The sequence below is a fragment of the Salvelinus fontinalis genome, chromosome 9, assembly GCF_029448725.1.
Source record: "Salvelinus fontinalis isolate EN_2023a chromosome 9, ASM2944872v1, whole genome shotgun sequence".
Lineage (NCBI taxonomy): Eukaryota > Metazoa > Chordata > Actinopteri > Salmoniformes > Salmonidae > Salvelinus > Salvelinus fontinalis.
Genome location: NC_074673.1, coordinates 53,624,138 through 53,767,514, shown reverse-complemented (window position 1 = coordinate 53,767,514; position 143,377 = coordinate 53,624,138). Strand labels below are relative to the sequence as shown.

The 143,377-nt window shown below is 42.4% G+C and overlaps 3 protein-coding genes across 7 annotated transcripts; all 3 read left to right on the top strand.

The window, feature by feature from the left end:
* Positions 1–12,396: 12,396 nt before the first annotated feature.
* snupn (snurportin 1) lies at positions 12,397–37,868 on the top strand. Its single transcript, XM_055934908.1, has 9 exons — positions 12,397–12,502; positions 23,393–23,563; positions 28,465–28,648; positions 28,945–29,049; positions 34,753–34,849; positions 35,248–35,345; positions 35,521–35,598; positions 35,913–35,993; positions 36,371–37,868. Exons 2-9 carry the CDS (start codon positions 23,406–23,408, stop codon positions 36,722–36,724), a joined length of 1,155 nt encoding a protein of 384 aa, XP_055790883.1. The 5' UTR covers positions 12,397–12,502; positions 23,393–23,405; the 3' UTR covers positions 36,725–37,868.
* Positions 37,869–70,182: 32,314 nt separating this feature from the next.
* On the top strand, positions 70,183–117,061 carry ptpn9a (protein tyrosine phosphatase non-receptor type 9a). Its single transcript, XM_055934907.1, has 13 exons — positions 70,183–70,706; positions 83,882–84,025; positions 91,758–91,847; positions 102,879–103,003; positions 103,621–103,726; positions 103,870–103,980; positions 105,504–105,820; positions 106,242–106,329; positions 109,113–109,182; positions 110,989–111,067; positions 111,262–111,412; positions 111,673–111,880; positions 112,260–117,061. The coding sequence occupies exons 1-13, from the start codon at positions 70,674–70,676 to the stop codon at positions 112,448–112,450; spliced, it is 1,713 nt and encodes a 570-aa protein (XP_055790882.1). The 5' UTR covers positions 70,183–70,673; the 3' UTR covers positions 112,451–117,061.
* A 1,139-nt stretch (positions 117,062–118,200) lies between these two features.
* Positions 118,201–142,321, top strand: sin3aa (SIN3 transcription regulator family member Aa). 5 transcript variants are annotated; one of them, XM_055934906.1, is made up of 21 exons: positions 118,201–118,261; positions 127,247–127,460; positions 129,083–129,244; positions 129,377–129,483; positions 129,589–129,883; positions 130,033–130,284; positions 130,382–130,534; positions 131,279–131,434; positions 131,620–131,709; positions 132,198–132,316; positions 132,521–132,731; positions 132,917–133,033; positions 133,540–133,778; positions 134,045–134,228; positions 134,350–134,926; positions 138,060–138,229; positions 138,438–138,611; positions 138,751–138,843; positions 139,103–139,197; positions 139,313–139,514; positions 140,480–142,321. In XM_055934906.1, the coding sequence occupies exons 2-21, from the start codon at positions 127,278–127,280 to the stop codon at positions 140,708–140,710; spliced, it is 3,810 nt and encodes a 1,269-aa protein (XP_055790881.1). In that variant the 5' UTR covers positions 118,201–118,261; positions 127,247–127,277; the 3' UTR covers positions 140,711–142,321. The 5 variants fall into 5 exon arrangements, with proteins under 5 accessions (XP_055790881.1, XP_055790879.1, XP_055790878.1 ...); XM_055934904.1 differs by lacking the exon at positions 118,201–118,261 and adding an exon at positions 124,204–124,266 and having other exon boundaries at positions 131,623–131,709; XM_055934903.1 differs by lacking the exon at positions 118,201–118,261 and adding an exon at positions 124,205–124,266 and having other exon boundaries at positions 130,036–130,284.
* Positions 142,322–143,377: the final 1,056 nt, after the last annotated feature.

Below are 143,377 nucleotides of genomic sequence, written 5' to 3'. Positions count from 1 at the left end.
GAGGCGTCTAGAGAAACGACGGCTGAAAAGCTGTTTGCGTTTGGTGAATTAGGATAGATAAACGACGATTATTCAATATAGCTAAGTAAATACATTTGAACAAAGATAAACGAAACTGAGAGGAAATCCGGTAGAGGTGGTTGAGCAACACTGGGCGGGGACTGGAGCAGAGATGGATGGAAAGGAAGGGGGGTTAGGAGTTGAGCAGGACGGTATGGAATGTTGTGGTGGAGTGGGAAAAGGTGGAGGTATAGTAAGAGTAAAGTTTAAGGAGAAGAGGACGCCTGAGGATCCTTTGCATGTGTCTTGTCAGAGGAGAGTAGTGAAAGGGGAGGTTCGGGTCGCAGTGTTGTACTGAGAGAAGTAGAGTTCAAGGTGTTGGTGAAATTTAAGGATCAAGGTGGAGTCACGCCGTTGAGTCTAGGACCAAAAGGCTTCTCAACAGCTTCTACCTCCAAGCCATAAGTCTCCTGAACATCTAATCAAATGACGACCCAGACTATTTGCATTAATAGTCCCCTCCCCTTTTACGCTGCTGCTATTCTCTGTTTATTATCTATGTATCGTCACTTTTACCTACACGTACATATTACCTCAATTACCTCAACTAACCGGTGCCCCCGCACATTGACTCTGTACCGGTACCCCCTGTATATATAATTTTTTACTTATCTATTTTTCTTAACTGCATTGTTGGTTAATTAAGGGCTTGTAAGTAAGTATTTCATTGTAAGGTCTACACCTGTTATATTCGGCGCATGTGACAAATAACATTTGATTTGATTTCGATTATTTATTTTTTATTTGAATGTAAATGTGTGGTTGACAGTAGCATGCCGGATCCAACAAGACGGAAGTGGGTGAAGGGAATTATTACAGGAGTTCCAGAAATTGTTAACATGCAAGAAATAAAGGACCACTTGATGAGAGGCTCTCTTATCGAGGTAAAGCGCCTCCAGATGACACGAGATGGGAAGAAGGTGGATAGTTTGTCAGTGCTACTAAACTTTGAATATCTGGTACTGCCAGAAAAAGTTATGATTGGGTATATGAGTTATTACTATGTGCAAGCATATGTTCCGAAACCATTGTGTTGCTATAAATGTCAAAGGCTTGGGCATGTGGTGACGGTGTGTAAAGGCAAAAGTAGATGTGCAAAGTGTGGGGGAGAACATGCATATGGGGAATGTGGAGATGGGGTCCAGTTCAAGTGCTGTAACTGTGGGGGATGCCCATAGTCTAGTGTATGGGGGCTGTTCAGTGATGAAAAGACAGATGGAAGTGCAGCAGGTGAAGAGTGAGCGTAACATCTCGTATGCAGAAGCAGTGAAGGTAGTTCACGCAGAGACAAGCGGGGCACCTAGAAGAGCTGGTACGCCAGGGCAGATTGAGATGCAGGCTGGGCATGGTGGTATCGGTAAGGTACCATCAGGCAGTAAGGTATCTTGGGATCACAGGACTGACATAGGAAAATGTCAGACTTCGGGCAACACTCGAAGTCCCCACCCCACCCACGGAGCAAGACACGGTAATAAACAGGTCTATATCTGATACATGTTCATCTGCCCTAGCTAAGGGACTATCATTTGTCCCAACATCACAGGCCAAGGACATTGATACAGTTATAGGCTCTCAAAATTGTTTTTTGGTAATGGGGTTGCTCCCTATGCACCTGCCAATGTTAACCTATTGAATGAACTTAGTAACCAGACAGGAAACAGTGCTAATGTTTTTCCCCATTGATAACCTGAATGACAATGAACCTGATTCTCACCCTGAGGACATGACAAGGGAAAATACATATTTTAAGAGGAAAAGCACATTTTTACCACTCAAAAGAAGTCCCTCTCTTGAAACATATTGTCGCCTAGTTGAGAAAGATGTACATAATCTCCTGGCTAAGAAAAAAATTATACAAGGTATTCCACAATATGTCCAAAGCAGAGAAAGAATCTCTTATGGAACTGAAAAAAAACCTGCCGACAAAGGAGGTGCAATAGTGATACTAAATGCAGCAGACTATGAAAAGGGAATTCTGAGACAACTTTGTGATGATGAATTTTACAAAAGACTCCCAAAGAACTCTACTAATCAATTCAAGTCTCTGATCCATGATGAATTGTAAAAATGTTTGAATGAAGGGGAACTTACAAAGACAGAATATGAGTTTATAAAAGTTGATTGCCCAACCACATCTGTCATATACGCTCTACCCAAAATTCACAAGAGCATGACACCACCTATACCAGGCAGGCCCATTGTGAGTAGTAATCTCTGACAGAGAATATCTCTACCTTTGTACACCATTTTGTGAAACCCTGTGCGATCTCCCTCCCCACGTATACTAGAGATGCTATTGATTTTGAAATCTGTGGACCTGATCGGGGATGTTAGTACATAGACTGGTAACATCAAAAGTACACAGAATAGAATTTTGATGTTACCAGTCTATATACTAACATCCCCCATCTAGGCGGCCTAGAGGCCCTCAAGTTCTACCTCAATGAACATCCCCCTAATGCTCTTCCCAGCACCAATTGTATTGTGGACTTGGCTGAACTGGTACTAACCTCCAACTATTTTCTCTTCAGAGGAAATAGGATACTTCAAATAGGATACTTGTTATTTGGCATTGGCCCAGTTGCACTGCAAGGACTTCTAATTGGTCAACCACAAGCTAGGGCTGGGTTATAAAACTAGATCCTGTCCCTTTGTTCTGTGGAGATAATCACAGGAGAGACATTGGCAGGAGAGACAATACATTGTATTGTGGACTTGGCTGAACTGGTACTAACCTCCAACTATTTTCTCTTCAGAAGAAACTTTTTCCTCCAGACCAAAGGGACAGCGATGGGGAGCATTATGGATCCTAATTATGCTAACCTATATCTAGGAATGTTTCAAAATCAGGTGGAGCTGAATCCAGACCTTTACCCTTTTCTCTCCAATATTCTCCTTTCAGAGATATTTGGATGACATTTTCGTGATCTATAAAGGCACCCAGGAAGAAGTTTTGGAATTCCATGCTTACCACTAGGCTACATGGGGCGGCAGGTAGCCTAGTGGTTAGAGCGGTGGGCCTGTAACTGGAAAGGTTGCTGGATTGAATCCCTGAGCTGACAAGGTCAAAATCTGTTGTTCTGCCCCTGAACAAGGCAGTTAACTGACTGTTCCCTGGTAGGCTGTTATTGTAAATAAGAATTTGTTCTTAACTGACTTGCCTAGTTAAATAAAGGTTAAATAAAATGAACACCTTCACTATGACCTATGACAAATCAGTTTTCTTGATGTGATGGTTATTAAGGACATAACCTCCCTCTCTACAGATATCTATAGGAAACCTACGGACAGGAATACCCTCCATAGAAGTGACACCTTTCATCCACATCCACTTATTAAAAGTCTTCCTGTAAGTCAATTCAGTCATATCAGAAAAATATGCAGAGCCGATGCTTATCAGAAACAGACCACGGACCTCACACAAAGATTTAAGGAAAGGGGGTACACAGACAAATTTGGTAAAACATGCCAATGATCGTTTTGAAGGACTAACACAGTTGGAAAGCCTTCAACCAAAAGTCCAAGAAAAAGCAGAACATATCCCATTATGCTTTACCCACTACTCACCATTGAGGAAGGCATTTAAGGACGTTATTAGGAAGCACTGGCACATTATTGATACTGACCCACAATTGAAACCCATTTTTAAATATCCCCCGCATATGATTTTTAAAAGACCCCCAAACGTGTGTGATATTGTGGTTAAATATGATTACCCACCAGAGAAAAGGGAAACTTTTTTGGGGACAAGGCTCCTGAGGGTAATTACAAATGTGGCCAATGTGCTCAATGCAGCTTTACGTACATATGCAACTAATTTACCCATCCCCGCACATGACAAAGTTTTAAGATCAAGGGCCTGATTACCTGCATGTCCACCAATGTTATTTACATGTTGAAATGGCCTTGTGGTCTGTCTTACATAGGGAAAACCCGTAGAAGCCTTATGACATGGATCAGTGAGCACCGCAGCAATATACGGACAGGTGAGGCAAAAAATCCAGTTGCTGCTCATTTTGTACAAGCTGGACATCCTATTAGTTCTCAGAGATACATTGGAATAGAAATGGTCAAGAGGTCATGCAGGGGAGGGAACATTGAGATGAAACTTCAAAGGGAATCTTTCTAGATCCACAGTGTAACGTCTGCTTCCAGCTCACACTCTCAAACACATAGATCCCCTGAATACAGCTCACTCTCCAGATCCCAATCACCTGAATTTTGATCACCTGCTCACACACCTGTATGTCATTATCACACACTATTTAGTTCAGTTCTTTGCACCCATCATTGTGAGGTATTGTTTGTTTTGTGATATACTTCTATTTAGTGTGCTGGGTTTCCCTGTAATTTACACCTCCTGTGTATGAATGTATTTTTCTGCCTCATTAATGACGCCGTTTGCCTATTCCTTGACTGTACTTTAGCCTATCGGATTTCCTGTTGTCAACCTATTGCCTGATCTCCCGGACAATGTTTCTAGCCTTTTCCCTGCCTGTATTGTTGCCTTTTTGGACCCCCTGTGTATGACCTTCTGCCTGCCCCTGGACCCAGATACCTGCCTCCTCCTGTTGTCCTTTACAATAAACACCTGCTGCTCCCTGAGCTTGAAACCAGCTCTCTGTCTCCCATTGTGTTGATTACACACAGGCTCAACACACTGTCTCCTCTTGGCCTTAATGAGGAGTTTGACTTAACTGTTTTTATAGTCTAAATGTCTAAATGTCTAAATTGTGTTTTTTTTTTTTTATCCTAATTGAATATTGTATGTGTATGTATATTATTGTAAATATTGATCACATTCCCTCTGTATAATCATGTAGTTTGATACACTGAATGTTAGTATTGGGAAACAATGTTATACATTTTTTACCTCCTGTTTCCGGAAATGTCACTGAGTACTGCCCCTATATATAGGACCTTCCACCCCCACCTTGGATATGGATGCCTGATGAAGACCTAAGGGTTGAAACGTTGTTGTAAATAAATATCACCTGGGAGCATGAGCAGCAGTGTGCAGCGGTTTCCTTTCTGTTTTCCATGAGTTTGCCTACAACTCCAGCACCTGCGGAAAGTACCTGAATGTGCGTACGTTCTTCAGCTTTTGAAAATGTACAGGATTCCATTCAGGAATCATGTACTGGTTCATTTTGATTATGGCTTTAATCCTACACTGGAATGCCAGAAGTTTGATGGCTAATGGGCAAGAGCTCAAACAGTTTATTGAGGAGGTACTAGCCAAACCTGATGTTTTATGTCTCCAAGACACATGGCTCAAACCTAATCTAGATTTTGTATTACAAGGTTATGTTGCAGTCCATAGAGATAGGATGGCAGGGGGAGGAGGAGGGCGTGCTACCTTTATAAAGTGGGGGATCTCATACAGATGTGTGGAACAGGAGTATGTAGAGGTGTGGTTGGGAGGGAGGGGATTATGGTATTAGTGAACTTTTACAACCTGTGTAAAAGACTGGAGTTGCTGACCCTTGGGAATGTAGAAGATCAAGATAGGAAACGGGTAATGTGGTTGCAAGGACTGCAAGGCAGATGATTCCCATGGATACAGGGGGGAGAAAGTGTAACGCAGTCCCTTGTTGAGTGAAGAGTGTAGAGAAGCAGTGAAGAGTAGGAAAAATGCTTTCAAAATGTTGAAAAAGTCCCATAATTACCAGCACCTGATTCAGTATAAACAAGCACAAGCAGTAGGTAAGGAGGATCATTAGGATAGCGAAGAGGGAGTATTGGCGCCAGTTTTGTGAAAACATCGGCAGGACCACTCCTGTGGGAGAGTTATGGGGGATGATTAAGAGGATGAGTGGGATCAGAAGAGATTGCGATCTCCCTGTGCTGATAAGTGGGGAGATATGGAGAAGGCAGAGATGTTAGCCCAGGCATTTGTGAAGGTGCATAGCTCCAATAATCTGACAGAGAGGGGCAGCGTGGGAGAGTGAGGGTCAGAGGAGAACATCCGGGGGTCCTGGATCAGAGAGAGATGGTGGGGGATACATTGAATGGCCCTTTTACTTTGGCTGAGATAGAGAGCATTAGCTAAAGCTGGGGTAACATCTCCTGGGAAGGTATTTGGCTTTTACACAGATCTCAGTGACACTGCAATGGGGAAAGTATTGGGCTTTTACAATAAGGTGTGGTCGGAAGGGAAACTGCCTGGAACTTGGAAGCAGGTGGTAGTGGTGCCAATAAGGACATCTAGGAAAGACCCAACAAGTCCTTCAAGCTATAGGCCAATAGCGTCGACATCTCATGTACCTAAACTTATGGAAAGGATGATAACGGAAAGGCTGACTTACTTTCTGGAGATTAAGGACTAATGTAACCAGATCAAAGTGGGTTCAGGAAAGGCAGGGGAACGATGGATCCTGTACTGTGCCTTGAGTCGTTCATACGGAAGGGACATGCAAATAAGGAGGTGGTGGTAGCCGTTTTCTTTGATGTAGAGAAGGCTTATGATATGATGGGGAAGGAAGGAAGGCTACTTATCAAGCTGGATAACATGGAGGTTGGATTAAGGGTTTTTAACTGGATAAAGGATTTTCTTTTTGGGCAATCAATACAAGTGAGGGTGGGGAGCTCTATGTCAGAAAACTATGAGGTGGATAACGGTACCCCCCAGGGAAGTGTCATTAGTCCTTTGTTGTTCTCCATTATGATTGATGGTGTATTCTCTAAGGTAAGACCTGATATCTGTTTGCGGATGATGGAGCGCTGTGGAAGAGAGGGAGAAATACTACCATACAGCCAGAAGAGTTCAAAAAGAGATTAGTGAAGTAGAGCAGTGGTCCCTGAGGTGGGGCTTCAAGTTTTCAGTTGAGAAAACACAGACTGTGTTTTTATGTAGAAGGAAGGATAGGGAGGAAATATACTTGAAGTTGGATGGAAGGAATCTGGAGAGGGTGGAAAGGTTTAGGTTCCTGGGGGTCTGGTTTGACACTCAAATGAAATGGGTGGAGCATATTAACAGAGTAGTTGTCAAAGGAAAGAAAATTTTGAACGTGATGCGTTGCTTTTCAGGCATGGAGTAGGGGGCAGATAGAATGATGTTGAAAATGATATAGATACAGTTGAAGTGTCACGCCCTGACCATAGTTTGCTTTGTATGTTTGTATGTTTTGTTTGGTCTAGGGTGTGATCTGAGTGGGCATTCTATGTTGTATGTCTAGTTTGTCTATTTCTATGTGTTTGGCCTGATATGGTTCTCAATCAGAGGCAGGTGTTAGTCATTGTCTCTGATTGGGAAACATATTTAGGTAGCCTGTTTTGTATTGTTGGTTGTGGGTGATTGTTCCTGTTACTGTGTTCACTTTACGGGACTGTTTCGTCTTCGTTCGTTTATTCGTTATTTTGTTTGTTTCAAGTATTCCTATTAAAATGGATACTCACCACGCTGCATCTCGGTCCGACATTTCTTACTCCTCGTCAGAGGAGGACGAAGAATTCCGTTACATGAAGACAGAAGTTTACATACACTTAGGTTGGAGTCATTAAAACTCATTTTTCAACAACTCCACAAATTTCTTGTTAAGAAACTATATTTTTGCCAAGTTGGGTAGGACATCAAAAGTCATTTTTCAAACAATTGTTTACAGATAGATTATTTTACTTATAATTCACTGTATCACAATTCCAGTGGGTCAGAAGTTTACATACACTAAGTCGACTGTGCCTTTAAACAGCTTGGAAAATTCCAGAAAATTATCTCATGGCTTTAGAAGCTTCTGATAGGCTAATTGACATAATTTGAGTGAATTGGAGGTGTACTTGTGGATGTGTTGCAAGGCCTACCTTCAAACTCAGTGACTCTTTGCTTGACATCATGGGAAAATCTAAAGAAATCAGCCAAGAAAAAATTGTAGACCTCCACAAATCTCCACAAATCTGGTTCATCCTTGGGAGCAATTTACAAACAATTTACAAACGTTCATCTGTACAAACAATAGTATGCAAGTATAAACACCATGGGACCACGCAGTCGTCATACCTCTCAGGAAGGAGAAGCGTTCTGTCTCCTACTGATGAACGTACTTTGATGTGAAAAGTGCAAATCAATCCCAGAACAACAGCAAAGGACCTTGTGAAGATGCTGGAGGAAACAGGCACAAAAGTATCTATATCCACAGTAAAACGAGTCCTATATCGACATAACCTGAAAGGTCGCTTAGCAAGGAAGAAGCCACTGCTTCAAAACCGCCATAGAAAAGCCAGACTACGTGTAACGCTCGTCGTAATCCTCCTCGTCTGAGGAGGAGCAAGGATCGGACCAAAGCGCAGCGTGGTTTGAATACATACTTTAATTATTTAATCTAAGACGAAAAACACTTGACAAAATACAAAACAATAAACGACGTGAACAAACGAACGAAAACAGTACCGTGTGGCGAACAAACACAGACACGGCAACAATCACCCACAAACAAACAGTGAGAACAGCCTACCTTAATATGGTTCCCAATCAGAGACAATGACAAACACCTGCCTCTGATTGAGAACTATATTAGGCCAAACAATAAACCCAACATAGAAACACATAACATAGAATGCCCACCCAGCTCACGTCCTGACCAACTAAACAAGACTGAACAAAGGAAATAAGGTCAGGAACGTGACAGTACCCCCCCCCCCCAAGTTGCGGACTCCGGCCGCAAAACCTGAACCTATAGGGGAGGGTCTGGGTGGGCATCTGTCCTCTGGCTCTGGACGTGGCCCCCACCCCACCATAGTTAATCCCCGCTTCCGTGGCCTCCTCTTAATGGCGACCCTCCATTTTAACCCCACTGGACTAAGGGGCAGCACCGGACTGAGGGGCAGTGCAGGCGGCGCTGGGCAGACGGGCAGTGCAGGCGGCGCTGGGCAGACGGGTACACCTGTAGGGAGGAGACGGAGAGACAGCCTGGTGCGTGGGGCTGCCACAGGACCCACCAGGCTGGGGAGACCTAGAGGAGGCTTGGTGTTAGGAGGAGGCACCTGAAGGACCGGGCTGTGGGGGAGCACTGGAGCTCTGGTGCGCAGCCTTGGCACCACTCCCCCAGGCTGGACTACTACCCTAGCCCGGACCCTCCAGAGTGCAGGCACAGGTTTAACCGGGCTGTGGGTGAGCACTGGAGATCTAGTGCCTACTACGCGCACCTCTCCATTAGGTTCCACTCCCACATTTGCCCGGTACGAGCAGAGCGCAGGCATAGGACGCACTGCACCCTCCCAGCGCCCCGGAGACCCAGCACGCAGAGCCGGCGCAGGATACCCTGGACCGAAACGGCGTACTGGAGACCAGACACGCTGAGCAGGCACACTACGCCCTGGCTGGATGCCCACACTCACATGACACATTCGGGGGGCTGCCCTATAGCGCACCGGGCTATGGGCACGCACTGGTGACACCGTGCGCTTAACCGCTTAACACGGTGCCTGACCAGTAACGCGCTGCTTATAATAAGCACGAGGAGTGAGCTCAGGTCTACTACCTGGCTTAGCCACACTCCTCTTTAGCCCTCCCCCCCAAAAAATCTGGGGCTGCCTCTCGTACCTGTCACGCTGCCGTGCTGCCTCCTCATATCGCCGCCGCTCAGCTTTCGCTCCCTCCAGCTCAGCTTTGGGGCGACGATATTCCCCAGCCTGTGCCCAGGGTCCTTCTCTGTTTAAAATCTCCTCCCATGTCCAGGAGTCCTGAGATTTTGGCCGCTGCTGCTGCTGCTGTTGCTGCCCTTTACACCGCTGCTTGGTCCTTTTGTGGTGGGTGATTCTGTAACGCTCGTCGTTAGGTGGAAGAGAGGAGGACCAAATTGCAACGTGGTACGTTTCCATATTTATTGGAATACTTAACAACACGAACATAAACAATAAACAGAAAATGAAACTAACGACGCTACAGACCTGAACATGTGAACATAGAGACAACGAACGCAACGAACAGGAACAATCACCCACAAACAAACAGTGAGAACAGCCTACCTAAATATGGTTCCCAATCAGAGGAAACGTAAAACACCTGCCCCTGATTGAGAACCATATCAGGCTAGTTGACAACCCTAAACCAAACATAGAAACACATAACACAGAATGCCCACCCAGCTCACGTCCTGACCAACTAAACAAGACGAAACAAAGGAAATAAGGTCAGGAACGTGACACTACGGTTTGCAACTGCACATGGGGACAAAGATCGTACTTTTTGGAGAAATATCCTCTGGTCTGATTAAACAAAAATATAACTGTTTGGCCATAATGACCATCGTTATGTTTGGAGGAAAAGGGGGAGGCTTGCAAGTCGAAGAACACCATCCCAACCGTGAAGTACGGGTGGCAGCATCATGCTGTGGGGGTGCTTTGCTGCAGGAGGGACTGGTGCACTTCACAAAATAGATGGCATCATGAGGCAGGTAAATTAGGTGGATATATTGAAGCAACATCTCAAGACATCCGTCAGGAAGTTAAAGCTTGGTCGCAAATGGGTCTTCCAAATGGACAATGACCCCAAGCATACTTCCAAAGTTGTGGCAAAATGGCTTAAGGACAACAAAGTCAAGCTATTGGAGTGACCATCACAAAGCCCTGACCTCAATCCCATAGAAAACTTGTGGGAAGAACTGAAAAAGCGTGTGCGAGAAAGGAGGCCTAGAAACCTGACTCAGTTACACCAGCTCTGTCAGGAGGAATGGGCCAAAATTCACCCAACTTATTGTGGGAAGCTTGTGGAAGACTACCTGAAACATTTGACCCAAGTTAAACAATTTAAAAACAATGCTACCAAATACTAATTGAGTATGTGTAAACTTCTGACCCACTGGGAATGTGATGAAAGAAATAAATGCTGAAATAAATCATTCTCTCTACTATTATTCTGACATTTCACATTCTTAAAATAATGTGGTGATCCTAATTAACTTAAGACAGGGGATGTTTACTAGGATTAAATGTCAGGAATTGTGAAAAACTGAGTTGAAATGTATATGGGTAACGTGTTTGTAAACTTCCGACTTCAACTGTACATTTATAGAGCTGTTAAGGTCATCAATGGATTATGGAAGTATAGCATATGGATCAGCAGCTCAGACATCTTTTAAAAAGCTAGATGTAATCCAGGCCCAAGTCCTATGAATATGTCGTGGAGCACTCAGGACCTCCCTGGTGGCAGCGATGCAGGTAGAGTTGGGAGAGATGCCGCTAAATTTAAGAAGACAACAGCTAGCCATGACATATTGGGTAAATCTACAAGGACATAAGTTTACACATCCTACAAAAATGGTGCTCCTAGAGTGCTGGGAGCATGAACAAAATCTGAATACATGCTTTGGGTGGATAGACAATTGCACGGTGAGAGAGATGTTTTTTGGGGGGAGGGAGTTTATTCCCTCTGTGGTTCTTCCTGATATCCCACCTTGGTGTCTTCCTCAACTAGTGTTAGATCTAGGGTTGCTTGAGAGGTTAAGAGATGTTGGGGAAGTAGTAGATTCAGTTGTAAGTTAACATTTAAGGACACAATACTATGCTTTCTTGAATATATTCACAGATGGAGCTAAGGACCCTATAACAGGGAGGACAGAAGCAGCTTTTAGTGTTCCTGAGTTTAAGGTGGCAGTGATGAAAAGAGCAACGGATCATTTATCTGTTCACACAATGGTGTTGTTGGTCATACTATTGGCTGCAGAGTGGGTGGAGGAGGTTGAGGCCAGACAGGGTAGTCATCTGCTCTGACTCCTGTGCAGCACTGATGAGCTTAAATTCATGTGTGTCTCAGAGCAGACAGGATGTATTGTACAAGGTTTTGCAGTGTTTGTATATGGCGAAACAGCTGGAGAATTTGTGATGTTCCCTCTGGATACCAGCTCATGTGGGAGTAGAGGGGAATGAGGAAATGGATATTATTGCCAAGCAGGCTCTTAAACATCATGATGTTGAGACGGAATTGTCGATCAGTAAAGCAAAAACCAAGGGATTAATAAGAACAGTGGTTAAAAATAAGTGGCAAGAGTTGTGGAACAGGGAGAGTAAGGGAAGACATCTGTATAACATCCAAGAAAAGGTGGTGGCAGGGAGGTCCTCAGGCCGAGAGGGAAGGGAGGAAAGTGTAGACACACAAGGCTGAGACTGGGACACACAAGGCTAAATAGTACATTGAAAGTGGTGGGCAAACATCTGACTGGGTGTTGTGATCATTGTCAGGAGGCAGTGGAACATGTTCTATTTCAGTGCCAGAAATATGTGAGAGAAGGGGATCGATTGTTATTAGACTGTCACTGGTCTACACTCCAGTCCAGTTGGTGGCGGTAATGCACCTTAAAGTTGGTTGCCAACCGCCATATAAAACTCACAGAAGAAGAAAGGCCCTGAAACAACACACGACTCCGGGAGGTATTTTGCTTGGCCAACAAAAAATCTGCTGGTAGGAGAAACGTGACATCTCAGCCCGCCTGCCTCGTTCTTCGTCAAGGTAGTTTAAAATCTGGCTAGCTAGCTAACCACTTAGCTAGTCTGTTTATTTATTTTAACAACAGATCGCACAAATGTGAAGAGTTTAAATGCAGGGCAACCAGCCAGCTAAAAGTATTTGAATGAATGCTGCGGTGGATGTAGCTAGCTACAACAGGTAGTTAGCTGCTAATGCGTATCCATTTGGTCCAACTTGCTGTTTCTTGTCAAGTTGATACAATGTGACACAGACTGACACCCTCCCAGTTGTTACATTTTACATCACCCAGTCGTCGCGCAATAAATTGTGACATGCAGTGAGCAACGTTACAGAACATAGAAGTAACGTTGTTAACAAACTTATCCAGGACATAAATAATTCCTATGGCATCCCGGTTCCTACGTCTAACGCTAGCTAGCTCAGCCACAAAGTCAACATTGGCTATATCGTAATGGAAAAAAAATACTTTTGGGCCTTTAATAAAATTTTAGGGTTAGTCATAAAGTTAACATTGTGGTTAAAGTTTGTTTTAACATTTTAAGAAGATAAATTGTAGAAATAGGCAGGGTTTATTAATGGTTGAGCGCAGTGGCGCAGTTAGGCTAAACCAAGAGAGCTAAGGCACCTTTACATGTCGCCGTGTCAAACTTGTTTTTCGGGTAGTCAAATTCTCAATGAAAAATCTCTGCATGCAGAGCAATGTGTGTTCTTAGCTTATTTTTGCATTTGCTTGTCTACATTATTCTCCGGGGAAGCAACAGTGGTTAAAAATAAGTGGCAAGAGTTGTGGAACAGGGGAGAGTAAGGGAAGACATCTGTATAACATCCAGCAAAAGGTGGGGGCAGGAAGGTCCTCAGGCCGAGAGAGACGGGAGGACAGTGTAGTCACACAAGGCTAAATAGTACATTGAAAGTGGTGGGGAAACGTCCGATTGGGCTCCAGAGTTGCACAGCGGTCTAAGGCACTGCATCTCAGTGCACTCAGCAGGCAATATTAACCAGGTGAAATTGTCACTTTTCTTGCGTTCATTGCACGCTGAGTCAATGTATATGCAACAGTTTGGGCTGCCTAATTTGCCAGAATTTTACGTAATTATGACATAACATTGAAGGTTGTGCAATGTAACAGCAATATTTAGATTTATGGATGCCACCCGTTAGATAAAATAGGGACGTTCCTTATTTCACTGAAAGAATACAGGTCTTGTTTTCGAGATGATAGTTTCCAGATTCTACCATATTAATGACCTAAGGCTCGTATTTCTGTGTGTTATGTTATAACTAAGTCTATAATTTGATAGAGCAGTCTGAATGAGCGGTGGTAGGCAGCAGCAGGCTCATAAGCATTCATTCAAACAGCACTTTCGTGCGTTTTTCCAGCAGCTCTTCGTTGTGCTTCAAGCATTGCACTGTTTATGACTTCAAGCCTATCAACTCCCGAGATTAGGCTGGTGTAACTGATGTGCGTGCTAATAGTGTTTTAAACGTCACTCGCTCTGAGACTTGGAGTAGTTGTTCCCCTTGCTTTGCATGGGTAACGCTGCTTCGAGGGTGGCTGTTGTTGATGTGTTCCTGGTTCGAGCCCAGGTAGGAGCGAGGAGAGGGACGGAATCTATACTGTTACACTGGCAATACTAAAGTGCCTATAAGAACATCCAATAGTCAAAGGTTAATGAAATACAAATGGTATAGAGAGAAATAGTCCTATAATTCCTATAATAACTACAACCTAAAACTTCCTACCTGGGAATATTGAAGACTCATGTCAAAAGGAACCACCAGCTTTCATATGTTCTGAGCAAGGAACTTAAAAGTTAGCTTTCTTACATGGCACATTTTACTTTCTTCTCCGACTTTGTTTTTGCATTATTTAAACCAAATTGAACATTTCATTATTTATTTGAGGCTAAATTGATTTTATTGATCTATTATATTAAAATAAGTGTTCATTCACTATTGTTGTGATAGGCATTATTACAAATAAATGTTAAAAAATCGTCCGATTAATTGTTATCGGCTTTTTTTGGTCCTCCAATAATCGGTATTGGCGTTGAAAAATCATAATCGGTCGACCTCTATAATCAACCTATTTCTTTCACTTACTTTCACTTAGCTAGCTAACTATATATCTAGGTGTCATCTAAAATAACCCTAATTTATATGATAGTTCTTATTTGATTAATGGTGGTCGGACACATATATGTGAAGCTAGCCACAATAAGGACTAGCCACATTAGTGGACTTTGAGGCTAGCCTTCAAAATAAGTGTGGCCTAATTCTACTATTTGTATTCATTTGCATCACTGTCAATGACATACTTTTATTTTGAAGGCAAACCGCAAATTCCACTATTGTGCCCAATCCTTATTGTGGCAAGCTTCACAACCCGGTCCTGTCGAGGCTCACTAGCCAGATTAAGCTAGCTGGCTGCTTATAACGTTAGCTTTGGGCAACAGGGTTAAGTAGCTGGTTAGCTATTTATTTTCATGAACTGAAGTTCAATTTCAATAGGCGAACAACAAGTGGCAATCTAGCTAATACTTAGAAGTATTCCTAAATCATTGCTAAGAGTAATGAAAATGACTACAGTTTTTATCGGTCATTGTTTTCAGGCTGGTTGTATTGGTGCTAGCTAGGTAGCAAGCTAATGCTAGCTACCCCAGAAGTTGTGGTCAAACAAATTATGCTTTATTAGCAATTATGTATTGTAAACACATCGTTCGTGGCCGGTGTTTGCTTGTTTACTGACTTTTTTGTACAGCTTTGACAGTGCTACTGTATCGTTTTGGACACGCAAAGACCCAAACGGCGTTCCATATTATGTATGTTGTGAAGCTCATAGCAGTGACGCTAATACTGTGTAACTCCGGTAGGGTAACTTTGGAAAAATAGTGCACTTGGTAGTGTTAACCGGTGTTCGACCAGTCGGCGGAAGCCAACATCACCCACGACAGAACGGTTGATTGTCTTGGCTTTAAAGGATTTCGCCTTTGAGTTGTCTCGCTGAAATGTTGTTAATCTTTCAAATCCTTGCTTGACTTGTTGAATGCTCGATCCACATAGCAGACATTGAGTGCTGTGTTGCATGTGGCGTCATGTGCATACCTATATAATGTAGGTACGTCAGCTTTGACTTCTGGTTTGCACATCTACGTTAAACTAGACATGTAACAACACATCCGCCACACTGATCCTCAACTCAGGGGGGGGGGCCTCAGGGGTGCGTGCTCAGTCCCCTCCTGTACTTCCTGTTTGCTCATGACTGCATGGCCAGGCATGATTCCAACACCATCATCAAGTTTGCCGATGACACAACAGTGGTAGGCCTGATCACAGGCAACGATGAGACAGCTTATAGGGAGGAGGTCAGATACCTGGCTGTGTGGTGCCAGGACAACAACCTCTCCCTCAACGTGATCAAGACACAGGCAATGATTATGAACTACAGGAAAAGGAGGACCAAGCATGTACCCCTTCACATCGATGGGGCTGTAGGTTGAGAGCTTCACGTTCCTTGGTGTCCACATCACCAACAAACTATCATGGTCCAAACATACCAAGACAGTCATGAAGAGGGCACGACAAATCCTATTTCCCCTCAGGAGACTGAAAAGATTTGGCATGGGTCTTCAGATCCTCAAAAGGCTCTACAGCTGCACCATCGAGAGCATCCTGACTGATTGCATCACTGCCTGGTATGGCAACTGCTCGGCCTCCGAACGTAAGGCGCAACAGTGGGTAGTGTGTATGGCCCAGTACATCACTGTGGCCCATCTTCCTGACATCCAGGACCTCTATACCAGGCTGTGTCAAAGGAAGGCCCTAAAGATGGTCAAATACTCCAGCCACCCTAGTCATAGACTGTTCTCTCTGCTGCCGCATGGCAAGCAGTATTGGAGTGACAAGTCTTGGTCCAAAAGGCAGCAGCTTCTACCCCCCCAAGTCATAAGACTCTTGAACAGCTAATCAAATGGCTACCCAGACCCCTCTTTTACGTGGCTGCTACTCTGTGTATTATCTATGCAGTCATTTTAACTCTACCTACATGTACATATTACTTAAATTAACTAACTGGTGCCCCCGTACATTGACTCTGTACTGGTACCTCCTGTATATAGTCCCGCTATTGTTATTTTACTGCTGCTGTTTTATTTACTTTTATTTTCTATTTGTTTTTTTGTTTTTTTACTTAACCAACAATGTAGTTTTAGAATAAAAAAGTGTTAAGGGCTTGTAAGTAAGCATTTCACTGTAAGGTCTACTACACCTGTTGTATTTGGCGCATGTGGCAAATAAAGTTTGATTTGATAAAAAAGGCACAGCACAGCACACCAACATCAAAACCTCATTCCAATTGTAAAGAATTGTGGAGGGAGCCTCATGGTTTGGGGCTGCTTTGCTGCCTCAAGGCCAGGACAGCTTTCTATCAGATGGAAAAATAAATTCCCAAGTCAATCAAGACAATTGCAGGAGAATGTAAGGCTATCTGTCCGCCAATTGAATCCCAACAGAAGTTGGGTGATGCAACAGCACAATGACCCAAAACACAGTAAATCAACAACAGAATGACTTCGACAGAATAAAAAACGAGATCTGGAGTGGCCCAGTCAGAGTCCTGACCTCAACCCGATTGAGACGCTGTGGCATGACCTCGAGCGATTCACACCAGACATCCCAAGAATATTACTGAAACTGTTTTGCGAAAATTCCTCCTGACCGTTGTGCAGGTCCGATCCGCAACTACAGAAAACGTTTGGTTGAGGTTATTGCTGCCAAAGGAGGGTCAACCAGTTATTAAATCCAAGGGTTCACATACTTTCCCCACCCTGCACTGTGAATGTTTACCTTGTGTGTTCAATAGACATGAAAATGGTTTATTAGTTTAAGCAGACTTTTTGTCTATTGTTGTGACTTCTTTGCAGAAATCCAGGTAATTCCAAAGGATTCACATAGTTTTTCTTGCCACTGTAACTGTTCACCCAATTCTTAACCCTGTCCCTGCATCCAGTGGCTTGAGGGAGGTCTGTCGAATGCTCAGTCTGCTATGCGTGCATCTGTTCGCCCAACGACCTTGGTAAAGATCCAGCATGCTCAACCAATAACTGCTGATGACACTATGCCGATTAGCTTGGATAGCCTCTCTGACTTTAAATCTCATATGGGGCTGTTGCACTTAAATATGTGGAGTATTATTTAAAAACCTTTATACGATAGACATTTGGGTATGAGATACTAACTCTGAAATTGGTCTCTCTGAAACGTGGTTAAATGAATTTAGTTCAGGTTATGCCATTGAACTAAATGGTTAGAACATTTTTAGGTGCGACAGGTAAAGAAAGGTGGTGGAGTGGCCATTCATGTTACATTTAAATTTTGTGGTGACTCAATCTCTTAAAGCTGAAATATGTAAGTCTTTGGTCGACTCAAACCAAATGTACATAGAAATATTATAGATCTGTCATTCTCATTGAAAGCGAGTTTAAGAAGCGCTAGATCTGTTCTGTGTGCACCATTTCTATGCTTACCGTTAAGTTTTGTGTTTGTTACTTTCAGTGTTGTAAGCCAGCTTCAACCAGCTGAAAATACAATATTTTGGTTATGGGAAAATATATTTCAGAGGTTTAATGGTACAATGATTCTCTACACCCCTTAAACTCAACTCTGGACATTTTTATGCCAGTTCCACTGCATTGTTCCCCTCTAATCAGGGACTGCTTTAAACCTGGGACACTAGGTGTGTGCAGTTAATTATTAGGTAGAACAGAAAATCAGCAGGCTCCGGGTCGTGGGGTAAGAGATGAGTACCGCTGCTTTACACTATAGTTGCTTGTTTTGTTACAATCTGAAATTAGGTGAACTATTTGAATTTTATCAACCAGGAAATGGCAGAGCCATTTCTGCATAGTGCATATTTTTGATATTTCTGTTACGAAGCAATTTGAGCATTTGTTTACTGGAAGTACATTTATTTGTTGCGGTGTCTATCTCCCTCCTGCCATGGTGGATGAAGTTTAGAACTTTATCTGATATACTAGTCCCTTTAATGGTTTCTTAACTGGTCATTCTGGGTGATTTTCAAATATTGATTAGTTATCCCCAGCCTCAGATCATTTAAAGAGTACCTGTATTGATTTGAACTTAAAAGGATACTTCAGGATTTGGCAATTAAGCCCTTTGTCTACTTCCCTAGAGTCCGATGAACTTGTGGATACTATTTGCATGTCTCTGTGTCCAGTATGAAGGAAGTTGGAGATAGTTTCGAGAGCCAATGCTAACTAGCGTTAGCACAATTTAATGGACCTCTATGGGTATCTGCTAGCAGAAACAATGTTTTTAATAAAATCAATTATTGTAGTAGCAAGCTAGGCTAATCCGCGCGCAAGATTAGAGTAGGCCTAATAAAATAAAATAAACCGGAAGAATCCGTTGACTCTACTGAACTGCCACCGTAGGCCTTTACAGCACAGCTGTTGGTAAGGAAGCACACAAAGTTTTGGATTAGAAAGAGAGCAGGCCGGGGCTCAGGCTTAGAATATCCATGATGTATTTATTGGAGTTATTGACCTCACAATAAGCCAGATTTGAGTAACTTACATTGTGGTGCTGAAACTTGAAGCAGCAGCTGCGTCACAATCAATTGGAAATGGACAATTATGCCCAAGTCGAGTGGGCATAATTAATTTCAGCCATCTATAGTTTAATTAGACTTAACTAACAAGGGCTTTGTTGGAGCTTATTTTCCCCTATTTAAGAAATAAGAGGTAGGCCTACCTGTTTGACAGACAAAATTAGGCTATATGGTGCTATAGACAAGATGGTGCCGACAGACATGGCAGCTCTGCTTCTAGCTCTTTGCAGTGTATATATCTATTTTTTGTGTTATTTCTTACGTTATTAGCCCAGAATGTTTAGTGTTATTACATACAGCTGGAATTAACTTTTGGATATCAGAGTGGCGGTAACTCACCAGCATTACGACCAGAAATACGACTTTCCCGAATTGGATCCTTTGTTCTTACCCCCCAGGGCAATTGAACTTATCCCAGAGGCTGCTCCAAGACGCTGCCGCCAGAGAAGAGGTATTCGGAATGGACTTCTAGTCCGACTAAGGTGTGCTCACCATCCACCGCTTCCGAGTATATGACTCGCTAATGTTCAGTCTCTGGAAAATAAAGTAGATGAGCTCAGGGCGAGGATCTCCTTCCAGAGAGACATCAGGGACTGTAACATACTCTGTTTCACAGAATCATGACTCCCTCCGGATATACTGTCCCCGTCCATACAGCCATCTGGGTTCTCAGTACATTGCACAGACAGGAAAAAGAACTCAGTATATACATATGAAGAATGAAGGTGGGGGTGTATGTTTCATGATTAACTACTCATGGTGTGATTGTGATAACATACAGAAACTCAAGTCCTTTTGTTTACCCGACCTAGAATACCTCACAATCAAATGCCGACCGTATTACCTCCCAAGAGAATTCTCTTCAGTTATAGTCACAGCCGTGTATATTCCCCCTCAAGCCGATACCACAATGTCCCTCAAGCTACACTGGACTTTGTGCATACTGGAAACCACATCCTGAGGCCACATTTATTGTAGTTGGGGATTTTAACAAAGCATATTTGAGGAAAACCCCAGCAAAGTTCTATTAACACATTGACTGTAGTACTTGCGCTGCTAAAACGCTTGATTACTGCTACTCCCCCTTCCGTGATGTCTACAAGGCCCTCCCTATGGCAAATCAGATCACGACTCCATTTTGCTCCTCCCTTCCTATAGGCAGAAACTCAAACAGGAAGTACCCGTGCTAAGGTCTACTCAACGCTGGTCTGACCAATTGGAATCCATGCTCCAAGATTGTTTTGATCACGTGGACTGGTATATGTTCCGGGTAGCCTCCTAAGAATAACATTGACGTATACATGGACATGGTGACTGAGTTCATCGGGAAGTGTATAGGCAATGTTGTTACCACTGTGACTATTAAAACATACCCAAACCGGAAACCGTGGATAGATGGCAGCATTCGCGCAAAACTGAAAGTGCGAACCACTGCATTTAACCATGGCAAGGTGACTGGGAGTAGTTGTTGAATACAAACAGTGTAGTTATTCCCTATGTCAGGCAATCAATCAAACAAGGAAAGCGTCAGTATAGAGACAAAGTGGAGTTTGCAATTCAACGGCTCAGACATGTGGCAGGGTCTACAGATAATCGCAGATTACAAAGGGAAATCCAGCCACGTCGCAGACATTTTAAGTGAGTTAACCCTCGCAAGGCTGCCAGCCCAGACGGCATCCCTAGCCGCGTCCTCAGAGCATGTGCAGACCAGCTGGCTGGAGTGTTTATGGACATATTCAATCTCTCCCTATCCCAGTCTGCTGTCCCCACATGCTTCAAGATGTCCACCATTGTTCCTGTACCCAAGAAAGCAAATGTAACAGACCTCAAAGACTATCGCCCCGTAGCACTCACTTCTGTCATCATGAAGTGCTTTGAGAGGCTAGTTAAGGATCTTATCACCTCTACCTTACCTGACACCCTAGGCCCACTTCAATTTGCTTACCACCCCAATAGATCCACAGAATGCAATCAGCATTGCACTGCACACTGCCCTATCCCATCTGGACAAGAGGAATACCTATGTAAGAATGCTATTCATTAACTATAGCTCAGCCTTCAGTGCCATAGTACCCTCCAAGCTCATCATTAAACTTGGGGCCTTGGGTCTGAACCCTGCGCTGTGCAATTGGGTCCTGGACTTCCTGGCAGGCCGCCCCCAGGTGGTGAAGGTAGGAAACAACACATCCACTTCGCTGATCCTCAACACGGGCCCCACAAGTGTGCCTGCTCAGCCGCCTCCTGTACTCCCTGTTCACCCATGATTGCGTGGCAACGCAGGCCTCCAACTCAATCATCAAGTTTGCAAACGACACAACGGTGGGTGGCCTGATTACCAACAATGATGAGACAGCCTACAGGGAGGAGGTGAGGGCCCTGGCGGAGTGGTGCCAGGAAAATAACCTCTCTCAATGTCAACAAAACAAAAGAGCTGATCTTGAACTTCAGGAAACAGCAGAGGGAGCACACCCCTATCCACATCGGCGGGACCGCTGTTGAGAAGGTGAAAAGCTTCAAGTTCCTCGACGTACACATCACTGACAATCTGAAATGGTCTACCCACACAGACAGTGTGGTGTAGTAGACACAACAGCGCCTCTTCAACATCAGAGGGCTGAAGAAATTGGCTTTGCCCCTAAGACCCTCACAGACTTCTACAGATGCACAATTGAGCATCCTGTCGGGCTGTATCACCGCCTGGTGCAGCAACTGCACAGCCCGCAAACGCAGGGCTCTCCAGGGGGGGGGTGCGGTCTGCCCGACACATCACCGGGGGCACACTGCCTGCCCTCCAGGACCCCTCCAGGACATCTACAGCACCCGACGTCACAGGAAGGCCATAAAGATCAAGGACATCAACCACCCGAGCCTCTTTCTGTTCCCCCCACTACCATCCAGAAGGCCAGGTCAGTACAGGTGAATGAAAGCTGGGACCGAGAGACTGAAGAACAGCTTCTATCTCAAGGCCATTTCACTGTTAAATGGTCATCACTAGCCCGTTACCACCCGGTTACTCAACCCTCCATCTTAGAGGCTGCTGCCATATATACATAGACATAGAATCACTGGTCACTTTAATAATGTTTACGTACTGCTTTACTAATTTCATATGTATATACTGTATTCTATTCTACTGTATTTTAGTCAATGCCACTCCAACATTGCTTGTCCTAAAATGTTATATATTTTTTAATTCCATTCTTTTACTTTATATTTGTGTGTATTGTTGTGAATTGTTAGATACTACTGCATTGTTGGAGCTAGGAACACAAGCATTTCGCTACACTGACAATAAAATGTGCTAAATATGTGTATGTGACCAATAAAATTTGATTTGATATCCATAGATTTGTCAGTCAATTCCTCCACCCACCATGCACTCTTCCAATAGCCTACCTCCATGTCAGTGAAGGGCTGTTAAGTTAAAACTTGAATGGAGAGGGTATGCCATGGATTATTCTTTAAATTCTTCAAGCTTTGTTAAATTGGTTGTTGATCATTGCTAGACAGCCATTTTCAAGTCTTGTCATAGATTTTCAAGCAGATTTAAGTCAAAACTTTAACTAGGCAACTCAGGAACGTTCAATGTCGTCTTGGTAAGTAACTCATGTGTTTTACGTTATAGTCCAGCTGAAAGGTGAATTTGTCTTCCAGTGTCTGTTGGAAAGTAGACAAACGGTTTTCTCCTAGGTTTTTGGATGTGCTTAGCTCTGTTCCGTTTATCCCCCCCCCCCCCCCCAAAAAAAACTCCCTAATCCTTGCCGATGACAAACATACCCATGATGCAGCCACAACCATCAAATTTTGAACAAGGCAGAAGAGTAGGCTCGGTGCGCATGAATTGCTCGTTCGGTGCAGCAGACTGCAGGGGTGTAGTGTTGCCAGGGTGTCCTATTAGCCACGGTGTGTGTTTCATTGACCTCTTTACTGCATCTATCCTTATTGTAAGGCTCCAAACGTTGCACCCCCACTGACTTCATATAGCATATAATTGATTGACTTCCACAGAGAGCTTGTATTATATGTGCAAATAGTTTGTGATGGGAAGAGGTACATGACACATGCCAAATTGCCTGGGGTGGTGACACTATATGCACTATAGCAAATTAGCTAACGATTTTGGCATATTGATCAGTCAACTTGCATTATCATCCAGTTTGAGTTTGGTAGCTCTGTTGTCAGCTCTCATATTGCGCTCTAGTAGAAGTGGCTCCTTGATATAGCAAGGGTTAGCTGAGCTCACCATACACCTCCCTAACTCATGCCTTTGTGTGTATTTCCAGGCTCACCACCACCATGGATGACCTCACCCAAGCTCTCTCGGCCAGCTTCGCCGTCTCGAAGGAGGCCAACAGCACAGCGGCCCCCCACCCACGGATGGCCCAGTACAAGACCAAGTTCAGCGTTTTGGAGCAAAGCGAGCGACGGCGGCGCTTTCTAGATCTGCAGAAAACGTTAGTTCCCTAACCAATTACAGGCCAAGTCCATACACAACTTGGCCTACTAGCCCCTAACCCCTAGGAACTTCATATGGTTGTGGGCAGCTCCATCCTGCCCTCTAATAGGCTATGTGGTTTTCAACGGATGGCTTATTGCTAGCTGCTAATGAATATATCTGAAGCCCTGTAGCTGTAAGCCTGCATCCATATCAGACTCATTACATAAGGTCAGACAGTTTAAAGGTCATTTATATCTGGACGAGTCGGAAAAGGTAGCCCTTACCTGGACACTGATAAGCTTCTAAATTGGAATGCATTGGCTGTACAGTAACATGCTATACATGACATCAGAGCTCAGTCTCCGCTTCACAAATCTGTATGGGTTTTGACTGACAGCCGTTCTAAATTTGAGCTCCGCACACGACAAGATGTTGCCCCCATCCCTCCAGCTAATTGAGCAACTTCTGCAAATGTTTTGTTTAGGGATGCACCGATATTATATTTTTGGTTGATACCGATATGAGATTTTCCTTGCCAAATAAAATGATACCGATAACTGATTTTTAGACATTTTAGTGGCCTTTTAAGCATTCTAGTACAGTTAAATAGTTGAAACACACACACACTGACCAAAAAGTTGTTTTGTTGGCATTTACGTATGTCCCCATTAGCAGTAAAACATAATCCAAACCTATTTCTTTCACTTACTTGCTGTGCTGTTTCGTTGTTCTTTGATCAGTCTCAACCAGGATTTCATCATACATGTCAAGCAGTGAAGTTTCAGCTCTGTCTGTCCGTGGCCTCTCTTCCTCGGTGCGCACTGTCACTGTGTCCGTTTCCATCTTGTCCAGCTGTGTCTGTAACATTTCACGTAAACCCTGTTTCTTGTCTGCATCAAAGTAGCGGTCTTTGTACCTAGCATCGAGCATGGTGGCGAGGCTCAGAGAGAATGCCACGAATCGCTTGTTCACAGCCTCTAGTAGAGTACTTTTCCAAGTTAACCCCACGGTCTGTGTTGGTATTTTTGTTGAGCAGACGTTTCAATGCCATTACAGAGGGTATCACGTCTGCTGCAGACACAGTTGAGCTTAGTTCTCGAGTCAGTTGTTTGAATGGAGCTAGGAGTTTTCAAGTTTCACACATGTTCTCAAATGCCATTGAAATGGCAGCAGTGGTATTAGAACCAGCACATTCTTGAGCATGAAATACGACTTTCCTCAGTACGAAATCCTCGTCGACCCACTGTGCTGCCAGACTCCGCATGCTCATGGGGCTGACATCGCAGGTCCAAATGTCAGCCGTGAAGCTAATAGCAGTGACGCCCATAGCAAGAAATACATGGATGTGAGTGTCAACAATACTGTGTAACTCCAGCAGGGCAACATCTGAAAAATGGTGCCTACTTGGTAGTGTGTACTGGTGATCGACCAGTCGGCGAAAGCCAACATTCTCAATGACAGAGAACGGTTGATTGTCAAGGGCAATGAATTCCATTATCTTGGCATTAATGGATTTCGCCTTTGACTTGTCTCGCTGAAATGTCCTTACTCTTTCAAATGACTGCTCGACTTGTTGCCTGCTCGATCCACACAGCAGACATTGTGGGCTAGGTTAGAAATGCCGTGTTGCACGTGTAGCGCTATATTTTTCGTGGTGTCATTACTTTATCTACCTATGTTATATAGGTATGCACGTCAGCTTTGACATCGGTTTTACACATCACCGTTAACCTAGACCTCGGGCCGATGTTGGCATTTTTTAGCTTATATCGGCCGATTCCGATAGGCTTACCAATTTAAAAAAAATAAAATAATAATAATTATATCGTGCATCCCTAATTTTGTTGTCTGGGTGAGGGAAATGCTGAAAATAATGTTTGATGTACAGGTACAAGATGACATGGCGTTATACCCTGGGTTGTTCTGAACAGAATGGTTGTATTGTGAAGAAAAACATTTACTGACCTTGCATCTAAATGCACTCACGACTCCATTCTATGCATACCAAAATGACGATTTACTTCTCTGAATTGCTTAATGGAAGCCTAACACTGTAAGATCGTATTTCATAATTTAGCTAGTAATGTTTGCAATAGAACAAGCGTTCAAATGATGCACACCTGACCCAAATTGATATATGCAGAACCAGTCAAAAGTTTGGACACCTACTCATTCCAGGGTTTTTCTTTATTTAGACTATTTTCTACATTGTAGAATAATAGTGAAGACATCAAAACTATGAAATGACACATGGAATCATGTAGTAACCAAAAAATGTTTTAAAAAATCGGAAGTCATTTTTTTTTTTTTTAGCTTAAAATGTTGATAAACTATTATTTCTACACATTATAAGCACAAATGTACCAAAATGCAAGTAGTAGGAAAACACTGTTCTGATGCGCACCGCACATGCCAGTGGTTTCATATGACAGAGAATCATTTAGAAGGTAGCTCTAAAGATGCATCAACTAGAATGGGTTGCTAATATGGCTATTATTGTGACTTTGGCTGTTGAAAACGTTGATTTAAAAAAAAAGAAGAGAAATGCTGATTTCAATGGCACATGAAGTGTTTATCAAATAATTCCCTCAACATTTCTATGGTCGGATTTTGGCTATGCTACTTTGAAGCAAGGTAAGAAATGCCTCATTAGGTCTATATGAAGTAAAATGACCAGCTTTCAAACTATTTATGGTTTCAAAATGCTGGCTGTGCCTCGAGCTCAGATTGCAAGGTGGTGATGTGCGGTGGGCAACAGGCACTGACCTTTCTCTCTGCTCTTGTGACCATTTGATCTGAACGAGTATGTCGACAGAATCAAGTCCTGACACGTTAATATGAAACATCCTACATTTAAATTTGTGAAATCTGACTGGTGACTACATCTATTATGTAATTAAAAGTCAAGTTTGGATTCATTTTCTGCTGCCTCATGTCAGCATCGGTGTGCACATGAGGCTATAGCCAATGCGCATATCACCTCTACCATGTAGGGCAATTATTTAAGCACATTTAAAGCAACTATTTTCAAATATTATTCCAATGTTGGCCTTTTTAGAGGTACATTTTTTTTTTTGTATTTCTGGCTCAGTTGACAGACCCATTCATCTAGTTCAGTAGGCCCTGTACTCTTATTTGCCTATTAAATAAATCACTGTTATGCACAAAACAATGAACCATCATCATTGTGTGTTCTCCCAGCTTCATGGATTGAAATAGGTGCGTAATTCCAGTCCATATAATAGGCCTACAGTATGCATAGCCGAATCACTGATACAACTCCTACCTCTCAGCTCTGCCCCTTTTTTTGTGCGCCGTCGGGAGCACCATTCGGACTGATATAAATTGCTAGTTGGACGATAGGGTGGGGGCATTACAATAATTTGGGTCCGGGGCTGTTGGAACCGAATCTGTTTATTTATACCTAGCTTAACAAGTCACCCAATTAATACAGTGCATTGCGAAACTATTCAGACACCATGGATTTGTTTACATTTTATTTTGTTACAAAGTGAGATTAAAATGGATTTGTCTTTTTATTTATTTTTTTACAATATCTACAAAATACTCTAACGTCAAAGTGGAAGAAATAGTCTGTCCCCGATACATACAGCATCTGTAACGTCCCTTAGTCAAGTGTTGAATTTCAATCACAGATTCAACTACAAAGACCAGGGAGCTTTTCAAAGCAGTGATTGGCAACAATAACAAATCAGACATTGACTATCCCTTTAAGCATGGTCTAGTTAATAATTATGCTGTGCATTGTATTAAATCACCCAGATACCTCAAAGATAGTCGCTGTTCTGAACTGAGCTGCAGGACAGGAATGAAACTGCTCAGGGATATTACCATAAGGCCATTGGTGAACTCCATGGCTGTGAGGGGACAGAACTGAAGATGGATCAACAACATTGTAGTGACTCTATAATAATGACCTGAATGACAGAGTGAAAAGAAGACAAATCCAAAAAATATTCCAAAACATACATCTTGTATGCAACGGCACTAAAGTAATACTGGGGAAAAAACATGGCAAAGGGATACACGTTTTGGCCTAAATACAAAGTTCTATGTTTGGAGCAAATCCAACACCACATCACTTAGTAACCACCTTATTTTCAAGCTTGGTGGTGCCTGCACTAAGCTAAGGGATTCTGCTACTGGAGCCTGGACTTCCTACGGGCAACTCTGAGGTGGTAAGGGTAGGCAACACATCTGCCACGCTGATCCTCAACACGGGGGCCCCTCACATGACTGCATGGCCAAGCAGGGCTCCAACATTAAGTTTGCTGATGACATAACAGTGGTAGGCCTGATCACCGACAACGATGAAACAGCCTATAGGGAGGAGTTCAGAGACCTGGCCGTGTGGTGCCAGAACAACCTCTCCCTCAACGTGAGCAAGACAAAGGAGCTGATCGTGGACTACAGGAAAAGGAGTACCGAACACACCCCCATTCACATTGACAGGGCTGTAGTGGAGTAGGTTGAGAGCTTCATGTCCCTGGTGTCCACATCACCAACAAACTACTATGGTCCAAACACACCAAGACAGTCATGAAGAGGGCACGACAATGCCTATTCCCCCTCAGGAGATTTGGCATGGGTCCTTAGATCCTCAAAGTTGTACAGCTGCAACATTTGAGATTTGAGGGAGGCAGCAGAATTATGAATCTTTTTTTTTTTTTATGAATTTATTACCACTTTGACATTAGTGTATGTTTTTGACAAAGAAAATACAATGAAAGAAAATTTTAATCCTATTTTGTAACACAAATTCAAGAAATCCAAGGGGTCTGAATACTTTCGTATGGCACTGTATGCAATTTGCCAACGCCACCGGAGAGAAATGGACATCATTACTAATTACGTTTCCATTTCCCCTTGACTTCATGTGTTCTTTCTTGTCTTTAGGAAAAGGCTGAATTATGTCAACCATGCACGCCGTCTGGCTGATGGGGACTGGACAGGGGAAGATAGTGATGAGGAAGCAGTGGTGGTGGACAGAAAGGAGGAGGAACAGCAGAAGGAGAAGGATGCAGAGGATGATGGGATGGAGATTGAGAGGAAGAAGTTGCCAAAGTACTATGCCAACCAGGTCAGAGAGATATTTCTGACAATGCATTATTTTACTGGAAGAGAGCACATGACTTGCCATGGTAGCATTTTCCTTCTGCCAGTATTTATACATCTCATTTGTTTCTGAAATATACACATCCCTTCAAATGAACTGGTTAAAGCAGTTAGGCAGGACAGAAACTGTTTTATGAAACAGTACTGATTTTATGATTAGAAAAGGTATTTTACAGAAAATGAATTGTGTGCTAAACTCTTTAATTCAGTCAAAATAAGTCACAGGAATGTAACTGAACTGAGGCTTCTCTTCCTGTCCAGCTCATGCTGTCAGAGTGGCTAGTGGACGTCCCTCAGGAACTGGATACTGATTGGCTCATGGTGGTCTGTCCCGTGGGGAAGCGCTCTCTCATCGTCGCCTCCAAGGTAAGGACCAATCAGTGGTTTCCTTACGTGTCACATTTGTATTTATTATGGATCTCCATTAGCTGCTGCCAAGACGGCAGAAGCTCCTCTTCCTGGGTTCCAGCAAAATTAAGGCAGTTATACATTTATTTATTTTCTCCCCAATTTCGATCTTTGCAACTCTCCAACGGGCTGGGGAGGCGAAGGTCGAGTTATGCGTCCTCCAAAACATGACCTGCCAACCCACTCTTAACACCTGTCCCCTTAACCCGGAAGCCAGCTGCACCAATGTGTCAGAGGAAACACCTTTCAACTGACAACGAGGTCAGCTTGCAGGAGCCCGGCCCGCCACAAGGATTCGCTAGAGCGCGATGAGCCAAGTAAAGCCGGCCCCTAACCGGGACGCCGCTGGGCCAATTGTGCACCGCCCTATGGGTCAACCGCTGCGCCACTCGTAAAAACATTACAGTACATTTACAACAGATTTCACAACATATTAAGTGTGTGCCGTAAGGTCCTTATTCTACTACCACATATTTACAACACAAAATCCATGTGTGTATAGTGCGTATGTTATTGTGTTTGTATGCATGTGTCTGTGCCTATGTTTGTGTTGCTTCACAGTCCCCGCTGTTCCATAAGGTGTATTTTTGTCTGTTTAAAAAAAAATCTAATTTGACTGTTTCCGTGAGTTACTTGAGTTGAATAGAGTTCCATGTAGTCATGGCTCTATGTAGTACTGAGCGACCCATAGTTTGTTCTGGACTTGGACTGTGAAGAGACGTCTGGTGGAGTATGCATGGGTGTCCGAGCTGTGCGCCAGTAGTTCAAACAGACAGCTCGGTGCATTCAACATGTAAGTACCTCTCACAAAGTAGTGATGAAGTCAGTCTCTTCTCCACTTTGAGCCAGGAGAGATTGACATGCATATTATTAATGTTAGCTCTCTGTGTAAGTCCCTCTTTGTGGCACCTGACCACACAGCTAAACAGTAGTCCAGGGGCAACAAAACTGTAGGACTTGCCTTGACAGTGCTGTTAAGAATGCAGAGCAGCGCTTAATTATGGACAGACTTCTCCCCATCCTAGCTACTGTTGTATCAATATGTTTTGACCAAGACAGTTTACAATCCAGGGTTACTTCAGGCAGGACACCGAATATGTGCCAGGATTCATCCAATGGCATTGAGTAGTGTACCACCTCAGTCACCGGCTTTATCAATAAGTGCATCGACGACGTTGTGCCCACAGTGACCGTACGTACATATTCCAACCTGAAGCCATGGATTACATGCAACATCCGCACCGAGCTAAAGGCTAGAGCTGCCGCTTTAAAGAAGCGGGACAATAATCCGGACGCTTATAAGAAATCCCGCTATGCCCTCAGACGAACCACCAAACAGGCAAAGCATCAATACAGGACTAAGATTGAATACTACTACACCGGCTCTGACGCTCGTCGAATGTGGCAGGGCTTGCAAAATATTACGGACTACAAAGGGAAACCCAGCCGCGAGCTGCCCAGTGACATGATACTACCAGATGAGCTAAATGCCTTTTTATGCTCGCTTCGAGGCAAGCAACACTGATGTGTACTCAGAGCATGCGCGGCTCAACTGGCAAGTGTTTTCACTGACATTCTCAACCTCTCCCTGACCGAGTCTGTAATACCTACATGTTTCAAGCAGACCACCATAGTCCCTCTGCAACTGGATCCTGAACTTCCTGACGGGTTGCCCTCAGGTGGTAAGAGTAGGCAACACACATCTGACACGCTGATCCTCAACACTGGGACCCTTCAGGGGTGTGTGCTTAGTCCCCTCCTGTACTCCCTGTTCACCTACGACTGCGTGGCCAAGCAAGGCTCAAACACCATTTAAGTTTGCTGACGGCATAACAGGTAGGCCTGATCACCGACAACGATGAGACAGCCTATAGGGAGGTCAGAGACCTGGCAGTGTGGTGCCAGGACAACCACCTCTCCCTTCACGTGAGCAAGACAAAGGAGCTGATCGTAGACTACAGAAAAAGGAGGGCTGAACACACCCCCATTCACATCGACGGGGCTGTAGTGGAGTAGATGGAGAGCTTCATGTTCCTTGGTGTCCACATCACCAACAAAACCAACAAACTATCATGGTCCAAGCACACCAAGACAGTTGTGAAGAGGGCACGACAACACCTTTTCCCCTCTCAGGAGAGTGAAAAGATTTGGCATGGGTCCCCAGATCCTCCAAAAGTTCTACAGCTGCACCATTGAGAGCATCCTGACCGGTTGCATCACCACGTGGTATGGCAACTGCTCTGCATCTGACCACAAGGTGCTACAGAGGGTAGTGCGCACGATCCAGTACATCATTGGGGCCAAGCTTCCTGACATCCAGGATTTATATACTTGCCGGTGTCAGAGGAAGGCCCGAAAAATTGTCTTAAGACTCCAGTCACCCAAGTCGTAGACTGTTCTCTCTACTACCGCACGGTAAGCGGTACCGGAGCGCCAAGTCTTGGTCCAAAAGGCTCCTTAACAGCTTCTATACCCTATCCATAAGACTGCTGAACAATTAATCAAATGGACTCCCAGGCTATTTACATTGACCCCCCCCCCCCTCCTTTGTTTTTACACCTGCATGTACATATTAACCTACCTGTACCCCCGCACATTGACTCAGTACCTGTATCCCTTGTATATAGCCTCGCTATTGTTATTTTGTTACTTTTTATTTTTTACTTTAGTTCATTTAGTAAACATTTTCTTAACTATTTCTTGAACTGCATTGTTGGTTAAGGGCTTGTAAGTAAGCATTTCAACAGTTTACACCTGTTGTATTCGGCTCATGTTAAACGAGTCATCCCGCAGTGTCTGTGATAGTACCCTGATGAAGACAGCTTGCCTGTCGAAACGTTGGTAAATTAAATATTTTTGCATCTGAGCTCCTAGAGTGTGCGGCTCTCATTTATTTTTAAGTTTTCTACTCCGCTAGCCAGCACCTCGCCTAAATAGGTGTGCGTTTCTTTTTCTTCTAGAGTATTTGGCTCATGTGACACAACATTTTATTTAGTCTCCTCGACTTGCTCAATTACCACATTATTCATTACACGATTTAGTTAAGGTTTAGGGTTTAGTGAATGATTTGTCCCATGATTTGTCCCATCCCATACAATGCTTTTAGTTTTAGAAATATTTAGGACTAACTTATTCCTTGCCACGCATTCTGAAACTAACTGTAGCTCTTTAAGTGTTGCAGTCATTTCAGTCCCTGTGGTAGCTGACGTGTATAGTCTTGAGTCATCCACATACATAGACACACTGACTTTACTTAAAGCCACTGGCATGTCATTAGTAAAGATTTAAAAAGTAAGAGACCTAGACAGCTGCCCTGGGGAATTCCTGATTCTACCTGGATTTTGTTGGAGAGGCTTCAATTAAAGAATAATCTCGGTCTTCTGTTAGACAGGTAACTCTTTATCCACAATATAGCAGGGGGTGTAAAGCCATAACACATGTTTTCCCAGCAACAGACTATGATCGATAATGTTAAAAGCTGCACTGAAGTCTAACAAAACAGCTCCTACAATCTTTGTGTCATCAATTTCTCTCAGCCAATAATCAGTAATTTGTGTAAGTGCTGTACCTGTTGAATATCCTTCCATATAAACTAAAAGTCATGTTTGTTTACCGTAAAACATTATTGTATCTGGTCAAACACCATTTTTTCCAAAATTTTACAAAGGGTTGGAAACAGGTTGATTACTGGCTCAAATAGCTGACCAAAGGGGGCTTCACTATTCTTAGGTAGGGGAATAACTTATGCTTCCCTCCAGGACGGAGGGCACACACTTACTAGTAGGCTTAAATTGAAGATATGGCAACATCGTCTGCTACTATCCTCAGTAATTTTCCAGCTAAGTTGTCAGACCCCGGCGGCTTGTCATTGTTGGTAGACGACAATTTTTTCACCTCTTCCACACTTTCAGGAATAAAAAATGACGATGCTCGTCTTTCATAATTTGGTCAGATATACTTGGATGTGTAGTGTCAGCGTCTGTTGCACAAGTACAAGCCTGTAATCAAACCCACAAATGCTGATGCTCTAGATACTCAACTAGTCTAAAGTAGGGCAGTTTTATTTATTTTATCAGGACAACAGTTTTCAGCTGTACTAATATAATTGCAAAAGGGTTTTCTAATGATCAATTAGCCTTTTTAAAATGATAAACTTGGATTAGCTAACACAACGTGCCATTGGAACACAGGAGTAATGGTTGCTGATAATGGTACGCCTATGTAGATATTCCATAAAAAATCTGCCGTTTCCAGCTACAATAGTCATTTACAACATTAACAATGTCTACACTGTATTTCTGATCAATTTGATGTTATTTTAAAGGACTTTTTTTGTTGCTTTTTTCAAAAACAAAGACATTTCTAAGTGACCCCAAACTTTTGAACGGTAGTGTATGTAAGAATGCTGTTCATTGACTATAGCTCAGCATTCAACACCTTAGTACCCTCCAAGCTCATCATTTAAGCTCGAGGCCAAGGGTCTGAACCCCGCCATGTGCGACTGGGTCCTGGACTTCCTGACGGGCCGCCCCCCAGGTGGTGAAGGTAGGAAACAACACCTCCACTTCGCTGATCCTCAATGCTGGGGCCTCACAAGGATGCCTGCTCAGCCCCCTCCTTTACACCCTTCTCACCCATGACTGCATGGCCACGCACGCCTCCAACACAACAGTAGTAAGCCTGATCACCAACAATGACGAGACAGCCTATAGGGAGGAGGTGAAGGCCCTGGGAGTGTGGTGCCAGGAAAATAACCTCATCCAACGTCAACAAAACAAAGGAGCTGATCGTTGACTTCAGGAAACAGCAGAGGGAGCACCCCCCATCCACATAGATGGGACCGCAGTGAATGTGGAAAGCTTCAAGTTCCTCGGCGTACACATCACTGACAAACTGAAATGGTCCACACACAAAGTTTGGTGAAGAATGTGCAGCAGTGCCTCTTCAAACTCAGCAGGCTGAAGAAATTTGGCTTGGCACCTAAAACGCTCACAAATGTTTACAGATGCACAATTGAGAGCATCCTGTTGGGCTGTATCACTGGTCCGGTGTACGGCAATTGCAGGGCTCTCCAGAGGGTAGTTCGGTCTGCACAACGCATCACCGGGTGCAAACTACCTGCCCTCCAGGACACCTAGAGCACCCAATGACAACAACCACCCGAGCCACTGCCTGTTCACCCCGCTATCATCCAGAAGGCAAGGTCAATACTGGTGAATCAAAGCTGGGACAGAGTGCCTGTAAAAACAGCTATCTCAAGGCCATCAGACTGTTAAATAGCCATCACTAGCACATTAGAGGCTGCTGCTGTATATACATAGACTTAAAATCACTTGCCACTTTAATAATGGAACACTAGTCACTTTAATGTTTACATATTTTGCATTACTCATCTCAAATGTATGGACTCTATTCTATCCTATTCTACTGTATCTTAGTCTATGCCGCTCTGACATTGCTCGTCCAAATCTTTAAATATTCTTAACTCCATTCCTTTAGATTTGTGTGTATTGTTGTGAAATTGTTAGATATTACTGCACTGTTGGAGCTAAAAACACAAGCATTTCGCTACACCCGCAATAACATCTGCTAAACACGTGTATTTGACTGAAGTAACAATGAAAAAGTTCTCTCACGTCTCTGTTTCCCAAAATTTTGAAGGGGTCCACTGCAGCATACACCAAAAGTGGCTACTGTGTGAACCGCTTCCCTTCTCTGTTGCCTGGAGGGAACAGACACAACTCAGCAATGGGAAAAGGTATGTGGGCCTGATCCCATTTCAATCTGTAGCTTCCAGTTCCTCCACCTCGTCAGGTTTCACAGATTTAACTGGACTGGGTTTGGTTTTGTATGTATTGGCTGGTGCAATCAAATTTTCCCTTTTGAAGATTATTAAAGTACTATCTTTTCTTATCAATATAGTGATGGCTCCAATTAGACCAACGGGCAAAGCAGAGCATCCACCATTATTACTTAACCTATCCAATACTTTCAGATCTGTGAACACCCTGAGGGTTTGGAGCTAGGAGGGGCTAGGAATCAAAATGGAACCCAAAAAAGAGACATCCCATCTATTCTACCACTGTTTTTGCAAACTGCATCCATGCAAAAATATATGACCACACATGGTAGTGCTAATGTTCGGTCTGTGTGCAGATTACACCATCCTGGACTGTATCTACAGTGAGGTGGAGCGGACCTACTTCATCCTGGATGTCATGTGTTGGAGGGGCCATCCAGTGTATGACTGTCCAGTAAGCACACACAGATTGATTAGCAGAGCATTGAAGTTCCAGTGGAATTACAGTACTGGAGTACTAGTGTCTGGGATACAGATGTGCTCTTTTTGCCATGTTGACCAATTCATCTGTCATTTGGGGATTTTAATGACAACTTTGTTGATGATGGTGTTTGTTTTCCCATCAACAGACAGAGTTCCGGTTCTACTGGCTCCAGTCGAAAGTCCAGGAGACGGATGGCATGGCTGACATTGCCAAGAGGAACCCTGTAAGAGCAATACACAATAATAAATATATTGTGTATATAGACCTTTTCAATTTAGTCCAATGAGGATGATTAGAGGCACACAAAAAAGTATATATTTTTTAAAAAAGGACAAAAGATGTCACCTCCTTTTCCATGTTTATTTTGATTTGACCATGACCGCCAACACATGCAGTTTATTTTGGTGTATTAAAATGAAAAAAGTGTAATCGTGAGATTGTGGAAAGATGGTCATATTGTCATTAGATGACCAATTAACTGTGGCCTGTGTGCTGTCTGACAATATAGTGGTTGCTGTTTTTTTTCTCTCTACATAGTTCAAGTTTGTGAGTCTTCAAAGCACTGCCTGCTCAACGGAAGCCATTCAGCAAGCACTTGCAACGGAGTACAACTTCAATGTAAGAGCAACTACAACTGCATATTACTGCAAATGCAGCTATTTAGTCCTATAGTACATCTGTGATTTTACTTGTAGTCTGTAAAAGGGGCAGAACGGTCTGATTCTTCAGTAGAGTGAATCTCCTTTGTTTGCTTCTCGACACTCTTGGGAAAGAATGAAGTGTACTTCATAGAATGAACACACATTGCTAGTCTTGGTTTCCCGGTTCAATGCGCCATCTCTCAACTTATAGCTCCCAATAGAACCTCTCTCAACCTCATTGACTAGAGTCTGTTTTGCTGCTCAGCCCACCACCATTGAGGTGAGACAGCTCTCCAGGGGCATGATGAGGCAGCTGTAACAAGCCCAAACTGAGTGGATTCTGTGTGTCCTCAGGTGGACGGACTTCTGTTTTACCACCGGCAGACCCACTACACCCCCGGCAGCACCCCTCTGGTGGGCTGGCTGCGGCCCTACATGGTGGTCGATATCCTGGGCATGGAGGTCCCGGTGGGGCCCCTCACCACCAAGCCCGAGTATGCCGGCCACCAGCTGGCCCAGATCCGGGAGCACAAGAAGACCTCCGACCATGTCCGGCCAGGGGACCTGAACGGCCGCTACGAGCTGGAGCACCTATCCACCCCCGACCAGGAAAAGGGAGATGGCGATGCCGCCGCCTCGCCCCGCAGCAGACCGCTGAAGGAATCTCGCATGGAGACCTCAGAAGAGCGCGAGTTAGCTAGCCGCTAAAGGCTAACTCAGTTAGCTAGCCGCTAAAGGCTAACTCAGTTAGCTAGCCGCTAAAGGCTAACTCAGTTAGCTAGCCGCTAAAGGCTAACTCAGTTAGCTAGCCGCTAAAGGCTAACTCAGTTAGCTAGCCGCTAAAGGCTAACTCAGTTAGCTAGCCGCTAAAGGCTAACTCAGTTAGCTAGCCGCTAAAGGCTAACTCTGTTAGCTAGCCGCTAAAGGCTAACTCTGCTAGCCGCTAAAGGCTAACTCTGTTAGCTAGCCGCTAAAGGCTAACTCTGTTAGCTAGCCGCTAAAGGCTAACTCTGTTAGCTAGCCGCTAAAGGCTAACTCTGTTAGCTAGCCGCTAAAGGCTAACTCTGTTAGCTAGCCGCTAAAGGCTAACTCTGTTAGCTAGCCGCTAAAGGCTAACTCTGTTAGCTAGCCGCTAAAGGCTAACTCTGTTAGCTAGCCGCTAAAGGCTAACTCTGTTAGCTAGCCGCTAAAGGCTAACTCTGTTAGCTAGCCGCTAAAGGCTAACTCTGTTAGCTAGCCGCTAAAGGCTAACTCTGTTCTGCTAACCAATAATATTGTCATGCTTTGCTGCTCGCCATGCCAGAAAGACAAATTTTTGGACAGTTACATTGCGAGGCATTTAATGAGAGGGAGCTCAATGAATTAGCAAGTTAGTCACTGCTTCATTTGGAGCGCCCTGAGTTCAGGCATCGCTTGGTTCAACAGAGCTGTATCCACATTTTTATTACACTGTGCTAGTTAGTGTAATGCAGTGGATTAGACAATGTAAAATGCAAGGACCCTGTTAAAGAAGCCTGTTTCCCGGACCTAGATTAAACGCATTCCTAGATTAAAAAACACTTTCAATTACATTTTTCCGTTGAGAGACCACTGGGGCTGCGAAACTTACTTTAGTGTTGCCGAAATGAACACTGTTCTCATTTTGCCAGGCCTTGTGAATGGACAACTTTGTCATTGCACTTTCAGAGGTGCAATAAATAACACAGTTAGTAACACAGGTCCTTTAGACCTAAATTGACAGCGTCTGTCGTGGCCAGATGTGTAACAAATGCAAAAATGAAAGTTTATTCATCTGATTCTTCTAAGTGTACGTTTTCTGATGTTTATTAAATTGTTTTACATGACTTTTCAATTTTTGTCCTCAGACTTTTATTCAAGAGGTAAGGATGATTAGGCATTGACCATGGATAGATAAGATGGGAATCATAAAGCTAAATCAAGATGAATTCAGTTATTTTGATTGAAATCTAACATCAACTGCTTAAAAACCTATAGAGCAGGGGTGTCAAACATACAGCCTGTGAATTTTTAGGGGGGGGACGAACTCAATATACTTTAAAACTATGTAGAAATTATAATGGACCTACAGTGCCTTCAGAAAGTATTCACACCCCTTGACTTTTTCCAAATTGTCTTGTACGCCTGAATGAAAAATTTATTAAATTGAGATTTTCTTTTGTCACTAGCCTAAACACAATACCCCATATTGTGTGTAGGCCAGTGTAATTATGTTTTTTGAATTTTGTTATGGCAAGTCTAAATAAGTTCATAAGTAAAATGTGCTTAACAAGTCACATGATAAGTTGCATCTGTGTGCAATAATAGTGTTTAACATGATTTTGAATGACTACCTCATTTCTGTACCGCACACACATAATTATCTGTGAGGACCCTCAGTCGAGCAGTGAATTTCAAACACAGATTTAACCACAAAGAACATGGAGGTTTTCCAATGCCTCGCAAATAAGGGCACCTATTGGTACATGAGTAAAAAGGGCTGTGATAGGAGAAAACTGAGGATGGATCAACAACATTGTAGTTACTCCACAAGACTAAACCTAATTGACAGAGTAAGAAGGAAACCTGTACAGAATAAGAATATTCCAAAACATGCATCCTGTTTGCAACAGGGCACTAAAGTAATACTGAAAACAAATTGGCAAAGCAATTAACTTTTTGTCTTGAGTACAAAGTGTTAGGATTGGGGCAAATCCAGTATAACACATTGCTAAGTACCACTCCATATTGTCAAGCATAGTGGTGGCTGCATCATGTTAGGGGTATGCATGCAATCGTTAAGGACTGGGGAGTTTCAGGATAAAAAAGAAATGGAACGGCGCTAAGCACAGGCAAAATCCTAGAGGAAAACCTGGTCTGCTTTCCACCAAATACTGGGAGATGAATTCACCTTTCAGCAGGACAATAATCTTAAACGCAAGGCCAAATCTAGACTAGTTGCTTACCAAGAAGACATTGAATGTTCCAGAGTGGCCGATTTACAGTTTTGACTTAAATTTGCTTGGAAATCTATAGCAAGACTTAAATTATTGTCTAGCAATGATCAACAACCAATTTGACAGCTCTTGAAGAATTTTGAAAAGAATAATGTGCAAATATTGTATAATTCCGGTGTGCTAAGAGAATTGCCCAGAAAGACTCGCGTCTGTATCGCTGCCAAATGTGATTCTGACATGTATTGACTCATGGGTGTGAATACTTATGTAAAAGAGATTTCTGTATTTCATTTTCTATACATTTGCAAAAATGTCTAAAAACATGTTTTGTCATTATGCTGTATTGTATAGATTGGGTGAGACTTAAAAAAATATATTTATTTTTATACATTTTTAATTAAGGCTGTAACAACAAACTGTGGAATAAGTCGAGGAGTATGAATACTTTCTGAAGGCACTGTATATTCATACAGTTTCTTGACTGTCCAGCTAGTAAATATTTTTTGCAAATTGACATAAGGAAATATAACCAATTTTCAGTGTGGCCCTCTGCACCTCGTTGAAGACCACATTTTGTGTTGTGGAAAACAGATACAGACAGCTCTGGAATGTGACTCATTTCATTAAGGCAAAATGGCGTATCGGCTTAATTAGCATCTTCCCCCTGACGTCCCAGTGTGCATGGTGACATTTGACTAGCTGTGGGGGACAGAGTTGAGTTGTGTGGAAAGAGCCTGTCACCAGGAAGGAGGTGTGTGCCTATCTACGTGTGGTGAGACTGGGAACACAACCTCTGCAGCCTTACTCAGACAGACGCCCACTGTTGACAGTACAAAAGATGCATGTAACTCAATATTAGGAAGGTGTTCCTATTACATTCCACTCCTGTCTCGACTTTTAAGTCTTTACTGAAGACTCATCTCTTCAATAGACATTTACATTTTAGTCATTGAGCAGACGCTCTTATCCAGAGCGACTTACAGTAGAGTGCATACATTTTTATTACATTTTACATACTGAGACAAGGATATCCCTACCGGCCAAACCCTCCCTAACCCGGACGACGCTATGCCAATTGTGCGTCGCCCCAATAGGTCCTATGATTGAGTGTAGTTTGGCCCAGGGGTGCGAAGGTGAACGGCAAGACACTGGAGTGTCAAACCTCCCTGGCTGTCTATGCCTGGCGGGCCACCCTCTCTCCACTGCGATTATCTGCCTCTAACCCTATTACAGGGGCTGAGTCACTGGCTCACTAGTTCTCTCCCACACCATCCCTAGGAGGGATGGGTCACGTCGTGCCAGGCTTTTTTTGCTATACTTGATATGAGTGGGTTGAGTCACTGACGTGGTCTTCCTGTCTGGTTTTGCGCCCCCTCGGGCTCGTGCAGTGGGGGAGGTCTTCGTGGGCTATACTCAGCCTTGGCTCAGGGTAGTAAGTTAGTGGTCTGTTGATATCCCTCTAGTGGTGTGGGGCTGTGCTTTGGCAAAGTGCGTGTGGTTATATTCTGCCTGGTTGACCCTGTACGGGGGAATCGTCGGACGGGGCCCACAGTGTCCCCCGCCACCCCCGTCTCATTCTCCAGTATCTATACTGCAATAGTCTATGTGCCGGTGGCTAGGGTCATTCTGTCCTATCTGGTGTAATTATCTTGTCTTATCTGGTGTCCTGTGAACTTTAGTATGCTCCCTCTAATTCTCCCATCTCTCTCTCTCCGCTCCCGGAGGACCTGAGCCCTAGGACCATGCCACAGGACTACCTGGCCTGACGACTCCTGGCTGACTCCTGGCTGTTTTTGACCCTCTCCCTCCCTCTCCTGCACCTGCTGTCTCCACCTCTGAATGCCCGACTATGAAAAGCCAACTGACATTTATTCCTGAGGTGCTGACTTGTTGCACCCTCTACAACCACTGTGATTATTATTTGACCCTGCAGGTCATCTATGAACGTTTGAAGATCATGAAGAACGATCTGGCCTTAATGGCCATGTACTCTTATAATCTCCACCCGGCACAGCCAGAAGAGGACTGGCCACCACTCAGAGCCTGGTTCCTCTCTAGGTTTCTTCCTAGGTTCCTGCCTTTCGAGGGAGTTTTTCCTAGCCGCTGTGCTTCTACATCAGCATTGCTTGATATTTAAGGCTGGGTTTCAGGATAAGCACTTTGTGACATCTGCTGAAAAGGCTCTATAAATAAATTTGATTGCCGAAAGGCCAGTCAGTCTCTGGCAAATCAATCTTCAAATATGAACATTCTATTATTGAGCTCGAAGAGATCAGAGGATTTGATCCTGATTGATAAACCTCACAGCTATCATCCAATCACAATGTTTTATGCAAATTAGACTTGTGGGAAAATTGTATAACTTAATTCATACATTTGATTGCCCAATGTTAGAATGTTTCCATTCTGACGTAATACATTTAATTGTAAACATAAACATTGGGTGCGGGAAGAACAGAGGATTCTCGTTTATTGACTGTTTTATCACCAGCCAATGTGATCACAGCAGAGAAGCGCTCGCCATTCAAACTTCCCCGCCCGTTCATTGTGAAAACTGTAGTCTATTTCGTAACCAGCAAGCAAAAGCAAGGTGCTACTACTGAATTTGGGAAACCACAATCTGTGTTATGCAAGCCATAGACCAACAAAAATATTTTGGTCTGATGCACGTTTTGTGCAAATTAATTGAAGTTGAACATCGCCAAATTCGTCAGTTTGATTACGTGCAATAAAAAAAAAGCATAGTGCCTAGGCCTATTTAATGAAACCCTGGCTGACAGTGGCTGTTGACGTAGGCAACAGATCGCAAGGCAGTGAATCCCCGATTTCCCCACTACGCTCCTTTTTTGAAATGGCAAGTTCACTTTCTCATCCATAAATGTATATCTGTTCAGCAGCTCACATCAGAAGGATGGGGACCTTTTCGCTTGGAGGCAAGGTTATTATAGTAAACTGAAGCTAAAACTATTTAGTAAACTGAAATGAAATAATTAACAAACCCGTTTGAAAAACTAAAACTGTACTGAAACTATTTTTGTTTCCTAAACTAACTCAAATAAAAACACGAATTATATTCAGTTTTAATCTAATGGGGGTTTCCAGGTTTTTTGGGGGGTTGAAATCTGGCGGGTAAATGCAGCCAGTTGATGGCGATGTTTCAAATAGGCCTAGCTTGTGCATCACTAGCTAACGGGATTAAGCTAACTTAATTCTTCATTTTTAATTTTACCCCTCTTTCTCTCCCCAATTTCGTGGTATCCAATTGTTAGTATTTACTATCTTGTCTCATCGCTACAACACCCGTAAGGGCTCGGGAGAGACGAAGGTCGAAAGCCATGCGTCCTCCGAAACAAAACCCAACCAAGCCGCACTGCTTCTTAACACAGCGCGCATCCAACCCGGAAGCCAGGTGTGTCGGAGGAAACACAGGAGTCGCTGGTGCGCGATGAGCCAAGGATATCCCTACCGGCCAAACCCTCTCTAACCCGGACAACGCTAGGCCAATTGTGCGTTGCCCCACAGACCTCCCGGTCGCGGCCGGCTGCGACAGAGCCTAGGCGCGAGTCTCAGCGATGCAGTGCCCTCGGGCCACCCTGGAGGCAACTTAATTATTCTTACATGTACTACCAAAGTTTAAGTTGGATTGGTGTGAACATGGGCAAAGAGTTTCCTTGCACCATATTTTTGGACCAGCGTCGGCACTATTCCCTTTAAATCCAAGTCACATTGAATTTTACTTTATCATTTAAACCAAACCTATGGCCTGACCCATCACCTTATGTATTACTGCCCCCCATTTACAAGAAATGGCATCCCAAAAAAACACAACAAAAATGAACTATATAACACAAACTGAAACTAATTCATATAAAAACATGAAATAGAAATGCTTATACAACAAACTAGTAAATTATGTCTGGAAACTAATAGAAATAAAACAAATATAAAACCACTAAATTATAATAACCTTGCTAGGAGGGACGTAGATTGCTGAAATAATGATTATGATCACATGTACTCAATTTAAGTATTATGCCTATGGGCACACCATACATTTGGCAGCCAAGCACGAGTGATCGGTGTAGCCTTTTATCGTCTAGACGTGAAATATCTTCATGCCGAGAATAAAAAACACCAGGCTTCCGTCATAGACTCAATTGATTGAAAAAATATATATAATTACAGGGGGGGCGGTTTGGAAAAACGAATCCTATGCAAATCATCCTCTGGAATAAGGCACATGCTGCGATAATAATGACATAACCAACTTCTTTATTAGTACTATAGCTGTCTCTCCATCTCCCCCTTCAAACTTTCCTTGCGACATTATTTTAGCATTATATTATAGGCCTAATATAACATTTCCTAAAGTAGCCTGTCTGGACGCCATCTCAAAGAGGAAGGACAAATAATACAACTGAAATGAGCATATCAAAATTGTCAATTGTAAGCAAGTCATGATGATCAGTATGTGTGTGAGGAATGACGAAGCAAACGCAGTTCGATTAAATATTGTAAGCTAATATTTTCCATTGTATTATTTCTCTCATTAAGGAGTCCTCTAGCCACTTTGAACAGCATGATCTTGGATTGACACTGCATTCCCACAAAGGAATGACCGCAACAGGTCGTAACAGTATTATTAATTGTCGTTCTTAAAATTCCAATTCTTTTAACATATTTTTTTAGGAGGAGCAGAAGTGAACCCTGGAAACCTAAAGATCTTCCAGTGCGTTTGTAAACAACAGCTGTTCTGTAGCGGCTGTAACGGGTCCCCAAGAAAGTCCCAAGTCCTGGAGAGACTGAAGCGTATATCTCCAATGGGTTGTATATGCTATTGGTTTACTGTTATAAAAATACTGTTAAAAGTAACAATGCATAGACCTAGAACACGCATGGCCAACCTTGCTCCTAGAGATCTAGGAGTGTACTGAGTTTGCAGGTTTCAGTTCCAGCCCTGACATTCTGCTTATTATTTGTATAAGACACGTCTGAAGCTATGACGTGCTTTGAAAGGCTGGTCATGGCTTACATCAACACCTTTATCCCAGAAACCCTAGACCCACTCCAATTTGCATACCACCCCAACAGATCCACAGTTGACACAATCTCTATTGCACTCCACACTGCCCTTTCACACCTGGACAAAAGGAACACCTACGTGAGAATGCTATTCATTGACTACAGCTCAGCGTTCAACACCATAGTGCCCTCAAAGCTCATCACTAAGCTAAGGACCCTGGGACTAAAAACCTTCCTTTACAACTGCATCCTGGACTTCCTGATGGGCCGCTCCCAGGCGGTAAGGGTAGACAACCACATCTGCCAAGCTGATCCTCAACACGGGCCCCTCAGGGGTGTGTGCTCAGTCTCCTCCTGTACTCCCTGTTCACCATGGACTACATGGCCAAGAACGGTTCCAACACAATCATTAAGAGGAAAAGGAGGGCTGGGGATGCCCCCATTCTCATCGAAGGGGCTGTAGTGGAACAAGTTGAGTGCTTGAAGTTCCTTGGTGTCCACATCAACAACAAACTGTCATGGTCCAAACACACCAAGACAGTCGTGAAGAGGGCACGACAACGCCTATTCCCCCTCAGGAGAATGGAAAGACTTGGCATGGGTGCCCAGATCCTCAAAAAGTTATACGGCTGCACCATGAGAGCATCCTGACTGATTGCATCACCGGCTGGTATGGCAACAGCTCGGCCTCCGACCGCAAGGCACCACAGAGGGTAGTGCGTACGGCCCAGTATATCAATGGGGCCAAGCTTCCTGCCATCCAGGACCTCTATACCAGGTGTTGTCAGAGGAAGGCCTTAAAAATTGCCAAAGACTCCAGCCAACCAAGTCATCGACTGTTCTCTCTGCTACCACACAGCAAGCGGTACCGGAGTGCCAAGTCTAGGCCCAAAAGGCCAAAAGGCTTCTTAACAGCTTCTGCCCCAAGCGAAAAGACTCCTGAACAGCTAACCAAATTGCTACTCTGTTTATTATCTATACATAGTCACTCTACCTACATGTACATATTACCTCAATTACATCTTTGATTTAACTATAGTGTATTTTTGGTTATTGAACATTCCCTGTTTGTCTGTTTTATTTGGTTGTCATGATCTCGTTTTGTCTGACATTGCACAGATTTGCAGCTGAAGTTGGTGTCCTTGATCATTGGTGTGGGTGTAACAATCCCTGTATGGCTGACCTAGGATGCAACCCCTTTCCACAACAGCACTTCATACCCACAAAGGAGCGTCCATTATCTTACCAAAACCACGATCTTGGTTGGGCTAGGATAACAATACTTTATCTCAGGGTGAGTGACATCACACGATGGCTACTTGGGCTTTGTCTGACTTTCTCTTTCCTTGATTACTCACATCCTATCTCCTCACCTGTATTGTATCACAACTGTGTTGGAGGAGAAGATACAAGGTTCCTCCCCACTGACCATCTCCAATGGGTTTTGAGAAGGAGGTGATGCGAGGAATTGAGGAAGGATTCATTGAGGAAGAGTCTAGCACTCACCTGTCAACTAGCTCACGTGCTACAAACTCGCCCCTCTGCTACACTCACTGACCACCTCCTTCTCCGCATCAACCACAGCAGCCAGCAGAGCAGACTGTGTGAACTGAGTCAATCTAGCAACCACAGAATACATTTTGTGGTTATTTCATTCTGCTACATTGACTCTGATCATACAGTCGGCGGCTGATTTATACTGTCGTAGCCATAGGAGGAAGTGAAAGGGGTGTGACTGTAGCAGAGGTGAATTCTGGTAGCCACTGTGATGTCATTTTTTTATTTAACTATGTGATGTCGTCCCCTCTGAGACTTTAAGTAGTGTCTCCTGTCTATCATAAATGTATCTATATTTTAATACAATGAGCATCTCAGCTTAATTCTCTAACACTCACTGTCATCCAGTGGTTGGCATGCTTCATGTGGCATTGGATTTGGGTTTGCGTCCCGTCCCGGTCAGCCATACAGGTATGGAACTCACACATTTCATGGCTACCTTGCAGCCCATGTAAAAGGGACTCTTCACTGTGGTCACTCCAGGGTATTTTTCTCTTGCCTCCACTATCCATGCTGTACTCTTTTGGTTCCATTGTTTACAATGGATATGAGATTATTTATGGCATGCATTCCCAATACAGACATATGCTGGGATTAGTATTGGCCTCGTGGGCATGTCCAATGCACTTGTACATGTGGCTTGTCATTTCTATACTGAAACAACAGGATTAGCAAATCCTCACACATTGTTTACAATCTGTTCAGATGTTTTCTCCATTTGAAATTATACTATTTGAAATAGTAAAAGCACTCCCCGATCTGAATTTGTGAGTGGGAATCATTTTTCTAATAATTTGAAAGAAAACCAAAAGCTGACACTTTTTTTCATTAGACAATTAATGAAGTTTATCATTTTGAAAGATACCAAATTTGACTTTTACAGCTACTGTACATGCCGTCATGAAATGGATTAGTGCAAGCCCTACTAATGAAGGTAGGCCTTAAGGATGACATTCACAGCAGAGAGATTATTACCAAATATCACTGCCAGGAGGGTGTGCAGAAAGGAATATTTTAAGATTCATTTGATTTAATTTCAAAATGTATGTTGCTTGAAATTAAGTTGCAATTCGTTTGCTTCATTTTCTGTGTCATCCTAGTGTAATTATATGCAGTTCAACATTATCACCCCAAGGTGTCAGCGCTAGCATTTTTGTATTATAGTCTAGTTTTACTACATGGAAACAAACTTCTAGCTAGTTCTTGTAACGTGAGGTTGGAAATACATGCCAATAGCTAGTTCATTAATACTACAGTATGTTTCTTGTTTGAAACTATGTTGGCAATACACCTGGTAAAATATACTTGCGTTTTGGAGAAAGCAGATGAAGTGCTAGGAGAGATTCGTGAGGGGGGAGAGAGGGATCGATAGCTAATAAGGGATTGATAGCTAGCGGCAGAAATTACCCCACAAACTTTTAATATGAACAATGTGGCCGTCAAACATTGGACTCATATGTTAGCTACATTTAGTTTAGTTATATTGTTGGCTGTTGTGAGAGATTCATCTATCTAGCTGGCTAACAAGGTCAATTGATCTTTCTACCGTCACAGTAGCTCTGTGGTTATTTGCTGTGCTAGCCAAATGTAGCTAACACCACCAGAGCAAACGGATAATTGTTGTCTGATGATTTTGTTTAGTGGATCTGGTAACAGTAAGTACAGTACCAGTCAAAAGTTTGGACACCTACTCATTCAAGGGTTTTTATTTTTTAAATGTTCTACATTGTAGAATAATACTGAAGACATCAACACTATGAAATAACACATAAGGAATAATGTAGTAACCAAAAAAGTGTTAAACAAATCTAAATATATTTTAGATTCTTCAAAGTAGCCACCCTTTCCATGATGACAGCTTTGTACACTCATGGCATTCTCTCAACCAGCTTCACCTGGAATGCTTTTCCAACAATCTTGAAGGAGTTACCACATATATGCTGAGCACTTGTTGGCTGTTTTTCCTTCACTCTGCGGTCCGACTTATCCTAAACCATCTCAATTTGGTTGAGGTCGGGGGATTGTGGAGGCCAGGTCATCGGATGCAGCACTCCATCACTCTCCTTCTTGGTAAAATAGCCTTTACACAGCATGGAGGTGTGTTGGGTCATTGTCCTGTTGAAAAACAAATGATAGACCCACTAAGCGTAAGCCAGATGGGATGGCCTATCGCTGCAGAATGTTGTGGTAGCCATGCTAGTTAAATAAATCAAAGACAGTGTCACCAGCAAAGCACCCCCACACCTTCACACCTCCTACTCCATGCTTCACAGTGGGAACCACACATGTGGAGATCATCCGTTCACCTACTCTGCGTCTCACAAAGACACAGAGGTTGGAACCAAAAATGTCAAATTTGGACTCATCAGACCAAAGGACAGATTTCCACCGGTCTAATGTCCATTGCTCGTGTTTCTTGGCCTAAGCAAGTCTTTTCTTATTATTGGTGTCCTTTATGTGTGGTTTCTTTGCAGCAATTCGACCATGAAGGCCTGATTCACACAGTCTCCACTGAACAGTTGATGTTGAGATGTGTCTGTTACTTGAACTCTGTGAAGCATTTATTTGTGCTGCAATTTTTGAGGCTGGTAACTCAAATGAACTTATCCTCTACAGCAGAGGTAACTCTGGGTCTTCCTTTCCTGTGGCAGTCCTCATGAGAGCCAGGTTCATCATAGCGCTTGATGGTTTTTGAAACCATGTTGTTTGTTCTGTTTTTTGGTTGGATCAAGAAATACGAACTTGGCATTTTGTGCTAGCTAGCCAACTAACTACACTGGGAAAAAATATAAACGTGACATGTAAAGTGTTGGTCCCACATTTCATGAGCTGAAATAAAGATCCCTGAAATGTTCCATACGCACAAATGTTGTGCACAAATTTGTTTACATTCCTGTTAGTGAGCATTTCTAAATTGCCACAATATCCATCCACCTGACAGGTGTGGCATATCAATAAGTTGTTTAAACAGCATGATCATTACACATGTGCACCTTGTGCTGGGGACAATAAAATGCCACTCTAAAATGTGCCGTTTTGTCACACAACACAATGCCACAGATGTCAAAAATTGAGGGAACGTGCAGTTCGCATGCTGACTGCAGGAATGTCCAACAGAGCTGTTGGCAGAGAATGTAATGTTAATTTCTCTAATATAAGCTGCCTCCAACGTCATTTTCGAGAATTTGACAATACGTCCAACCAGCCTCACAAACGGAGACCATGTGTATGGCGTTGTGTGGACGAGTGGTTTTCTGATGTCAACGTTGTGAAGAGAGTGCCCCATGGTGGCGGTGGGGTTATGATATGGGCAAGCAGGCATAAGCTATTGACAACGAACACAATTGCATTTTATCGATGGCAATTTGAATGCTCAGAGATACCGTGACGAGATCCTGATGACCATTGTGTTGCCCATTTTTTTTTAAGGTATCTGTGACCAACCGATTCATATCTGTATTCGCGGTCATGTGAAATTCATAGGTTAGGGCCTAATTAATTTATAATTTTTTTTTGATTTCCTTATGAACTGTAACTCAGTCAAATCCTGGAAATTGTTTCATGTTGCGTTTATATTTTTGTTCAGTTGTGCAGGTTAGCATTAATGGAACTCAGCATGCAGCACTAGATATTTACTGCGGAATTGCTAGGTTGCAAGTGCATATAAGGTATTCAGACCCCTTTACTTTTTTTGTTACGTTACAGCCTTAGTCTAAATTGGATTAAATACTTTTTTCCCCTCGTCAATCTACCCCATCATGACAAAGTGAAACAGGTTTTTAGAAATGTTTGCAAATGTATTAAAAATAAAACATGTAAAACATAAATACCTTAATTACATAAATATTCAGACCTTTTGCAATGAGACTCAATTGAGTTCAGGTGCATCCTGTTTCCATTGATCATCCTTGAGATGTTTCTACTACTTGATTGGAGTCTACCTGTGGTAAATTTAATTGATTGGACATGATTTGGAAAGACACACACCTGTCTTTATAAGGTCCCACAGTTGACAGTGCATGTCAGAGCAAAAACCAAACCATGAGGTCGAAGGAATTGTCACCTCCCTGACCAAGACTCTTCCTAGAGCTGGCCGCCCAGCCAAACTGAGCAATCGGGGGAGAAGGGCCTCGGTCAGGGAGGTGACCAAGAACCCAATGGTCACTCTGACAGAGCTCCAGAGTACCTCTGTGGAAATGCGAGTCTCTACGAGAAGGAAAACCATCTCTACAGCACTCCACCAATCAGGCCTCTATTGTAGAGTGGCCAGACAGAAGCCACTCCTCAGTAAAAGGCACATGACAGCCCGCTTGGAGTTTGCCAAAAGGCACCTAAAGAACACTGATAAACAAGATTCTCTGGTCTAATGAAACCAAGATTGAACACTTTGGCCTGAATGTACAGCGAAGTACAGCGAGATCCTTGATGAAAACCTGGTTCAGAGCGGTCAGGACCTCAGACTGGGGGCGAAGGTTCACCTTCCAAAAGGACAATGACCTTAAGCACACAACCAAGACAACGCAGAAGTGGCTTTGGGACAAGTCTCTGAATGTCCTTGAATAGCCCAGACAGAACTTGGACTTGAACCCGATCGAACATCTCTGGAGAGACCTGAAAATTGCTGCGCAGCGACGCTCCCCATCCAACCTGACAGAGCTTGAGAGGATCTGCAGAGAAGAATGGGAGAAACTCCCCAAATACAGATGTGCCAAGATTGTAGCATCATGCCCAAGAAGACTCGAGGCTGTAATCGCTGCCAAAGGTACTTCAACAAAGTACTGAGTAAAGGGTCTGAATACTTTATGTAATAAATATGTTTTATTTTTTTATTTTAAAAAAATATTTCAGAATGTTCCCTCACTAACCCAGCTAGCAGTGAGAGACCTTGGACTGTCAATGATCTCTTTCAAAGCCATCTATACTGCTTTGGTGATTTTCTGTCCCCCTACTTGTCTTACTAGTGTTGTTACATTTCCCCATTTTGTGTTGTGCTTTGGCCAATAAAATAATAAACGTGCTGAAGTACCATTTTATTGTCTTAGAAATTAGGGTCATATTTCATTCAAAAAATTAAACATCTGCATATTACTCATTAGTACAAAAGATATTAAATCTCTCTTGGCGCATGACTAGTCATCTCAGAATATTTCCTAGGATGTTTTACTATTCTAGAGTGCCTCACTTGTGGTAAAAAAAATATATATATATACTTGTGCAAGTGTTTTCAATGTTTTGAAAGGTCAAAAGCTTATGCATGAATTCCGCTCATGTGGCCAACGTATTTGAAGAGTCAAGTGTTCTCAGAAGAGGGTAGTAAGTTAGCTAATGGAACAACAGAGAACTTTTTTTTCTCACAGTCAGACAGTCGCGTCACAGTGAAAATACGACTGAAGAGAGCTGAGGCATTGTGGTTAGAGTGGCATTAGTCATCCCGATACAGCTTTCCAGCAACAATGTGTACCTGTCAGCTCACAACCACACTTTTCAAACCTTTTGCTCTCGCTCTCATGCTCATTTTAATTGACACACACACAGACACTTTTAGAAACTAGAGGTCAGGGTCAAACTTCTGTGCATGACCTATCATCACAGCACTTCCAAGAAAATAGCTCTTTCCCTCTTCCACAGCATAGTTTTAAACAGCCTTAGTTTTTCCATTTTGTATGTACTTCTATGGTTACAGTCTATTAGAACGAAGTTGGATATTTTTGCTTAATTCTCAGGTGAAAACATGTCTTGAGGAAGTTTTAATCTCAAAACAAACTGAAAGTGAAACAGGTGACGTTTAGAGATGGTGGTTTACCTTCAATTGTACTACTGGTCTGCCCAAATCCGCAACATGCTAACATGGATCACAAACAGACAAGAGTCAACATGGATTCAGATAGAAGCCCAATCCTGTGGTACATTGCCCCTAAGCTCAATTATATTCATTAATAACTTTAGTGAAGTGGGCAAAATTGCCAAAACCTTTGTGATTTACAGCACCCTACTAGCGTGGATGGACTGTAAGAAATACCTGGGCATCTCCTTCCAAATATGTTCTCACTCGCCTCTATAGTATGCAACCCAGACTTGCCAAAAGCCCTGAGTGATGCCAACTTTAATCTTTGGCATACTCTAGGAATCAGGACCTTTTCAGACCTATTTCATCAGAAGACCACTACACTGAAATCCTTTCAAGAGCTCTGCAATGAATTCAATGTGCCAAGATCCCATTTTTTAAATATATATATATATATCTTCAAATTAGACATGACATTTCCTCATTTACTTCCAAGAGGAGGTTTAGAGCTCAGTTGAATGAAGTTGAAACCCTTCTTGTCACAGCACAATCCATCAAAGGCAAAATCTCCTATCTATAGACTCCTTTCTGAGAAAGGAGGCTCCTCCTTTACTCCTTTGAAAATAATCTTGCAAAAGGACCTTGGTCTGACTATCAGTGATGAGTTATAGGTGGAGGTTTGCAACAGGGTATACTGCTCCTCTACTAATGTAAAAATGAAAGAATTTAATTCCATTTTTTTAAACAAATTTTATTACACTCCAATGAGACTCCATAGAATGAAAACATAAATTTCCCCTAACTGTAAAAGATGTACCTCTGAAAGTGGAACCTATATGCATGTATTTTGGAGCTGTGGAGAGATACACACTGCTGCACAGAAAATACTAGACGTACAGTTTGATATGACCCCGTGTATCTTCTTAATGCCCAGCAGGACTTTGTTCTTGATCCTGACAGAGAAAATGTGTTTTTGACTATTACATACTTTGCTAAGAAATGTATTCTTCTATTGTGGGCCTCTAGTACCTCTCCTACATTTAAAATGTGGATTGACCAGATTGTTGACTTTCTCCCTCTTGAAAAGCTCACTTATGACTTCCGCAAGAGACAGCCCAGGTTTGATAGACTCTGGTCTCCACTACTCAACTATATTTCAAATTGGACAGAGTGAATGGGGTGATTAGGGAAATGAGCAGATACACGTTGTGCAAGGTGCTGTAAAAACGAATTATTTGCTCGTCATCTCAGCTAAGGCTGGAAATAGCTCATAAGAACCTTATGCTGCAAGTTTTTATATATATCTTTTTTTAAATAAATATTCTCTTTTTATTATTATTGTTAGTTATTTTTACTTACATTTTTTAAAAGTCCGTCACATCTGTGAATGTGTTCTGTTGGTTGATTGAAAAAAAAACTTTATAAAACTTTCAATTGAAAAAGAAGAGATGGTGGTTAATAGCCAATGTGGTAGTCCACATGTTAGTAAGTTGTCTCTATATATTTCTGTACACTGAAACAGGATTTCATTTTATTAACTACAATCATAATGGTAGCGCTTTACAGCTTAAAATAGTGGTTATAACATGGTAGTTGTATGGTAACAAGTACAGTTATCCATTGCGTTACGAAACCGATTAACTAGCCTGCCAATATTGTTGTCTAGGGTTCTTTGGCCTAGTTATCTGGTTGTCTTGGCTGTGTGCTTAAGGTTGTTGTCCTGTTGGAAGGTGAACCTTCGCCCCCAGTCTGAGGTCCTGAGCGCCCTGGAGCAGGTTTTCATCAAGGATCTCTCTGTACTTTGCTCCGTTCATCTTTCCCTCGATCCTGACTAGTCTCCCAGTCCCTGCTGCTGAAAAACATCCCCACAGCATGATGCTGCCACCACCATGCATCACTGTAGGGATGGTGCCAGGTTTCAAGGAGCTCTTTTTGTCAGTGCTGACAAGGGAGGTAGGTGATTTGAGGGCCTGTCAATCAAGTTGTCAAAATTACATCTATTGTTGTCCAGACCCTGTTACCTTGGTTTCCAACATTGACTTTCTCACACTTCATTATTTACAGATATTCTGAGATTTCTTCATTTAAACCATGGATAATGTGTAAAATCATTATTGTACCTTCCAATATACACATTGGCAGTAGTAGTAGTCATGGTAAATATACAGGTGCTCACACAAGCCATTGCACTGTCAGTCCAGTTAACAACTGGAACACAGATTTTATCAGCTATTATTAAAAGGGCAACTCCACCACTTTTCAAGCTCATTTTCATTATCTCCAGCACATGACCAGTGTCTACACATGTGAAAAGTTAGCATTTCTACTGTCTGTAGAAAAAAATAATGTTCCCACACAAAAATACTACAGATTATTATAGAATAGTATAGGACTTACTATAGAATGCTGTAGTACACTGTAGAATACTATAATACTACACACTGTACTATCCGTTGATCATGTGTAGTACTTTCAAATGTTTTAGTATACTGGAGAAGTCTATACTACACAGTGTAATATCCCTCGGTTGAGTAGTGCACCGTTTACTTTAGAAGTTTGTAGTTGATGGGTTCTGACTTCTAAACTTGAAAATATGATATATCCTTATTCATGTCACTGAGGGAGAAAGGGAAATTGTTAGATATCGGGGATCCTATGGGAAGGAGAAGGGCCACAGTCTGGTACAAGTCTACAGGACAGCCATGTGTTGGGGAGGAGGGAGGAATTTGGGCTGAGGTCAGGTCAGATGAAGTGATGAAGAACAAATATCACTAAAATTCTGTCTAGCAACAGAGGTGTATTGGCTATCCAGATGTTTAAGGTGGAAACAGTATAGGAGGAAGGCTTAAATACCAATGCTTAGTGAATGTCTTTGTCTGTTCATCTGTCTGACCAAGTGGGTGAATAAACGTGGTTTGAGCTTTACTAATCGTCCGTGTGTTTTTACTCTTTATTTAGAACCTAACATAGTATATTGGAGAATTCAATACTATACACTGTCGTATCCCTCAATCGTGTAGTCATGCTTACTATAGAATTTTGTAGTATACTGGAGAATTCTATACTGAAGTATCCCTCGATTATGTAGTGCTTACTTTTAGATTTGTTTGCTCGATTGGACTGCTAGCTGCTAGCTTTGTCGATGCTGTTTTGATTTAAACGTGCTGTCCTTGGGGAGCACAGGCCAGGGATTTCCTTTGAGGTTCCCCCTCGATCATGTAGTGCTTTCTATAGAATTTTGTAGTATACTATAGAATACTACTCCACACTGTAGTATCCCTTGATTGATTTTATTTGACTATTTAAAAACACAATACAACCATAAGTGGATAGAATGCATTTAGACGTTTGTTCAAACATGTTACACATTTACAACTAACCGACATATACAATATTATAGCATACTGTGGTCTAAATACTGTAGTATTACTATATTTATATACTATAATATTCACTGTAGTGTTTTTGCAGACATAACTCTAGTATACTATAATGTTCCACCACTGGGGTGCCAGGACAGAGAAGAGCTTGGACTGGGCTGAGCGGGAAGGGCCAAGAGACCAGAGGTGGCAGAACAGAGTGCTCGGGTTGGGGTGTAGGATTTGAGCATAGCCTGAAGGTAGGGAGGGGCAGATCCTCTTGCTGCTCCGTAGGCAAGTACCATTGTCTTGTAGTGGATGCAAGCTTCGACTGGAAGCCAGTGGAGTGTGTGGGGGGAGCTGGTGACATGGGAGAACTTGGGAAGGTTGAACACCAGGCGGGCTGCAGCATTCTGGATAAGTTGCAGAGGTTTGATGGCACAAGCGGGAAGCCCAGCCAACAGCGAGTTCCAGGAGTCCAGATGGTAGATGACAAGTGCATGGATTAAGACCTGCGCCACTTCCTGTGTGAGGTAGGTTCATACTCTACAGATGTTGTAGAGCATGAACCTGCACGAGCGAGTCAATGCTTTGATGTTTGCAGAGAGTGACATGGTGTTGTCCAGGGTCATGCCAAGGTTCTTTGCAATATGGTAGGGGGACACCGTAGAGTTGTCAACCGTGATGGTAAGGTTTTGGAGTGGGAAGGCCTGGGAGGAGGAGAAGCTCGGTCTTTTCAAGGTTGAGCTTGAGGTGGTGGGCCAACATCCAAGAGAAGATACAGTATCTGCCAGGCATGCAGAGATGTGTGTCGCCACCTAGGTGTCAGAAGGGGGGAAGGAGAAAAGTAGTTGAGTGTCATCTGCATAGAAACGATAGGATATGACGAAGCCGAGTGACTTGGTGTATATAGAGAAGAGGAGAGGGCCTAGAACTGAGCCCTGGGGGACACCAGAGTACGTGGTGCAGACACATATCCTCTCCATGTCACCTGGTAGGAGCGGCCTGTCAGATAGGATGCAATCCAAGTGTGCAGAGGCTGAGACCCTCAGCCCTTAGAGGGTGGAGAGGAGGATCTGATGGTTCATGGTGTCGAAGGCAGCGGATAGATCTAGGAGGATGAGACCAGAGAGAGAGTCAGCTTTGATAGTGCGGAGAGCCTCTGTGACACAGAGAAGAACAGTCTCAGTTGAAACCTGACTGGTTAGGGTCAATAAGATCAAGAGCAAAGATTTTGACCGCGCATGACCATCTGGGTAGGGGCTGAGTGGCTAGGGTTGGAGGAGAGGGAGACAGAAAAGGAAACAAAGTAGTGATCAGAGACATGGAGGGGGTTGCAGTGAGATTAGTAGGCCTCTAGTAAAGATTAAGTCAAGAATATTGCCTGCCTTGTGAGTGGGGGTGGGGGGAGAGACTGGGAAAGAGTGGTGTCAAAAAAGGCAAGGTGAGGAAATGTACCGAAAGACGTCGGGACGTTGAAGTCGTGAAGTACGAAGAGCGGTGAGCCATCAGGAAATGAGCTTATCAAGGTGTCAAGCTCATCGAGGAACTCTCTAAAAGGGTCTACACAAAGTACGCAAACAGGGCCAGCGTTTTTCATCACACGGCTCCTTGTAAAATGCTCCGTCGTTCGATAGTTTTTTTTTTACCTGGAAATTGAAACCCAAAGTATCATTCCATGTGAAGACTGAGGGGTAAGTATTGATTGAGTCCCGCCCCTGTGTCTACATCACATTTTCTGGAATCTCTTGTGATATAAACACGAAAGATGGACATTCTGCTACTTCACTTCTACTACTTGCAAGCTTCCTTTTTTGTGCTTTTATTTCGAGATTTGCTATGTGCAATTATGTCTGACTCTGTCCAGTTTTGAGGAGTGTCTGTGTGAGCTGGTGAGACAATCCAAGAACCTTTACAACCCTTCAATGCGGTTGTATTCAGACAAGTACGCAAAAGACAACAGCTGGCGGGAGATACTGTGTAACAACATTTACTGATGTCATAGAAACACGTAGAAAGATTCAGGACCGGTATGTTTAGAATCTGAAAAGGGTAAAGGAGACGAGGAGTGGGGCTGGCGTGTGTGTCCCACCGATTGTCCGACAACTGGATTGGCTTTGTGTTCACGTAAAACACCAATATGCCAGATACGGCATGTACTCTTGTCATACAGCTAAATCCTTTTTTACGGTGTGTGTTTTTCTGATCCTATGTTTACAGCCGTAGTTAGAACATGTGCAATCAGCTCTTTTCTGGATGGGAGAAAGTATGTGGGAAATAGTCAGTGCCTGTGTTATCAGGGCTAGTTAAAAAATCTGAAAACAGACACTGTGGTGTGTGTCCCAAAAAAATATTTGTCACGTGCAGAATACAACAAGTGTAGACTTTACTGTGACATGCTTACATACGAGCCCTTTCCCAACAAAGTAAGAAAATTAACAAACAAGAAAAAAGTAACACAATAAAATAACACAAAATAACAATAACAAGGCTATATACAAGGAGTATACAAGTCAATGTACAGGTAGGTGTACAAGGTAGTTGGGGTGATTGATTGAGGTAATATTTAGGTTTGATTAGGTGAGTGATTGAACACTATGTACATGTAGGTAGGGGTGAAAAGCAGAAAGTCCAGGTAGCCATTTGATTAACTGTTCAGCAGTCTTATGGCTTTGGGGTAGAAGCTATTCAGGAGCCGTTGTCGTGCCCTCTTCACGACTGTGTTGGTGTGTTTGGACCATGATAGGTACTTATTGATGTGGACACCGAGGAAGCTTTTGACCCTTTCCACTACAGCCCTGTCGATGTGAATCGGGGTGTGCTCGGCCCTCCATTTCCTGTAGTCCACGATCAGCTCCTTTTGGCACCACACAGCCAGGTTGCTGACCTCCTCCCTGTAGGCTGTCTCATCGTCGTCGGTAATCATCGTCGTGTCGTCAACAAACTTAATGATGGTGTTGGAGTTGTGTGGGTGGGTGAGTGAACTGGGAGTACAGGAGAGGGCTAAGCATGCACCCCTGAGGGGCCCCCGTGTTGTTGCATACCCTCACCTGTCAGAAAGTCCAGTATCTAATTGCAGAGGGAGGTGTTTAATCCCAGAGTCCAGAAGCCATGGATTACTTGATGCAATTATTAATGACGCCAGTGACTGATGTGGTAAACTGCCAACGGATGAATCAGAGAACATATTCCAATCTGTGCTAGCGAAGCAGTCCTGTACATTAACGTCCACTTCATCGGACCACTTCCGTATTGAGCGCATCAAAGGTACCTCCTGTTTGAGTTTTTGCTTTTAAACAGGAATTCAGAGGATGGAGTTATGGTCAGATTTGCCAAATGGAGGGCGAGGGAGAACATTGTATGTTCTCTGTCTGTAGAGTAGAGGTGATCTAGAGTTTTTTGCCTCTAGTTGCACAGGAGACATGAGGTAAAATGGGTTTCAGTTTCCCTGCATTAAATTCCCCAGCTACTAGGTGAACATGTTCTTGTTTGATTATGGCCATATACATCTCGTTGAGCGCAGTCTTAGTGCCAGCATCTGTGTGTGGTGGTAAATAGATGGCTACGAAAAATAGATAAAACTCTCTTGGTAAATAGTGTGGTCTACAGCTTATCATGAGGTATTCTAGCTCAGGTGATCAAGAGCTCGAGACTTCCTTATTATTAGAGCTTGCACACCAACTCTCATTGACAGAGACACACACCTCCCTCCACTCAACTTACCGGACACAGCTTTTATGTACTGCCGATGTATAGAAAAATCAGCGAGATTTATATGATCCATGTACTTGTTCAGCTTGGTGAAACATAGGATATTAAAGTTCATGTTGATAGGATTGTCTCGAACAGAGCTCATCCAGTTCATTTTCCAATGATTGCACGTTCGCCAATAGAACGGGGGGTAATGGCAACTTATCCACTCGCCATCGCAGTCTTGTTAGATATCCCGCACGGTGACTAATATAGCTCCGCCTCCTCCGAGTGTCGTGGATTTGGGCCTGGTCTGGGATGAGCATTATGTCCTTTGCTTCCAATTTGTTGAAATAGAAGTCCTCATCCAAATCGAGGCTGGTCATCTCTGTTTTGATGTCCAGAAGCTCTTTTATTATGAAACAATGTCCAAAACATTATGTAAAAACAAAAGTTAGGATCTGCGCAAAAACACACAAAATAGCACAATTGGTCAAGATCCAGTAAAACGGAGGCTATTCCCTCTGTGTGCTAAATAGATTAAGATGTTTAGGAAATCTGTTTAGAGTAAGCATTTTAACTCAAAAGGAGCCCATGGAGATGTTTTGAGATTGCTTGCAATGTATTCTCCATCTACTTTGTGTTGTAGGGGGATGGTGTTTTGGACTGCCTAGAGACAAAGTCCATAGGGTCCATCTACAGGTGGTTAATTGGCCTTTGGTTCATCATCTACCCGGTATTGTTCCTCAACTCCCGGCCCCTCACCTCAACACTAAGGCCCTTCTCACCAACGCCCAACGTACCGTCCAGGTGCTCTCTGCCCTGCAACTCCATCAACATCGGCCCCATCTCCCTGACCCAGCTGCAATGGCCATAAGAGGAAGACTGCTAAGGATCCTTTGGACACTGACATTATGCAGCGGGTGGATGAATTAAAGAAAAGTCAGCAGGAGTTACAGAAACATCAGCAGTCATGTATGGTGTATTTTGCCGTTGATCAATGTGTCCCGTTTGTCAGGGACATGACAACGTACTTCACAGGACCATCGATCAGTGCCCTCCGTCTCACCCAAAAAACTGATGTTGTGTGCTTTTCTTATTCACACTTTAGGGTGATGAGTAATTTACTTCTTTTTTTTTTTTTGCATGTTTCTTTTTTACTTATTTCCTCATTCACATGTTAGTGAGGTTTACCTTTGTGTTTTTTTATCTTATTTCCCCTTTCATCACACTTTTCACCTGTGTATTACATTGTTTTACATTTCACTATTTTCATAAATAAATATTTAAAAGGTCTGCAAATGTCTTTGTCTGTTTTTTTGTAAAATGTTACTGTTCTGAATCAGTCACTCAGCTCATGTACAAAGCAGTTCAAATGTACTATGTAGATGAGGTTAATGTCTTGGGGGTCTGTCCTTATTGTCTACAGCTGGACACTCACCCATGTACCAAAGCAGGAAGCTCTCCATTGAAAGGCCACTGCACATGACCGTGTACAACCTTGTGTTATGTTGATTAGGTAAATGTCTCAAGGGTCTACCCTCATTGTCTGCAGCTGGACAGCCATTCTCACCCATGTACCTACCATAGCAGAAAAGTCCTCAGTGAGAGGCCACTACACTACACAACACAAGGTTAGGTAAATGTCTAGCCTCCAAAGAGTATATGACAAACTAAAACAAGAAGGATGAAGTGACTGTCTTTACTGTAAAGTGTGAAGAAGAAAAACAGCAAGACCAAGTATGTAGCTCACAACATGATATATAAACAGTCGTCGACCACTATACAGTGCATTCGGAAAGTATTCAGATCCCTTGACTTTCTCCACATTGTGTTATGTTACAGCCTTATTCTAAAATGGATGAAATAAAAAAAATCCTCAATCTACACCACATACCACATAATGACAAAGTTAAAACAGGTTTTTAGAAATGATTGCACATTGATTAAAAATAGAAAACAGATACCTTATATAAATAAGTATTCAGACCCTTTGCTATGAGACTTGAAATTGAGCTCAGGTGCATCCTGTTTCCATTGATCATCCTTGAGATGTTTCACAACTTGATTGGAGTCCACCTGTGGTAAATTAAATTGATTGGACATGATTGCTCAAAACTGCTGACCCAACTCAATAGGTGGCCTGTCACAAACCTTTGTCTTATGTTCTGGTTGAAGTGTTCCCCTCATTAAACAGTAACTGGAGAAGTCTGGTAGCCATTTTAGCTAACACTAGTTAGCTAACACTATCATGTCCGCAAAAACACAACAGTGAATACTATAGCATACTAGTGATGGCTGCAAAAACGCTACAGTGAATACTATAGCATACTAGTGATGGCTGCAAAAACACTACAGTGAATACTATAGTGTACGAGTCATGTCTGCATAAATACTACAGTATACGACAGTCATGTCCGCAAAAACGCTACAGTGAATACTATAGTATACTAGTCATGTCGGCAAAAACACTACAGTAAATACTATAGTGTACTAGTCATGTCGGCAAAAACACTACAGTGAATACTATACTACAGTAAAGTCCACAAAAACTCTAGAGGGAATACTAGAGTATACTAGTCATGTCCATGTAAAACCTACAGTATACTACAGTCATGTCCACAAAAAACACTACAGTGAATACTATAATATATTAGTCGTGTCCTTAAAAACACTACAGTGAATACCATAGTAAAGTCTGCAAAAACATGGTATTTAGACCATAGTGTACTATAGTATTTTTCATGTGGGTTCTACCCGATGACATCAACAAAAGTTAAAACATTTTAAAGGGTGATTTTCAAACACTATGAGATTTGAGGTGATGTGGGGAGTACACAAATATCCTCTATCTGGCTAGAAACTTATTGCAGGTTTTAAAAATCACAGTTTTTCTTCTTTTTAAATACAGATCATAGAAACGTCCCATTTTCACATACAGTACTAGGCAAAAGATTGGACACACCTACTCATTCCAAGGTTTTTCTTTATTTCTTTATTTTTACTATTTTCTACATTGTAGACTGTAAACTCTCCTTCCAGACTCACATTAAGCATCTCCAATCCGAAATTAAACCTAGAATTGGCTTCCTATTTCGCAACGAAGCATCCTTCACTCATGGTGCCAAACATACCCTCATAAAACTGACTATCCTACCGATCCTTGACTTCGGCGATGTCGTTTACAAAATAGCCTCCAACACTCTACTCAGCAAATTGGATGCAGTCTATCACAGTGCCATCCGTTTTGTCACCAAAGCCCCATGTACTACCCACCACTGCGACCTGTATGCTCTCGATGGCTGGCCCTCGCTTCATATTCGTTGCCAAACCCACTGGCTCCAGGTCATCTATAAGTCTTTGCTAGGTAAAGCCACGCCTTATCTCAGCTCACTGGTCACCATAGCAGCAGCCACCCATAGCACACGCTCCAGCAGGTATATTTCACTGGTCACCCCCAAAACCAATTCCTCCTTTGGCCTCCTTTTCTTCCAGTTCTCTGCTGCCAGTGACTGGAACGAACTGCAAAATCACTGAAGCTGGAGACTCATATCTCCCTCACTAACTTTAAGCACCAGCTGTCAGAGCAGCTTACAGATCACTGCACCTTTACATAGCCCATCTGTAAATAGCCCATCCAACTACCTCATCCCCATACTGTTATTTATTTTGCTCCTTTGCGCCCCAGTATCTCTACTTGCACACTCATCTTCTGCACATCTATTATTTCGACCACTATGGCCTATTTATTGCCTTATCTCCCTTATCCTACCTCATTTGCATACACTGTATATAGACTTTTTCGATTGTATTATTGACTGTGTGTTTGTTTATTCCATCTGTAACTCTGTGTTGTTGTTTGTGTTGCACTGCTTTGCTTTATCTTGGCCAAGTCGCAGTTGTAAATTAGATCTTGTTCTCAACTAGCCTACCTGGTTAAATAAAGGTGAAAAAAATAATAATAATAATAAGTGAAGACTTAAACTATGAAATAACACATATGGAATCATGTAGTAACCAAAAAAGTAAAACAAATCCAAATATTTTATAGAAGGTGAGTAATGAAGTGCTGCATCAGATGACCTGGCCTCCACAATCACCCTACCTCAACCCGTTTGGGATGAGTTGGACCGCAGAATGAAGGAAAAGCAGACAAGTGCTCAGCACATGTGGGAACAAGTGCTCAGCACATGTGGGAACACCTTCAAGAACGTTGGAAAAGCATTCCAGTGTGAAGCTGGTTGAGAGAATGCCAAGAGTGTGCAAAGCTGTCATCAAGGCAAAGGGTAGCTACTTTGAAGAATCTCAAATATAAAATATATTTTGATTTGTTTAACACTTTTTTTTGGTTACAACATGATTCCATGTGTCATTTCATAGTTCTGATGTCTTCACTACTATTGTACAATGTAGAAAATAGTTAAAAAAAATAGTAGGTGCGTGTCGACATTTGACTGGTACTGTATGCAGACTGGTTTGGTGTTGGACATAATAAATATGAGGTTGAAAAGTCGCAGAACTGCCCTTTAAGGCTTTCATGTGTTCTATTTGACAATTTGGGATCTCATTGCAGTTTCCCAAAATGCATTGCTTTCCACTACATGGGAGAATGTGGGGCCTGTCTCTTGACTTCTAAATGCAATGGATCACTCAATTCCAGCATATTGGCCTAGGCCTACATGTAGACATCTTCCTACTGACTGGTAGTGATGGTCACAGAGAAAATTTGTACCTAAATGCTCTTTAATCCAATTGTATAGGTAGGCTATCTTCTGATTATAATGTTAAAGTTTCCAATATCTTTTTAATTCTAGGAGTTTAAAGGTGACTCACTTTTATTAAACAGAGCGGAAAATAACTCATTGCAATGTTTGAATCATTATCAGCTGGTTTCATCTAATTGGTTTATTCGGATCCCCATTAGCTTTTGCCGAAGCAGCAGCTATTCTTCCTGGGGTCCACAAAAAACATAAATCATGACTAGTAACTGATACACTGATAGACAAGGACAGTCACACAAATGTAAAATTCAACGATATACAATACAACAACAAAATAATAATACAAACAACACAACTAAAAGTATAAAGTGAGTGTTAGTGTGCGTGTGTTTGTGTGTGATTGTGTGTGTGTCCCCTCACAGTCCCTGCTGTTCCATGAACTCAATTTTTGGTCAAACTGTAATTCATTATGCATTGAAATCACATCAAGGTGTGTGCAAGAAACAAAATTGTGATTTTCCTATTCTATTTTTATTAATGAAAGAAGGCAAGTTTAACTGTCCTTCCTTGTGGCCACCAGAGGGTTGAGTTGTTATATCTAAGAGCCTGTGCCTCACCAGGTGACATTACCGTTCTCCTGGCAGCAGGATATCCCCATAAATACACAACATGACAAAAAGTATGTGGACACCTGCTCGTCGAACATCTCATTCCAAAATCATGGGAATTAATAAGGAGTTGGTCCCCCTTCGCTGCTATAACAGCCTCCACTCTCCTGGGAAGGATTTTCACAAAATGTTGGAACATAGTTGCGGAGACTTGCTTCCATCCAGCCACGAGCATTAGTGAGGTCGGGCACTGATGTTGGGCGATTAAGCTTGCAGTTGTTTCCAATTCATGGAGTTGAGGTCAAGGCTCTGTGCAGGCCAGTCAAATTCTTCCACACCGATCTCGACAAACCACTTCTGTGTGGACCTTGTTTGTGCACGGAGGCATTGTCATGCTGAAACATAACTGTTGCCACAAAGTTGGAGGCACAGAATCATCTAGATTGTATGCTGTAGCTTTAAGATTTCCCTTCATTGAAACTAAGGGGCCTAGCCCAAACCGTGAAAAACAGTCCCAGATCATTATTCCTCCACCAAACTTAACATTTGGCACTATGCATTCGGGCAGGTAGTGTTCTCCTGGCATCCGCCAAACTCAGATTTGTCTGTCGGAATGCCAGATAGTGAAGTGTGATTCAGAGAACGCGTTTCCACTGCTCTAGAAACCAATGGCGGCGAGCTTTACACCACTCCAGCTGACGCTTGGCATTGCGCATGGTGATCTTAGGCTTGTGTGCAGCTGCTCGGTCGACAGTTCTTGTGCTGACGTTGTTTCCAGAGGCAGTTTGGAACTCGGTAGTGAGTTTTGTAACCGAGGACAGATGATTTTTACACTCTATGCGCTTCAGCACTCGGCGGTCCCGTTTCTGTGAGCTTGTGTGGCTTACCACTTCAGCCATTGTTGCACCTAGATGTTTCCACTTCACAATAACAGCACTTACAGTTGACCAGAGCAGCTCTAGAAGGGCAGACATTTGACAAAGTGACATGTTGGAAAGGTGGCATCCTATGACAGTGCCACGTTGAAAGTCACTGAGCTCTTCAGTCAGGCCATTCTACTGCCAATATTTGTCTATGGAGATTACATGGCTGTGTGTTCAATTGTATACACCTGTCAGCAACTGGTTTGGCTGAAATAGCCGAATCCACAAATTTGAAGGTGTGTCCACATACTTTTGTATATAGTGAATTACGCCGGCAGCACGATCGCGGATTAAAAAATATATATAATAAGAGTCCCTCCACTAAGACATGTTAAACTTGGAATATCAACATTTTTTTGCACTCTAGTACAGTACAACTGTTTTTCACAGCACTGCAACCACCTTTTAATGTATGGATCATTTCACGTACTATTATTTTTTACATTGTATTATTCATACAAGTATTTCTGTAGAACGTTTACACCAACACTGGTATGTTGAAAGCTGTTGTGTAGGCTAAATGTAAAGAAATACACTTTTAATAAAATACAAATATATGTCATTGGAATTACTCAATATTGTCTACACAACTTAAATTGGTCTAATGTGCTGGGCAACAGGTTTAATACAGAATGCTAATGACTCCTTACTCCACCCACTGGAATTGAATGCACTGCATATAAATGACATATTGGCTTATGGAGAAAGAACTACTCTGTGTGCCGATGTAAATGTGGGGTTAGGATTACTCAGTAGTGGGGTTGGGAGTAAAAATTACACAAAGTATATAAAACATTAGAAACCCCTGCTCTTTCCATGACAGACTGACCAATACTAGAAAGGTGTTCCTAATGTTTGGTACACTCAGTGTATGTATGGTGTCATTTCATGGGGCACTGAATAGTACAGTGTGTTGCTGGCCACATGACAAATTACTGTAATACTGCTAACGGCTTCAATGGTCAAGCTCTAATGTCCGCCCTAATGTCATCCATGCTCCAATTACATTACTTGTGAAGGTAGACAGGCCAGAAGAGAGTTACACAGTCGGTTTTGTGACAGCAAAGCAGTTATGCCAAATGTGCCTAGAACATCCCACAACAGGTGGGGTTTTAAGCATGTGATCGGGCCAGTGAACTTAGTCACATTGGAAAGTTATAGCCATAGATATGCAACATGTAGTAGTAATTGCATTACTTTAGATTTTATGATGGATTCCTGAAGCCAGTATGAAAGAGTAGAGGATACACTACTTCGAATTGAGAATTACCTGGCATTAGTCTCTGGCAATGCATGGAGTTGTGGTAAATGTGACACTAAACTGTGAATTTTCTCATCGGTGCCCCCATTTTAGAAAACTGTCAGACGGTAGTAGTTGTGGTGTAAAATGTGTGATTGCACTCTTAAGTCTTTGGAGAACAATGTGAATACACTTTGTCACAATGGCATGAGAGACTATTTTATGAGTTAGTGGAAATTAGTTGAAAGGTTTTAAGCTTGAAGAACACAGCAGACGGTCTCTTGTAATGCATTTTAAAACTGTACAGACAATAACGTCACTGACCTTGATAATCACCACAATATAACTTGTACATACTCTTGTTTTTGAAAAAAGGTTTAATAGGCCTATGACTTTACTGTATACTGCTAACCTTATATATAAGCAACACATACAGTGCCGTCGGAAAGTACTCAGACCTTGACTTTTTCCACATTTTGTTACGTTACAGCCTTCTTCTAAAATTGATTAAATTGCCCCCCCCCCCCTCAATACCCCATAATGACAAAGCAAAAACCAGTTTAGAAATTCTTCTAATTTATTAAACATAAAATACCACATTTACATAAGTTGCGACCCTTTACTCAGTACTTTGTTGAAGCACCTTTGCAGCGATTACAGCATCAAGTCTTCTTCCGTATGATGCTACAAGCTTAGCACATCTGTATTTGGGGAGTTTCTCCCATCCTTCTCTGCAGATCCTCTCAAGCTCTGTCAGGTTGGATGGGGAGTGTTGCTGCACAGCCATTTCCAGGTCTCTCCAGAGATGTTTGATCGGGTTCAAGTCCGGGCTCTGGCTGGGCCACTCAAGGACATTCAGAGACTTGTCCCGAAGCCACTCCTTCGTTGTCTTGGCTGTGTGCTTCAGGTCATTGTCCTGTTGGAAGGTGAACCTTCGCCCCAGTCTGAGGCCCTGAGCGCTCTGGAGCAGGTTTTCGTCAAGGATCTCTGTGCTTTGCTCTGTTCGTATTTTTCCTCAATCCTGACTAGTCTCCCAATCCCTGCCGCTTCATCAGACCAGAGAATCTTGTTTCTCATGGTCTGAGAGTCTTTAGGTGCCTTTTAATGAGGAGTGGCTTCTGTCTAGCCACTCTAACAAAGGCCTAAATGGTGGAGTACTGCACAGATTGTTGTCCTTCTGAAAGGTTCTCCCCTCTCCACAGAGGAACTCTAGAGTTCTGTCAGAGTGACCATCGGGTCCTTCATCACCTCCCTGACCAAGGCCCTTCCCCCCCCCCGATTGCTCAGTTTAGCCGGGCGGCTAGATCTAGGAAGAGTCTTGGTGGTTCCAAACTTCTTCCATTTTAGAATGATGGAGGCCACTGTGTTCTTGGGGACCTTCAATGCTGCAGAAATGTTTTGGTACCCTTCCCCAGTTCTGTGCCTCGCCACAATCCTGTCTCGGAGCTCTACGGACAATTCCTTCGACCTCACAACTTGTTTTTTGCTCTGACATGCACTGTCAACTGTGGGACCTTATATAGACAGGTGTGTCCCTTTCCAAATCATGCCCAATCACAGGTGGAATCCAATCAAGTTGTAGAAATATCTGAAGGATAATCAATAGAAACAGGATGCACCTGAGCTCAATTTCGAGTCTCACAGCAAAGGCTCTGGAATACTTATGTAAATAAAGTATTTCTGTTTTTTCACAAAAAAAACTGTTTTCGCTTTGACATTATGCGGTATTGTGTGTAGATTGCTGAGGAATTTTTTTATTTAATCAATTTTAGAATAAGGCTGTAACAAAATGTGGAAAAAGTCAAGGGATCTGAGTACTTTCCAAAGGCACTGTATAGGCTTATTACTAGGGTTGCACAAGATATCGGTAAGAATATCGGAATCGGACGATATTTGCTCAAAATGCCAACATCAGCATCTGCCCGATGTCTAGTTTAACGCCGATGTGCAAAACCAATGTCAAAGATGACGTTCATACCTATATAACGTAGGTAGATGACGTAATGACGGCACAAAACATAGCACTACACGTTCAAATCATGCCCAACTACTAACCTAGCCCACAATTTCTGCTGTGTGGAAGAGTAAGACAATGTCAGCGAGACAACTCAATGGCGAAATCCATTAACACCAAGATAATGGAATTCATTGCCCTTGACAATCAACCGTTCTCTGTCGTGGATGCTTTCGCCGACTGGTCGAGCACCTCAAGCTCCGGTACACACTACCAAGTAGGCGGTATTTTTCAGACGTTGCCCTACCAGAGTTACACAGTATTGTTGAAACTACCATCTATGAGCTACTTTCTATGGGTGTCACTGCTATTAGCTTCACGACTGACATTTGGACCAGCGATGTCAGCCCCATGAGCATGCTGAGTCTGACAGCACAGTGGGTCGACAAGGATTTCCTACTGAGGAAAGCCGTATTGCATGCTCAAGAATGTGCTGGTTCTAATACCACTGATGCCATTTCAATGGCATTTGAGAAGATGTTTGAAACATGAAAAAACTCCTAGCTCTATTCGAACAACTGACTCGAGAAATAAGCTAATCAACTGCATCTGCAGCAGACGTGATACCCTCTGTCATGGCATTGAAATGCCTGCTCAACAAAACTGCCGACAGACCATGGGGTTAACTTGGAAAAGTACTCTACTAGAGGCTGTGAACAAGCGATTCGTGGCATTCTCTCTGAGCCTCGCCACCATGCTCGATGCTAGGTACAAAGACCGCTACTTCGATGCAGCCAAGAAACAGCGTTTTTGTGAAATGTTACAGACACAGCTGGACAAGATGGAAATGGACACAGTGACAGTGCGCACCGAGGAAGAGAGGCCACGGACAGACAGAGGTGAAACTTCACTGCTTCACATGTATGATGAAATCCTGGTTGAGACTGAACAAATGAACAACGAAACAGCACAGCAAGTAAGTGAAAGAAATAGGTGTTGATTATGTTTTACTGGTAATGGGGACATACATAAATGCCAACAAACTAACTTTTTGGTGTGTGTGTTCAACTATTTAACTGTACTAGAATGCTTAAAAGGCTGCTAAAATGTTAAATATCGGTTATCGGTATCAGGTTTTTTGTCAAGGAAAATATTGGATATCTGTATTGGCCAAAAATGTCATATCTGTGCTTCCCTTTTTATTACTTGTAAATAATTGCTGTTCTGAAAGCGTCATTATGTTGTGTACTAATATCCTGGATGATATTCATTCGGTTTTTTGAGAATTGAGTGTGTATTGAGCTGCTATGTATTTAGACCTCAGTGGCCCATGAAATAAACATTTATAGATTCTACGGACCCTACTGAGTACTCCCAACCCCACTTGGAGGGCTATGGTCAGTCTGTACTATCTGTCCTTCTTGTCTGCATTGAAGTAGTGGTCTTTGTGTGCTCCCTCTAATTCTCCCCCTTTCCTCCAGGAGGACCTGTGCCCTAGGGCCATGCCTCAGGTCTACCTGGCCTAATGACTCCTGGCTGTCCCCATCCTCAGTCCACCTGGTTGTGCTGCTGATCCAGTTTCTGCTGTTTTGCCTGTGGCTATGGAACCCTGACCTGTTCACCGGACGTGCTATCTTGTCCCAGACCTGATGTTTTCAACCCTCTCTATCTCCCTCTCTACCACACCTGCTGTCTCGACCTCTGAATGCTCGGCTATGAAAAGCCAACTGACATTTACTCCTGAGGTGCTGACCTGTTGCACCCTCTACAACCATTATTTGACCCTGCTGGTCATCTATGAACATTTGAACATCTTGAAGAACTTAGTGGCCATGTACTCTTATAATCTCCACCTGGCACAGCCAGAAGAGGACTGGACACCCCCCAGAGCCTGCTTCATCTGTTTCTTTTTAAGTTCCTGCCTTTTCTCGAGAATTGTTCTTGACACCATGCTTCTACATCTGCATTGCTTGCTGTTTGGGGTTTTAAGATGGGTTTCTGGATAAGCACTTTGTGACATCTACTGATGTAAAAAAGGGCATTATAAATACATTTGATTGTAAAATTCAATCAAATCAATCATCGGCATAAACAATATTTATGTTCACTATAACCCCAATATGGTCAACATACCAGCCTGAACATAGTTTTTTTCAGTTAGTGGTCTGTATATAATGTTTTCTAAAACACGTGTATATATACACACACACACACACACATACGTATATTTACATAAATTCCTTCTTACATTTTGGTTATAAGCACCAATCTTTTGAAAGAGTTATCCACCTCGCAATGTTTTGAAATGCAGGCTTTTATTTTGAAGGTTTCTCAATACCATAGAAAAGTGACGTCATTCGTGCTGCTGGCAGAATAGTAGTCCAGGCGACGTACGTAGAGAATAAAAGATTGAACACCATGCCTTTTGACTTTACTCTTGATTCTTAGCAAAGGTGGGTGACTTTACTGGCTGGACAAATGGGTCAAATTCGATCAACTGCGATTCGTCCCAGAGAAACGCCAAACTGTTGAGGACTATTTTCTTCAGTACTCGAGAAGATTTGACACAACAGCGATTTTCGCTCATGCATGAGTCTTTTGATGGAAGATTCCATATAATTTCTTATTCGACTCAAACAGGCCAGACAAACAAAAACAGTATAAGCTTTCCATTTCTATATGAGGAACATTTCAGTTTTGTGAAATGCCAGTAACCTAGGCAAAACCGGTTGAGGTACTGCCCGGTAAGAGGATAGAACTCTCGTCGTTTACCTTTACGAAAAGAAAAAAAGGCCACCAAGTTGAAGAATTAAGGTGTCAGAATCTCAAGAACGAGACTGAAGAATGGCAGCCAGTTTGTCAGCGGAGGAAGAACAGGTAATTTTGAAAATAATGCAAAATATTTGATAATCTATACCGCCGTAAGAAATCGTGATTTTGTTGTGTGTCAAGTAGTTGCATTCCAGGTAGCCTACCATAGCCATAATCTGATTTACGGTAATTTCTTCTCTCTAGTCTGAATGGTGTGGTACAATATGCTAGCCCAATAATTTACTGTTAATGCGAGCCTACCGTTACTGTAGCAGGCCATTGGATTCCATGAAAATACGACGCCACGCATTGGCGTGAGTAACCGGAAGTGTTGTCGAATCCAACGGTTTGCTTTAGCATTAGCTAGCCTAGAATGCATTGCTGAAGACAATTGAAGTTTTATTAAAATCTAGCAGTATTTAATTGTTCTCAATGTATAATTAGGAGTACAGCGCCCTCTCCCATCCCTGGATTCCGGTACGTTTAACGAGCCATCTCCCGCCGACTCCGCGGTGTCCTGATCACTGCACCCTGCAGTTCAGACCTTAAAGGGAAAATGTAATTACAACGACCTTAATGTCTGATGCTTTGGGCAACCTACACCACTGCAAGTTATGCTCTTAAATGGTTAAATTGTTGCGGCTCAGGCATCTCGATCACAAACATTGTATACATTTATGGCACAGGCCTTTACATTGTCGCATACCTTACATTGTCGAAAATTCAAAATATTACAATGGATTGTTTATATGATTTATTACAGCTAGTGAAAAACACAATTGAAACTTGATTTCCGCGAATGTAGACCGTCTATCAAATGCTATAGCATTAGAAACGAATAGTATAAGGGGCGGCAGGTAGCCTAGTGGTTAGAACATTGGTCCGGTAACCGTAATGTTCCTAGTTCGAATCCCCGAGCTGACAAGGTAAAAATCTTCGTTCTGCCCTTGGACAAGGCAGTTAACCCACTGTTCGTAGGCTGTCATTGTAAATAAGAATTTGTTCTTAACTGACTTGCCTAGTTAAATAAAGGTTGAATTAAATAAGGGCAAGGATCTCAAAAGCAATGTTTTGTCATTTTATATTTGCATTGATGCACTTAGCCCACACATCCCCCTTAACATGCCACACAACAACAATATGGCTAGTACAGGTCAATATATCCATGCCAAGCTGCTGCCTCTGTATTTTTTTTAAACCAGGCAGGGAACTGGTATTATATAATGATAGGCTATCTATTGCTAGAGTCCATATGATTAACATTTATCCACAGCATAAAAAGGAGCTGGTTGACCTATTGTAGGTCTATTCATGCTATAAAGCCTGATGTCCCTTTTTCCAGCCTGTTGGTAATGATGCTCTTTACACTTTCCAGGCCCTAATCCCATTTCACATTCCCCATGGCTCATCTGGCCGGCAGGCAATAAGTCTTATCTGGGGACTTCATTTCCTCTGCGGGCCCAGCCATGGTGAAGTGCTGAACGCCTGTAGGCTGGGTTATTAGAACCTCGGCCTGGTTGTGTCCGGTTGTAACAGAGGGCCTCTGGGCGACTGCTAGTATGGTGGAACTTCACTTATAGGCAGCTGTTAAAAACATTTCCACTGGAGTGATGCTGCTGTTGTGGGGATACTTTGTGTGTTGGGGGAGGGGGCAGGCAGTCAGTCGGCTCCCAGGAAGCTTAACAGGAAGAAAGAGCGAGTGGGGGATAGAAAGAATGACGCACGAGACTTCCTGTTAGGATCGACTTGTGCCAAATGGGACTGAACGGAATAGGATGGCACTCTCCACATATGGCTAATGTCTCAGCAATAATCATGATCATGTTACATATGAATCACCTTTAACATTTCTAAACTTAACAGTTCATAGGTTTAGCAAGACTATAAGGCCTGGCTGGTTTCTTTGAGATTCTGGCCTGTATATCCTAGTAGTGATGCACAGTATACCAACATTTCTGTAGTTCTTCAAAACGTTTTCTCGTGGCATCTACTGATTTGAGAGGATCAAGTCTATCAGCATAGCCGATCCTTTTATAGTGCGAGTACACAGTTCATGCCTCCTCTTGCCTACTTACTCATTGCTAGCTGTAGCCTGCCATGAGGAACCACTGATCTCACTGGGAGTCTGTACTGCATCACCAGTTATGCTGCACAGAAGTTAACACACTTGAATAATGCAACATGGCATGTAGAAATGTTGAAACTGTTAATTACTGACTGTTCCCGAAACAATGTCTAGTACAGGCTAGAACACTGCATAGAATGGGAAGAAGATTCCGATAGCTTTCCTTGCTAGCTTACAGCTGAAGCCAACATCAATTCACTACTCTTGTACCGTGTTACTTACAGGCAATGTTCCCTCTAAGCTTTGCGTGTGCAGTAGCCCCGAGACTGACATGCTGAAATATCAGCCCACTGAGAGAAGCAACAGATTGTACTTCAATCAACTTTCTAGAACAGTGGTCACCAACCTGTTGCTCACGATCAACTGGTTGATCTCCAATGCATTCCTAGTCGATCGGAAAACATTTCTGTAAAAAAATAAAATTAAAGCTTTGAATATTTATTTTTTTCTCTCTTTCTCGGGCTTTTGCAGAAGGCGCACCCGATTCAGCTGCCTTGCGCTCCAGGAACGCAAACTGTTGCCATTTTGAACCATTTCAGGTGGGCACAGAGAGCAAATCAAGTGCACTATAGGCCTACCACTGGCCAATCGGATGGCTCAGATGACCGTGTCTGCAGTAATGTAGCAGGCATAAAAGAAAGCTACAGCAAAGTTGATACTGTGAGATTTTTACAACCATGACTAGAGACTGTCAACGAATACAGCAAAGAGATGTTTTTATGAGTGCGTTCAAGTTCTTACTCGGCGCTGTCAACACTGTGTTCAACACTTTTTTTTTTACAAGCCATAAAATATATGTTCTTCCTATTTCCAGTCAGCACTATTTCCAGTCAGCACTACAACAAGCATTGCAGCAGTAATGAGTAGGAAAGTGTAACTACAGTGCATTCGGAAAGTATTCAGACACCTTTTTCTACAACTTTAATATCACATTTACATAAGTTTTCAGACCCTTTACTCTGTGCTTTGTTGAAGCCCCTTTTGGCAGCGATCACAGCCTCGAGTCTTCTTGGGTATGACGCTACAAGCTTGGCACGCCGACGCCGACGTGAGCAAGACCTTTTAAACAGGTGAACATTCACAAGGCTGTGGGGCTAGACTGATTACCAGGACGTGTACTCAAAGCATGCACGGACCAACTGGCAAGTGTCTTCACTAGAGGTCGACCGATAGCAATTATTGGAGGACCAAAAAAATCCAATCCCGATTAATCGGCCGTATTTAAAAAAAAAAATATATATATATGACAATTACAACAATACTGAATGAACACTTATTTTAACTTAATATAATACATAAAATCAATTTAGTCTCAAATAAATAATGAAACATGTTCGATTTGGTTTAAATAATGCAAAAACAAAGTGTTGGAGAAAGTAAAAGTGCAATATGTGCCATGTAAAAAAAACAACGTTTAAGTTCCTTGCTCAGAACATGAGGACATGAAAGCTGGTGGTTCCTTTTAACATGAGTCTTCAATATTCCCAGGTAAGAAGTTTTAGGTTGTAGTTATTATAGGACTATTTCTCTCTATACCATTTGTATTTCATATACCTTTGACTATTGGATGTTCTAATGGGTACTTTAGTATTGCCAGCCTAATCTCGGGAGTTGATAGGCTTGAAGCACAGCGAAGAGCTGCTGGCAAATGCAGGAAAGTGCTCTTTGAATGAATGCTTACGAGCCTGCTGCTGCCTACCACCGCTCAGTCAGACTGCTCTATCAAATCATAGACTTAATTATAATATAACACACCGAAATACGAGCCTTAGGTCATTAATATGGTCAAATCTGGAAACTATCATTTCGAAAACAAAACGTTTATTCTTTCAGTGAAATACGGAACCATTCCTTTATCTAAACGGGTGGCATCCCTAAGCAGACAATATTAACTAAATATGCAGGTTTAAAAATATATACTCGTGTATTAATTTTAAGAAAGGCATTGATGTTTTTGGTTAGGTACACATTGGTGCGACAACAGTGCTTTTTTCACTAATGCGCTTGTTAATAAATCACCAATTTGGCAAAGAAGGCTGTGATTCGATGATAAATTAACAGACACCGCATTTATTATATGCAGCGCAGGACAAGCTAGATAACTACAGATGGTTGATGATATTACTAGTTTAATTATGTTAAGATTGATTGTTTTTTATAAGATAAGTTTAATGCTAGCTAGCACCTTACCTTGGCATAACAGGTAGTCAGCCTCTCTTCGCGTGGAGTGCAATGTAATCGGTGCCCAAAAATGCCGATTTACCGATTTGTTATGAAACTTGAAATCGGCCATGTCGATTTAATCGGTCGACCTCTAGTCTTCACTGACATTTTCATCCTCTCCCTGACCGAGTCTGTAATACCTACATGTTTCAAGCAGACCACCATAGTCCCTGTGCCCAAGAAAGGGAATAGCTACTGCCCCGTAGCACTCACGTCGGTAGCCATGAAGTGCTTTGAAAGACTGGTCATGGCTCACATCAACACCATCATCCCGGAGACCCTAGATCCACCCTAATTCACATACTTCCCAACAGATACACAGATGATGCAATCTTAATTGAACTCCACACTGCCCTTTCCTACCTGGACAAAAGGAATGCCTATGTGAGAACAAAATTGACAGACATTTGCATCCCTAATACACACCCCTTGATGTTTTCCACATTAAGTTTTTATTGAATCCATTTTAAATTTAAATAATTTTTTTACTTAGTATTTTTTGTTGCTACCCCTAAATGTGAAAGTTAAATATTTAAAAATGAAAAGCTGAAATGTCTTGACTTAAGTATTCAACCCCTTTTGTTATGGCAAGCCTCCATAAGTTAAGGTGTAAAAATGTGCTTGAGTGGGTTCATAAGTTGCATGGAATCACTGTTTTCAATAATAGTGTTTAACATGATTTTTGAATGACTACCTCATCTCTGTACCCCAAACATACAATTATCTGTAAGGCAACTCGGTCAAGCAGTACATTTCAAACACTGACTCAACCACCAAGACCAGGAACGTTTTCCAATGCCTCGCAAAGGTCACCTTTTTAGTAGATGGGTAAAAGAAAGCGGACATTGAATGTCCCTTTGAGCATGGTGACGTTATTAATTAATTGAAACGGTTAGAATTTAATGCTTGTGATAGGAGAAAACAACTGAGGATGGATCAACATTGTAGTTACTCCAAAATACGTGCCTAAATGACAGAATACAAATATTCCAAATCATGCATCTTGTTTGCAATACGGTACTAGAGTAAAAATGCAAAAAATGTAGCAAGGAAATTTAACTTTGTCCTGAATACAAAGCGTTATGTTTGTGGCAAATCCAATTCAACACAGTACTGAGTACCACTCTCCATATTTTTAATCATAGTGGTGGCTGCATCATGTTATGGGAATGCTTGTAATCTCTAAGGACTGGGGAGTTTCAGGATAAAAATGGGATGGCGCTAAGCACAGGAAAAATCCTAGAGAAACTTGTTTGTCTACTTTGCAACACACTGGGAGACAAATTCACCTTTTAAGTAGGGAAATTACTTAAAACACTAGGCCAACTCTACACTGGAGTTGATTACCAAGAAGACAGTTAAATATACTTAAATCTAGCACAAGACCTGAAAAATGGTTGTCTAGCAATGATCAACAACCAATTTGACAGAGCTTGAATAATGGAAAAATGTGGAGCAATCCAGGTGTGGAAACCTCTGAAAGACTCACAGCTGTAATCGCTGCCAAAGGTGGTTCTACCACACTACCAGGTCACTGACCTCCTCCCTATAGGCTGACTATTTGTCGGTGATTAGGCCTACGTCGTGTCATCCGCAAACTTAATGATTGTGGTGTGGTGTAGTGCCAATCACCATATAAGTTCAAAGAAAGCCTGGAAGGAGGAGAGATGACTAGAAAAGATTAATTTGGTCGTTTTATGTGTGGATTAATTAACAGAGTAGAGGACCTTGTGCATTTCAGGTAAAATAACAACTCAATGTTTATATCCCAGGACAAATCGGCTAGCAACAGCAAGGTAGCTAAATAGGACAAATTAGCTAGCAAGTTCAAGCAAACTAGCTAAATTGCCATACATGTTTAATACTTTTCGACCTGTCCCCAAATTAATGTCATTGGTTCAGAGTTTGTATTGATATTAGATCCTGAGTGTCGTGATCGCGTTTGGTGTAGAGGGACAAAATAAATGTATGCACGGTGGCGCACGCGCACATCCAGTTTGGGTTCCGTGTTAGTCCTGTTTTGACACTTTGCCTGTTTGATTGCTCATCGGAGGTCGTAACGGTATTTTTCTAAGTGTCCCGCTCCTTGAAGGTGTAAGCTCAGTGCGTATGTTGCTTATAATCCATGGCTTCTGGTTGGGATGTACAGTCACTGTGGGGGCGTCGTCGATGCACTTATTCATGAAGCTGGTGACACCTCAATGTTATCAGATGAATCCCGGAGCATATTCCAGTCCTGTAGCTTAGCATCCTCTTCATCGGACCACTTCCAAATTGAGCATGTGACTGGTACTTCTTGTAAGCCGGATTCAAGAGGATAAAGTTACCGTCAGATTTGCCGAAGGGGGGGGCAAGGGACAGCCTTTCGTGTATTTCGTGTGGAGTAAAGGTGATCTAACGTTTGTTTCCTCTAGTTGCACGGGTGACATGCTGGTAAAACAGATTTGAGTTTCTCTGTGTTAAAATCACCAGCCACGAGAAGCGCTGCATCTGGATCTACATTTTGTTTGCTTACGGCCCTATACAGCTCGTTGAGTGCGGTCTTAGTGCCAGCATCGGTTTGTGGTGGTAAATGGAGAACTATGAAAAACGCTAACTCTCTTTGTAAATAATAGGTATTCTAACTCCGGTGAGCAAAAACTCAAAACTTCCTTATCAGAGGTTGCGCACCAGCTGTTAACAGAGATTTCGGAACTTCTACAAACATGGAGCATTGGTACATTGTGGGAGGCAACCCATCTGTCTAGAGACTAATCAGACGACGTTGGCCTTTTACGGATAGCGGACGATAATTCCACCCAATAAAGATATTCAATAAATTGGATCAAAAAAGTATACCTCCTGCTTATCTGAACACATGCGGCCATTCTCATGCTGTGTCATTATTGTCACAATGTAAGGAATCAACATTTTGAAGCATATTTGTTTGGACAACTGCTCTTTGGGATGGCAATTGTCCTGCTGTAAAACAGTAGATCTGAAGATGTACCACTGTCACACGGTTTTGTTCCCCCGCCCCCCAAAAAAATCGTAACCTGTATCGGACCTCAAAAACGTATCGGTCAGGCTCTAATATGAACTCGTTCACTGGTGGGTCGAATAGCTTTCAGACTTGTGAAATGGCAAGTTTCTCATGTCTACTCACTTGATTTTGATCTCCTCTGGCCCTTGTTACAGCATATAGCCAGTCACCCCTCTCCACGTGAACCAAGGAACTCACTGAATATGATCCTAACTACTACTGTCAGGTACAGTCAAGTTTCTGAGCTTTCATTTGTCTGCTAGCTTAGCCTTTTAAGGAGACGCAACAGACTCTGGGCAGAGTGTATGGGAAGGCTGTGACTTGTTCCTAGAGCAAGCAGTCGTTTTTGCTTTTCTGCAGATAGAGCGAGATTGGTAAGAAAATGACTCTGTGAGGATGGACACTTTTTGCTTTTATTGCAACATGTGTAACCCAGCAGAACCACCATTTGAGGAACAACATACTGGATCCTCTACAATATGTACACATTTCCGTGTATCCTCTTGATTCACAGAATTTGCCTGCGCCAAAACATTTTTCTTCCAAGTAGAACATTTTGGGTTGGTGACACACAGGGTCCATAGAATACTTTTTAGGAATCCATTCATGCACTTAGTTCACCTGAAATTAGAAAAGGTACCCATCTTGACGTAACAGGTCAGTAATGGGTCCAACTCTTGGTGCATGTTCAAGTGTGAACTGTGAAGGTTAAACGTTTTGGTGAACCAGAAAGTTATTCCAGAGGTAGGTTACTTTTGAATAGTTTATCCATGCGCAAACACCTGTTTTTAGTCCCTCAATAACATTGTAATTGAATGGGCCTGTGTGAGTCTGAGAGCATATTCAGTGTCCTTGAGTATCACAATTTGTAGTGGTCCTTTATTGAATCCTGGTTGTTGGGCTCTTTTGGATCATAAATAATAACGTTCCTTCATCTTCTCTGGGAGTCCAGGGTTCCTGGTTGTATTTTAAGTAGAGCCAGACTGATATCAGTTGACTGGTATTATTGGCTGATATTGGCTCAATTGTTGTCTTTTACCCGAATATTTAAAAAAAATATATATAGTATCAGTTGACAATTGATATTTATATAGGAAGATCAAAAAAAGATCATGCTAATTAGAGCACTTTAAAATGTACTGATAATCTGATTAGAGGCCCACCTATTGAGGCCCACCTATTGAGGCCCACCTATTGAGGCCCACCTATTGAGGCCCACCTATTGAGGCCCACCTCCTTTAAACACCACCTGCAACCAGAGGAAATGCTTTTTGCGTGAGATTTCTAAAAGAGCCGGGCCAATATCGTGACGTTCTTGGATTTACCCGTTAAAAGAATCGACTGATACACAGAAACAGAGATGAGAATGAAAGAACTACATGGTGACAACACAATACAGCAACACGGTGCAATTTATTTTTTCAACAATTACAATTTGGCTTTGTCCTCAGCATTTAGCTGTTTTAATAGTGCAGGAGGCCCTGACACTCACCCGTTTGTCTTTGAAAGCCTGGGCTTTGCAAGAGGAGGACGGTGGCATCCTGTCCTTTTTAGCTCTGCTCATCAGTAGCTTTTTGTATTCTTGAAGAGCCTGACTTGACTACCCCTTCTCGCTGGCTGGAGAAGTGGAACTCTTGCTTTGAGCTTTCATTTCCCCCCTCGGGCTTCTGTGACAGCTTGCTGGTGCTGCCTGGCTGGGCTCGTCAAAGAGAATGTCCGGAAGCCTTTAGGGAGGACATGGACCTAGAGAGCGTGCACGCTTAGATTGGTCTCTTTACTAGTTGAAACATGATATAATGGGGGTCTCTAGTGCCTTTTCACACTACTGTAGGTTTCACTACTGATTTTGTTTATTTGTATCTTCATTAGATTTTGCAGCTACTCTTCCTTGGGTCCTCAAAAAACACAAAACATTGCAAGTAACAAAACATTGATAGTTCCACAAATGTAAAGTACAACAATATACAAACAATACATCATAAAAAATACAGAACAGAACAAATATATAGTGTTATGAAACCCTTTTTGTCCAAATGTGTTTCATTTGAATATTTTATTGAATGGATGGGAAGCTTAAAGCTTTGAATTAGCTCCTGGTGTTTAGAGGGAAAGATGTCATGATATGAGGGACAGGAAGTTAATAGTCCACCTTGATCATTGCCCCGTCAGCTCCAATAGCACCTAGCTAATGTTATTTTTCATAGCATTCTTCTATAAAACATTATCTATGCACATCACTTTTTACTCTTTGAAAAACATTGTTGATTCAAATCTCTACTCAACCTTGTATTTACATTTACATTTACATTTAAGTCATTTAGCAGACGCTCTTATCCAGAGCGACTTACAAGTACATACATTCATACTTTTTTTGTACTGGCCCCCCGTGGGAAACGAACCCACAACCCTGGCGTTGCAAGCGCCATGCTCTACCAACTGAGCCACACGGGGCTATTTCATAAAGAACGCTTAGATAACTGAGCAGAGGGCTGAAATGGAATTGTGTTCATAGTTATGTAATTGATAAATCAACAAAGGGGGGGAGGGGGGACAGTCCCAGGCAGCGTTCATGTATCTAAAGTATCTGCATCTGCTGTATCTAAAGTACATTTTGCTTAACTATCTTAGTGGCCTAGGCGTCTGTGTTTGGTGTGCGCACATGGGTGTGTGTGAAATCTACATCCACAGGGCTCTACAGTGCAACCATTTTACTTGCATATAGCCTAAATGTTTTGCTGTGCGACCTGGAATTTTGCGCCTCGACAAATTTGAAGGATTCCAGCTTTATTACCACAAATATTTTTTATTGTGCTCCCAAATTTCTTTGTGCGGTTACATTTTTAATTTAGGCGCACACATTCTCCTTGTTTAATTTTTTTTGTTTAAAGTTGGCGTAGAGCCCTGATCCATTTGTTTAAAACTGCCATTCCTTCAATAGCGAGGGCACATATTTTCTTGAAATTGATACTGATGTTGCAGTCTTGGATCTTAAGCCTCATTTAACTGTAGCTATTAAACATGGGAGGACTGACTGGAAGTCGGTGTTTTCTGCACAGAAGGCCAGTGTATTTGCTATGGTAAGGGAAGAGCCCCATGAAATGGACGAAAATGAATGGCAACTTATTGGCATTGGGCGAACCATATACACAATCGCAAATATCACTCAAATCTACGGCAGTTAATCAACACCATATTGCAAGCGGAACATGGCGAATGCCAAGTGTCATACATCAAAAATCCCAAAGATGGCGAGTGCGCTCCACTGTAGATTTACATATGGCAAATGGTCACAGTCAGGTCCCAAGGGTGAAATTTTGAAATAAAGAAAAGAATTTAAAACCTCCCAAGTCCATTTTTTTTATTTATTATTATTTAAAAAAAAAAAAAAAAAAAATCAATTATAAATAACCGTATGGACATTTTGTCTTATTTTACAGAGTTGGTCCATAAGGCCTATGTTTTGTCCATTTGCAATATATGATCATAGGAAGTCAGCTTCCCGAACCCAAAAGTCAGTGAACCATGTCCAAATGGCATATACTGACCAAATGAGATTGGCTTAACACACACATGTCTATTTTGTCATGTTTGATCATAGGAAGTAAGAATTTCTCGTTGATGTTGATTCAGCATGTCCATTTCGTAATGAAGTCCTTATGGATATACATTGGAAATGGACACTGTCAACTTGCAGAAGAGCATGTTCACACTGACGATATAGCATATGTGTGATGGACACTGTCCAATCGCTCGTTTGTGTTGATTTCAGCCTGTCCATTTGGTGATGAAAAATCCCTCATTAAATACATTGGAAATGGACAAATGTAATCTGTCCATTTTGCAATGTTACAATGGGCATTTACCATCATTGGACATGCTATAATATACTGCATTGGGTTCCCAGGTGCTGGTGGTTGAAAACATCCAAAATGACCAGGGGCACCCCCTGTTGGTTCGACCTGGGTGGGAGGTGCTCCCTACCTGGCCATGGACCCCCCTGAAGCCATATTAAAAATACGCTCCTGGTAACCTGTTCAATTACCAGGTGCACGGCTGTCCATTTGCAATGTCTTACAATGGACATTTACCAACACGAATTGGACATGCTCTAATATACTGTAGAAATGCTTAATTGACTGACTCGTTGAACACGGGATGGCCGAGCAGTGATAGTGGTTCCTCTCCATCGCTCGTTGGTTTTGATTTCAGCCTGTCCATTTGGTGATGGTAAATCCCTCATTAAATACATTGGAAATGTACAATGCCAATATATTATACTGTCATCAAGTCAGTCAATAAGATATCATACTGACACCCAACTCACTTTGTCCAACTCTTTTAATAGCAAGGATTCACATATTTCTGAGCTGGCACACAATTTATAATGCCTTCTGTTGAAACCATAAACCTTCAAAAACATGGTTACATTCGAGCTGCGGGTCCTGTTCTGACATTGTGTAGACCTAGCTGAGGCGACCATGAGTTTTGGCTCGATTGGTCATTCGGAGACCGAGCAACGACCTTAATTAGTGATGAAAATTCACTTTTTCCGGGTGTGGTAATGGGGTCCCTGAAAGAGCTATAGGACAGACTTTAGGGTCCGTCTCTGGGCTGAGGTGGTTTCAATGCATCTAGTCTTGTGATTCTGGCACTTTTCTAAGTGTTGTTATTTTCGCAACGTTCAAAATTAATTGATGTTATTCCAAATGGACGAGGGTGTTTCTCGGCCTGAGAATCTTTTTAGAGCCACATAACTCACCCTTCACTACCGACTGAAGCCCCAGAACAGGTTTATAAAGTTTCAGATCTCTAGGTCTGACGGTTCTTTTGATAGTTCGAACACAGGTAACTATTGCAGGCTCTGTGTATGTAAACCCCACACTGTGTCACTCCACATTGACTGTACGGAAAATCACGTAGCGCTTCGAAACCCGCCTTAACGGATTCGCCTTAACACGCCGCAACTGGAGCTAACTTTTTTGAAGATAAACGCATTTGTTTAACCATCACCAAACGGACATTGTACGATTTCTCGTAAATTCCGATAGATAAATGGATGTTTCTATTTTTCCTTACATCGTAGGTTTATGTACTTAGACTTGAAGCGGTCAAATTAGTGCTGTATTACCGTTTTCAACCTTTAATTCCAGAAAATGGGAATTCGTTCAAAGAGCATCGAGGCCTCGGCGCAATCTTGTTTCTGGGCTAAAAGTACATTTGGCCAAACCTGTGTTCACCGAGTTTCGTCTTCGAAGTCTTTTCCATTTACGAGAAACGGCCATGTCCGTTTGATGTTTTGACCATTTGCAATAAGCAGCTAGTCGCCATCTGGTGGAATTTTCCTGTACAGCAGAAAAATGTCAAACAATTTAAACATCGTGGAAATAAAGTCTCTCTGACATTTATTCCACCTTATGGAATCCAGTTGTTCTGATTTAGATTAATAGACCACTGTTGGAAGTACAGAAATGTGGAAGCAAAAAGTGCTACTGTACCTATAATATTTTTATATATTTTTTTTTTTCACAGCCAAGTTAAGACCCCACCCCCACCAAACACCCCTTCCTCCTCATTAAGGTGCCACCATAGGTTTACTTAGGAAGGGCTCATGGTAATTGCTGTAACGGGATAAATGGAATGGTTTCCATGTTTGATACCATTACCTTCACTTAATTTCAGACATTATTATGAGCTGTCCTACCCTCTGTAGCCTCCTGTGAGATAGCATTTCATGTCATAGAAAGGTCATACATGCACCACTTCCTCATAGGATGTATCATGTTAAACCTGAGTTTCACTTATTCTAGTCTTTCATTTCTCCCTGGAGTGAGTACATTGTGTGTGACCACATCTCTCTCTGTGTATTTTTAGGCTACCAAGGAGTTTCTGGAGGAAATCAACAAGTGGACCACTCGGCATGGAGTTTCCCCCCTGTCCTGGGAAGTGGCCGTCAAGTTCCTCATGGCGCGCAAGTTTGACGTGCTCAGGGCCATCGAGCTCTTCCACAGCTACAGGGTGTGTGTGTGTGTGGGGGGGGGGGGGGGGGGGGGGGCATGCCAGTGGTTGCTGGTAACTTGTGAAGTTGGGTAGAAGATTTTAGGCAAATTTATTTTGAACTAAACTTTTTAGGAGGATTTATTGGTTTTATTTTTCCTACATTTGAGGGGGAACATCCTCTTCCTCCCTGGAAGAGCCTTCTCTGGTCACATGCAGGTGTATGTTTCCGGTCGTGTGTACATGCAGGCGTGCACACGTTTGGCTTATATGATTGATGGTCATGACAGTGTCATAACGTGTATTTTCTACAAGTTATTTAAAATTAGAATTTTTTTTTTTTATGATTAAAGAATTTAAGAAACAAACTTTCAAACGGAAGGAAACTTCTTGGCAGGGGAAAAAAATTAATTTCAATAAATGTCAGTTTTGGCACTAATGTAGGTGTCATAACCAGACATAAAATAGTTCAATATGTTACAGCAGGTGTAAATATAGTGTCATGAAAAAGTGAAGTTGAGTGTTGCAATATGCACTTACCTAGCAAATAAAACAAGTTGTGTTGAGTACTTCAGGGGTCTAACCAGAACTATAATGTCATTCTATTTGTCCAAATATATGGATTTGGCTGTGTAAGCACACACTGACATGCACGGCTCTCTGGGGAGATTGTCTTCGAGTCTCCGGTGAGTGACGAAGTCCTTTCCACCTATGTAATGTATTACAGGTTATGGACAGGTGGATGACATGAGTTTGTCTCAACCCATGTGTCCAGTAGGTAGAGTTCAAGACCTACAGGCAGATGTGAGATGTAGGCTACTGAGGAAGCTTTGCATCGGTCAGTAGCCTACAGAGTAATTTGAGAAGAGTGCAGTTGTTGAACCTATGTACATATTCTAAATAAAGTGTAACAGTTCCATGTAGAATAAACCATACTTTCCATAATAGTGTAGAAGCAGTGTTCTCCTAATTCCTTATTTAACCTTTATTTAACTAGGCAAGTCAGTTAAGAACAAATTCTTATTTTCAATGACGGCCTAGGAACAGTGGGTTAACTGCCTTGTTCAGGGGCAGAACGACATATTTTACCTTGTCAGCTCGATTCGATCTAGCAACTTTTCGGTTACTGAACCAACACGCTAACCACGAGGCTACCTGCCGCCCCAGTAATATAACAATGTGCAAATAAAAAAATTCCCTGACATGTTTGAAGAGCACACAGCGCCCAAGGTAATGGGTTCATGGTTTTGTGCCTCGGATTGGACACAGTCTACTGTGCGCAAACGTGTAGGATAGACTATTGCGCAACGACCAATGCTTTTTCTATTAATTATAACAACTTACATAGCGTAATGGGTTTATTCACTATGATCTGCTAATGAATAAAATGAAATATCCATGTTAAACCTGCAATTTTAAACAATACAAGGGGCTTGAAGTAACCTACTTGAATTTGGAGTAGGCCATCTACCTTGACAATCAGACATTTCCTCAATGTGGTGTTTGAAAAGTCCTGGTAATTGTTGGAGCCAATTTTATAAGTTGTCCTGCTCTCTTACAACTATCTCAGATTTTTTTTTTTTCTGTTTTTGAGCGATGTGTCCACTCGTTTGTTTCCTGCCACTTCAGTTGAAGGGTGTTGTGGTAAATGTTGGCTTCAACTTGGGTTTCCAAACAAAGTCTTCCATTTAAAAAAGGAACCTGGTTTTCGTCACATTCTCTTTATAAAATCAGCGATGGTGTGACACATATTATGAGATTAATGCTACTGCTATTCTTGGCTTTGTGTGCCTGCGTCGGCCACATACGCTACAGAAAAATCTCCTTGCATCCCATCTATTTTAGTCAGGCAATGTCCACATTATTCTCACATACAGTACTTTAGAATGTAATCATCATTTGAATATAAATGCACTATTCTTAGTGGTAATGGCCTACTTTTCTTTTTTACGCTACATGATTTTTGGGAGGGGGGGGTTCTGCTGTATATTAGGCCCTATATGTACCATTTTTATTTAAATTATACAATTGTATAACACTGAAGTCCTTTAGTGCTTGAGAAAGTCCTTGAATTTGACTTGCCAATGTCTGTATGAACCCTGCTTAAAGGATGTATAGTCCGAGGCCTATGTTGTATAGGTGGAGTTATGGGCTAATTTGCATATACAGTGCACTCGGAAAGTATGCTTACCGATATTTAGTGCATCCCTAGTAGTAAACCTATACAGTGCCTTCGGAAAGTACTCAGATCCCTTGACCTTTTTCAACATTTTGTTAGAGCCTTATTCTAAAATTGATTTAAATAAAAATCCCCAGCAATCTACACACAATACCCCATAATGGCAAAGTGAAAACAGGTTTAAAAATAATAATATAAGTATTCAGAGCCTTTGCTAAATTTGAGCTCTGTTGCATCCTATTTTTATTGATTATCCTTGAGATATTTCTACAACTTGATTTGGATTCCACCTGTGGTAAATTCAATTGATTGGACATGATTTTGGAAAGGCATACACCTGTCTGAGGTTCCACAGTTGACAGTGCATGTCAGAGCAAAAACCAAGCCACGAAGTCGAAGGAATTGTCCGTGGAGCGCATAGACAGGATTGTGTCGAGGCACAGATCTGGAGAAGAGTAACATAAAATGTCTGCAGCATTGAAGGTCCCCAAGAACAGTGGCCTCCATTCTTAAATGGAAGAAGTTTGGAACCACCAAGACTCTTCCTAGAGCTGGCCGCCCAGCCAAACTAAGCAATCGGGGTATAAGGGCTTTGGTTAGGGAGGACTAGGAAACTAGTCAGGATTGGGGGAAAGATGAACGGGGGAAAGATGAACGGAGCAAAGTACAGAGATCCTTGACGGAAACCTGCTCAAATGTTACCTTCCAACAGGACAACGGCCCTAAGCACACAGCCAAGACACCACAGGAGTGGCTAAAGGACAAGTCTCTGAATGTCCTTGCTTGGCCCCGCCAGAGCCTGGACTTGAACTGATCTAAAGTCTCTGGAGAGACATGAAAATAGCTGTGCAGAGACGCTCCCCGTCCAACCTGACAGAGCTTGAATGAGAGAACCTCCCTATATACAGGTGTGCCAAACTTGTAGCGTCATACCCAAGAAGGCTCGAGGATGTAATCGCTACCAAAGGTGCTTCAACAAAGTACTAAAGGGTCTGAATACTTATCTAAATGGGATATTTTTTTTTTTTGCAAAGCTTTCTAAAAAACAGTTTTTGCTTTGTCATTATGGGGTATTGTGTGTAGAGGGGGAGACGGAACAACTTAATTCATGGGTATGCTTGTCATAGTTTCTAGGATTTAAAAACTAAATAGAGCTAAGCACAGCCAAAATCCTAGATTAAGAACCGGGTTCAGTCTGCTTTCCAACAGACCCTAGGAGACAGATTCACCTTTAAGCAGGACAATGGCCTAAAACACAAGGCCAAATATACACTCGAGTTGCTTACCAAGACGACATTGAATGTTCATGAGTGGCCTAGTTACAGTTTTGACTTAAATTGGCTTGAAAATCTATGGCGAGACTTGACAATGGCTGTCTCGCAATGGTCAACAACCAACTTGACAGAGCTTGAAGAATTTTCTTTCAAGAATAATGTGCAAATATTTTACAATCCCACCACTGCCAAAGGTGACTCTAACATGTAATGACTTTTCGTTTTCTTTCCCCCCCTCAATGTTAGAAGGGGGGGGGAAATAAACACTTTGACAGAGTATTTTTGTGTAGATTGCTGATTTTTTTTTAAATTACAATTTAAATCAATTTTAATCCTACTTTGTAACACAACTAAATGTGGAAAAAGTCAAGGGATGTGAATACTCTCTGTAGGCAGTGTATCTACTTAGCTAATGTACCAACACCAGTGGGTTGACAGGCAGCAGAAGTGTCCGTGTCGCATGTAATCCATTCCAATCCTGACCATCTGGCAATATTATTGAAATGCATTGCAAGTTTGCACTAACTTTATGGATGCTCATTTTCACTCCCATTTGCTGAGCGAAAAGTATGTGCGTTGCACCCTTATGCAGACATGACAACATTGTCCACATGGCAGCTGGGGGTGGACCACAATGTGTTGTCTCTGGGCAATTGGGCATCATTTGGCAAAAGTGGGCATGTAAGTAATCCATACCCATCTCTCCAGTAAATCGTGGCAAACTCTCAACTCGGTTTTGGATGAGACCTGACTTAATGACCAAAAATGATCCTATTTACAGTTAAAACCAGAGAAGTTGGTTCTAAGGGGCAGTTAATTCCGCGATTGTATTAAGAATTAAATTGTCTATCAATCCCTGTCCACCCTATATTTTTTAGTCACGTTTATGAGTATTTATGTATAAGAGTAGATCACTGTCTAATATGGCGCACGGACATTTTCTCACCAGCTGGGCTACATTTCACATTGTCTAACCATGATTTTGGTGGCTAAATATGCACATTTTCGATCAAACTCTATATGGATTGTGTAATATGATGTTACAGGAGTGTCATCTGAAGAATTCTGAGAAGGTTAGTGAAAAAATTAATATATTTTGGCGATGTTGACGTTATCGCTCACTTTGGCTAGAATCAATGCTGGGCTGCTATGTGCTATGTGCTATGCTAATATAACGATTTATTGTGTTTTCGCTGTAAGACACTTAGAAAATCTGAAATATTGTCTGTATTCACAGGATCTGTGTCTTTCGATTAGTGTATGCTGTGTATTTTTACGAAATGTTTGATGATTAGTAAGTAGGTAAACACGTTGCTCTATGTAGTTATTCTAGTCCATTTGTGACGGTGGGTGCAATTGTAACCTATGCCATCTACCTGAAATATGCACATTTTTCTAACAAAACCTATCCCATACCATAAATATGTTATCAGACTGTCATCTGAGTTTTTTTCTTGGTTAGGGGCTATAAATATCTTAGTTTAGCCGAATTGGTGATAGCTACTGGTGTTGGTGGACAAATAAAAGATGGTGGATTATGCTAATGTGTTTTTAGGTAATAGATTTACATCTTTACATATTGTGTCTTCCCTGTAAAACATTTAAAAAATCGGACATGTTGGCTGGATTCACAAGATCTGTGTCTTTCATTAGCTGTATTGGACTTTAATGTGTGAAAGTTAAATATTGAAAAAAAATTCGCGGCTCTGCCTTTTCAGTGGGGGTGGGGGGGGAGTGCCGCTAGCGGCACCCTCAGCCTAGACAGGTTAATTAATCCTCCATTTGGACGGTGCTGTGTTAGAGCCATTTGTCCACAAAGTGACCAAACTGTTGAACACAAAATGGGACTGGTCTGTTCCAATCCGCCACAGAGAATGGGAAGTTCCCAAATGTCTTGTTCTTCCTCTAATTTCCTGACTAGCAGCAGGATGTGGCTGATAAAGTCACTTTAATGTAAGCAGCAAAATCTAGAGGTTTTTGTTAGTGGTGGTTGATTTTTCAAGGACTGAATAATCTTGCCTCATGTGAATAAATACCCTATAAACTCTTTCAGTTTGAGTGAAAGGTGTTTGAAATGCCCATGTTTTACCTCTGCTTGAATGAAAGTGTTTGTGTGGTTGAGCTGTATTTGGCTTGTTGATGTGACACCCTTAATATAACTTAATATAACTTAAATATAACTTAATTTGGTTCAAATGGTGACATACAGGTACCTGCCAAATAATGGAAACACTTGAGTAAATGAGGGATACAAAGTATCGGTGCTTCCACACAGGTGTGGTTCCTGAGTTAATTAAGCAATTTTATTTTGCCTTTATTTAACTAGGCAAGTCAGTTAAGAACAAATTCTTATTTTCAATGACTGCCTAGTCAGCTCGGGGATTGACGGCCTTGTCAGCTCGGGGATTGACCATTTCGGTTAAAAGTCCAACACTCTAATCACTAGGCTACCTGCCGCCCCAATTAACATCCCATCATGCTTAGGGTCATGTCTAAAAATGCTGGGCAGGCCATGTCTATGGCCCCATAGGATGACAATGCCCTCATCCACAGGGCATGAGTGGTCATTCAATGGTTTGATGAGCATGAAAACAATGTAAACCATATGCCATGATCTCCAGATCTCAACCCAATTGAACACTGGAGAGATGCCTTTTAACAGTGTTTTTCCATCAACAAAACACCAAATTATGGTATTTCTTGTGGAGGAAGGGTCTCACATTCCTCCGATAGAGTTCCAGATACTTGTAGAATCTAAGCCAAGGTGCTTTGAAGTGGTTCTGGCTAGTGGTGGCCCAACGCCTCCGTCTATTGCGCCTCTATTGTTCCTCAAGCAAGGGGGAGGGGGAGGCTGATGACATCACTAATTTCCCATCAAAACCACTCCTTGAATGCCCTACTCCTTGAAGTTTAAGTATTTTGCTCAAAACAATTTTTTTTTTTTTACCCTTGAGTGTGTGAACTTTACTGTATTTATACATGGAATATCGCTTTTCAACAGTAAAGTTTTTTTTTAAATTGCTGCAGGACGTCTGAGGCAGGGAATCATAATACACAAGTAAAGGTTTTTGTCAAATTACTGTGAATTTTACTCAAAATGTAATGGGGAGACACTTGGTTACGGTCAATATACAATTAAATTATTGTGTTTTTGATTCAAATCAGTAGTGTGGAATTTCAAAGAAATCCAAAAATGTTCTTGTAAATTTGAGAATCATTAAACCTTTTTATATTAGCATTAATTATGTCACACCAGAGGACAAATTCAAGGCTCTAATGCATGAAATTGTTAATTAAACTGGACAAAAAGTTGGTGGCCACAACAATTTGAAGAAGAAAATACATTTCTACCCATTTGTACTCACTGGTAGTGTGCTTTGTGCACTCTCACTAAATATTGAATGCTACTTTGCCCCTTAGGGCCACTAGTATATTGTCCCACATTTAATTATATGGTGACCCCCTCCTATAACTGTAAGCATGTTATGTAATACGTCATAGTCCTTTGTCCACGGGAATCCAATTGTTTGCCACGGTAGTCCATTGAAGCCTCTTGATCCGCGTGGAGCAAAGCGGGAGACGAGGCAAAGGCGCTCTAGTCACTTGGGCAGGTAGTTCTTTGGAACTGTTATTGTAGTGTAGCCTACAAGGTTTAATTCACAGCTTCCCACAGGTATTTATAGCTTATCTGCTTCTATATCACGGTATCTCTGTAATATGATACATCCTAGCACTGAAGCAGAACATCCTGAAGCTCATCTGTCCAAATGGTTTATTTTCCTTTCTCCTTCCTTTCATCTAAACTTCCCTGTAATCACATGACGAGTGAAAGCACACTTGCTGGTAGGCGTTATCTATATTATTGCCTTCATCCTTCCAGCCTTTGATCAGATCAGTACAGATTAAGGAAAGGCCAGTCACTGAAGAGTTCTGAGACACTGTCTGGGATGGGGAATGCAGTTCTGTTTGCATCCTCCAATATTTTGCTCTTGCCCAGCACCAACACGCCCAATTCAACAAATCAAGGTCTTAATTGAAGCCTGATTAGCTTATTTGAATCCGCTGGGCTGGAACAGAAGCAGACTTTTGCTCTGGATCGGCACAAACACACCTGATTGGACTAATAGTAGGGGCCTACATTGAAGATGTCGGTGGATTTGAATCAAGTGTGTTAGTGCTGGACTGGAACAAAAAGCACACACACATTGCAACCCGAACATCTGTGTAGTGGATGGATGTTGTACTGTAGGCCTCACAGGCCTGATGTTCCCTTAACATTTTTTTTTCTTCATGTTTCTAGGAGACCCGTCTGAAAGAGGGCATTGTCAAACTACAGCCCCAGGAGGAACCTCTGCGCTCAGAACTGCTCAGTGGAAAGTTCACTGTGCTGGTGAGTAATAGTTTTAATGTCACATATGTACAGTTAAATGCCTTTCTTAGAAGCTCTAACCCCAAAAATGCAGTAATCAATAACAATTTAATACTAAAAATGACACGGTAGAACAAACACACAAGATCTAAAAATAAGAACACTAAGTAAGCATACTACATACAGGGTCAGTTCCAGTACCATATTTACAATGTGCAGGGATACTGGATTGATAGGGGTAAGGTGACTAGGCATCAGGATATATGATTAACAGAGTAGCAGAGTAGCAGTGTTGGGCCCTGTGAGTGTGCATAGGGACGGTGAAAAATAAGAATGAAAATATAATATCAACTCCGATATTCTGTTAGCTATTTAGCAGTCTTATGGCATGAGGATCGAAGCTGTTCAGGAGCTTGTTGGTGTCAGACTTGATACACCGGTACCACTTGCTAAGCAGAAGCAGATAGAACAGTCTATGGCTTGGGTGGTTAGAGTCTTTTTAATGATTTTCCAGGCCTTCCTTTCACACGGCCTAATTGTCCGCACCACCCTCTGTAGCGCCATGCGATCGAGGACAGTGCTGTTGTCATACCAAGTAGTGATGCAGCCAGTCAAGGTGCTCTCAATGGTACAGCTGTACAACTTTTTGAGGATTTTGAGAGCCCATGCCAAACCTTTTCAACCTCCTGAGTGGGAAGAGGCGCTGTCGCGCCTTCTTCACGACTGTGTGCATGTGTTGACCATTAAGTTCTTAGTGATTTGGACACAGAGTAACTTGAAGCTCGCAACGCGTTCCACTGCAGGCCCATCAATGGAGTTGTGCGTGGCCACGCAGTCGTGGGTGAACAGGGAGTACAGGAGGGGAATAAGCACACATCCCTGTTAACCAATTGTGTGTGCCAGCTTTGGCACCCCGTGTTTTCTCCTGCATCGTGCCTACTGAACACAACCCAGATGCTGAAAAAGATAAACACTATTACAACTCCAGGACTAGACATTAAATTGGCTATCCTCTGCCTAAGGAGCAGCTAGTAGATGTTTCCCTTCCTGTCACTCACTCCCCATTAGGAGGAAGCTCTCGTCAGGATGGGGAGACCGGCAGAGGAAATGCACTTTAACTTGTTTTTATTTTACAGCTTTGAGATTTCTGGAGCTGTATGAGCTTGGGGAGAGGGGGGGGGGGCATATGCATAACCATGGTAGCAATTAAAAGGGAACAGTTTAGAGATTATGGGACAATTCTTAGACTAAAGGTACACTGTTGATTTAATGTGCATTTTACATTTTTGCTGCATTTGTTAAATTACTCTGGATACATTCAGTAGTATGGTAAAATGCTTGGAATATTTGGGGTAGGTGCAATGACAAAAAAAGGGTTTGAGTGCGAGGTATAACTGGTGCTTCCAAGTGGCCACACACCTCAAGTGTGCACAGTTCCTAAGTAATTTCAATGCACTTTTACGACTCAGTCTTCAACTAAGGTTATTTAAAAAATATATTTAAAAAATCCCTGAAAAGCTTCTACCCGCAAGCCATAAGACTACTAAATAGTAGCTATTGGTTAAATAGTTAACTATCTGCATTGACAGACTCATCACATATGCTGCTACTACTTTTTATTGTCTATCCTGTTGTCTGGTCACTTTATCCCTACCTGGAGTGCCTTCAGAAATGATTTACACCCCCTTTCTCCACATTTTGGTGTTACAAAGTAGGATTACGTTTTTTTTCAATTTGTTTAACACTAATATACACTACATATACAAAAGTATATGCACATCCCTTCAAATTAGTGGATTTGGTGATTTCAGCCACACCTGTTGCTGACAGGTGTATACAATTTGAACACACAGCCATGCAATCTCCATAGACAAAAATTGTCAGTAGATTGGCCTTACTGAAGCGCTCTGACTTTCAATGTGGCACCGTCATAGGATGCCACCTGCCTCCTCCACGTCTCCTGATGTACTGGCATGTCTTCTGGTAGCGCCTCCATGCTCTGGACACTACGCTGACAGACACAGCAAACCTTCTTGCCACAGCTCACATTGATGTGCCATCCTGGATGAGCTACACTACCTGAGCCACTTGTGTGGGTTGTAGACTCCGTCTCATGCTACCACTAGAGTGAGAGCACCGCCAGCATTCAAAAGTGACCAAAACATCAGCCAGGAAGCATAGGAACTGAGAAGTGGTCTGTGGTCACCACCTGCAGAATCACTCCTTTATTGGGGGTGTCTTGCTAATTGCCTATAATTTCCACCTTTTGTCTATTCCATTTGCACAACAGCATGTGAAATTTATTGTCAATCAGTGTTGCTTCCTACGTGGACAGTTTGATTTCACAGAAGTGTGATTGACTTGGAGTTACATTGTGTTGTTTAAGTGTTCCCTTTATTTTTTTGAGCAGTGTATTTACCTCATGTTAGTCTCATTCCAAACATCGTAAATTGTTGGTTATCTGCACGAACCCAGTCTTCACTGAGTCATCCATACATCAACTGTCTTAAAATATTTATTTACTAAGTAATTCACAGAAATGCATAAACAAACAGTAGATAGTTACAAAGAAATAATAACGGCGTTTCCCTAGTGGGATAAACCGGTATTGCGGCTTGGTGGACAAAAAGGGAAGTGGGGGTCAACTGAGATGACACTACAAAGTTGATAATTATAACAATTGAAATGCTTATCCTTTGCACATGAATGCTCACTCATTCGGGAATAACTGCAATCAATATATATATTTACGCTCAGTGTGTCGTCGGGATCTCTGTTGAAAAGTTAGTTTCTGTTGGCGAGTCTGTCCGCTCTCGCTCTCGCTCTCTCTGCCGTGGTTAGAATGGATAGTTCAGAGTGACATTCATTCATGTCGTTATAGAATAGATGTTTCGGCAGTTGTCGGTCTTCGCGTTCAATGATACCGAATTCCTAGCTGCAGACTAGTAATTAATATAAAAGACTTGTTCTTATTCTGTCGGTATCGATAGTCGAAGAGTTAAAAGATTCAGGTTAAAAGATTCAGCCATCTACTCAAACCTTAGGTTTATGGTCTCCTCTCAACCCTTGGCCCTCGTTATCAAGGTAAGCTGATCTGGTGATAGAAAACCCAGGTAGGGGTTTTATTCGGAGGAGCAGTAAAAGGCTGTCTCATGACACTAGGTTCTAACTGTGCTCATGGGCGGTCCTCTGATTTAGTTAAACTCCAAAGGGAATTGGAGTTTCCTTCATAAAACAGTCCAAAATCACATTACACAATTTCACAAACAGTATCATCCTCACTCATTCATCTTATACAACAATTAGATGTAAACCTCATATCTGAGGCTATTATATAAACAGCGTTATGGTAATGTGGCCGTATTGTTTCACAAAATTGTACCAAACGGACCAGTTCGTAGCTGGATTCTTCACCGATCTTTTATACCTTCTCCAGAACATAAATGTTCAGACCTCAAGTTCTGTGAGTTGGAAGAAATTCATTTGTTCTCTCTATGAAAACTCCCTCTATACTGTGGCCATGAGGAGATGGGTCGTAAATTCCTGGAGGAGACTGAGGTCGCAGCAGCCTGAGTGTAGGAGACAGAGAGAGGGGGATGGTGCTCTCTGTACCCAAAGAGGGCAACGTCATGACACAACACTCACTACCAAGTTCCAAACTGCCTCTGGAAGCAACGTCAGCACAATAACTGTTTGTCGGGAGCTTCATGAAATGGGTTTCCATGGCCGAGCAGCCGCACACAAGCCTAAGATCACCATGCCAATGCCAAGCGTCGACTGGAGTGGTGTAACGTTCTCCACCATTGGACTCTGGAGCAGTGGAATTCTCTGGAGTGATGAATCACGCTTCACCATCTGACAGTCCGACGGACTAATCTGGGTTTGGTAGATGCCAGGAGAAAGCTACCTGTCCGACTGCGTAGTGCCAAATGTAAAGTTTGGTGGAGGAGCAATAATGGTCAGGGCTGTTATATGGTTCGGGCTAGTCCCCTTGTTCCAGTGAAGGGAAATTTTAACACTACAGCATACAATGACATGCTAGATGATTCTGTGCTTCCAACTTTGTGGCAACAGTTTGGGGAAGGCCCTTTCCCGTTTCAGCATGACAATGCTCCCGTGTCCATACAGAAATGGTTTGTCGATCGGTGTGTAAAATATTGACTGGCGTGCAGAGCCCTGACCTCAACCCCAACTTACACCTTTGGGATGAATTGGAATGCCGATTGCAAGCCAGGCCTAATCGCCAAAAATCAATGCCCAACCTCCCTAATGCTCTTGTGGCTGAATGGAAGCAAGTCCCAGCAGCAATGTTCCAACATCTAGTGGTAAGCCTTCCCAGAAGCGTGGAGGCTGTTATAGAAGAAAAGTAGGGACCATATTAATGCCCATGATTTTGGAATGAGATGTTTGAGGAGCAGGTGTCCACATACACTACATGACCAAAAGTATCTTGATTAGATAAGCATTCAACCCCCTGAGACAATACATGTTAGAATCAATTACAGCTGTGAGTCCTTCTGGATAAGTCTCTAATAGCTTTACACACCTGAATTGTACAATATTTTAACATTCTTTAAGCTTTGTCAAGTTGGTTGTTAATCATTGCTAGACAGACATTTTCAAGTCTTGCCATAGATTTTAAGATGATTTTTAAGTCAACTGTAATTAGGCAACTCAGGAACTTTCAATGTCGTCTTGGTAAGCAACTCCAGTGTGTGTTATGTTATTGTCCAGCTGAAAGGTGAATTTGTCTCCCAGTTTCTGTTGGAAAGCAGACTGAACAAGATTTTTCTTCTAGGATTTTGCATGTGCTTATCTGTTTATTTTTATTATTTAAACTCCCTAATCCTTGCCGATGATAAGCATACCTATGATGCAGCCACAACTATGCTTGAAAATATGAGTGGTACTCAGTGTTGTGTTGGCTTTGCCCCAGACACTTTATTCAGGACATGGTTAATTTCATTGCCACTTTTTTTTGGGAAGTTTTACTTTAGTGCGTTATTGCAGACAGGATGAATGTTTTGGAATATTTTTATATTCCTTCTAACTTATTTTCACTTTTTTTTAAAAGTCACCATTGTCCTCATGGTGAAATCCCTAAACAATTTCCATCCTCTCCGGCAACTGCGATAGGAAGGAATTTTATCTTTAGTGACTGAGTGTATTGATACACCATCCAAAATGTAATTACTAACTTCACCATGCTTTTTATTTAATTTTTACCCATCTACCAATAGGTTCCCTTTGTGACGAATTGGCAAACCTCCCAGGTCTTTGTGGCTGAATCTGTCTTGAAATTCATTGCTCGACTGCGAGACCTTAAAATTATCTGTATGTGTCTGGTACAGAGATGAGGTAGTCATAAAAAAAATCATTTTAAACACTTACTATTAGTCCATGCAACTTATTATGTGTATTGTTAAGCACATTTTTACTCTTGAACTTATGTACAGTTGAAGTTTAAGTTTACATACACATTTAAACTCAGTTTTCACAATTTTTGAAATTTAATCAGAGTAAAAATTACCGGTCTTAGGCCAGTTAGGATCACCACTTTATTTTAAGAATGTGAATTGTCAGAATAATAGTAGAGCTTTTATTTCTTTCATCAAATTCCCAGTGGGTCAGAAATTTACATAAACAATTAGTATTTGGTAGCATGCCTTTAAATTGCTTAACTTGAGTCAAATGTTTCGGGTAGCCTTCCACAAGCTTCCCACAATAAGTTGGGTGAATTTTGGCCCATTCCTCCTGACAGAGCTGGTGTAACTGAGTCAGGTTTGTAGGCCTCCTTGCTCGCGCACACTTTTTCAGTTCTTTTTCAGGCTTTGTGATAGCCACTCCAATACCTTGAATTTGTTGTCCTTAAGCCATTTTGCCACAACTTTGGAAGTATGAGTGGGGTCATTGTCCATTTGGAAGACCCATTTGCAACCAAGCTTCAACTTCCTGACTGTTGTTTCAATATATCCACCTAATTTTCCTGCCTCCTGATGCTATCTATTTTGTGAAGTGCACCAGTCCCTCCTGCAGCAAAGCACCCCCACAACATGATGCTGCCACACCTGTGCTTCACGGTTGGGATGGTGTTCTTCGACTTGCAAGCATCCCCCTTTTTCCTCCAAACATAACGATGATCATTATTATAAAAACAGTTTTATTTTTGTTTCATCAGACCAGAGGACATTTCTCCAAAAAGTACAATCTTTGTTCCCATATGCAGTTGCAAACCGTAGTCTGGCTTTTTTATGGTGGTTTTGGAGCAGTGGCTTCTTCCTTGTTGAGCGGCCTTTCCGGTTCTGTCGATATAGAACTAGTTTTACTGTGGATATAGATACTATGGTACCTGTCTCCTCCAGCATCTTCACAAGGTCCTTTGCTGCTGTTCTGGGATTGATTTGCACTTTTCGCACCAAAGTACGTTCATCTCTAGGAGACAGAACGCGTCTTCTTCCTGAGCAGTATGACGGCTGCGTGGTCCCATGGTGTTTATACTTGCGTACTATTGTTTGTACAGATGAACATGGTACCTTCAGGTGTTTGGAAATTGCTCCCAAGGATGAACCAGACTTGTGGAGGTCTACATTTGTTGTCTGAGGTCTTGGCTGATTTTCTTTTGATTTTCCCATGATGTCAAGCAGAGGCACTGAGTTTGAAGGTAGGCCTTGAAATACATCCACAGGTGCACCTCCATTTGACTCAAATTTTCTGGAATTTCCCAAGCTGTTTAAAGGCACAGTCAACTTCTGACCCACTGGTATTGTGATACAGTGAAATAATCTGTCTGTAAACAATTGTTGGAAAAATTACTTGTCATGCACAAAGTAGATGTCCTAACCGACTTGCCAAAACTATAGTTTGTTAACAAGAAATTTTTGGAGTGGTTGAAAAACGAGTTTTAATGACTCCAACCTAAGTGTATGTAAACTTATGATTTCGACTGTATTATCACTTGTGAATGATGCCCAGCATGTGCAGTAAGGCAAGAAACGGTGCATGCCTTTTTTCTGTGACTTTTTAAAAAATCAGTTACTCACCCCATGTGGCCTAGCCCATAGGCCTACATGTTTTGTATCACAACTAAAGTTGCCAAATATCTTTACGTTTAATCCGCTTTACAACCAGTGTAGAGCCTAACTGGCATACATAGGTGGCATGTGAGTTTCAAGTTTGGGTAAGAATTTTCACCATAATTGCACATTGGTAATAAAGCGATACATGCTTTATCGCATTTGCAGTCACTTTTGAGAAGTGCTTTCTCCCTAGCCTACTGCAGTGTGCGCATTGCTACTCTTATAATGTGAAGAAATAGCCTAATAGTTTATCAACAATTTTAAGCTAAATGGTTCTGATCTGTTGTATCAGCCTCATTTGCTTTTTTAAAAAGTTTTTTGATGCGAGTGTTTATTAATTTGGGATCTCACATCCCACAAATGTCCCGGAGTATGGTTGGAATATTTATTTGTTGCACAGAAGGAGAAGTTGACCAATAGAATAGGTTAACTTTTGTACTATGGGGATAGTAGGTTGACGTAGGTGTTCGTTGGGCCTACTCATTTTGTTGGCAGACAAAGTAGGCAAAATGTGGACAGTTCTTAAATATGCGCCTCCAAATTCGATGAGGGATTCGCGCAGTTGCGTCCCCGACATGTCGGTCTTCACTTGTAGTATACTACTTAGCTGAGATGTCTGGGAGAAGGACCCGATCACTTGACAGTCATTGGCTAATAATAATTGAGATATCTGAGAGGGCCTTTTGAGTGAGAGGTGCTTCGGCGTATGGTAGCCAGGAGAAGGGAATTATAATTATTATATTCAGCCCAAGAGCACAATACACTTTGGGTTGCAGAAGTTATGGATTTTTTTAGGGGGCTTTACAGCCACACAAGGAGGAAGCCACCGGGAAATATAAGGCCTGGTTAGAATATTAAGTGCTTGTCAAATTGTGAAGGCGAGACTGAAGTGTATGCAGCCTGCACAAAAAAACAAATCGGAGCTCATGCCTTTCATGTATTTTTTTTCTCCCTTTTCTAATTATCATTAGTCGCATCATGCAACCTTAAAATGTATTAAAAATCAAAACATGTAGCCAAACGTTTGTATCGCAACTAAAGTTGCATAAATAACTCAATTTAAGCATATAGGCTGACTTGTTTCTTTGTTAACCGCTCTACAGAGTAGCCGTTTGTGCGCACTTCCTTGGAAATCGTTTGGCGAAAACATCTTTTCTATTTTATTCATCTTTTTACAATTGTATTCTTCATACTATTAAAAAAAAATCACGGAATTCTAAGCGAATCTAGTCTGCTAAATGAATTGGTGTAGCCCACAGGCATTATGGCATAGCCATATCAGTAGTATTCTGTTCTTCTAAAATAGACTACATTTTCTTCATATCCTGTTTCTTTAGACGTGTCTAAAATAAATAATGGATTTATTGTGGCGGTATAGGCTATATTAAATGCATATATTCAACTTTTTAAAATGGCTGTAGATGTTCAAAATGTCTCCGTGGCTTGTCGGCTATGTGTGGAAGCCAAGACGTGTTTGTTAATTAACGATCAATTACCGTGAGACCAGCAGTTATTTGCTTGACAATCACCAGCTGACACAATTTCATGACCGCTACAGCCCTAGTCATGAGATAAGCATGGTCCGGTGCAAATTTTCTTCACAAAACAAACGGGCTCATTCTGTTCAGGACATCTCGGGGTATAACACAATGTGATCTTGTACATCAAACATGGCGATCATAAATGTTGAGGCTGTACAATTCGTTGGGACATGGACTCTACAAGATGTCGGAAGTGTTCCACAAGAATGCTGGCCCATGTTGACTCATGCTTCCCACAGTTGTGAAGTTAGCTGGGTGTACTTTGGGTGGTAGACCATTCTTGATACACACGGGAAACTGTTGAGAATGGAAAAACCCAGCAGCATTGCTGTTCTTGACACAACAGTGCACCTGGCACCTACTACCATACTCTGTTCAAAGGCACTTAAATATTTTGTCTTGCCCATTCACTTAAAAATCATTCTTTAACCTGTATCCCCCATTCATCTACACTGATTTGAAGTGGATTTAACAAGTTACTTCAATAAGGGATCATAGCTTTCACCTGGTCAGTTGATGTCATGGAAAGAGCAGCTGTCCTTAATGTAATTTACACTGAGTGTAAATTACATTAGTTTTGATATGGAAATGTGAGGTGCACATTTGGACTCATGGGTGTTTGGCTTGCTTGTATGACATCAATGCGGTATTATAATCCTCAACATCTCATCTTTCAAAACACATTGAGTCCTTGTAAGTTACAGCATTTCCCTCACTCAAGCAATATTTTTTTTTTTGCAAAAGCTGCCAAATTAGTGGGAAAATGGGGGCAACTTCTAGTCGCGTGTGGTGGTCCAAGTCAGAACGGCTGTCAGTCAAAATCCTTACAGAGCTGTGAAGTGGAGTCCCTGAGATCATGTTACTGTCAGGCAACTGGTTTCAATTTAGGCACTTATCAGTGTGCAAATTTGACATTTTCAACCCATTTACGGGTATGAGTGTAAAAGGCTGCTAGTAGTACTACTAGTAATATACATTGGGTGTTGAATTCAAAATGGTATTTTACAGTCATTCAGAATTGTGAATGATAATGGTAAGCTGTGTAGAGTTTCAGCAAGAATGTTGTGGGGAGGGGGGGGGGGGGTGTAAGATATCAGCATGTTGGTAGTCTTTAGAAGACTGTTGGAATGGGTTAATAATAACTCAATAGTTCAAATAGAGAAGTCAGGGTCCTTCCATGTAGTTTGTCTTGGACTGGGATCAAGTGTGGTAGTGAAGGGTCCCTCCCTCTCTCCCTGCCCTCCTTGCCTGGAAATCTGAGTCAGTCAGCAGGGCTAGAGCTATGACAGCTGATTGTCACCGATCCCTCTTCTCTCCCCCCTCCCTTCCCATTGTCACGCCACTGCCAGTCTGCTGCATCGATTTGAGACAACCTCCTTCCTCACAGAAAGAACACTTCCACCACTTCAGCACTGGCCCTCTGTCTGTATCCTGTCAGGTATTTTTAGTCATAAGACACATTTTCCCTCAAATAACAGGAGTGTCCAGGGCACGTATTCATTAAGCGCCTCGGAGGAGTGCTGATCTAGGATTAGGTCTTCCACGTAATCTTATTCATTATAATCTAAAATGTCAAACATCTTATTCAGCACTCCCACTCTTAAGACACTTTATGAATGTGGGCCCTGATAAAGGGGTAAATAAATTTGTCAAAATAGTCACTTGATCTGCTTTTTGGATGCTGGGGTGAGTGTAAATTGTGGTATTGTATGCTCTTCACTGTTGCGGTTCAGACTAGACTATTCAGTTGAAATTCTGTCGTTTTGAATAGGTCACACAGTTGCGCAAGAACAATGTATTGTCATTGATACTCCAGTAACCTGGTAACATGTTTTAATTGAACGGGGCCTTTGTTTTAACAATAGTTCCTCTTAAGTGCAATGTCCCATTTCATACTGGTAGTTTCATACAATTCACTCCTTCAGAGATGTGAGGCAGCGCCCATTTTAAATCTGACTGAACCCAGGTGCTTCCACGTGGCCAAAGCTCTCATTGCTTCTCATGGTCATGTCTACTCTGCCACCTTGTGGTCAACCTGAACCCAGACCCCCATTTTGGATACTTGGACCTGCAAGCTGCTGCTCTGTCCCATGTATTTGATGATTGCATGTTGGATCCAGTGTGCAACTAGTTCTGTATGTACTTCTACTGTCAACTGTATGGACGTCTGTCAGAATACCACTTACAATTCCCTGTATTTAGATCAACAGAAAAAAAATTGAAGTTAATACTAAATGAAATTTACAATCACTTTTTAACAATGTTTTAAAAGACTTCTGGTTTGTGCTGCTTATTCTATTCCTTTGCTCAACTAAGGTGCTGTATAGAATCTTATTTGAATATTAGGATGTTGGCATCTGTGCCCCGCAGTGCAGCTAAGATGCACACCCTAATCGCTCCTTACTTTGACCCCTGTCTCTGTTCTGTTCTACCAGAGTGTGCGAGACCCTTCAGGCGCCTCCATAGCCTTGTACACGGCCAAGCTCCACCACCCCAACAAGACAGGCAACCATGTTGTCCTGCAAGCTCTTTTCTACCTCCTGGACCAGGCTGTGGAGAGGTGAGAACAGAGATTTGTTTGTGTGTGTGTATCGTATAGCAGACATTTTTACGTATGGGTGGTCCTGGGAATCTCACCCACGATCATGGGGTTCCAAGCGCCATGTTCTACCAACTTAGCTACGGAGGACCAGTATTAGCCTATTATCTATTCTGTTCAGTTATGTGGATGAGACTCCGGCTTAAATGACATGATCAATTTCCTTTAATTTAAAATCAAGACCATTGGGTGGAAAAAAACGGACAAATTGGACCAAATACCAGGTCATTAAAGATTAATAAATATATTTTTTGTATATATATTTTTTACGCCACTAATTATGTGCACCAATGGCATTCATTATAGTACATTATGCATAGCACACGGAATTATACATCTGCTTATAATGTATTAAGAAGGTATTACTCAAGGGTTTTTCTTAATATTATTCTTAATATTCTTAATAATATTTTTTTTTTTTACTATTTTCTAATAGTGAAGACATCAACTATGAAATACTACATGATACCATATGTGTTAACCAAAAAAAGTGTTAAACAAATCAAAATATATTTGAGATTCTTCAAATAGCCACCCTTTGCCTTGATGACAGCTTTGCACACTCTCTTTCCCTCCAGCTTTGAAACTCAAAGAAACGGCCTGGTGTTCATTTACGACATGGCGGGCTCCAACTACACCAACTTTGAGCTGGACCTCAGCAAGAAGATCCTCAACTTACTCAAGGTTAGAAAGTACTGAGCCAGCATATTGTAGTAGTGTATCAATATCTGTTCACCAGGCTAATATGTTGACAGAAAATGTATGTTTATGAAAAAGTGGCCAGGATTGCAAAACCGTTCCAAAATTGCAGCTCTGCTCTCCACCAGGGGGCGTTCCCTGCCAGGCTGAAGAAAGTGTTGATAGTGGGCGCCCCTGTCTGGTTCCGCGTGCCCTACAACCTGCTGAGCCTGCTGCTTAAGGAGAAACTCAGGGAGAGGGTGAGTGCAGTGGTATTATTCTCACTATGGGCAGTATCATATCTTCAGAAACGAGCACCAAGTCCAACTTTAACTATCAAGAAGGTTTGGAACATCAGTCACTGTCACACAGACTTCCTAAGTATATGTGGCCAATGCAGGAATCACACAACCCTGGTGTTGCTAGCACCATGCAAGCTGTGCCATCAGTTTCCATTTAAAACTGTGTTTTTTCAGATGCAGCATGATGGAGATATGTTCTGGCATGGCGCACTATCATAGGCTTAGCCTCACAGTGTAGAGCGAAGCATGGCCCCTGTGTCTCTAAAGACATTACACCAGTAACCCCTTTCACTCCCTGCTGTAGTTTAGGAACATCTCCTAGTAAGGAGCAGATAAACACACCTGGGGATGATCGTTATGATCCCTTCCAGTGTATAAAACCTGACGTTGGAAGGTGAACCGCTGTCCACCCCTGCATGTAATTGGTACACAAGGCACTTCCTCCGCTGTCATGATTGATGGATGCAAGGTGTCTCCACTGTGACCTCTACACAGGAAGTCAATCCCCTCAGGGAATGCGAATGTTTGGTATCAGGAATCCCCACTGCAGCGTCCAAAATGGCACCCTACGCCCTATATGGTGCACTACTTTTGATCAGAGCCCAATGGACCCTAGTCAAAAGTAGTGCCCTTTATTTGGAAAACGGTGCCATTTCACTAAACGGTAGATATGACAAATCTTTTGCGTGCCTCTTATAGATACAGCATGTACTGTATCTCTTAAAGCAGATTAGTTAAAGGCAGTAGGAGAGTGATTGGATTTTCCTCACCAGAACTAATAAGACAACTTGAGTTAGTCATTGATGATCTCGTTTTAACTTTAACCTGCATCTTTTGATAAACTGGAGAAGTGGAGAACTGGAGAAGGTCATGAGATTGAGTGCTTGGTGTTATCACCACAATCACATTTTTCATTGAGATGACATTTGTAGAATGGCTTTAATATGCAACATCAGAACTGGAATCCATTTATTATAAAATTATTTATTATTTTCCAGTTTCCCGAACTCGGTCCTGGGCCCCCCCAAGTGCACTTTTTCTAGCACAAACACAGCTGATTCAACTCATCAAGCTTTGATTATTTGAATCAGCTGTGTAGTGCTAGGGAAAGAAACAAAACGTGCACCCAGGGGAGACCCCAGAAATTAGTTCGCAAAACCCTGGTTTTATTTGTCGACTTACTATTTAAAAAATAATAATAATAATTGAGTCACATTTTCAATCTAATGTCTTGTCCCATGATGCATTTAATGGGAACGAAATCAACCTAATCCTATATTGTACAGAATCCATTGAACATCCTGAAGGCTGAAACCTACAGCTTACAAATCAGGATGTCCTAAAAAGGATTCCAGACTTGTATTGACACGTGGTCCAGTTGTAATGACGTGAGTGTGTTTCGAAACGGAGCAAGGAAGTTATTTGACTATGGTAGGTGAAGCCCTCACTCTCTCCTACATCCATCCCCTCTCCTCTCCCAGGTCCAGATGGTCAAAATGTCTGACCTCTGCCAGCACCTCCCACGGGACTGTCTCCCTGAGCACCTGGGGGGGCTGTTGCCCCTGGATGCCCACGGCTGGAACCAGCAGCTTCTGGCTGGGCAGAACGGCCGTGTGGACCCCGTGGATGAGCTGGTTGGCATCCCCCTGGAGGACTCGTCGGTCCACAACCCTGGGCCTGAGGCCATGCGTCTGCCTGAGCTCATGGCCCACCTGGGTAGTCTCCAGCGCTCAGGCATCCACCTGGAGTACGAGGAAATCCGCAAGGAGCAACCACCTGGAACATTCCATTGTGCCCTGTGAGTAGATGGATAGAAGCACTTATAAAGGTTTAGCTTTGGGTCAGTCTACATTTCCAGGCTTTTGAGCTGGACGGGGAGAAGCCTAGAGTTCTGGGCCCATATTCACAAAGCGTCTGAGTAGGAGCTGATCTAGGATCAATCTCTCCTGTCTGTGTAATCGTGTTCTTTATGATCTGAGGCAAAACTGATCATATACCAGCACTCCTACTCTGATTCTTTTGTGAGGCCCCTGAACCCTCACTGGGTTACAAATGAGAGGAGACTGTAGGTTTATCAATTAAACTTCCAAGGAAAGAAGTAAAGTGTCAAACTGGGTGGCAAAACTTTGCACCAGTCCCTTGGAGTAGGAACTTGATGTATTGTTTTATGATATTCATAAATCACCATTGGTTGATTTTGTGTCTGTCACTCTCTCCAGTACTGCATACAACCAGGAGAGGAATCGCTATGGGGATGTCCTGTGTCTTGACCAAACAAGAGTTCACCTGAAAACCAGAAGAAACGAGGTGTGTACTTCTCAAAGGTTAAATGACAACGTCATCATGCAGTTACATTTTACAGAATCATAGTACAAGAGATATCAGTAACACTTTCTAGGAACCACCTGTGCATAGTGCATACAGTGCCTTCACTAAGTATTCATACCCCTTGACTTATTCCACATTTTGTTACAGCCTGAATTCAAAATGTATTAAATTTTAAAAAATGTCCATCTACACACAATACCCCATAATGACTAAGTGAAAATATATTTTTTGAAATGTTTGCACATTTATTGAAAATGAAATACAGATATCTCATTTACATAAGTATTCACACCCCTGAGTCAATTCACACCCACACCAAGCCCCTTTGGTGGCAATTACAGATTTGAGTTGTCTTGGGTATGTCCGTATCAGCTTTGAACATCTGGATCTGGGGATTTCTCCCATTCTTCCTTGCAGATTGTCTCAAGCTCTGTTAAATTAGATGGGGAGTGAACAGCAATCTTCAAGTCTTTCCACAGATTTTCAAGTCTGGGCTTTGGCTAGGCCACTCAAGGACTCCCATTCTTGATCTGAAGCCATTCCAACGTTGCTTTGGCTGTATGCTTGGGGTCATTGTCCTGTTGGAATGTAAATCTTCTCCCTAGTCAAAGTTTGTTTGTGCTCTGAAGCAAGTTTTCATTGAGGATTTGCCTGTGTTTGGCTCCATTCATTGTTCCCTCTATCATAATCAGTCTCCCAGCATCCCCATAGCATGATGCTGCCACCACCGTGCTTAAAGTAGGGATGGTGTTTAATGGGTGATGCGCTGTGCCTGTTTTTCTCCAGACATAGCGCTTTGCATTCAGGCCAAAGAGTTAAGTTTGTCGGATTAGACCACAGAATCTTTTGCCTTATGCTTGGAGTCATTCGTGTGATTTTTGCAAAATCCAGGCGTGCTGTCATGTCCCTGTTCCTCAGGAGTGGCTTCGGTCTGCCACTCTCCCATAAAGCCCAGATTGGTAAAGTGCTGTAGAGCCTGTTCTCCTTTCGCAGCCAAGGAACTGTAATTCTGTCAGTGGTCATTGAGTTCTTGGTCACCTCCCTGACCAAGGTTCTTCTTGCCCGTTTGGTCAGACGGCCAGAGTCTGGCATCGTCTGGGTAGTGACATATATATTTTTCAATTTCCAAATGATGGAGACCACTGTGCTCCTGGAAACTTTAAACACTCTAGAAATTGTTTTATACCCTTGCCCGGATATATGCCTCATCACAATTCTATTTCGGAGATCTACGGACAGTTCCTTGGACCGCATGGTATAGTTTCTGCTCTGAATATGCACTATCAACTGTGGAACCTAATACACTTGAGTGTACAAAACATTAGGAGCACCTGCTCTTTCCATGACATGGACAGACCAGGTGAAAGCTATGATCCCTTATTGTCACCTGTTAAATCCACTTCAATCTGTGTAGATGAAGGGAAAGAGACCGGTTAAAGACGGATTTTTAAGCCTTGAGACATGGATTGTACATTTACATACATTTAGTCATTTAGCAGACGCTCTTATCCAGAGCGACTTACAGTAGAGTGCATACATTTTAATTACATTTTACATACTGAGACAAGTATATCCCTACCGGCCAAACCCTCCCTAACCCGGACGCTATGCCAATTGTGCGTCGCCCCACGGACCTCCCGGTTGCGGCCGGCTGCGACAGAGCCTGGGCGCGAACCCAGCCCAGCCTGGGCTTGAACCCAGAGACTCTGGTGGCACAGCTAGCACTGTGATGCAGTGCCCTAGACCACTGCGCCACCCGGGAGGTAGATAGATTGTGTATGTGATTTTTAAGCCTTGAGACATGGATTGTGTATGTGTGCCATTCAGAGGGTGAATGGGTAAGACTAAAGATTGAAGTGCCTTTGAAAGGGGTATAGTAGTAGGTGCCAGGTGCACTGTTTTATATCAAGAACTGCAACGCTGACGAGTTTCACGCTCAACCGTTTCCTGTGTGTAACAAAGCTCCACCACCCAAAGGACAGCCAGCCAACTTGACACAACTGTGGGACGCATTGGAGTCAACATGGGCCAGCATTCCTGTGGAATGCTTTCGACACCTTGTATAGTCCATGCCCGATGTATTGAGGCTGTTCTGAGGGCACAAGGGGGTGCAACTCAATATTAGGAAGGTGTTCAGTGTATAAATCATGTCCAAACAATTGATTTGGCCACAGGTGGACTCCAATCATGTTGTAGCGCTAGCTCTAGGATGATCAAAGGGAATTGGAGTGTCATAGCAAGGGGGTGTGAATACTTATGTAAAGTAGATATTTCTGTATTTCATTTTCAATAAATGTTCATTATGTAAATTAGATATTTGATTTTCAATATGTGCAAAAATTTCTAAACATGTTGTCACTTTGTCATTATGGGGTATTGTGTGTAGATGGGTGAGAATTATTATTTTTTTAATCAATTTTGAATTCATGCTGTAACACAACAAAATGTGGAATTAGTCAAAGGCTAGGAAAACTTTGAAGGCATTGCCTTTCATCAAGCAAAAAGTGCATTAGAAGACTTGCTGTTAGTATTCCTGTCTTTGTAAACGTGCCTACGCATTATATGTGGTTCCCAGAACTTGAAATATTAATTTAAATGATTCGATTAATCTTGAATATGTTATTAAGACACACAAATAACTGAGCTATATTTTCATATGTTTGTGTTTGTTTAATGTTATCTGAATTTCTACTGTACAGCTCTGATGTTATAAGACCCCTATTCTATCGTTGGCTGTGATAAAGTCCTGTTTTTTCCCACAGAGATCAGATTACATCAACGCCAGCTTCATGGACGGCTACAAACAGAAGAATGCGTACATCGGTACTCAAGGTACAAAGATGGCCGTCTATGATACCTGCTAGTTTCACCATCAGATACTTTTGCACTAATACATTTTTTTCATGGGATATTTATTAATTTGTAAGCGGTTCCTTTGGTTCTCAAACTATTGGTATTTTGGTAACACTAAAGTTGGCAGGTAAAATGCATTGATGTGGTGGATGCAAGACTTGTCATAAGCATTTATAACCCGCTGATTGACAAAATCATTTTGAGTCAGTTGAAAATGTGATACATAAAGACACATTTTAAATGTCCAGTGCAGTCAAAAATATGTTGTTGTTTTTTCTTGTTGGGGGTGGGGTAGAAATGTTGAAATGAGTTATTTCCTCACTGTCTAAATTTGCAAAAGCTACTCCTCTATCCTAGTTTATTTACTTTTCAGACTCCCTAGCTTTACATTTAAATTTTTGTAATTTAGCAGATGCTCTTATCCAGAGCGACTTAATTAGTGCATTCATCTTAAGATAGCTAGGTGGGACAACCACATATCAAAGTACATTTTTCCTCAAAGTAGCTATCAGCAGAGTCTGAGCTAGTGGTGGGGGGGGGGGGGGGGTCAAGTGTTAGTTCACAAAGGGGGGGCTGGTGCTGTGGGATTATTTAAGAAGAGGTAGGGTTTTAGGAAGACAGAGAAGAGCTTGGCCTGGGCTGAGCTGAGCACAAGCTGCCCTCCAGTAGTTGTGGGAGGGCCAAGAGACCAGAGGTGGCAGAATGGACTGCTCGGGTTGGGGTGTAGGGTTTGAGCATAGCTTGAAGATGGGGAGGGGCAGTTCCTCTTGCAGCTTCGTAGGCAAGTACCATGGTTTTGTTGTGGTGCAAGCTTCAAATGGAAGCCAGTGGAGTGTGCGGAAGAGCGGGTGACATGGGAGAACTTGGGAAGGTTGAACACCAGGCGGGCTGCAGCGTTCTGGATAAGCTGCAGGGGTTGAGGGGCTAGGTTTGGAGGAGAGGGAGACAGAAAAGGAAACAAGGTAGTTTGTGATCAGAGACCTGGAAGGGGGTTGCACTGAGACGTGTAGGTGAACAGCCTCTAGTCAAGTGTATTGCTTGCCTTGTGAGTGGGAGGGGACTGTGAAAGAGTGAGGTCAAAAGGAGGGGAAAGAGTGAGTTGGAAAGAAAGTAATCGAAGGCAGACGTCGGAAAGGTTGAAGTTGCCAGGGAGGGAGGAAGGAGAATCTCCACTTAGGAGAAATGATTAGCTCTGTGCCATGACTGCGATGTCCAGATGCTCTCGTACTATGAGAGAACATAGTCAGATGAAAAGAGAGAAGCGGTGTTCCATGTCTCCGTCAGGGCCAAAAAGTCAAGGGACTGAAGGGCAGCATAGGCTGAGATGAACTCTGCGTTCTTAATCGGCAGTTTCAAACGCTGCCATAAACTTTTTTTTCTGTGATTACTTGCGTCAAGAAACGTTATAAATGTAGGTCATTATCATTTCTACACATTTTCCATTTGGTTTTTGTCCTTTTTAAAGAATATTGAGGAATTCAGGAATTGGCGTAAGCAGCATGAGTCCATAGCCCCATCCTGCCTGGTGTCACGGTATAGGCTGGTGTTGCAATGATGTGGGGAATGTTGTCCTGGCACATGTTTGGTCCCTTCATGCCAATTGCGCAACCTTTCTATCCCCCTAAGAATTTAGGCTGTTCTGGAGGCAAAGGGGGGTCCGACCTGGTACTAGATCGATGTACCTAATAAACTGGACACAGTGTCAAACATACACAGGCCGTATGCTTTATGATGTCTTTATTAAAAGTAGCTCATTCCCTTCAATCTACCCTCTGCTGTCCATAGGACCACTGGAGAAAACCTATGGGGATTTCTGGAGGATGGTCTGGGAGCAAAACGTGCTAGTCGTTGTCATGACAACAAGGTAGTTCATCTTCTTACATATTTGTTTTACCCAGTGGGCATGATGTAGAAAATTGTTGTTAAATGAGTCATTGACATTTGGAAATGACTGTTGTGAACCAGACCCAAATACTGTAGGTTACAATGGGGCACTTCCTAGAGGTTCTAGAAAGATCTTCAATACCCTCATGGAGATAATCGATCTGTGTATTGCAGGGCGGACGAGGGAGGTCGGAAGAAGTGTGGTCAGTACTGGCCTCTGGAGGAAGGCGGCCAGGAGGTGTACGGTCACATGGCTGTGGTCAACCAGAGGGTGGACAATCACTCCCACTACAACCAGACCACCCTGGAGCTGCACAACATGGAGGTACAGTAGCAAGCTACACGTCTCAAGTGACCTCTGCTCCCTTTACCCAAGGAGAACGCATGCCTTCCCATTGCTGAATTTGTATTTTTTCCGAGGACAAAAATCTGAGATTATCTAGCTATAGCACACACAACCATCTCTTCTTAGACTGTTGCCTAATATCAAAACTTCCATCGAGTTTGAACGATTGCAAAACATTGGTGGTTGTTCACCCATTTTGAAGCTACATCTCATGGGCTGTGTGTGTCTGTCTGTACCAGAATTGTGAGCAGAGGCAGGTGACCCACTTCCAGTACCTGAGCTGGCCCGACTACGGCGTCCCCACCTCGGCCGTGACGCTCATTGACTTTCTGGGGGCCGTCAAGAGGCAGCAGAGGCGGTCAGTGAAGGCCATGGGGCCCCAGTGGAGGGGCCACCCCTTGGGACCCCCCATGGTGGTTCACTGCAGTGCTGGCATCGGCAGAACAGGTGAATTATTAATTCTCATTGACGACCACCACTCCTTTAGTCTATGCGTGTCAGACTCATTCTAGTCCTTGAGTCCCAAATAAAGACACTTAAAACATGATATGATAAAGGTTCATACAGGCTTATATCGAACTTAATTATCATCTTTCCTGCCAAAAATAAGCCCTGTGGTAAGATCGGTGTAAAGCACAGAATGACATAGAATCTCTATGGACAGTCATAGGTGTCATCTCAATTTCTCTAATAGGGATTCTATTTCTAAGGCCATCACCTTGGCTATAATGTATGGAGGCCATAGTGAACTAATGTTATTCCTGCATTTTCCCCACAACACATTTGTTGATAATGATGTCTCCCGCCTTCCCTCCCCTCACCCCAGGTACCTTCTGTGCCCTGGACATCTGTCTGTCCCAGCTGCAGGATGTGGGGACGCTCAACGTGTGTCAGACGGTGCGGCGGATGAGAACGCAGAGGGCCTTCACCATCCAGACCCCAGACCAGTACTACTTCTGCCACAACGCCATCCTGGAGCACGCTCAGAGACAGGGCCTGCTCTCAGGCAATCAGTGATGCCTGGGGGTCGCCTCGTATTTCTCACAGCCAATCTGTGATGCCCTGGGTGTTGTCGTAGCCTATCAGTGACCCTTCTCGCAACCAATCTGTGAATGCAGGGGACACTTTGTAGCCAATCAGCATGCCCACTTCTAGCGAATGCCATCACTTCCTCCCTTTTTAAGAGGCCTGTAAGACCAACTCATTCCTCCTTCTGACTCTGCCACTACTGACAGAGCCACAGTTGTGATGAAAAATGTTACATCGATAGTAAGACATAATAACATGCAAGACACAGCAACCTGGCAACAAATGTTGTCAGTTTTGTGTCTTCTGAGGAAGATTTTGAATCATTACGTGGCTGTTATCTGTGTTTATGCGAGTCTGTCGTTAGTGTTGTGACATACTGCACACATCATTCGCTTTGGTGTCTTGTGCGATCCAGATACTTAGCAGTAACCGATGACATGAACTTTGCGTTCAACATCCCTTTTAACAACCTGCCACATCTGTGACCAGTTCAGTGACCTTTGAGAAGGCTTTTTCTCTTGCTCTCTCCCTCTCTCCATCCTCTACCCGTGAAAGCAAAGAAGAATGGTATTGGAGAAGAAAGTAATAATAAGAATAGTTTTTTTTTTCAATGGTCTTTTGCCTCTTGGTATGGTCGTTGTGACCTTAGCGATGCAACTATACTTGGCATACAAGCGTTGAACCCCTCCTGGGACGACCCCCCCCCCCAACTTCTCCTGGGCCATTGAATCGAATGGCTACATGTAGAAGTTGCCCATGAGATGCAGGTGGACTTCTCATCTTACCCTACCCCCAATCCAAGCCTCAACCATTGAGAGTTAAAATGCATAGATGACCTTAAGTTCAACTTAAAGTAATACGACACATATTAATGTTTTTGTGAGCAGCTGATAAAGTTGCTATCTCAATGCATTTCCTGCAGATCGAATAATTAAGAGCTGGCCTCCTGACAACACATGAACCATCTGCCTTCATTCTGTTATTGTAAGTCATTCACATTGGCTGTTCAAACGTTCCTTGTGAAAATCTTGTAGTGATCGTGACATTAAATGTTTGGTCGCCGCTGCTTTCACTCAGTAGTTGTTCCGTATGCTTCAGTTGTGTCATGTACGTCTGAGACGCCTATGCGGCGATGGACCTGGTGTAGGAAGGCCATAACCCTGCTTCCGCTTTAAGACACCAGTCTTAGACCTCACCTCAGTAAAGTGCAATAGACTTTTATACACAGCCATGTTGAAGCACTTTGTGCTTTTAGAGATTACAGTTCTTGTGTTGGTAAAGTGCATTTAAGGCGAAATTACAATTTTATAGGAGATTGTATACATGTGATATACAGTGCCTTCAGAAAGTATTCACACTTACTTACTTGTTCCACATTTTGTTACAGCCTGAATTAAATAGATTTGTTTTCTCACCCATCTACACACAATACCTCATGACAAAGTGAAAACATGTTTATTTTTATTTTTTTTACATTTATTGAAAATGAAATACAGAAATCGAATTTACATAAGTATTCACACCTCTGAGTCAATACTTTGTAGAAGCATCTTTGGCGGTGATTACAGCTGTATGTTTTTTGGGGTAAGTCTAAGAGCTTTGCACACCTGGATTTTACAATCTTGGTAAGCAAACTCCAGTGTAGATGTGGCCTTATGTTTTAGGTAATTGTCCTGCTGAAAGGTGAATTTGTCTACCAGTGTCTGTTGGAAAGCAGAGTGAACCAGGTTTTTCTCTAGGATTTTTCATCTGCTTATAGCTGTATTCTGTTTTTAGCTTAAACTCCCTAGTCCTTGCCAATGACAAGCATACCCATAACATGATGCAGCCACCACCATGCTTGAAAATATGAAGTGCTACTCATTGATGTGTTGGATTTGCCCCAAACACAAAGTTTTGTATTCAGGAAAAAAGTGAATTTCTTTGCCACATTTACTTTAAGTGCCTTGTTGCAAACAAGATGCATGTTTTGGAATTTGCGTATCCTGTACGGGCTTCCTTTCACTCTGTCATTTAGATTAGTATTGGAAAAGGGAAAGGGGGATACCTAGTCAGTTGTACAACTGAATGCATTCAACTGAAATGTGTCTTCATTGTGGAGTAACTACAATGTTGTTCCATCCTCCGTTCTCATATTACAACCATTAAATTCTAACTGTTTTAAAACCACCTCTGGCCTCATGGTCAAATCCCTGAGCATTTTCCTTCCTCTCCAGCAATTGAATTAGGAAGCACGCCTGTATCTTTGTATTGACTGGGTGTATTGATACACCATCCAAAGCCTAATTAATATTTTCACCATGCTCAGAAGGATATTCAGTGTCTGCTTTTTACATTTTTTACACATCTACCAATCAGTGCCCTTTGCAAAGCATTGAAAACCCTGCCTGGTCTTTGTGGTTGAATCTGTGCTTGAAATGCACTACTCAATTGAAGGACCTTACAATTTATTATCTGTATGTGTGGGGTACAAAGATGGGGTACTCATTCAAAACTAATGTTAACCACTATTATTGAACACTGAATGATTCCATGCAACTTATGCGATTTGTAGCACATTTTTACTCCTGAACTTATTTTGGCTTGCCACAACAAAGGGGTTAAATACTTATTGACTCAAGACATTTCAGCTTTAAATGTTTTCACAACCAAAATTCCACTTTGACATTTGTGTGTAGATCAGTGACACAAATCTTAATTTAATCAATTTTTTAGGCTGTAAAAACAAAATGTGGAAAAAGTAAAGGGGTGTGAACTCTCTGAAGGTGTAGGTACAATTATAACTTCATTACTGTTGGTTGGACTTTTGACCTTAAAGTATTCAGACCACTTAACTTTTTCCACATTTTGTTAGCTTTATTCTGAGATATATAAAAACAAAATTAAATCCTCAATCTACACACAATACCCCATTATGACAAAGCAAAAACCGGATTTTAGACAATTTTTACAAATGTATAAAAAAAATTAAAAAACACTTATTTACATAAGTATTCAGACCCTTTGCTATGAGACTTGAAATTGAGCTCAGGTGCATCCTATTTCCATTGATCATCTTTGATGTTTCTACAACTTGGTTGGACATGATTTGGAAAGGCACACACTTGTCTAAAGTCCCACAGTTGACAGTGCATGTCAGAGCAAAAACTACGCCATGAGGTCAAAGGAATTGTCCGTAGAGCTCTGAGACAGGATTCTGCAGCATTGAAGTTCCCCAAGAACACAGTGGCCTCATTCTTAAATGGAAGAATTTTGGAAGCACGAAGACTCTTCCTAGAGCTGGCCGCCTAGCCAAACTGAGCAATCCAGGGAGAAGGGCCTTGATCAGGGAGGTGACCAAGAACCTTATGGTCACTCTGACAGAGCTCCAGTGTTCTTCTGTGGAGATGGGAGAACCTTCCATCTCTGCAGAACTCTACCAAGCAGGCCTTTATGGTAGTGGGCAGATGGAAGCCACTCCTCTGTAAAAGGAGACTAGTCAGGATCAAGGGAAAGATGAATAGAGCAAAGTACAGAGAAGATCCTTGATGAAAACCTGCTCCAGAGCGTTCGGGACCTCAGACTGGGGCTAAGGTTTACCTTCCAACAGGACAAAGACCCCAAGACAATGCAAGAGTGACTTCGGGACACTGAATGTCCTTGAGTGGCCCAGCAAGAACCTGGACTTGACCTGATCGAACATCTCTGGAGAGACCTGTAAATAGCTGTGCAGAGACACTCCCCATCCAACCTGACAGAGCTTGAGAGGATCTGCAGAAAATAATGGGAGAAACTCCCCAAATACAGGTGTGTCAATCTTGTAGTGTCATACCCAAGAAGACTCTGCTGTAATCGCTGCAAATGGTGCTTCAACAAAGTATTTAGTAAAGGGTCTGAATACTTAAGTAAATGTGATATTACACTTTTTTTTAAATAAATGAGCAAAAATGGCTAAACCTGTTTTTGTTTTGTCACTGTGGTGTATTGTTTAGATTGGGGGGGATGATTTAATCAAATTTAGAATAAGGCTGTAACAATGTGGAAAAAGTGAAGGTCTGAATACTTCCCGAATATAATCCATCTGAACCTGACATCTTGTCATGATTACACATAGAATATTACCGTTCCCATTGCTGTACAGTGCCTGCATCATTCCATGATATCTTATAGTTGGATGAAATAATGTGTTCTTTGCAACTGAATTCATATTGAATTTGCTTGAAGTGGAGCCTCATTTAAGTCCGCCATCCTTGTGCACTCTTAATTATTTTAGAATTATTACCTTCAATGACGGACACAAAGTGTGACCAATATTATTTTTCTATTGTATTCAACTTTTTCTTACAAGTATTCAGACTTTAAAAGTATCTACTTTAAATTATATTCCCAGTTGTAACATTTATTAGTATGATTGAGGACAACTGAATCAAACTATGCTGTATGAAAAGCCAACATTTGTCTATACATGTGCATTTGAAATGGTTCTGTCTTTATTACCCAATTTTTTTTGCCAAGTATTATGTTTTCCAATCGAAGGAGATTGGGATATGTCCAATAACCTTTCAAAGGAAGACCGAAACAGTGTATTCAGCATATTAAATGAAAAATGGTGATTCCCAATTGATTGTGTGCTTTTGTCCATATTTGAATCTGGTTTGTCTAGACTAATCATATTTCTGAAAAATGTAAGCTTGAAGAAAATGATTAATTTGGCTTTAATTATTTTTCTGTGACTTGATTACATTTCTTAGCATCTATAAAAGGCTATAGTCTTGGCTCCAGGATTGTTTTGCAGCTTTCTGAGGCGGCCAAAAGCTCCATAAATTCCTGAAGGGGGAGCTAAGATCTTTTCAACTCCAATTTAGTATTCCATCTCCCCTGTGATAACTGTTACTTGCTCTTTTTAAAACTTTGAGTTATCTGCTGTTGACCTTTTTTAGTTTTAGTGTCCAGTAGTAGTGGTTTGGACATCAATGGTAGGATGCCCTAATATTATCACCACAGGGAAGTTGTCACCCCTAATGAGCCTTCATACTATCCTTACCTCATACTTCAATTTTCTTTAGTATTGTTGGACAAATGTGAATACAATTGCATTTACTGCACAGACTCAACTCACAGGTTTAGTTTGCTCCAACACAGCAGTAGCATATGGCCAAGTGTCACTTCTCAGTAGTCTGCATGCATTTAAGATATCAAAGATATCACAGAAGTTAAAAGTAGCAGAGGTTTTTCTTTAAGTGTCATGCCTCATGTCTTGACTCCATGGTTATACTTTAGGCTTGCTTGAATCAAGATGCTCTTAATTTGGAGGAAACCTGGTGGCATCCACCTGAAAGTGAAGGGAGGGTAGCCTAATTGAGAATATATATTTATTATTACATTATGTACCATTTTTTATTCTATGGTATAAGATGAATTAAAGAAATTTCTGCTCACATTAGTTGCTCCCAAAAGCTATTATTTAATAAAGATTGGTAACATTTCAACAGTCAAGGTCTTCCTCTTTTGCTGTCACCAGGTGACAGTCTTCTGCCATAGCTTATACATCTGGATAGAATCTACTGACAATAACATATCTAAAAAAAAAATTTTTTTTATGAATCAAAGTTCATACCAAATCCTTATTTGTTTCAAACTATTACATTTCTTAGACTAGACCGGCATTAAAAAGTAGGCCTATAGGTAACAGTTTGGCGGGTAATATTTAAACTCAAATGACGTAAGAAGAAGTGTACGCCAATGCAAGAGGAGGGGGGGGGCGTTTCCAACTATTTTGTTACAAACACGAATCCGGAGTGAGAAGATCATTTTTCCTAGGTATGTAACAGCTGGTAAAGCAAACATAAATGTTGCTGCTTTCATATTTCGAAACATATGACGTTCATAAGGATTGGGAAGGTTAAGGGCATATAGGCTATGAATCTTGTTCTTGCAAATGTATTGGTGTTTACGCGATAATGTCAAAGGAACGACCAAAATAAGGACATGGTTGCAAGCCAAATTTCCCCCTAGTATGCGTTTCTGTTGCTGAAAGAACACGAATTAAATGTAAATTAGGTTATATAGAAATTGTTTACACTTCCCGAGAAGTAAAAATACTATGTAGTATCTTGCAGACCTCGATGTATAGGCTACAGTTTGCAAATGGATCGGCAGGGGGAGGGAGTTATTGTGGTGAATAGGACATTTTACTCCGAGTATCAAAGTAAACAAAGAATGTAATCAAGACGCTCAAACGGAGGCATTTACTTTACATTTACAACTGCTTTTGACACGGATTTGCCTATAACTTCAATTGTAATGACGCTTACAAAATGTTTCATAGTTCCTATTTGACTTTGCCATTGAGGGCAACTGACTTGCATGTTTCAAACGAAATCATCTAAATTGTCTTGTATATCAGGTTTCAACCATTGTCCTCACTGCGAGTGCCAAATCTACGCACAACAAAGCTGCTGCAACCGAGGAAATAATATAGTTTTCTATGTTTCCCGTTTTGCTTTAGAACGCAGCATTTCACAATCGTCCCTGATCATTTTCGGTAGAAAAAGTAAGAGGGGCCATATCGAACCAGCTAGCATTTGGGATTTTGCAGGGCTGTGTGAAGCTCCAGTTACAATCTGCTAGCTATATCGAGGGAGACCGAGACTTGTCTGCCATCAATCCTATAAAACTTGAAATGTCCTTGCTCTGTCCTAGCTGGTTAGCTTAATGTTGGCTACATGCTTAAAATGTTTCCGCTCTAGCAATAACCATATGGCTTTTTATGTGTGTGACAACATTATAGATCTGGTGCCTACGTCGGTCGACGTTGTTAGCTGTGCTTCTATTTCCGAGTCTGAATAAGTCACATAGGCGAATCCAGTTGACTGTATTCAGCAGAAGCATGCCAAAACCCGATTCAGAACGAATTAAAATGTGCGTACTGGTCAATGTCTAGTAATCTGTACACTGGCACGGTTGTCATACAATCGCTGCTGTAACTCCTCGGGTGGAGGAGGGAGGAATCCCTGGCTGTGCTTCAGCTCCGCCTCCCGTGGGCGATGGTTTATTTTGGAAGTTCCACCACAGTTTCTAAACCCAGACGCGGAACATCGCGAGACTTCTGGGAACGCTAGCGAAACAGGCCAGGGTTTGAGGAGTGAAATATTATTCCAAAATTAAGTTTATCGAAATCTAAAGGCATTACCTAGATTTGAGCCAATATATTAATTAATGTCAGGCCAATGTCTTGTTGAATATGTTATTACTCCGACCTCGTAAAAGTGCCAAACTGACACGTTTTCATTTGTCAGAAACAACTTTGTCGGAGTGCCTTTGACAGCCTGCATATGCCCAGTAATGCGCGAGACAACTCGGTGGAAAATCTGTTTCCCTCCAGCAGGTGACGTTGTTTCGCCCACAAATCAAGGAGTTTTTGTATGGAGGTCAATGAGTGTTAAATTTGGTCAACCAAATTTTTTCCCCTACGTGATGTTTATTTGATCGAATAGAAGTTTTGTAATGCTTCAGTTGTTACGAGTGTACTGATAAGTAGTATAAATGACATGCCGGCAACATTGAGAAAAATCACGTTATTGTAGTTGTCTCGAGATTACTTTGCAAATTCATAAAATGAGGTCGCGAAGGATATCATTGCACTACTTTACGCGCATCCAAATTCAGTTTAGAGATCCACCTGCGTCATTGGCATTGGGTTTGCTGGACGCTTCTGACTTGGACTGAAATCGGGGCCGGTACTCATGTTGTTTACGGTTGATATTTAGGTGCAGGAGCGCCACAATACTTTTGAGCTAATATTCTATAAGAGGAACAGGAGCTCAAGCAATAGAACATTTTAGGTCCCGGTGTTGGGCCGAAAAGCTACTCCCTGCCAGAAAATTAAGTAAATTGAGGGTGAGGGGTGATTTTGGCAAGGCCATTTTCTTGCCTGCTGAAATCGTTGTCGCCCTCCCCCCTTCTAATTTCCTTAATTTTGTGGCTGGAGTCAAATACTTCCCGTGGCACACACTACTGGTCAACATGAGCTACCAAAATTATTCTGAAGTGTGCCAGGCCTTGCAGTCCCAAGATAGAAGGGGGAAGAATTTCGTCAGGCAAGAAAATGGCCTTGCCGAAATCTCCCCCCTCTTTTTTTTTTTTTTACATTTTGTGGCTAGAGTCAAATACTTTCTGTGGCACACATCAGAATCAAATGCTTTCTATAGCACAAACTTCACTTCAGGATAGGCAACCAAAATTAATTATTAATGTATGTGTGTTATATTAAACATAGGAGGGAGTAAAATGTAGGCAAGCAATAAACATTACAGAACTACTAGTCGAATAAGACATGGGAGAGATGACGAATTTTGTCAAAGAGATTTATTTATAGACTAATACATTTGAAACAAATAGACAAACCTGAAAACTGCAGACATTACTAGTGCCTCCCCCATGATCAAACCGACATAAAAAAAATAAAATGAAACGCAGCCTAACGTGATCAGAAATGTTAACTAGCAAGCAAGTCGCAGCAATGAAGAATTGTGTGTGTGCGCGTTTATGCAAAGGGGGGGGGCTTTTCGGCACAACACCAGTACTCCCCTGCCCGTCAAGCACTGCTTCTGACTGGTCTTGGAACAGTAACAATGGGCACTCTCTCCCCGCTTGGCTCGATGGGATATGTAGTGATTTCTGCCAACACAGCCAGCTATTTACACAGTCTTGTACCCTTAACCTTTTTTAAACTGGCTATCGTATTTGTTGATTAAATCGGACATAATTAGTATAATGTGTAATGCTAGAATTTCAAGTTAATTGACAGAAGAAAACTCTACAGATCGCCAATGGCTAAATTACTTCCCCCGACATGAAGGATCCTCCTCACTACTTTGAAAGAGGCTATACAGACATGCCTGGTGACTAAATTGATTATGTTTTCCGTGCAGCAAGAGTTGAGTGGAGACTAACGGATTCGGTTCAGTCAGTCGTCCTGATGAGCCCTGATGAGGAATAACTTGTAATATTGGTACCATCTGGATGTCACGTGATAGTCTTCACTGCTCAATGGGGATGTACAATATTAAGTTTCAAAATCTCGCTGAAGTTTTTAGCCAAATTAGATATTGTGGCTAGAAACTCCAGCGAGAATTTGAAACATAATATTGTACATCCCCATTGAGCAGTGAAGACTATCACGTGATCCAGATGGTATCAATATAAAAAGTTATTCCTCATCAGGGCTCATATATATTTTATATTTGAGATTCTTCAAATAGCCACCCTTTGCATTGATGACAGCTTTGCACACTCTTGGCATTCTCTCAGCCAGCTTCATGAGGTAGTCACCTGAAATGCATTTCAATTAACAGGTGTGCCTTAAGTTAATTTGTGGAATTTCTTTCCTCAGTGAGTTTGAGCCAATCAGTTGTGTTGTGACAAGGTAAGGTTTGGTAAAAGACCAAGTCCATATTATGGCAAGAACAGTTCAAATAAGCAAAGAGAAATGACAGTCCACCATTACTTGAAGACATGAAGGTCAGTCAATCCGGAAAATTTCAAGAACTGAACGTTTCTTCAAGTGCAGTCGCAAAAACCATCAAGCGCTATGATGAAACTGGCTCTCATGAGGACTGCCACAGGAAAGGAAGACCCAGAGTTACCTCTGCTGCAGGGGATAAGTTTGAGTTACCAGCCTCAAAAATTGCAGATCTAATAAATGCTTCAGAGTTCTAGTAACAGACACATCTCAACATCAACTGTTCAGAGGAAGCTGCGTGAATCAGGCCTTCATGATCGAATTGCTGCAAAGAAACCACTACTAAAGGACACCAATAAGAAGACGACTTGCTTGGGCTAAGAAACACAAGCAAGAAATCTGTCCTTTAGTCTGATGAGTTCAAATTTTAGATTTTTGGTTCCAACCGCCGTGTCTTTGTGAGACGCAGAGTAGGTGAACGGATGATCTCTGCAGGTGTGGTTCACACCGTGAAGCATGAAGGAGTAGGTGTGATGGTGCTTTGCTGGTCACACTGTCAGTGATTTATTTAGAATTCCAGACACACTTAACCAGCATGGCTACCACAGCATTCTGCAGCGATACGCCATCCAATCTGGTTTGAGCTTAGAGGGACTATCATTTGTTTTTCAACAGGACAATGACCCAACACACCTCCAGGCTGTGTAAGGGCTATTTGACCAAAAAGGAGAGTGAGAGAGAGATGACCTGGCCTCCACAATCCCCCGACAACCCAATTGAGATGGTTTGGGATGAGTTGGACCGCAGAGTGAAGGAAAAGCAGCCAACAAGTGCTCAACATATGTGGAAACTCCTTCAACACTGTTGGAAAAGCATTCCAGATGAAGCTGGTTGAGAGAATGCCAAGTGTGCAAAGCTGTCATCAAGGTAAAGTGTGGCTACTTTGAAGAATTTCAAATATAAAATATTTTGATTTGTTAAAAAAAAAAAAAAGTTACTAAATGATTCCATATGTGTTATTTCATAGTTTTGTATTCACTATTGTTCTACAATGTAGGAAATCGTACAAAATTAAGAAAAACCCTTGAATGAGTAGGTGTCAACTTTTGACTGGTACTATATATTTAGGCTATGCGAGCTAACCTGTAAGAGCCTTTGTGCTCAAACCCATGCAGTGTGATGAATGTAAATGTGTGAAGTGTATGTAGAGGGGAGGAGTATCATAAGCAATTTGAGGCAAAATGCTGCAATTGTGGTGGCGAGCATGCGCCCGAATGCAGGAAGTGCCCTGTTCGGGTGAAGGAGACAGAGGTGGCGAGAAGAGTGGAAGGCGGCAGTAAAGTTTAAGAAACCATAGTATTTGGATTAGAGAAACGAGTAAATGTTACTCGCCAACAGGATCCTGACACGTTGCATGTTAAAAAGGTACAAACGTATTGGAAATCTGAGAAAATAGGCAGTGTTGTGAGTGCGGCTTAGCGTTTTTATGGCATTACAAGGAATCCTGTTGATGAATGTTCCATCCTGTAGGGATGTGATTTGGACTATGACTGAAGTAGTTAGATTGGTTTTAGGATTTAATTTTGTATTGTATTTTTTTTCTCCACTTTCTCGTACCTGTATAGTATGTGGCAGCATACACCTTTAACCTTTGTTTGCAGGCTGCCATAATACCAGAGAAGATGACTTTGTGGCTGTGTTTATCTAGTGAAAATAGGGTCAAGTGGCCAATGTAGAAATCACTGTATATTCCTGGTTGCAAAAAATTGAAATTTCTCTTGGTGAGAAAAGATGCACTGAATAGTGTAGGGAATCATTGTACCATAGTTTATACAGCTGTTGGACTAAAACCGAGAGTAAAAGGCTCAAGTGCGAGTTTCTGCCATGTTACAGGGAAGTGGGATGAAGGGGGAGATTTTGTCATTAATGACAATGTCAATGTGAATAATTTTTCATATTTCAGGGGTATAACATTACAGTTGTATAGCTAATATGCAGTGTTTGTAGATCAACAGGTGAATGGACCTACAGCAGCCAAGGATCATCATAGCTGGGGTCATTTTTGCTGTTCTCCAAATCATACTGCATTTATATACAATTAAAAAACAATATCTCAACTTTGAGATATCCTTCAACTTCACTAAAACTCCAACCCTGGTTATGGCCCTGCACTCATAAGATGAAGGATATCACAGTCAAACAATCATGTATTTTAAACAGTTATTTGTGTATAACATTAGCTCAAATTGCAATGATTAACGTTACATGTCGACATGTAGGCGGTAGCTTATGCCAGACATAGATTTCTCATAACCCAGCTCAGCAACTCACGTATGGCAGGCTATGGAACCATCGGCATTGGGTAAGGAAATATGTGTGTACTGTTGTAGATACCAAACCAGCTTATTAATTGAAAACGAGGGTTTTCTTTGTTAACGTGACATGACGGACATCTGCATTCATCCATGCGTGCTGACAAGAGACAATGCAATACCTGAGGCAGGAATATTTAGCTAACCAGCTAGCGCACCCACTGGCAGGCAGCTTGTGGTCGGTCATTTAGTGTTCAAACAAGATAGCGGAGTTCAATCTTTCTCCCTTTTCAGCCAACTAGGTAGTTGGGAGCTACAGATGGGCTAGCTACTGCCTTTGCATACATTCATTCTGCACAATGCTAGTGGGTGAAGATTAAATAAAGTCAATTAAGGCGCTGTTTTCATAAATGGAAAAGATTAGCGATCTATCCAGCATTGCAATTGGAGTTAGCTGGCAATACACCCCCCCCCCCCAAAAAAAATGACATACAAATATATGGCTCTGGCTAGCATACAGTAAGGTCAGCTGCAACCAAGGCAATGTTTGTAGTTTTGTAGTTAGCATTTCCTCCATTAACGAAGCAAGCTAGCTAACAACCTAAAATAATGGAGGCTTGATAACAAGAATAGTGTTGATGATTTCATAGAAATGTTAAACTGAGTATATACATTAGTCTAGTTATTACGGCGGTGATCTGCATATGGTTTTATTTGCGTTCTCGAGTGCAGCTTTCCGACGCTCGCATCCCGGAACTACCAGAACGGCTTTGTTTACAAACATTCGGATTATTTCGCGAGCATTTTGTTCAGTCTAATTTTCGAATGTTGTGTGCGCGAGGGTTGCGGGTGAAAGTACAACCCCTTTCCAGTTAATATTTGAGGGACTTCTCAAACTGCCAATAATAACTACAATACCATCCCACTTTGCCGCTTCTTTCGAGTGCCGACCAATAACATTGTTCAGTGGGTGGGAAAGAGAAATACACAATCGTGGCCACGCCTCTTGTTTAAGAACCGAGCCGAGGTTTTCTCTCGAGGATAATTTTCCTATTGCGGTCCTGGGCGGTGATTGTTAAAATACTTATAGCTGTTTAAATTATTTTATTTACAAAAGTATATGCATGCTCCTGTTAGTCTTTTCGGCTTTCAAAGGTTTAAGTTTATACCCACGAATTGACTGCAACTTTAACGTGCCTGTTCAAGTCAGTGTTACCAGGGCAGGGGGTGAGTTCATTTAATTTGTCAAGAATTGAGAAAACAATCATTGTTTCGTTTGAATTAGCTATTTCCCGATACAACTTTGATATAGCTAGCACTAAAGGGAAACGGGCGCGTGGAACTGGACTTTCAGTCACTGCTGAAGTACTCTTTAGCAAAGATTTGAGGGAAAAATGTGGTAAATTGGCTAGCATGTGAATATTGTGCAACGCTAATTTACTGTAGATAGTCTGCCGTGCTCCACTCGAATCGATTATCAATGTGTTGTTTATGTTGTATGCTAGCAAGACAGCTTAGCTAACTAATACACCTACCTTTGCAATGGACAAAAATTGGTAGTTTGCGAATTTTTAAAAGGCACCGTTAATGTCTCATCTTTTGTTGTGGTGGTTTTAGCTATGGCATTTGAAAACACTAACTAGTTAACGTTAGTATGTTCTCTAAAGCACTTAATAGTTGAGTCGTTATCCAAAGGCGGGCACTGGATCGCTTCGTCTTGTAACTCGGCTACTCGCGGTCGGTGTTCTGAAATGGTGACAGGCCGCAAAGCAGAGGGGGAGGGTAAAGGGGACTGGCCATTACTTTCAACTTGAAAATAAGGCCGAAGCTATTATTGTGGCCAATACTCTTGCATATGAGCCGTTCTCTTTATACTTAACTCGCAATGCCTTTATTTGGGAAACGCTGGTGGTTTGTTTGCAAGCTGGGCATGTGGCTACGATCAAGAACACAACATAAATGGTTAACTAACTAGCTTGTGACGTTAGTTTGTGGGCAGTTAGTTACCTACCTACCTGATCGAAGACGCTTGCTAAGTTAACTACATGTTAGCGAGTCGGCCAGCCGAGGTTGTCTAGGTAGGTGGCACCAACCAAAAACATGGACCCGGTCATATAGTTAAGCTAGTGGTCTATTCATCATAGCCTACGTGTGTAGGCTAGCCACAGATGTATTGGAATATTAATTCAATATAGCTAACGTTAACTAAACTTTTGCTAGCAAGCTTGCCATTTCTAAGCATAACAAATGCAGCATTGTGTAACTTACAAGGAGCCTGTCCGAAATGTTAACAAGCTACTAGCTAGATATTTTATTACATCAAAATACATATTTATTGGAACCTCTCGTTAAACTAACCAAGTAGAAATCTCATATTGACTATTTTGTCATCATGCGAAATTGCAGGAAATAAATCACTACCACGGTAGATAGATCATGAATGGAAGGTAGCAAGCCAGTCACATTCAACCAGGGGTGTATTCATTACATCTTAGAACGGAAACCGTATAAGAAGCGAACGTAATGGGGACGAACCTTCCTGAATTTGTCCAGTAGAAACTCTCGTTTTCATTGCAAAACATTTTCCGTTAGGAATAAACGGTTTCTGTTTTTGCAAAGTATATCGGCGTAATGTTCTGAATACATCCCAGTACCGTGGCGTCGCTTCGATAAGTAATTCATAGTTCTGCAGCATGCCTTGGCTGCTAGGTTGTTTTCAGTCTACATAGTATTCCAACATTGTATCAAAACGTGCCTGTCGTATTTTTATGTCCATGTTTAGCTTCAGATTCAAATGACAACTGGCACGCTCATACTTTCTTCCCAGCATGGATGTTTGAAATAAATAAAACCTGATTGTGTTAAGTTTAGGCTTACATTTTTTAAATGTATACCTTCCTACCTGAAAGTACACTTTCTCCCCATTTAAGTGAAAAGGTTATCACCATTTTTGCGCGAGTATGACAAAAAAAAACGGCCGGGTAAATACATGACTACCCGGACGCCATGCTGAAGTTGTTTCGTCCGCAGGTCTTTCAGCCCCCTCGAGCATGAGTTCAACATGAAACGGCGCTTGGAGGAACAGGAACCGGTATTTGCGTCCCAACAGCGGCGCCTCACCGGCAGCACGGAGGCTTTCCAGCACCGCGTCCTGGCCCCGGCGCCTGCCGTGTACGAGGCCGTGGGCGACAGCATGCAACCTACCGCAGGCAACATTCAGTATTCTGTCCCACAGGGCTACCAGGTACGCGGTGCTACACACGCAACCAAGGTTAATGGTTTAATAGATTTAGCTGCTATTTTTATTCATAGATGAGCAGTAACTTCCCTAATAGTGATATTCTGTTGTTATTTACACTTTGGAATGATTTAACAATTGATCAATCAATTCCAGAACTGAATTCATAAAACAACCTAACAATCAGTAATTTCCTCGCCAAAAAAGAAATACCTTATACTGGTCAAAAGTTTTAGAACCCCTATTCATTCAAGGTTTTTTATTTTTACTATTTTCTACATTGTAGAATAATACTGAAGACATACAAATTATGAAATCACACATATGGAATCATGTACTAACCAAAAAAGTGTGAAACAAATCAAAACATATTTTGTATTTGAGATTCTTCAAATAGCCACCCTTTGCCTTGATGACAGCTTTGCACACTCTTGGCATTCTCCATATGGCAAGAACAGCTCAAATAAGCAAAGAGAGACGACAGTCCATCATGACTTGAAGACATGAAGGTCAGTCAATCCGGAACATTTTAATAACTTTGAACGTTTCTTCAAGTGCAGTCGCAAAAACCATCAGGCGCTATGATGAAACTGGCTCTCATGAGGACCGGAAGAACGGAAGACCCAGAGTTACCTCTGCTGCAGAGGAGAAGTTCATTAGAGTTACCAGCCTTAGAAATTGCAGCCCAAACAAATGCTTCACAGTTCAAGTAACAGACAAATCTCAAAATAAACTGTTCAGAGGAGGCTGCGTGAATCAGGCCTTCATGATCGAATTGCTTCAAAGAACCCCCTACTAAAGGATGCCAATAAGAAGAGACTTGCTTGGGCCAATAAACACGCGCAATGGACATTAGACCGGTGGAAATTTGTCCTTTGGTTTGGTGTCCAAATTGGAGATTTTTTGTTCCAACCTCTGTGTCTTTGTGAGACGCAATGTGAGTTAACGGATGATCTCTGCGTGTGTATTTCCCACCGTAAAGCATGGAGGAGGTGGTGTGATGGTGTGCGGGTGCTTTGCTGGGTACACTGTCAGTGATTTATTTTGAATTGAAGGCACACTTAGCCGGCATGGCTACCACAGCATTCTGCAGCGATACGCCATCCCATCTGGTTTGCTCTTAGAGGGACTGTCATTTGTTTTTCAACAGGACAATGACCCAAAACACACCTCCAGGCTGTGTAAGGGCTATTTGACCAAGAAGGAGAGTGATGGAGTGCTGCATCAGATGACCTGGCCTCCACAAACCCAATTGTGTTGGTTTGGGATGAGTTGGACCGCAGAGTGAACGAAAAGCAACCAACAAGTGCTTAGCAAATGTGGGAACTCCTTCACTGTTGGAAAAGCATTCCAGGTGAAGCTGGTTGAGAGAATGCCAAGTGTGCAAAGCTGTCAAGGCAACTGGTGGCTATTTTAAATATAAAACAAATATTTTAAAGATATATATTTTGTTTTGTTTAATACTTGTTTGGGTTACCACATGAATCCATATGTTTTGATGTCTTCACTATTATTCTACAATGTAGAAAATAGTACATTTTTATTATTATTATTATTTTTATACTTTTAATGAGTATGTTTTCTAAAACTTTTGACCGGTAGTGTATTTGACTCTGTCCCCTCTACAGGTCCCCACTGTGCCACATAACTCGAGTGGTCATGGGCACACCCCTAGCCCAGCTGTACACCACCACAGCCCAGCGGTCCAGCCCCACGGGCCCCCTGTGATGCAGGGCCACGCTCACCCCCCTGCCTCAGCCCAGGGCCAGCAGCAATTCCAGAGGCTCAAGGTGAGACCTCCTGGTGTTTTCCAAGCTAGCCTAATGAGAGCAATTTAGACATTTTTCTGAAATATAATCAAATAAGACCCAGATGAACAGTGATCAGACTTAGAGTGATGGATATCTTTCTGTCTCTCTCAGGTGGAAGATGCTTTGTCTTACCTGGACCAAGTGAAACTCCAGTTTGGCAACCAACCTCAAGTCTACAATGACTTCCTGGACATCATGAAGGAGTTTAAGTCTCAAAGGTGAGGTCATTCACTATTGACATTTAAGGTTTTGCCTCTCTCTTACTCTAGCATGACAAAAGTTAACTGCTTTTCAAGCAAATATGTTTCTCTGTTTCGTCACAGCATTGACACTCCAGGGGTGATAAGCAGGGTATCCCAGCTCTTCAAAGGCCACCCCGACCTCATTATGGGATTCAACACCTTCCTGCCACCGGGCTACAAGATCGAGGTCGCGACCAACGACCTGGTCAATGTGACCACGCCGGGTCAGATCCACCACATCACCCCTCACGGCATCTCTATCTCACAAATCCCCCTGTCGGGACCACCCACCCTGCACCAGCCCCAGGTGCCAGCCCCCACCACCACCTCTGCACCACCCCCTCCCACACAGCCAACCCCTACCAAGATAAGCAAGGTGAGTGGGTGAAAATATAAATATTACACATTATTTGCCTGTATTATGTTTACCACTCTGTTTTCTCAGTCCGCTAGTCCAAAATGTTAATTATGTTAGTTTTTCCCCAACATGATTTTTATATACATGTTCGTTTTGTCTTTGTCTAGCAGCCACTGCAATCTCCAGTCCTCACGCCAAGCAGCCAGCCCAATCCGTCCATCCCCGCCTATGCCTCCCCCCGATCCCCAACCCTGCAGCCCCACACCCCGATCAGTGGCACGCCCAATGCCCCACCGCTGCAGAACAACCAGCCTGTGGAGTTCAATCATGCCATCAACTACGTCAACAAGATCAAGAACCGTTTCCAGGGTCAGCCGGACATCTACAAAGCCTTCCTGGAGATCCTGCACACCTACCAGGTCAGCAGCCAAACCACATTTTCCTCTTAGACCACTTATCACATAATAGTCCAACTGGAGCATTCATAATAGTAATGTTTTTCTTTGTCAACTCTAGAAGGAGCAGCGGAATGCTAAGGAGGCAGGAGGGAACTACACCCCAGCCCTGACAGAGCAGGAGGTCTATGCCCAGGTGGCCCGGCTCTTCAAGAACCAGGAGGACCTTCTCTCTGAGTTTGGCCAGTTCCTACCAGATGCCAACAGCTCGGTGGTGAGTAGAGCACAAAGCATTTATCTGTGCCCTGAGAATCTAAACTGAGTATACAAAACATTAACAACACCGGCTCTTTCCATGACATAGACTGACCAGGTGAAAGCTATGATCTCTTATTTTCACTTCTTAAATCCACTTCAATCAGTGTAGTTGAAGTGCAGGAGACAGGTTAAAGAAGGATGTTTAGCCTTGAGACATGGATTGTGTACGTGTGCCATTCAGGGTGAATAGACAAGGCTAAATATTTAAGTGCCTTTTGAAGGGGTTATGGTAGTAGGTGCAGGGCAAACCGGTTTGTGTCAAGAACTGCAATGCTCTTGGGTTTTTAACACTCAACAGTTTCCCGTGTGTATCAAGAAAGGTCCACCACCCAAAGGACATCCAGCCAACTTTACACAACTGTGGGAGGCATTGGTGTCAACATGGGCCAGCATCTCTGTGGAATGCTTTCGACACCTTGTAGAGTCCTTGCCCCCAATGAATTGAGGCTGTTCTGAGGGCAAAAGGGGGAGGGGGGTTCAACTCAATATTAGGAAGGTGATATCAAATGTTTGGTATACTCAGTGTATGCCTATAAAGTCTGTTCAAAGTATTAATTTGTATTCAGAAGTATTTGTCCCTAAAAGTCCATATCAGACAAAATATTCAGTGGTTGACGTAACTTTTCGATAGCAGGTTTTCAAATGAGTATGCAACTACCGCTGTGTTATCTGCCAATGTCTTGTCCCTTCTCCTCCCTAGCTGTTAAGCAAGACGACAGCGGAAAAGGCGGAGTCTGTGCGGAATGACCACGGTGGCACAGCGAAGAAGCTGCAGCTCAACAACAAAGAGAGGCCCAATCAGAACGGTTGCCAGATCCGCATGCTCTCTGGGACGGTTGCCACACCCCCTGTCAAGGTACTCACCCCTTTATCAGCACACTGTAGATATGAAAATGCATTACACTCTGACTGCTTTCCAGCATGCTCTACTATTTTACAGCTTGTGTTGAATTATTCATCAATATAAACTGATATGATATTTTTTACATCACAGTTGAGAATTCAATCTCTTTTTTTGTTCACATCTTTGCTATCTTGAAGAAGAAGCCCAAGTTACTGAATTTAAAAGACTCGTCCCTGGTAGAAGCCAGCAAACATGGAGATGGCACAGAATCTCTGTTCTTTGAGAAGGTGAGTTTGAGCTTGGCTTTCTACCCAATTTAGTTTCATTAGCTACGGAATTAAATAACCTGATAGGTCAATGTTTTTAACTTATTTAATTAAATATTAACGAGTAAAAGTTGCTTATAATTTCCTGCTATAATGAACTAAATTAATTTATTTTTATTTTAACTTTATTTAACTAGGCAAGTCAGTTAAGAACAAATTCTTATTTTCAATGACGGCCTAGGAACAGTGGGTTAACTACCTTGTTCAGGGGCAGAACAACAGATTTTTACCTTGTCATCTCGGGGATTCGATCTTGCAACCTTTCAGTTACTAGTCCAACACTAACCACTAGGCTACCTGCCGCCCTAGGCGGCATACCCCCCATAAAGATTGAAGGTGCAGTATGATATAGTTCATCTTAAAGAGAAACATGCAATTTTTTTTATTTTAACTTTTTGAATCTGTCTTTGCTTGACGTCTCATCCAGGTGTTTATACATTTTTTTGCAGGTGCGGAAGGCCTTGCGGAGTGCAGAGGCCTATGACAACTTCCTGCGTTGTTTGGTCATCTTCAACCAAGAGGTCATCTCCAGAACTGAGCTGGTGCAACTGGTGCTGCCTTTCCTGGGGTGAGTACGGAAGTTGGGAAACTGCCACACTCATCAGTCAGTGACCGACTAACTCTAGATTCATCCACTCCAAATTGGTCGTGGCTTGTTTCACATCATTGACATGTTCGACTGGTTATGCATTCATTTGATCCATTCAGTAAAGCTTTAAGTGTGGCTGAAGCAAAAACATTTTTTAACCAAAATGGCCACTGTCGTTGACAGGAAATTCCCCGAACTGTTCAATTGGTTCAAGAACTTCATAGGATACCGGGAAATGTCCCACACTGAGCGCTATCCCAAGGAGCGTGCCTTGGAGGGCATTGCCATGGAGATCGACTATGCTTCCTGCAAGAGACTAGGCTCGAGCTACAGAGCACTGCCGAAGAGCTACACGCAGCCCAAGTGCACCGGGAGAACGCCACTGTGCAAAGAGGTAAGTGCAACACTGCCCCTCGAAGGCAATCTAAAGAACTACAGCCATTTAACAGGCCCTCAAGGGAACCTTTTTCACCAGCCATTAAGCACACCTACCTGTCAGCTGTACACAGAAATAATTACTCCTTTTTATATGTGTAAAGTATGTACACAAGATGTTTAGTGTGTCCTTGCTTCATCCAGGTCCTCAATGACACCTGGGTGTCCTTCCCTTCCTGGTCTGAAGACTCCACCTTTGTGAGCTCCAAAAAGACCCAGTATGAGGAGCACATCTACAGATGTGAGGATGAACGCTTCGAGGTGAGTTAGCCCAAAACTGTAAACCAAATTAATAAAAACAGTTTCGATCTGTTTCATGGACAAATACATCCATCTATGCCAGGGATGGGCAACTTTGATGGGGGTGGGGACCACAAAAAAACAGAACTCGTGTCATGAGGAACCCCCTTGCTAACAAAACATTTTCAGCCCCCCTCGTGACATCTAAAATAAAAAATAAATTTCCTGCAATTTTGCCATTGGGTGGAGGTGTATACTTTTGCAGTTTTTATTATAACTAATGTCCAGTGGGCCCTACCCCTGTCAGTAATTCGACCATATTCACTACAAGTTTAGATAGCTGGCCGCTAGACTAATTTACCAATCTATAACATTTTTGCTGACATGGTGTAATTAACTATCTGAAGCACAACCAAATTTTGAAATTGCTCCCGTTTGCCCATCCCTGATCTATGCTATTATGTTGTCTTGCCCATGTTGTGCTTGTCATCTAACGCTCCCTTATTTTCATTTGTATTTGCCTCCAGCTGGACGTGGTGCTGGAGACGAACCTGGCCACCATCCGCATGCTGGAGACCGTACAAAGAAAACTGTCCCGTATGTCTGCCGAGGAGCAGGCCAAGTTCCGCCTGGACAACACGCTGGGAGGCTCCTCGGAAGTCATCCATCGCAAGGCCATCCAGAGGATATACGGTGACAAGGCCCCTGACATCATCGATGGGCTCAAGAAGAACCCCGCTGTGTCTGTTCCCATTGTGCTGAAGAGGTGAGTGTCAAGCCAAAACTCAAACTGTACCAGGAAAGGAGTATTGTTTATTCCGCATGTAATTTGGATGAACTATTCCTAGTTTCTCTAAACTGTCGATTCAATTTTTATATATTTGTTTACAGGGTGTCTACGTTCTTCTTTCATGCATGCTCATATGCCTGTTCTTACATCAAAGTGTTGAGTTGAAAACGATTAATCTTTTCACTTAGTCACATCTTGAGGTTTTCCCCTGCAAGCCGTCCTCATTCCCATGTTGTCCTCAGGTTAAAGACCAAGGAGGAGGAGTGGCGGGAAGCCCAGAGGGGCTTCAACAAGATCTGGAGGGAGCAGAATGAGAAGTACTACTTGAAGTCTCTCGACCACCAAGGTATCAACTTCAAACAGAACGACACCAAGGTGCTACGATCCAAGACACTGCTCAATGAGATTGAGAGCATCTACGACGAGGTGAGTTTTCTTGAATTCCAATAAGTTAAAATGGACAGAATCTTAAATTGTGGGAATTTTATGTTGCTGTTCATTCAACAGCAAGTAGGTGAAAAGTGTGTGCTTTTGTGTTGCGGTGTAGCGACAGGAACAGGCGTCGGAAGAGAACACCGCAATGCCCAGCGGCCCCCACCTGACTTTGACCTACGAGGACAGCCAGATCCTGGATGACGCTGCCGCCCTCATCATCCACCACGTCAAGCGGCAGACGGGCATCCAGAAGGAGGACAAGTACAAGATCAAACAAATCATTCACCACTTGATCCCCGACATGCTGTTCGCACAGCGAGGCGAGCTCTCGGACTTGGAGGAAGAAGAGGAAGAGGAGATGGAGCTGGATGAGGCCGTGGCCAAGAAGCACAATGGCGTCGCGCAAGGCGGAAGCCCCAACAAGTCCTCCAAGCTCCTCTTCTGCAACACGGGTGCCCAGAAGCTGCGAAGTTGCGCCGAGGCCTACAATCTATTTTACGTCAACAATAACTGGTACATCTTCCTGCGGCTGCACCAGACACTGTGCTCGCGGCTGATGCGGATCTACGGGCAGGCGGAGAGGCAGATTGAGGAGGACATCCGGGAGCGTGACTGGGAGAGAGAGGTGCTGGGCCTCAAGCGAGACAAGAATGACAACCCTGCCATCCAGCTGAGACTGAAAGAGCCCAGTGAGTTCATAGCACAAAACTGTTAATTCCACACAGACTTTTCACACTCAATAACTCATTGATTTTCATCACTTTGATTGGTAAGTCTCATAGACACACAGTGCGTCCGCACTGGGTTAGTGGGGGGCTTCTGTGAAGCATTGAGCAAGCTAGAGATTGGCTAATCATAGCCCTTGGCCATACACAGTATGTGCTGTTGTCTGCAAAATTTCCACATTAAATCAGTTGCTATTCAGATTGTGCATTGAAAGATGTGTTTAAGTATAGAGGTCTGCCTGGCACTTGTTTTTTTTCATCCTGCCAGCGGACTCCCACCTGTTACTGCAAGAACTGGTCCTCAACCCAACCGCAGTCCTGCAATGTTATTTTAGGTCTATGTCATTTTCGCGTGGCCCATTATATTAAGCTATCGATATTACTGGGTTTATCGGCCAATATGCTGGTGTAGTTTGGAGAGACTTTCTCTTGAGCTATTTTTATAGCCTACATTCGGAGTGGGACGATTTTCAGATTGAGGCAAATGTGGTTAATCAGTATTTATTCCTAGGCAGTGTTGTAAACTAGGGCCTTAATCATATTTAGGAAGTACAGTTCCTTAGAAAAATACACCACAATGAATTTAACCTTTATTTAATTAGGCAAGTCATAAGAACAAATTCTTATTTACAATGATGGCCTACCCCGGCGAATCAGGGTCTGTAGTGCCGCTTCTAGCACTGCGATGCAGTGCCTTAGACCGCTGCGCCACTCGGGACACTTGCTCGTTGAACATTTCATTCCAAAATCATGGCCAGTAATATGGAGTTGGTCCCCCCTTTGCTGCTATAACAGCCTCCACTCTTCTGGGAAGGCTTTCCACTAGATGTTGGAACATTGCTGCGGGGACTTGCTTCTTTTCAGCAACGAGCATTAGTGAGGTCGGGCGCTGATGTTGGACAATTAAGCTCGCAGTTGGTGTTCCAATTCATCCCAAAAGTGTTCATTTGGGGTTGAGGTCAGGGCTCTGCAGACCAGTCAAATTCTGCCACAGTGATCTCAACAAACCATTTCTGGACCTCATTTTGTACATGGGGAATTGTCATGCTGAAACAGGAATTGTCCTTCCCAAAACTGTTGCCACAAAGTTGGAAGCACAGAATCGTCTAGAATGTCGTTGAATGCTGTATCAATAAGATTTCCTTTCACTGGAAATAAGGGGCTTAGTCCGAGCCATGAAAAATAGACCCAGACCATTGTTCCTCCTCCACCAAACTTTACAGTTGGCACTATGCGTTCGGGCAGGCAGCATTTTTACTATTTTCTACATTGTAGAATAATAGTGAAGACATCAAAACTATGAAATAACACATATGGAATCATATAGTAACCCAAAAAGTTAACAAATCAAAATATATTTTAGGTTCTTCAAAGTAGCCACCCTTTGCCTTGATGACAGCTTTGCACACTCATGGCATTCTCTCAACCAGCTTCATGAGGTAGTCACCTGTAATGAATTTCAATTAACAGGTGTGCCTTGTTAATTTGTGGAATTTCTTTCCTTAATGTGTTTGAGCCAATCAGTTGTGTTGTGACAAGGTAGGGGTGGTATACAGAAGATAGCCCTATTTGGTAGAAAAACCAAGTCCCTAGTAATATGGCAAGAACAGCTCAAATAAGCAAGGAGAAATGACAGTCCATTACTTTAAGACGTGAAGGTCAGTCAATCTGGAAAGTTTCCAGTGCAGTTGCAAAAACCATCAAGCGCTATGATGAAATTGGCTCATGAGGACCGCCACAGGAAAGGAAGACACAGAGTTACCTCTGCTGCAGAGGAGAAGTTCATTAGAGTTACCAGTCTTAAAAATGGCAGCCCAAATAAATGCTTCAGAGTTCAAGTAACAGACAAATCTCAAAATAAACTGTTCAGAGGAGACAGCGTGAATCAGGCCTATGTGGTCAAATTGCTGCAAAGAAACAACCACTAAAGGACACCAATAAGAAGAGGAGAATTGATTGGACCAAGAAACAAGAGCAATGGACATTAGACTGGTGGAAATCCGTCCTTTGGTCTGATGAGTCCAAATTTGAGATTTTTGGCTTTGTGAGACTCGGTGTCGGTGAATGGATGATCTCCGTATGTGTGGTTCCCTGTGAAACATGGAGGAGGAGGTGTGAGGGTGCTTTGCTGGTGTCAGCTATTTATTTATTTTTTAATTCGAGGCACACTTAACCAGCATGACTACCACAGCATTCTGCAGCGATACGCCATCCAATCTGGTTTGAGCTTAGTCCCACTTATTTGTTTTTCAACAGGACAATGACCCAACACACATCCAGGCTGTGTAAGGGCTATTTGACCAAGAATTAAGAGTGACGGAGTGCTGCATCAGATGACCTGGCCTCCACAATCCCCCGATCTCAACCCAATTGAGATGGTTTGGGATGAGTTGGGCCGCAGAGTGAAGGAAAGCAGTCAAGTGCTCAGCATATGTGGAAACTCCTTCAAGATTGTTGGAAAAGCATTCCAAATGACTCCCTCATGAAGCTGGTTGAGATAATGCCAAGTGTGCAAGCTGTCATCAAGGCAAAGGGTGGCTACTTATAAAATTGTGATTTATTTTGATTTGTTTTAACACTTTTTTTGGTTACTACAGGATTCCGTATATGTTATTTCATAGTGTTGATGTCTTCACTATTATTCCACAATGTAGGAAATAGTAAAAATTAAGAATGAGTTGGTGTCCGAACTTTTGACTGGTACTGTATACTGGGCGCATTTGATCTCACATGCCCATCTAGAAGAGCAGAGGTAGGCTACTGAAGTTGAAGTAGCGAATTCTAAGTTTGTGAATATTGTGACGTGCTTTTAGTACAATGGGTAGGCCTAGGCTAACCCATACAAAGCGGAAAGACCACCATTTCTAACTCCGCAGGACAACAAATATTTTCATCCCAAAGAAGTCTGTCTGACCGCCCACTCCCACCCGCAGCATGAAAAATGCTGACCGCGCCACAACGATCTGTCGGGATCCTCAGGTCCTGCGGGCATCCCATGGGAATGCAGTCCTCTATTTAAATGTCATCTGTGCACTGGTTGAACTGAAATGCATAATGCCATGATCAGTTTCTGATAGTCTTTCTTCCCTACCTACAGTGGATGTAGAGGTGGAGGACTACTACTCTGCCTTCCTGGAGATGGTGCGGAACCTTCTGGATGGCAACATGGAGCCGGCTCAGTACGAGGACTCCCTCCGGGAGATGTTCACCATCCATGCCTACACCGCCTTCACCATGGACAAACTCATCCAGAGCATTGTCAGGCAGGTCAGTAGCCCCTCAGTACTGCTTTTCTTTTACACTAGGTTTGGGCTAGTTCCTAGTAGCATAGCTAGCTTTTTGATCCTCCAGGTTGATGAGCCTATTCTAAACCTGTTTTCAGTTTTTGTTTAAGCATTTTTTATAGGTTGGTTCTGTTGGTCCAGACCTTGTGCACTTTTCTCCACTCAGCTCTTCTTCTTTTCTGTGTCTGCAGCTCCAGCACATAGTGAGTGACGAGATCTGCGTGCAGGTGACAGACCTGTACTTAGCAGAGGGCACCAACGGGGCCACCGGAGGTCCCCTTCCCACCCAGACATCCAGAGCTTCCACAGAGGGATGCTACCAGCGCAAGGCGGAACAGATCATGTCCGATGAGAATTGCTTCAAGGTAGATCGACCACTGTCAGGAAATAGTTTTTTGTCCTGTGATGTCTGTTTCTGACTATCGCACACATGTATAAATAAAAACTCTAACGTTATCTTTCTCTCTCTCCTCTCTTGCCTTTCTTCCCTCGCTCTTGTCACAGCTTATGTTTCTAAAGAACAGAGGCCATGTTCAACTGACAGTGGAGCTTCTGGACACCGAGGAGGAGAACTCCGATGAACCCATGGAGACAGAGGTAATAGACAGCACAGTACAAATATATGCTTTTATTTTCTCCCCTGTGAACCCAGCCATCTCTCAGCTTTCCGCCACTTAATTAGCGCACCTGTATTTTTTGTTCTACTGTATTTGACTAATGGCGAAGATTGTTGTCAATCTGTGAACACATCTAGTTGAAAGTTGTTTTTTTGTAAACGGTAGATGTTTTGTCACTGCTAACCTTTTAATTTGGCAGCTGGTCTGTGTAATGAGTGGAGTTGTTTTGTATTTTCTAGCGCTGGTCAGATTACGTGGGTCGCTACCTGAATTCTGACTCTACCTCTCCAGAGTTGCGGGAACACCTTGCTCAGAAACCTGTCTTCCTTCCCAGGTTAGTGTCACTATTTGAATATGAATTCTTTATTCTCCCTTTTCAAGGGAGAAGTGGTGCAAAATGCCTCAAGAGTTAGCTTTGACTAGCCTAACCTGGAACCTTTTCTAATCAGGAACCTCCGTCGGATACGTAAGTACCAAAGGGGTAGGGAGCAGCTAGAGAAGGAGGCCAGCGAGGGAGAGAAAAAGTCCATGGAGAATGCTGAGAACCTTAAAATGGAATGTATGTTCAAGCTCAACTCCTACAAGATGGTGTATGTCTTCAAGTCTGAGGACTACATGTACCGACGCACTGCCTTGCTCCGAGCTCACCAGGTATTCACCTCCTCCCATTTACTCATATTCCTCTCCCACTACCGTCTTCGTGTAGTGGGGCTGTACATATTACCCTTTGTGGCCTCATCCTTTTAATGGGCACGATCCTATTTGTGACTTGTTATTCTAGTCGGTTAAATTAGTAACCATCCTCTAAATCAGTGGTTCCCAAACTTTCACTCGGGCTCCCCTTCAAGCATTGGGGAACATTCCGCGCCCCCTCCTGCACGTGCCACGTCTATTTCTGACTGTTCACAACCCTCTTGTTGGTGGAGAGAACGTTTCTCAGCTTTAAAGCTTATTTCCAGCAATTCTACACATTTTGTCACATGTTGCAGAGAAAAATTGTAAGTTCTACATCTCGTTTTGGAAAAATTTATAAAATTGCATATCTAATGTCTTTTCGTGTTTGAGTGACTCAAACATTACAACAAAATATATTGCAAAAAAAACGTTCGCTGACATGGATTAGTTAATCTGGACATTTCTGAGAGGTTATAAATAGCTCTCTTATGCCCCGTTCACATGCAAGTCGGAACTAGGACACTCAAGCTTTTCAGACTTGCTGATTCATTGAACGCGGCACGTATAACTACAACCAGTTAGCAAGTTGGAAATGCCAGCGTTGCCTAGTTCCGACTAGTTTGTGAACGTGACATACGCTATGCAATGACTGACATGACAAGGGAAACTGATGCACTACCCATTTTCGAAATTGCACCTTGTGCATTCTACTATTACAACTTTCAAGAGTACGTTGAAAGCCGGACTGAGTTCCTTTTTGGGGTGGGACCCAAGTGCCCCCTCCGCCGATCCCTCGCGTGCCTCAGTTTGGGAACCGCTGCTCTAAAGGACCACCAATTGTGTGAGCGATACCATAGAAACCTATATTTGCTGTGTTGAGAGTTCTGTTTTTTTAACACAGTATCATGACCATTGTGTCCCTCCCTCCTTTCCACCTGCAGTCACACGAGAGAGTGAGCACTCGGTTGCACAAGCGCTTCCAGGCCTGGGTCGACTTCTGGGTGAAGGAGCATGTCACTCGCGATATGGCCGCTGAGACCAACAAGTGGCTGATGGGAGAGGGGCGTGACGGCCTGGTGCCGTGCACCACCACCCGCGAGCTGGAGATCCTCCACTTCATGAACATCAACAAGTACCGTGTCAAATACGGCTCACCCTTCAAAGCACCATAACCCACCAGGAATGGAAGGGGAGTTTGGGATTATATACTAGGATGGGTCAGGAATGGGTGAGGAGGAGAGGGCATATCAACAACTTTCTAAGGTTGATATGGGAGCACAACACAAAACTAGGTTTTACCGGGGGCGACTGGATCACTGTTTTTAACCAGCGTTTTTAGCTGTGCACACTTTTGCAGGGCCTTCGGTGCCAAAACGTAGGGAGTTGTTCTGTTGGTTGAAATCTAGCCACAGTCACTGACCTGAGCTCTTACCAGCAGACCAAACCACATCGCAAATCATGGTCTTCGGGGCTTTAATAAAAGGCTTTTGGGACTTGCCCTGTGTGCTCCCTAGAGGTGCCTGCTAGCTAACAGCCTCACTTGCGCTCAGTCAGTAGACTGGGGTTTGGTTGTTTGTTATTGACAGACATAGTAATATATGAAGCCATCAGAATAAGGATTCTGTTGTCAAAGATTACTTGTGACGGTTTAACTGCGGTATCCGTGGGAAATAGTTTTGGGGGATAAGTGCACTTAACTAGGAATTGGATGGGGTTGAGTTTGAGTTGCCACTGCTTCAAGGGTGCATGGAGCTCAAAGCGGACTGTAGTTGAAACGATCTGGCACAGCCACGTCCCCGTGTTGGGGACAAATCATAATAACCACATCACTTCAAAACGAGAACAAGATGTTTCTTATTGGTCACCTTTCCTTTTCAAACTAAAGGGTGCATTAAGAGAACGAGGCCTGAGTCACAAGCAGCGTTGTGGGGGAAGTGAGAAGTGAAAAGCACTGTTGTGTTTAATGTAAAAAGACACGTAGATTAGCCACACAACTCTGCTGTGTCTGACTGTAAAATTGTATAGCTTGTGAATGTCAGATTATGAAATGTATTGTGTGTGTGTGTATATATTTATTATAAGTATATAAACACAACTAATCCTGGCCGCCCTGATATTCAACCTTTTGAAGTTGCTGGCATCGCCCTACTACGCCAATACACCAGCTTGTACACATAAACCGAGATCATTATGGATGGACTATCCACACACTGTAAATAAAACTGTACATAGTGTCAGACCTTTTTTATGACTAAGAACTGCGTTGTTGTGCTAGTAATACTTTCTAAGCTTACTGTGGACTATAGTGAGAGGTGGCTGAAGTTAGTACGTATATGAAAAATAAAAATGCAAGACAGTTTTTACCAAAGGGAGTTGATTATGATAGTTGTTTTTTGTTTTTCCTTACTGTGTTTTTTTGTTCTTTGTAGTAAGACATGTTCATTTGAAAAGTAGAAATGTATCCAGGTCTTTGTTTTTGAAATGGAAGTTTTATAAAATCTTAAATTTTTTTGAAGTTTGATTTTGGTTTTCATTTCAGTCGATATCACTGCCTATGTGGCTATGCTGAACATACTCTGAATGGAGTGGCGCTGGGCTATTAGCGGAGGGCCTGTATCCATAAAGCATCTCAGAAAAGGTCCTAGGAATCCTGTTTTAAAACCTGTTTTAAGCCAATCTCTATCAAATAATTTCTGGATAATAATTAAGTACCTTATTGTGATTGTTTTCAATTAAAATGGTCAAAAATAATAAAATAGCTTCTTAGCGAAGACTTGCTAGGACTGTCTGGGAGTGGTCTGAGTGGGGAGGGAAAAACTGAACTAGCTGTTATTGGTAGAGAGGTTTGGAACTCATTATTGGTCAATTAACTAATTTACCGCATGGTGATGTCACAATGGAAAGGCTTAAGCTCCAACCCCCCAAAACAGGATGACATTTCAGGAAGTCTTTTCAAACAGCTCTTACATGAAAAGGGCATTATCATTTTCACGATTTCAAAGTATTATTCCAAATACATGGTGTGGAAACGTATATAAAACACTGGAAAATCACATGTTTTACTGCACTGGGCATTTTAATCTTCTCTAAAGTTGTTTGGCATGTGATACTAGGTGTACACTAAGTGTACAAAACATTTAGCTGCTCTTTCCATGACAGACAGACCAGGTGAAAGCTACGATCCCTTATTGATGTCACTTGTTAAATCCACTTCAATCAGTGTAGATGAAGGGGAGGAGACAGGATTAAGGATTTTTAAGCTTTATGTAACAACTTACTCAAAATGATTTTGTCAGGATCAAGTCTTACAATGCATCCACCACAGTGCGTTTTTCCTGTTGACTTTAGTGTTTTCAAAGTACCAATAGTTTGAGAACCTAAGGAACCTCTTACAAATTCATAAATATCCCATGTTTTGGTGCAAAAGTCTTGAATGGTGAAACTAGCCGGTATCATAGACTGCTGTCTTTGTACCTTGAGTACCAATGTACGTAGTCTTCTGTTTGTAGCTGTCTGGGAAGCTGGCTTTGGTGTGTGTGTGTGTGTATATATAGATATCTATATATATCTGTATATATATATATATATACATCTCAGCAAAAAAAGAAACGTCACTTTTTCACTTTTGTCTTTCAAAGATAATTAATAAAAATCCAAATAACTTCTTAGTACACTGAAGAGGCCTTTCTACTTACTGACTCAAAAGAAAGATGCCCAGGGTCCCTGCTCATCTGCGTAAATGTGCCTTAGGCATGCTGCAAGGAGGCATGAAGACTGCAGATGGGGCCAGGGCAATAAATTGCGATGTCCGTACTGTGAGACGCGTAAGACAGCGCTAC

Bases quoted from the DNA above. Each gene is read 5' to 3' on its own strand.
- ptpn9a (XM_055934907.1), top strand. From the start codon at position 70,674: ATGGCAGCCAGTTTGTCAGCGGAGGAAGAACAG. The intron at 103,004-103,620 runs GTGAGAACAGAG...CTTTCCCTCCAG, and splicing joins CTGGACCAGGCTGTGGAGAG to CTTTGAAACTCAAAGAAACG. The intron at 103,981-105,503 runs GTGAGTGCAGTG...CTCCTCTCCCAG, and splicing joins AGGAGAAACTCAGGGAGAGG to GTCCAGATGGTCAAAATGTC.
- snupn (XM_055934908.1), top strand. From the start codon at position 23,406: ATGGATGACCTCACCCAAGCTCTCTCGGCCAGCTTCGCCGTCTCGAAG. The intron at 28,649-28,944 runs GTCAGAGAGATA...CTTCCTGTCCAG, and splicing joins CAAAGTACTATGCCAACCAG to CTCATGCTGTCAGAGTGGCT. The intron at 34,850-35,247 runs GTATGTGGGCCT...GTCTGTGTGCAG, and splicing joins CAACTCAGCAATGGGAAAAG to ATTACACCATCCTGGACTGT.
- sin3aa (XM_055934902.1), top strand. From the start codon at position 124,238: ATGGCAGGCTATGGAACCATCGGCATTGG. The intron at 129,245-129,376 runs GTGAGACCTCCT...TGTCTCTCTCAG, and splicing joins AGCAATTCCAGAGGCTCAAG to GTGGAAGATGCTTTGTCTTA. The intron at 130,535-131,278 runs GTGAGTAGAGCA...TCTCCTCCCTAG, and splicing joins CAGATGCCAACAGCTCGGTG to CTGTTAAGCAAGACGACAGC.